Source organism: Euprymna scolopes, chromosome 2 (genome assembly GCF_053919585.1).
Source record: "Euprymna scolopes isolate OS-2025 chromosome 2, ASM5391958v1, whole genome shotgun sequence".
NCBI classification, from domain to species: domain Eukaryota; kingdom Metazoa; phylum Mollusca; class Cephalopoda; order Sepiida; family Sepiolidae; genus Euprymna; species Euprymna scolopes.
The window spans coordinates 70,330,505-70,463,305 of NC_136483.1; the positions used below are offsets into that span (position 1 = coordinate 70,330,505).

General features: G+C 32.9%; 2 protein-coding genes across 6 annotated transcripts; one reads left to right on the plus strand and one right to left on the minus strand.

Annotated features, from left to right (window-relative positions):
* Nucleotides 1-13,833: 13,833 nt before the first annotated feature.
* On the minus strand, nucleotides 13,834-46,916 carry LOC145292129 (DNA methyltransferase 1-associated protein 1-like). 5 transcript variants are annotated; one of them, XM_080138266.1, is made up of 12 exons: nucleotides 45,425-45,551; nucleotides 43,677-43,794; nucleotides 40,950-41,035; nucleotides 37,374-37,503; nucleotides 34,148-34,222; nucleotides 32,539-32,757; nucleotides 31,768-31,875; nucleotides 28,080-28,268; nucleotides 22,416-22,487; nucleotides 19,914-19,986; nucleotides 16,456-16,613; nucleotides 13,834-14,157 (listed from the first exon to the last, which is right to left on the minus strand). In XM_080138266.1, exons 2-12 carry the CDS (start codon nucleotides 43,770-43,772, stop codon nucleotides 14,095-14,097), a joined length of 1,269 nt encoding a protein of 422 aa, XP_079994392.1. In that variant the 5' UTR covers nucleotides 43,773-43,794; nucleotides 45,425-45,551; the 3' UTR covers nucleotides 13,834-14,094. The 5 variants fall into 5 exon arrangements, with proteins under 5 accessions (XP_079994392.1, XP_079994364.1, XP_079994400.1 ...); XM_080138238.1 differs by having other exon boundaries at nucleotides 13,836-14,157; nucleotides 28,071-28,268; XM_080138274.1 differs by lacking the exon at nucleotides 45,425-45,551 and adding an exon at nucleotides 46,783-46,916 and having other exon boundaries at nucleotides 13,840-14,157.
* Nucleotides 46,354-121,008, plus strand: LOC145292119 (biotin-dependent 3-methylcrotonyl-coenzyme A carboxylase beta1 subunit-like). The gene is made up of 11 exons (XM_080138227.1): nucleotides 46,354-47,070; nucleotides 55,219-55,397; nucleotides 64,798-64,878; nucleotides 66,990-67,168; nucleotides 84,474-84,663; nucleotides 96,079-96,170; nucleotides 98,719-98,879; nucleotides 106,299-106,420; nucleotides 110,783-110,878; nucleotides 115,735-115,860; nucleotides 120,790-121,008. The coding sequence occupies exons 1-11, from the start codon at nucleotides 46,491-46,493 to the stop codon at nucleotides 120,859-120,861; spliced, it is 1,878 nt and encodes a 625-aa protein (XP_079994353.1). The 5' UTR covers nucleotides 46,354-46,490; the 3' UTR covers nucleotides 120,862-121,008.
* The last annotated feature ends 11,793 nt before the right edge of the window (nucleotides 121,009-132,801 follow it).

The window sequence follows — 132,801 nt, forward strand, 5'->3', positions numbered from 1 at the left end:
TCTGGTCCGTTGATAATGGTTGGGATAGAACGCATACTTCTGCTCAGGATCCTATTTGTTATTTGCCAAAACTGGTGGGAACCAAGCCGCTGATCAGCTACTTTGGATTTAACAGATTGGGCATATAGCTCTCTTGCATTTTTTATTACTCTTTTACAGTGATTGCTGGCAGTCATGAAAGCAGCTTTAGTCTCAGTGCATCTATTACGTTGGTAGCTATGGAAAAAGTGATTTCTGTGTGCGATAGCTGCAGCACATTCTGGGGAGAACCATGGCTGGCTATTAGGTTTTTGTTGGAATTTTTTAGATGGTATGAATTGGTCTATGCCTACAATTAACCATACGGTCAGATCTGATACTATAGAGGACACTTCCTTTTTAAACATGGAGTGCAGAGGTAAATCAGATATGAATGTACGGAAGCTATCCCAGTCAGCCACAGAGTATTGGTATACAGTACAGTGGAGGGGTACGTCTGGGGACTTCTTACATTTCGTTTTTATCTTTACTGATATGACGGAGTGGTCGGAGGATCCTAGAGGAGAATGAACGGAACATGAACATAGCTCGGGGAAGTTGAGAGAAAAAGGTCTAGGAGGCTTGCATATTGACCGGGTGTATCGGGCACACGGGTGGGTTCGCGAACAATCTGAGTGAGGTCATAAGCAATGGCAAAATCATAACAAAACCTCCCCTCATCGTCTGTCTTATTTGAATGGGTCAGCCATTCCACGTTATGGACGTTGAAGTCACCACAGATGTGGATGTTAGCCGAGGGATGTGCAAACAGTATGTGGTCTATTTTCTCAGATATGCTCTTAAAGATTCCAATTAATATTACCTGTGAATGTTAGATTGAGTGTGACGTTGTCCACCTACCAACACACAAGGAGACCAAGACAAAGAATAGTAAATAACTCCAACTTGCTTTTTCTTTCTAGCAACAGCATTTATTTCCTCATTTGTACGAGCGTGACGTCACCCAGGTGATCTTGAATGTTCTACACATCTCTCATGAGGTCTCAAACTTTATCTCTTCTTCATGATCGCTCTCGTTTTTATAGACCTTTTTCCCCCACTGGTGACATCACTTCGCATGCATTTACATACATACATCCATGCTATGTTACATGAGGAGTGTGAAAATTGGACTCTTGGGGAGGGTGCTATCAGCCATTGCAATCAATGGTTGAAAAGGTTTCTTATAATTGTTAAAAGAAAGGTGTCTTGTCTTGACAGCAGAAGAATGGAAAGAGAGGCAATCATAGCCAGTCCTCCACACTCTCAAAGAGTGGGAGCTACAGTTGAATGTTTGAAGTGTCGAGTTGATTTTCAAGAGAGCTTCCAGTGTGCTGTTCCAGGCCTGGGTGGGTCCCTTTGGGGCTTTTAATCAAAGGACTATAATGGAACTTCAGTGTTTCGGTCTGTAATGTGGCTGTTATGCTCAAACTGTGTTTGTTACAGTTCAAACCTCTCTCGGACCTCCACGCCGTCTGGTACCGTCAAAAAGGAACAAACAGACAAAAATAAATAAATCCGACTTGACTTTTTTTCTGCTTAGCAAAAGGTATTTATTGCCATTATTTTCTAAACAATGCCTGTTTCTTGTTATTTTAACTGTTCATTTCAGCAGCCATGAGATTAACAACACCCTGCCATTTTGACACGAGCCTAAAAGTCTCTCGCTAGCACTATGGGGTCACATGTTTATCTCACCCGGCTGCATTTTTCTTTCTGCTTTTCACTACGTAGTGCATTTTTCTCTCTTTTTTTTTCTTTTTCTTCTGATGCAAGCCTGCACACACATGCTAATTTTCATAGTGCTCAAATGGCTGCTGCTGCTCCTGTTGTTAATACCTTGGTTAATCATCTATCCTTTGGCTGCTACTGATATTTTCATATGCGCTCATACACACTCTGCTGTTAAGCAAAGATCTACAAGTCTGTCATTCAACTAAGTAGATGGATGCCACTGTAATTTCCAAAAATAATAAACATTGTGGGTTTGTATTACTGTATACGTAGATTCGAAAAAGTTGTCAAATTACTTTTCTACCTAACTGGATATGCTTTTAGTGTTTTTATTCAATGTAACATGTTTATTCAGCTCGAAAAACATACAATGTTTACCGATGTATTGGAAAATTTAAAATGGCGCCCAAATTTCTCTTTGACACAGTAAATTTGGGAAAAGGAGTTAAAAATAAAAAAAAAAACTAGACAAAATACGGCTAAAAACTCGCTCAATATATGTTACTGTGACATAAGCTGACATATATTCGGTGGGTTTTTTACAGCATTTTGCATATTTTTTATTTTTAACTTCCTTTCCCAAACTTACTGTGTCAAAGAGAGATTTGGGCGCCATTTTAAATTTTCCAATACATTGGTAAACACTGTATGTTTTTCGAGCTGAATAAACATGTTACATTGAATAAAAACACTAAAAACATATCCAGTTAGGTAGAAAAGTAACTTATCTTGCCTTTGATAACATTTATTTGTTATATATTTGTTTTTTGACAACTTTTTTGAATCTATGTGTACAGTAAAACAAACCCAACATTGTTATTTGTTTGTAAACTGAACTCATGGTTTTGCTTGTGAGGATTGCTTGTGAGAATTGCTTGTGAGGATTGCTTGTAAGGATTGCTTGTGAGGATTGCTTGTAAGGATTGCTTGTGAGGATTGCTTGTAACGATTGCTTTTGAGAATTGCTTGCGAGGATTGCTTGTGAGGATTGCTTGTAAGGATTGTTTGTGAGAATTGCTTGTAAGGATTGCTTGTGAGAATTGCTTGTGAGGATTGCTTGTAAGGATTGCTTGTGAGAATTGCTTGTGAGGATTGCTTGTAAGGATTGCTTGTGAGAATTGCTTGTGAGGATTGCTTGTAAGGATTGTTTGTAAGGATTGCTTGTGAGGATTGCTTGTAAGGATTGCTTGTGAGGATTGCTTGTAAGGATTGCTTGTAAGGATTGTTTGTGAGAATTGCTTGTAAGGATTGCTTGTGAGAATTGCTTGTGAGGATTGCTTGTAAGGATTGTTTGTAAGGATTGCTTGTGAGGATTGCTTGTAAGGATTGCTTGTGAGGATTGCTTGTAAGGATTGCTTGTAAGGATTGTTTGTGAGAATTGCTTGTAAGGATTGCTTGTGAGAATTGCTTGTGAGGATTGCTTGTAAGGATTGCTTGTGAGAATTGCTTGTGAGGATTGCTTGTAAGAATTGCTTGTAAGGATTGCTTGTGAGGATTGCTTGTAAGGATTGCTTGTGAGGATTGCTTGTAAGGATTGCTTGTAAGGATTGTTTGTGAGAATTGCTTGTAAGGATTGCTTGTGAGAATTGCTTGTGAGGATTGCTTGTAAGGATTGCTTGTGAGAATTGCTTGTGAGGATTGCTTGTAAGGATTGCTTGTGAGAATTGCTTGTGAGGATTGCTTGTAAGGATTGCTTGTAAGGATTGCTTGTAAGGATTGCTTGTGAGGATTGCTTGTGAGGATTCTTTGTTGCAGTGTTGACTGGATTGACAAACAACTTTGCCCAGTACAATATGTAAAATGATCACGGTAATTTTTTTTTTTTACAAGGGAGTCACCACCTGTAAAGGCCTAAAGGCCACTCGAGGATAATGGTTAATCAATGTAAGATAGTAGCGTAATAATTGTTAATGGTGCAGATTGCGTCGAATTTGGATTACTTAAGCGATTTGCATAAAAAAATGAAATAAACAAATAATAAACATTGTGCAGATAACACTCAAGATGAGAAAAAATTTCCGATTAATCTAAACAATACAAACATTCATATCTCATATCAAAATTTAGAACTGTAAAATAATTCAATTATCAAAGTTATATTGATGTAAAAAACACAGACATCTATTAGGTTGAGAAGGAAGTTATTGTGGAATTTTTAATTTGGTACTCATGCACTTATTGATCCGTGCTGAAATAATAACGTTATTTAAAAAGCCATTCTTAACGTGGGGAGGGAAGGGTTTTTTGTACCTATTCTGTACTTTAACCTTACAATTGAATAAAAAAAACATATCATAAAACTTTAATTAAACTTGGAAATACGATTAAAAAATAGTGCGGATCAGTAAGTGCATTAGCACCTTTAATTTTGATTACAAATGATGTATTTTCAAATAAGTTTTCGTTTTAATATCTTTACTTTATATATCATTTTTCACTCTAACTAATCGTTTAAATTATAATCGTTTTAAAACAATTGTTTTCTTTTCAGAATGTTGAATACAAGATGGAAAAAAGTAAATTTGTACAATTTTCTTATTTCAATTCAAGCAAGGCCAAAAAGCTGGTGAAACAGCTCACGATATCAACAAAGCGTTTGGTCTACTGAGTTGACAGCACAATGGTGGTTTAAGGAATTTCATGGTGAGAGTCTTGAAGATGATGAGTGTAATGGTAGGTGTATCAGAATTTGGGGGAAAATTTTGACACCCCTAACACGAAACTGCGAATAAAATATAAAAAACTCGTAATTTCTCTTTTAAAAGTCGGTTGTTTATTTTCTTTATGGATTATACTTCCAAAATAAACTATTAAAGTTGTATAAAAAGTAAAAGAAATATTTATTTTTTAAAACAGTAATGAAATCAATTGAATTTTACGAGTTAGGTATTTTTCAATTTTTAAACTTTAAAAATCTATTAAAATTTTTCTATTGATTAAATTTTTACGATATTTTCAGAGTCAATATGAAATTTTATGCTCTTTCCAATAAACCGAATATAATATTTTAGACAAACGTTTTTTTTTTAAATTCACGCCCCCCCCCCATTTTGAAATATCTATTAAAAATAAATAATTCATTTAATCACCAAAGTTTTATATATCACAAATTGAAGATAAAAGATCAATAAATAATATATTAAAATTTAAAACAAAAAAAAGTGTTTTTTAGAAATTTACCTGTAAAGTCTGAAGTTTAAAACCTTTTTTTTTTAAACCACATTGTTTTTTTTGTTTTTTTTTAATGAAACCTTGGTCCTTTCTCCTTTAATTGGAAAACAAATTAGGGTTTGAATTACATTTTTCGAGTAGTTATAAGCTTGGAAAGACAGGGGGTCGAATTATTCAATATTTTTTCACGCATTCGTAAGGTCAGTTTCTGACACACCTAGTTAGTGTAGTGGTCGGCCATCGAATGTTGACAACAATCAATTAAGAGCATTATTCAAAGCCAATCTACACACAACTGTTTGAGAATTTGCTTCTGAGTTAGATGTAATGTATACAATGACTTGCAACCACTTGAAAGCGATTGGAAAGACAAAACACTTGCCTTATGAATTGAATGACAACTAAAAGAAACACAGTTATGAAGTATCATCTTCCTTTCTTTTACGCAACAAGAATGACCCATTTCTTGACTAGGTTGTGACTTTTGATGAAAAATGGGTTCTTTATGACAACTGGCGATGCTCAGCTCAGTGGTTAGACACCAACAAAGCTTCACAACCCTTCCCAAAGCCAGAGTTGCAACCAAAGAAGATCATGCTGACTGTTTGATGATTTGTGACTGGTCTCATTAATTACAGTTTTTGAATGCAGATGAAACAATTCCGACGGGAAAGTACTGTCAACAAATTGATGAAATGAATCAGAAACTTCGGCAACAACACCCACCATTGGTCAACAGAAAAGGTCCAATTCTCCTCCACAACAATGCCCTACTGCACGTTCCTAAACCGACCCTGCAGAAGTTGAACTAATTGGGCTACGAAACTCTGCCCCATCTGTCATACTCTCCAGACCTCTCACCTACCGGATACCACTTTTTCACGCATCTCAACAACTTTCTGCATGAGAAATGCTTAAAAAACCTAAGTGATACCAAAACCGCCTTCAGCAACTTCATCATCACCAGAACTCAAGATTTTTACGTTACTTTTTTTTTTTCAATTCAATTTTCACCCCAAACAAGGCACATTGCCACTTTGAAGTAGGGGGCTACTATCAGGAACATAAGTTGCAGTTGTTGATGGGACAGAGGCTGAAGCCTAGATGACAGTTCAGGACCTATCAGGTTGGCGACTCTCTTTGGAACCCTGTCAAGGAGTGAAAGACAAGTAGCAGATGCACCAGCCCAAATGTGACAACAGCACTCCATACATGGAGGTACAGGATACTTTCAGGCTTAAGTAGTTTTCTAGCACGGTAGAGAGAGCCCACTTTCTTTGCAGCAGCTTTGGCAATGCTCTCAACGTATCTATTCCAGTTCATGTTCCCTGTAAATTTTAGGCCGAGGAGTTTAAAGGAAGCACTTTCAGGTAATGTGTTCTTGGCCATTGCTATTGGTGGTAGAGAAGGTTTCTTGTAATTATTGACGGAAACAAGCTTAGTCTTGGCAGCATTGAATGTGACCATTCATTTTTGTCCCCATTCCACTACAGATTGGAGGTCATCCTCTAGTGTTTCTGGCATGTCCTTAGATATGTGTTCATTTCCCCTCATGCCTATTACAGAGAGTGGTGTCATCAGCAAATATACCCATCTCAGAAACAATTTTATAAGGGAGGTTATTTATGAATATCAAGAATAATAAAGGTCCAAGGATAGACCCTTGATGTACTCCCGCGTTTATATCATATTGTTTAGATGTACGACCGTCGAAGACAACCAGAATTTTTCTCTTACTTAATAAGGATTTAATTACATTATGTATTCTTCCAGTGATACCATATGATCTAATTTTCCTTAGAAGACTATGGTGTCATACCCTGTCAAAAGCCTTAGATATATCGAGGGCTACCACTCTATCCTTCTCTGTTTTGTCCAGTGAACGGTATATACGTTCAGAGACTTATTGGCATAAATACACTTATTTCGCGTTGGCAAAAGTGTGTTGGTTCTGATGGTGCTCATTTCGATCAATAAATTTTTGTTTGAGCTGAAATATGTTCATGCAAATTTAAAAGTTAAAAATTGCAAGAACTATCTTGTCAACCTGATACATGTGAAGCTGGTTCAATCGTTTTTTGTTTTTTCATATGCAACCCAATTGAGTTAATGGATATTTTAATAAATCTAACATATAAAATTATCTAGTTAGACTTTAGAATTTAGATTCAAACAACATTGCACCTGATATGTCAATATTTGATTCTGCTTATTTTCACTTCTTCTTTCCAGATTGTTTTTAAATAACTTTGGCTTTATTTTGTTTGAAGAAAGAAATTCCACTTAGAAAGTTTGTTGTTATGGTGACAATCTTAGATAGGTAGCGGAACCTGCAGAAATTCTATGGAATAAGAAATTTTTTCTGGATAGTGCAAGAAATTAGGTTTTTTTTGCTTTTTTTTAACAGAAAAACTAATAACATGCAGCAAATATGAATTTATTAACATTTCTATGAAAACAGTGTCTATTTTATTTTAAATATAGAACTAACCTAAATGAGATAAATTAATAAGTAATACTCAGAAAGTAATATTGTGCTACATAGTTCAATACAAATAATTTACTCCTTCAATCCAGCACCTCTTGGCAGACAATGTTCGTTTTTGGTTTCTTTCAAATGCCCCCGTTTTTATCTAACATTTTGCTGACTTTTTTCTTCGATGAAGAACCATTGTAACGCACAATTATGAGTTCCTTTCTTACATCATTGCAGCAATGATAATATATTATTATAATGATATTCGAAAATGAGGTAACATCAAAGGGAAGTTACTCTCATACTCTTGTCCTGGGTTGCCAGACTTTTAAAAGCCAAATTTTCCGAATTTTGCCTTTTTTCAAGCAGTTTGGCCTTCAAAATTTGTATTTGGCCTTTTTTTAAAGTATAATGTACAGACTAACTAAAGAAGGAACAAGCACAATAGAATATAGATGGAGTAACTAATGTAAGGGAAGTAAATCTTCATAGCTTAAAATATGATTTATCTCCCTTACATTCATTATCATGGCTGTTACTTGAACCATTAGAATATAGGTTTCCAGGGGCTTCATTTGAGGATTCTTATATGAGAGGACAGTCTGATTTGACATCCACACATCATATCAGAATTCAGGCATACGTTATTGTTTGGTAATTGTACATGCGAATGATTTTTGTTATATATTATTTGTGTTGCTCTCAGCTTTTCAAACACTTCTACACCAACCTTTTATTCCATTCTGCCATTTTGTTCTTCCAAGTGCATTTGTTTCCCATGTTCCATACTGCTTCAAACCCACATTTAGTTTAGAATAAAATATTTTATTACAAACAAAAGATATGCCCGCTTTGTGCAGGACTTTGTTGTATGCTCGAGTACTCGCTTCACGGGCACCCTTGCAGTAAGTGGATGTTGTAAGAGCAACTATTTCTTAAGGTATTTACATTTTTTTAACTACTTCCTGAAGTGACTGAATTCCAACTATGAACTATGAAGCAAATAGGATATATCAAAGTTGATATTTATATAGTTACACATAAAAATTGAAACAATTATTATTACAAAGAATCACAAGAGTTAACATTTGTTTAATTGGATGAGGGGATGGGATGGAGGAGAATGATCTGATCCAAATGCACAAAGAAGTTGGCTGACGCCATGGTGGTGGCCCCCAGGATTGTAAGGAACCTCACCTTGGTGTGCACCGTCCGGGGGAGGGGGATATGAAAAGATGCACTAAATATGACCTTTATCCTTGACCTTGAAAAATGGTGTGCACTATCCCTAGGTCTGAGGCCATCATCATGTCAGGTCATGATTGGTTCAGTGGTGTGGACTGTAGGAGAGTATATATACATAGGTTGTGACCTTGACCTTAACCTTGAAAAATTGTTTTTGGCAAAGTTGCGGTTTTTATTCCTGGCATGGGTATAATTTAATTTTGGTGTTTTTATGTGTGGATTTTTAAATTTCATAATATTTGTGGATTCGTTTTTTTCTGTGATCATTTTTTCAGTTTCTTCGTAACTTCTGAGTGCTACCTTGAATTGGTTAAAAGTCATCGGTTTTTCTTTCTGGGTTATCACGGTGGTAAATGGCTTGAAATCACTCTGTAATCCCTTAAGGACCATGGAAACTAACAGACTGTCACTTATAACTTCACCAGACATTTTTAAAGAATTTGCAGTCGTTTCGGCTCTTATAATATAATCAGTAATAGTTTCGACTTCCATTTGTTTTAGAGAGGTCAGTGTATAAAGAAATAATTTTGGCTTTTCCTTTCGATAAATAATGCTCTCTCAATATGTTCAATGCTTTGCAGCCATCGTCCAGGGCTTCTCTCATTACCAGTGATAGACTTCGGTCATCTAAGCACTGTATTAATTCTGCAAAGACAGTTGCGTTCTTTGCAATGAAGTCGGGATCGTTTCTGTTTTCAGGTTGTGTTTGAAGTACTTTGTGTAGCTTTTGGATTTGTAGATATCCTAGAAATTTAACTTGCCACAATTCGAATTTTGATTCGGATCCATCGAAATAAAGACGCACGCTGGGCCCATAACCTCTAGAAGTGTAAGCCATGTTTAGTTTCAGAACAGTTTCCGATGGTTCGTTGTTCTAAACAAGTTTTGAGAGGTGACTGGTTTGCAGTAGACAGAACAGTTTGCGATGGTTCGTTGTTCTAAACAAGTTTTGAGAGGTGACTGGTTTGCAGTAGACAGAACAGTTTCCGATGGTTCGTTGTTATACACAAGTCCTGAGAGGTGACTGGTTTGCAGTAGACAGAACAGTTTCCGATGGTTCATTGTTATACACAACTCCTGAGAGGTGACTGGTTTGCAGTAGACAGTTCCACAGAGCAAAATATTCTTACCGTGACGAGACGGAAAAAACATGCGAAATTGCTACAGAAAAGGTTTAATATTTATGGAGCAATTCTGGTTTCTGATTGGTTGGTAGCAGAACGTGAATTCGATTCGTCAGTTCCTAACAGCATCGTTTATAAATAGAATCGCCCAACTGTGTGGGATCATATCCCATTACACATCCAAAATATTGCAACAATAATCACAAGTTTGGTCATGACCAGTCAAGTGGTGCGGGTTGTAGGAGAGTTGTACATGCAGACACACACACACGAATGTTACTACTTTTTATTATATATATATATATATTTTTAAAATATAATTATCCACTGACACGTGTTTCGTCATCTACGACTCATCAGAGTGGCTGAATCTAGCGAGATTCGAAATCGGGACCCCACGGTAATGAGCCTGACCTCTTTATCCGCTGGTGATTTTCAACAAAGCTTCTATACTAGAACAACCAGATGTTGGTCCAATAATTTTGCCAGTTAATTTTTTAATATTTGTTGTAGAATTATTTGATGTAGTTTTTCAAGTGCTTTAAGATGTCAGCAGTATGTCATCTAGAACTCCGATGTATACAAGTGTAGAAGTACACATTTTGTTATTCTTACAGTATTTCAAATTATTTTGTGTATAAATGTGTTTCATACTATTAGCCAGTTGTCCTAGAAAGAGAAACCCTTGAAGAGGTCGATTCGTTCAAATATCTGTCTCCATCATCACTACAACAGGCTACGCACATCAGCAATACTCTCACCTTCAACTTCGATCATAGCTCTGGTCTTGAAAAAAAATGGGGCTGAACACCAAAATCAGGATTTACCAGGCCCTTGTCTGCACTATTCTCTTTTATAGCTGCAAGACTTGACCTATGCGGACAAACAACCTACACTAACTGGAGGTATTCGGCCATCATTGCCTATGATGCATCCTTTGCTGACAACAGTTTATTTCCAACAGTACAGCTTGCACTCACTGCAAAATCCACTCCCTCCAAAAATCTCTCCTTGCCAGACACTTTCATTGGTTCAGCTACATCCTTTGTCTATACCCAGGTGACTTCATTTGTGAAGTCATTGACCCAGCACTACCACTAGTCTGGAAGAAGCGTTGCAGTGGCCAACTCAAAATCTGGCTGAAAACGAAAGTATTCAGGATGTGATGAACTCGTTGGAAAGAGCCAGCCCAACTGACTCAAAATGAATGCCGCAACAATGATGATGACATTCTTTCCTCTATGTGAATTATACATTATTTTTTCATCCAATTAAAAAAATATATAAATTAATTTTAACATGCGTCACCAATGAATCGTGGCTAATGGCAGGCATTTAGTAATAAATATTTGCAAGAAGCTCAAGTGGATAGGACATTGTTTATTGAATTTATCAAAATTGGAGCCAAGTGAGATGTTCAATATTTACAACAAAGTCAAGTTTTAAATTCACAATTGTTTGTGTCTCTTTATTTTTCTCTCCCCCGCAGAGATGAGACGGGAAGAAAGATAAAACCATTGTTCTCTCAATATAAACTGGAGGAATTTTTTTAAATTTTAATTTCAGAAACAGGAGGTTAAAGAAGACTGTCATGTTTTGATGGTATATAAGACCTGCAGGTATTTTTGTTTTTTTACCCCCCAACGGATATTAGGGTAATCATGACTATTGCTGACATAAATTATTTGGAAAGAAATGCAGTTATGAAATTTGTGGAAAACCATTTTGTTTTACCTACTCATTTGTAACCTATTAGCATAAAAACATGTTACATTTAAAAAAAAAAAACTTTTAAGCCAATATATAGTGTTTGTGCATTATAATCGGATTTTAAATGTATTTTATGTAAAAATATGATTACGCAATTACGTGTGATGTGGTAAAAAATTCAAAAAATGATTGACTAGAAAAATAATTATCAGAAAAAATAATAATGCAGTTTTAACATTTTAGTCTATTTTCTATGATAAACTGACTTATCTCCCTTTTTTGTCTTAACTTTCACTATTTCAAATCACAAAATGGCAGATTGATGTTTTTTTTTTGTAAAAAATAGTTCTAGCAAATCTTCTATTCAATCATTTTTCATAATTTTTGAAATTTTTACTGATTTCGACATGACATGTAATTACACAATAGTTTGTTTTTTTTTACTTAAAATGTATTTATTTAATTTTTTTAGATATCCACTTATAATGCATACATATAAATATAAGTTGAGAGTAAATTAATCTGCACATTCAAAAAGCCCCAAACGCTTGGCTTCTACATTTTCAGTCTTTACTTGCTGCTGTTCCAGTTACATACTTAGTTCTTGCCAAGATTCAAAATGGCTATTGCAGATTATTTTATTCTCAATTACTATTTACAGTAAAGTAAACTGGTTTAAAACTTTTTTAAATGTTAATATTTTTCAATGCAAATACATCACAAATGTGTAAAGTAAATAAGTATTTTTTACTAATTTTTCAACTGTAATTTCTTTTAAAGATAATTTAAGTTGGCAATAGTAATGATAACCGATATTAGAATTTTATAAGTTTGTAATATATGTACAAAAGTAAAGATGTTTTGAAATGGTTTTAGAAAGATTGCTGGACCAGCCAAACTGAGGCCTTCCGGGATATCAAAGGTCACTTCTTGAAAAACCCAAGTGTCTTCACTATTTATAAAATATACAATTACCATGAATAAATGTGTGTACAAAATAGATATAATATCAGTCTACTTTACCTTTCTGATTTAAAAAAAAATATATATATAATTTTCTTTTCTGATTATATTCAGAAAGATGCATGCTTGGCTTAAGTGATGTCATTGTGGACTATGGAATCCGCTATGTTAATTTCTTATTCCTGTTGGGTTAGTTGTGGTTATTTATAGCCTAACTGTATTAGGAAACTTCAATTTACCCCAGTTATTGGTAAAAAAGTGCAACATCCCTTAAGACAAGCATGCATCTTTCTGAATATAATTAGAAAAGAAAATTATGTATTTTTTCTTTTTTAAATCAGAAAGGTAAAGTAGACTGATATCCATCCGTAACACTACCCCCCCCTCCTTTCCAAGTAACATTCAATATACTTTATCTCATAAACAGTAAATGTTATTTTTGGTGACAAACTATTTTAATGAAAATGCGATTTATTTTAGTTTACATACGTGTGAGATACTTGCATAAACAAATTTAAGATTTAATATTCTAAGCATTTTAAGTTATATAATTGTGTAAATGCTTTGTATAATTGCATAAATGGTTTGTATAGTTGTATAAATGGTTTGTATAATTGTATAAATGTTTTATATAATTGTACAAATGTTTTGTATTATTGTATAAATGTTTTGTATTATTGCATAAATGGTTTGTATAGTTGTATAAATGTTTTGTATTATTGCATAAATGTTTTGTATAATTGTATGAATGTTTTGTATTATTGCATAAATGTTTTGTATTATTGCATAAATGTTTTGTATTATTGCATAAATGTTTTGTATTATTGCATAAATGTTTTGTATTATTGTATAAATGTTTTCAGTAAAGTAGTAAGGAGGCAGACATTTTATTTACTCACATGAAAGTATGGCATGGGACCCTTTATTTCTTTAGTCACAATCATTTTTAGTAACAAAGCTTAAAATGCTTGTAATTTCTATTAAATATTAAATATTTTGGTTATAGTCCAGATTGTCTGCTTTTCTTGAGTTCCGTTTTCTGCTGTTCATTTGAATAATTACATCAAGCATAAAAAGAAAGCCATCCTTAACATGGCAAAATGAAATGGGCTTTCACATTATCCGAGAAGCAACATAATCATCAATCAAAAGGGACCATATCTTGCTTGTCATTATCATCCTGTCTGTAAAGCAGAAACCAGAAGTAAAAAAGAGCATACAATTTTGGCTATAACCAATTTTTTAAAGGCAAATACATCACAAATGAGTAAATCAACCAAAATAAATTGTTTTTGATTAATTTCCCATCTGTATTTCCTTTCGAATAATCCATATTGCCAATAGTAACATTTATTCTATAAACTTCTCTCTAATATTTCCTTCCTGATTATAAGGGGTGGGGAAGTCTTGTATACCATCAAATATGATAGGGGAACAAAAAAAAAATGGAGAAAAAAAAAATAATCTGTTCCAGATTCAATTCAAAAAGGAACACATTTCTCATTTTTCTCCTTTTTTTTTTTCATTCTCTCCTCAGCCATAACTGTTTGGGTGTCCTAGTTTCCCTGAGTCTCCATCTTGTTTGCAGTAGACAGCAGCAGCACCACCACCACCTCAAGTCATTGCATCAATAACTTTTTATACAACTGATGATTAAACTTTCTGTTTTATCTTTTTCATAATATTTGATTGTTCCACCGCAGCTTTTCGCTTTCGCTAAATGAAAAAAAAAAAAAAAAATTCTTAAAAAGGTGAAACATTATAAATGATCAATATGAAAACATAAAAATTTCACTTTCAAATTAAATTATTTACAAATTCATTAGAAAAATAAGAAATTATTCTTTTTTTCAGTATCTGTTTCAATGTGGAACTTTGAATACAATACAGAAATGAACTAACGAAAAAAATAATTTTTTTATATTGTGAAAATTGTAAACTAAACTACAGAACAATTACTAAAATAAAAAGGAAACCAAACTTTTTATAAATTGTTTATATATTACACAAAACAAGAGCATCACAAAAGTTGAAGTCAGAGGAAATTAATTTCTTTAGGAGCCAGAGCTGGAGATGAAATTTTTAAACATTTCAGAATTTGGAATCTGGTATTTGGATTACCAATTCCATAGGGTTTTTTATCATGATTTAAAAAAAAAAAAAACTGATTTCTTTAGATTTCGTTCATAAAAAAAAAAAAAAGTTGTATTTCAGGTTTTTAAAAAGTATATCCATCCTGTTTAAAAATAGTGAATTTCAAATAAAACCAATTAATTATTAATGAAAATAGTTTTCGAAAATAATTAGTGAAAATTGAGTTTTTCTAAAAATAAGAAACCGGAGAGCTTGAATCATAACAAGGGAGGTAATTTTTTTCTAAAAACATTGAAAATCTTACGTCAATTTAGTAAAACTCAATTTTCGCAAGTTGTCTTCGATAACTGTTTTCATTAATAATTAATTTTCTATTGTATCGTCTGTCATAATTTTTGGATATGTTCATTACTGTGACATGACAATTAAGTAGATATAATTGGTTTTGTAATTCAATATTTCACTTTTTGAATTTCGCTATTATAACAAAGCACCACCATTCTTTCCAAATAAAACTGCATATGAAAACTCTCAGCAAACGTCTCCTTATGTCAGTCTTTCTTCGTGAAAAGAAACTTGTTTCTATGGTAACCAATTAGGCCAAATGGTGACAATGAAAATTAACGGAATGCACGTAAAAGACTAGCATGTATAAACACCCCGTACATATGTAAAAAAATTTCTTTTGTTTTGTTACTGAAAATGTTATAAGTGATTGCTTGGCAAAACAGCTCATCCGCATAGTCAGTGACATGGGTTAATCGACTGTCCCAACTATTTGTTTATAACCAAGTGTTCTCACACTCATGCTGACCACAATTATTTGAAAAGCATCAAACCCTTACGAAGTGCCTTCAATAAGTTTCCAGAATTTTTTCGCTGGAGTACTTTTATTGATAGTGTACACATGAAACTCTAGTCCCCTTCGAAGTAATCTCCTTCGGCTGCAATACACTTGTTATACCGTTCCAACAACTTCTGGAAGGCCCCATGGAAGTCTTCTAGTGTGAGCGTGTCAATGACCCTCGTCACGACCTCTTTCATATCCTCAATTGTCTCATAATAACAGCTTCTAAGGTTTTCCTTGAGCTTAGGGAATAAGCAAAAGTCACAGGGAGCAAGGTCTGAACTATAAGGAGGGTGAGGAACTGTCTTGATATCTGGGTCAAATAGTCTGTGACAAGTACAGAGTTGTAGGGAAAAACTTTGCACAAATCTTCCACATCTTCAGTTCCTCATGAATAATTGTGTACAGTTCCCACACTGACATCAAACTGTTCATTTAATTAATGTCTCTATAGACACACGACGGTCCTTATCCATAAAATTCTTTATTTGTAAAATCAACTCTAGTGTTCTGACTTCCTTACTCCTCCCACACTTCTCATCATCCCTCACAGATTCCCTGCCTTCCTTAAATCTCTTATGCCACTCAAAAATTGATGTTTGATTCATGCAAGATGGACCAAAAGCAGTCAGAAGCATTCCATACGTTTCTGTGGCATTTTATCCAAGTTTAAAACAGAATTTTATTGCATATCGTTCTTCTAAAGTGTCCTCACGTCCAGATTGCATTTTTGAAATTCACCAGCTGTGATAATCAGGTTTTTAGTAGGGTGTATTCCAATTCCTGCTGTAGCTATTTATTTGGGCCTGAAATCATAAAAATTGGTCAATAATCTAATAATATGTATAGCAATAACATACTGAATTTTAAAGAGTCTATGACAATTTTAAACGCCTGTACAAAAAAAAAGTCTGGAAACTTATTAAAGGCACCTCGTACATTGTAGACACAGTACAAGATGTATGGGCATCACTATCTGAATTCATTTTGTACATCAGCATCACTAAAAATATTGTGTGAGAAAAAGGGTAAAATGAACAATGAATGATTGGTACATAAAGTGTGATTCTTACCTTGCCGGAAGGAGACAGCGTCTCATACTGATGCCGTAGAGTTTGCAACTCATATTCACAATTGGCCAACGCCAGTTTGAGTTCATACAAGAGGACAATGTCTTGTCGTAATTCATTAAAATGTTGAACAATCTCTTCAGTTGCCATCGGATTGTATTCTGAAATGCAGATGGACCAAAAAAAACAAACATTTAAATGAATACAACAAATACAAAATTCAATGAATTACATTAGAAAAATTAGAAAGCTTAATAATAATGTGTTTTTAGTTTTCTGCTTTTTCTCACAAATAATTTATTTATCTTAAAAAAATAAACACGCTTTCGACTTTTAAAAAAAGTCTTCATCAGATTCTGACACTTATTTATTTATTTTTGTAAATCATACTTCCCATCGGAGATATTAAACCCTTCATGGATAGTAATCCATGGAGGTGTTAATCACAGCAGGTTTAAATATCTTGGGCCACATGTGGCTGCATGGTATGGGTTAATAAAAAAATATTGGCACTTTGAAAATCATTTTGTATTTTAATTATAAAAATTAAAAAGCTAAATAACAATGTGTTTTCTTTAAGATAAATAATTTATTTTTGAGAAACAATTTAAAAAATAAACTTTCTAATTTCTATAATATAATTCAAATACAAAATAGGGATTCTCAAAGTGCCAATATTTTTCTTATTAAAACTTCAATATTTATAAAAAAAAATATTATAAAAATAAGCTTTTCATAAAGTTAAGATAAATATAATTAATTCTGCAGTGGCGTGTAAATGACTTAATATAGTAGCAACTCACCATTTCACATCAGCTTTTGATAAAATAGCAACTTGTATTCAATTAACCATTACTAACTAGTAGACAGTTCCTATTGTCGACCAAGGAAAGAGGTTTATCAAACATATGTATGCAGTGTGATGATGTATAGATATAAAATCTGGCCAATGTGGATTAAGTAACAATACACATGAAAAAATTTTAATTGCTTAACATATCTCAATAATGTCATACATAAAAAAAGCTTCATGATCTAAGAAAAAATCTTTTCAAATTTTTTAAATCTGACTAAAAATAAGTTATGGCTATTTTTGTGCCTTGCACATTTTGATATTTGTCCCTCTTTAAGACTATATGTGCTTTGTCACATTTTTTATGTTACTTTTTTCAGTACAAATGCTATATTTTTGTTAAAACACAAGATAAAGCAATGAAATTTGCTATATAAGTATACTTTTGCATAAGGAATCCGAATATGGCACTGAAAATCTCCAGAAATTAATGATTTCCAAATGATCTGCAGTAAATGCACATAAATATGTTGCAATGCCATAAAAATTCTATGTATCCATAAAAAAAAAAAAAAAGTTAGAGTTGAATTGTAATGCATTTTTTATGTACAAGAAACTGAAAACTAATACTAGGACTATTTAAAAATGAATATATTGCTAGATTTCTTTGGTATTATTGTAGTAACACCTGTTAAATCGCTCCCACCTGCCACCCCAAAATATGTGATTCTCTCTTTTTAGGCAATTACATATGAACACAATGAAAAACTTGGCAAAAATAAAAAATATATATATAAATTTAATATAAAAATTTAATGTAAAATAATCTTAAATTTTAGGACCATTCTAATGTTTTATGGCGGTTAACTATTTTTTTCTATGGGAAATAATCTTGCAAATTTTTGCTTTTAGACAATTATGTGTGATTTTAAGAGAGTCTTTGGAGGAGGAGGCGGCGGCTTACCACTTGGACTTCAGGTTAGTGTTAGGGCTAATTATGAGTGAACAATAAGTACATTTGAAAACCAATATTTCTTGAACGAAAAAACATTTTATAAAAGACTCACAAACCGTATAAAGTTTAAACCAAAAAGTTTTTTTTATTTTCAAAATTAAACATAATTCATAAAACCTGTCACTTTAAAGTAAACAGCCGACAGATGCTGCTGCTGCCTCAGCCGCTGGCTAGTTTATAATTATTAGCACTACTAGTTAAATTGTTTACTTTCGCAGAAAACAAATTATTATTTTGGGGGAAGATTAATTAAAACCTGGTACCAAAAGAGAAATCAACATAGAATTATCATTTTAACACATAACAATAATAAAACCATTATTTCGCTTATTAGTTGGGGTAGAAAAAATATTTAGAAAAAATGTTTGATACATGTCATGTTGAAATCTTATTTTTAAGACAAAAAAAAAACAACAAAACGAATGGACCAGTTTATTTTGTACCCTGACAAGCGAGAATTATGTTTTTTCTGATTGTTTTCCGAATTTCATGATAAAATTCTTTATGGAGAATGGTACCAAGCTTTTAACCACAGTGGAGTTAAAAAACAAAACAAAAAAAAAACATGCAAAAATGGTCGTTTCATAGTGTTAACATTTTTGTCATTACGTTCCTAAAAATTGTTCAAATATATCATGTAGATTATTATTTATTAAACCACGAGATTTCTGAACAAAATGGTGGTATTTTGAGGATTTAAAGCAGTTTGGTTTTTAAAATATGATTATTTTAATAGAACTACCTTGAAATATTTTGAGGATTTAAAGTGTTTTTGTTTTTTTTAATATTATTTTAGTAGAACTATCTTGAAATCCAAAGCGTTTGTGGTTGATGGGTATTGCTTGGTTAAACATGCATGAAGAGAAATGATATGATAGATGCATAATGAGTGTCTTAAATACAGGCTTAGATCTGATCATCTTAGAGGAAAATGAAATCAGTTGACAAAAATACACAATAAATTTGCCCACAGCTAAAAACAGATATATGTAAAAAAATAAAAAAAATAAGTATAAGAAGAAACTGTAGACTAAATTAAAATGTCTTCTAGAACATTCAAAAGAAGAAACAATCAAGTAGTACTATTTATGTTTGAAGACTGTAAATACATAAGAAATAACATGAATAATACTACAATAACAAAAATTGTTGGAGATGATGATGTCATATAGAAAAAAATAAGTTTTTGCGACAATGCTTTATATCATGATCTCACTCAATGTGAAATTAAAATTTTAAAGATCCCAGAGATTTTCTAATTATTTCCAGTTTGTTTTTACTATACAAATGAAAATATAATATTATTAAACCTTTTTTTTAGTAACAAATGAAAGAAAATATCATTATTAGTATTTAATTAATAATGATAATTTGTTAATGATAACAAATATAGCATTCTTTCTAATGCAAAGTTGCTGCTGATAATGAAGATGGAATCCATCTGCAAAATATTCCTAGTTAGATAAAGTATGATCTATAAGGGATCGAATCAGATTATATTTTCTTTTTCTGAAGAACATAATAGCAAGAGTCACATGAACAACTGGTAAGATAGAATCAAATATTGATGTTTAACTTCAAGAAATAGATTTAGTTTTATATATAAAGTATATTAGACAGAGATAGAGAGAGGGAGCGAGATGAAATACAAACCTATTGACAGTTCCTCCAAAACCTGTTCTATTGCCTTGGTTTTCTTCTGCCCAATAGAAGCTGGTAACTTCATCTGAAAGAAAATGCAGAGAAACGAATCATTAAAAAACCTGATTTTGTTTGTATTTGTTTTTATGGCTGTTCAGTGCTACAGTTAATTAGAAACAACTAGGTTGTTCTATTTACAAATTTCCCTTTTGTGAAGGTAAATTTCTCAATGTAAATAGCCCCAACTGACCCGACAAGCAGCAAAATCCCACCCCTACACTGTACAGATCTCTAGATGCTGGAAAGCCTTCTAATTTAATAGGTTCTTCTCTCAAATTGCTAGACTTTAGAATTCTCTCCCGGGTCCCTGATTCCCTGACTATACTGACATGCAGAAGTTCAAATGTAATGTGAACAGGCATCTTGCTGCTCAACTCCCTACATAGTGTCCCTGTAGATTTGGTCCCAAATAAAAAAAACTTATATCCAAGTGACACTTTGCTTTGTCTGAGATGAATAACAGTAAAAAAAAAAAAAAAATGTGTGGTTTTCGTGAACTTGCCATATCATGGTTTGCAACAGTTTGCAGAATTTTAACCTAATCATAGATGATTTTACTTTTATATATGAAACATGATGTTCATATCTTATATCTTCTGAACAGTTAGACACCATGGATCAATTTTTTAAAAAACTAACTTTATCTGGTGTTGGCCCAGGATGCAGTGATGTCATTTTGGGATTTCATTTTTATACTTAAGCTAGACAACTCCTATTATATATTTTCAGTTTAAAATGAGTTATACCCCTTGCTGTCTTTTATTTGTAAAAATGTTTCATATTAACAGTCATCTGGGTCAGCCTAAGAAATTTTTAAATTTTAAGCATTTTATTGCAAATGACATGGTGCAACAGTTACAAATGAAAATTGGCAATTCAAAAGCAAAGTTTGATTTGTCAGTTTAAATGCTATGTCTGACTTTGAAAATCCGAGAAGATAACTTTATATGTTAGATGTTGAAGAACCAACAGGTTTGGTCCATTTGTATTTGTAGGGGAGACAAATATGCTGCTGCTTATAAGAATTTATCAAGTTGTGAAAAGAGAAAGGATATAAACTAGAACAATTATAACCAAATCCAAATAGTTTCTTTTAAATAATAAAATTTACTTGCATTTTACCTTTTATTGCATCTTTTTGACAACTAATAAACATTGATCATGTTTTATATCATAGATGAAATCAAATAAAATATTTCTAGTAAAACCACAATTCCGAATTTGAACAGATTTATCAATCTGTTAATCTGGCATTACTCTCGTAGGAAAACTATTTCATTTCACATAAATGAAAGTGGTCATTTTCAAAAATTGCTGAAAATATTTTGTATCAATATTAATATGGTGATTATACTTTACTAGGAAGTCTGAGGGTATGTCTTGCTTGGAAAAATTTGACATATAAAAAACTGTGGTTGACTCTGGTGATATCTGAACTTAAAATTTTATATAGCTTTCAATTGGAAAAAATTTTTTTTGAAATGTATATAACGAAGTAAAAACGAAGATCATTTGTAATGTGATGACTTATATTGAAACTATAAAATAACTTCATAGAGATTCCAAATAGAATATTTTTTAATTCAATTTATTCGGATAAATGCAACTATACGTGTTCACGTTTTGACTTTTTTTAAAAACTTATTCATAGTATTATCCCTAGTATTATCCATAGTATTATTCATAGTATACGTCTGATAGTTTTCAGGTTTTGCTGCTTCATCCTTTTCTTTTTCATCTTTTGTGCTAATTGGTATTTTAGTCAACTTTGTGGGGGTCTCTTTGATGTTCACACTTTTTGCTTTCTTCGGTTTCTTCTTCCTTTTTTAATACGAAGCCTTTGATTATATTTCAATTATGCTAAACTCTATTATCCCAAAATTCTGGGAAAACCCAAAACATTTTCTTTGGAGTAGATAGCCATTGTTGTCATAGAAAAATGATTAAAAAAAAAACAATTAAAAAAAAAACAGGATGGCAAAAGAAATAAATATTGTAGAGAAAAGACAATTATTAAATTATGAATATTAAATGAAGCTATCCCAAACAAAAATTAGCAGCATCAATCCTAGTCGGAAACTTTGCATTGTAAAGAATTCCAAGTAAATAATGGTAGTATTAATCCAGTTAGTATCAGAAGATCATAGTTCCTTTCTCATGTCAAGATGAAACGCTATGACTGCAGAATTCAAAAAGATTCAGTAGATTTTATAAAGCAATTCTTGTATCTGATTGGTTTGTTCCTATCACCACTGGTTATAAATATAATCGTCCAAATCTTTGTGATTATATCCTAGAAATATTGCAACACTGATTTCAGAAAGAACAGTTGAGAAATACAAGTCATTTGAATAAGATTGTTTGAACATAATTCTGTGTTTTTTCATGTGTTATTGTAGATGAAGATTTGATATAAAATCGAAGAAAAGAAAAAAAAAAAAAACACTTTCTTACCCTTTGGCTGCGAAGTGAAACACCGGATTGTTTGTAATCAGGAAATTTGATGCCTCCCGTCTCAGGAGTTGTCTGCAAAAAAGAAAAGCATTTGGAAAATAAGTGAAAAAGCAAATATATTAATTAAGATATACATAGACATGAAAGCAGTAAACATCCTTATTATCACATATATTTAAGACTGCTGTCAGGGGATCCTGACTGACCTAAGTGAAATAATATTGATTATTTTCCCTTGCTGATGAATTGGACAATCTTTTGATGCTGATTAAGTCTAGCTTCATGTTAATCTGTAATATACCCCAGGAAATTTTAATCCATCTTTGGCTGGGGATATACTTAAATGTTATATGATAGCTATATTTATACCTGAAACGTAAAATTTATTTTTCAAACTTTTACTGCTGCTTTGTATGACTGAGTGAACTTTATATATGCATGAATTATTTTTGTGGGGTGTGTATTTACTTCTTTTTTCATGTCTTGGAGATATATATATATATATATATATATGATTATTTTTAATAAATAAATATTTTAAACATGTACTGCTGGTCAAACGATTTAAACTCAGAACCCAAATCCAAGCTTCTTACCACCAGACCATTGTGATAGTTAAATTTCGAATATCAGAAAAATAAACCCTGTATTTAGTTTTATAAACACATTAAGAAACAGACAGTGTTACCCAAGGAAGAGAACTTGTAATGTTGCTATATGTATAAATATATATTTCCCCCAACCCTCTGGTTTGGTTGGAGGGGAGACTAAAACTTGCTGCTATGGTTTCAAATGATCTGAAATAACAGCAAGGGGAGACTTGATTGCAAATATTTCTTATGTTATATCTCCCTTCTTTTGGAAATAGGATACGATTATGAACATCTCCAGTATCAAATAATCTTTATACACTGTAAAATTTACTTTATGTATAAAAACCAAAGAGGAGAGATATAACATATGAGAAATATTTAGAATCAAGTCTCCCCTTGCTATTATTACAGATCATTTGAAACCATAGCAGCAAGTTTTACTCTCCCTTCATCAAGGCCAAAGATTTTAGGGAAATATTAGATGTATATCATATGCAAAACTAGGGAAACAAATGACTATGATTGAAACATTTTATGGCTGTAAAAAACTGCTAATGATAGATGATCCCCTTAATGTGCGACCCTAAGGGCAAATGTCACATAGCCCACTACACAATTCAGGTCATTACCTTTCCAATGAGCCTTTGGAACTTATAAAATTGCCCAAAAAGATGGTATATATATATATATATATATATATATATATATATATATATATATATATATATATATACTCATAATCAAATTGATTATTGAAATGCTCATATCTATAGGACAAAACTACATAAAAATTAGCAGGCTTTTTGAAGATTATAATACTATTCTCTGGTTAAAACTTTATGACAATTGGTAAAAAAGAACCTATATTTTCAAACCAATAAAATATGTTCAAATTTGCCTACATTTGTATATATATTGTTCTGGCAAGCCAGCTTCAATTTTGTTGCTTTGGGATGTATTTTGCTTAGTTTTATTTTTAGCTTGGTTGTCTCCTCTGTAGCCTTGCCAGGCCACTAAGAGAGAGAGAGAACGAGAAAAGGAGAAAATAAAGCAAAAACAAAAACAGAATGGAATCCAAAAACCTGATTTGAATGCAGGGAATCATCCATTTATATTGTTTTCATAGAGAATATGGGCATAAGTTTTGTCTTTACTGTGAGATCATTTATTTTAAAATGAAAGATTAACTTCATTTAAAACATTGATCTCATTATATTTTGAAAGACAGTGACTTTTTCTATTGTTTTGTCTCTTTGTCCGATACATTTAAAACCAAAGCACTATTGGTTTCTCACTGTTTCATTTTACTTTAATCAAAGTTCTCAGAAATCAAAGAGATCCATTTCCCATTTCTTGATCTCTATATGAGACACACAGATATTCGAATATTCCATTAAAGTCCTCATTTACCTCTGAAATGCTGAATTAGTAAAGAAGTTGAGGACATAATTTTCCTCTTTACAATTAACCATTTAAATATAGTATACCTTTCTTATGGTCCCTTAGTTTTACTGGATTCCAGGACAAGAATTCTCCTTGCTGGTGGATTATCCAGACTTGTGCTGTTACTTGAGGTAACATCATTTGGAGAAGGGGTACCATTCTTTATAAAAGCCAGTGCTGAGGAGATTTTACTTAGGCCACAAGTACTATGTGATTTTGAATATTTGGTCAGGATTTACTTGTAGCAAAAAGTATCCTCATGCCAGGTTGCTCTGACAAACTCATGTACAGAGAAACGTTAGACACTCGAAGATAGTGTCCAGTAGGCATTCAAGTACATCTGACAAGAGATATGCAGTTTGAAGTGAAAATTGCATTCCAAGTAAAAACCCTTTGATATACTTATGCATTATGCAGAAATAAGTATTCTCACTAAAAAAAAATTGAGTAGGATTTTTTTTTTTTTTTTTTTTTTTTTACATGGTAATCACCACTTATCTAGGCCCGGACGCCACGCAGGGATAAGGGTTATTGTGTAATCTATGGGATAATATCGTAGTAATTGTTAGTAATGGAAACTTGATAAAGTGTCTTAAAGGATTTTAATTAAAAATAAATTTTAATTTTAATTAAATTTAATTTAAATTAAATTAATTTAATTAAATTTAATTTTAATTAAAATAAAAAATCAGTTTTTATATTTTGCTGATCCGCTATTCATTATTACTTGGTTAAATGGTTATCTCCCCTGTTTTATTAGAATTTCCACTCATATCAATGGCGGATAAACAAAATATAAAAACTGACTTTTATTTTTAATTAAGATTTTGCTTGATAATTTTCCCTAAAGATACTTATTTGTACTTAATACATATGTATATTGAAGAATTTTCACTTCGAATGCGATTTTCATAAGGGGCCCCATACTGTATAAACGCTCATTTTTCCAATAAAAAGTTTATGCATTTTTTAAATTTACCATCTTTAACCTTTGCTCTCTTTTAAAATGCTTAAAAATAATTAATATTGAAAATAAAATGTTTCCAAGTTTTAAATTTGAATTCATGCCAAATAGATTTATGACTTTTCTGCAAAAATATATCTAAATAAAGGAAAACAACTTTTTTAAATTTTAAATGAAAGATTGTGGTCACACAGAAAGAGGGAAATAGGAACCTGATCAGACATGTTTCTATTAATATTTAAAAAAATATTTTGTTGTTTCATTGTGCTTTAATATTTGCTTATTTTTTGATTTGTTGCTTTGCTCCATTGTTTCTTAATTGTTGTTAAAATCTCAAAAAAATTTGTTTTTGTAAATAAGTTTGACAATCCTTGGTAGTTTTTTTTAATGGAGCGCATTTGAAATCAATTGTTACAAAACACAAGATAAAGTCAAAAATAAGTTATCTGTCTTTGTCAGCATTAAGTCACATGAATAACCCTAAACTATGAATTCATTTAAAAAAGCTTAAACAAGCAAAAGAAATTCAGAAGGTTCTTGTCCAGGATTCCCTCTTAAATTTAAAAAAAAAAAAAAAAAAAAAAAAAAATCTGAACAATGTACATAACTGTGGCAAAATGAAAATATCATTTTCCAAAAGTCACATAAATTGATCAAGTAGTAATATTTTTATAAAGAAAATCATCTTTAAGCGATTAATGGGAATTTGTAGGCATTACAACATAAATATTGCAATGTTTGAATTATTGTTATCTCACTTGTTTGTTGAAGGCTTTTTTCAGAATGGTGTACGATAATTCTCTGATACTCATAAAATTTGATTTTCTTAATTAAAAATAAAACTACTTGATCTATTTAGGTGCTTTTTGGAATATGATTTTTCCTTTCATTACAAGTATATACATCATACTGATTTTTCTTTATTTTTGCTTTTTAATAATGGACAAGAAGCAAAATTCAATTTCAAATTTTCGTGTACCATATTGTTAAAGGTGACAGGATCTGTAGAGTTAAAATGGTCACCCTATAAGTTCTATCCAGATTTTCATTCTTTAACATTTAATAATTGAAAATTCAATAGGAGTAAATAATATTTAAACATTATATATATATATCGATTTACTGATATTTGACTTTATAAAATTTTCACAGGAAAACTGAATTAAAATTTCACTTCTGACAATTTGGTGCAACTTAATGTTTTATGCATTTGCAACAGTGAAATTTTCATTAATTTATGAGGTTAAATGTGTCCATATATATATATAGATGTTTTTATTTGTTTTTGTTAGCGATACTCTTTGAACGAATTCAATTATTTATAGTGCATTTTTACCTAAATGCGAGTTGGGAATAATTTTCCCTTTAACCAATTTGGTACCCCCTAAATGGGGAGCGGCATATATAAAAACATCTACATAAAAACGCGATACATTCAGTAGTCAAGCGAGGTGATCCCATGGTAGAGGTTTAGGCTTCTTATCATGGGGTCCTGATTTTGAATCTCGCTAGATTCAGCCACTCTGATGAGTCGTAGATGACGAAACATGTGTCAGTGGATATTTATATTTTAAAAATAATATATGTATGTAAAGTTAGATATGTGTATATGTCTCTATGTATAGAATTCACTCCTAAAATAATAAACTCATCAATTATGAATTTAGGAACATAGCTTCTAAGCATAAGGGGTGATAATGTGGACAATATTTAGTTTCAGTTTTATGCAAAGAGGGTAAAGAAAGGGTGAAGCCCTTTATGAAAGTTCAAATACATAAAATTTTTGTGAAATTTTAACAATAGGCATTAGACATTGATTAATAAATATAACGGCTTCTACAGAGTATTTTTAAATGATTTTAGGGAACATATGAGCACAATCCTCTATTCAAATATATCAGATTTGCATCAAATTTTACTTATCGTTAATAGACCTCAACTTTAAGAGAGTAAAAAGTGGATTGTGTTTACTTTTGGCAGCTTCGTAACTCTCACTTCCTTTATTTTGTGCTTTAATCCTCACATTCCATGAGTGATGTTTCTGACAAAGGGAGAAAATTGCTGTTTTTTGGATCAGAATTTAATCATATAATATTTATTATTGGCTAGTTTTGGACCTTGAAGTACTAGAGGTGGGGACTTACATTAATTGGTTTCATGCCTTGTCTGAAGCGATTACCATAAAAAAATCAAGTAAAGTTACCTAAATTTCAATTTTTTCTAAAGGCTCCTTAAATTTTAGACATGTTCTAGAATTAAAATCATTGATTAAAATTAGAATAAGGATTCCAGACATAAGGTTTAGTAGCATTATATGTTGATTTTAAACCAGTGGTCTAAAACTGTTCCGTTCAGAATTATTTTTATCCATTCTCGGATGGATATTCATCTACTGATATATAAATGATATCAGTTTCCTCCAACATTTCCACTATTAAATTTTAAAGAGATTGAATTCAGACCGAGCTCATCGGATGACCTGATAATTATATGTGCATTTAAAAGCTGTAAGTCATGCCAAGTAATGTAAACTTGGATATTAAAAGTTGAACAAAAAGTGAAACGACTGGAGCTGTAAATTGAAGCAAAGATTAATTTGAAAGATTTGTTCTTTCACTCAACTAAAAAGAAAGTCTTTTTAAAAATGAAACAGACACTACAAACCCCTCCTTCTTTCAGTTTCTGTTGTTGGTAGACTTTCTTCTTTGTTGTCTTCCTTTCCACGCGTCGGTTATCAATGTTACTGTCGGCAGCGGTGATCAACTTCTGTAAGTCTTGCGTCTTCTTTTCTCGTTCTTTCTTGCGCAATTCAATCTTTTTCAGTTCTGCAATTAAGTGTTCCTCTTCTTCAACCTAAAACGAACACCAAAAACAACATAATACTTTGCTTAGAACATTTTTGAAATAAAAGCAAATATGAAATTCTCTTCTTTTTTTTCTTTTTTTTTTTTTTTTTTTTTAACTGTGACTCAATGATCATCTTCGTGGTCATACTATGACACAGAACGAGTATTTGATGTAAATTAGTTAAGTTTTGAGTGTGTGATGCTATGACATAGCATAGAAAAAGGATGCCCAAACATGTTTCACTATGCCTTTTTTTTTACTTGGGAGTCACTACTTTTCAAGGCTTGAAGGTCACTCAAGGATAAGAGTTAATGAACGTAAAGTTGTAGTGTAGTAATCTTCTATATAAATAAAATGAACTCATTTTTTCCCGTCGGATTTTGACCTTAATAGGATTAAAAATCAAGATATTTCATGCAAATATAATATGCACAAACGGCAGAACAATATCTGAGGTGTGTTATAGGCTTATTATTTCTCAAATTCTTCGATAATCTTAGATTTCTATACTTTTTCTGCTGAGAAGTCACGGCCAAAATCGGTTAAGATCAATGGAAGTGGTAAAATATTTTCTCTCTAATAAATTTCTCCTCCCCCTGCCACCACTTAACACCGTTTGGGGATCGTTCACAAGGAACAGTTGAGAAGAGAACACCGGTTTGGCTTCGTAGTTCTTTCATGTGAAGTTATTTAAAATCACTAAACTACGCTGCAGTGCTCTGTGGCGTAGTGGTTAGCGTGCTGGACAATTCACATTATATTTTCACGTTCGCACCGACCTACCGTAGTCGTTTTTTTTTTTTTTTTTTTCCTAAACAACTGGAATGGACTTTTCTTGGTGGCCGAACTGTTAACGTTGGAGATATTTTTTTTTTTTTTTTTTTTCACACTTTATTTTCCTACTTTTACTCATGACTCTGGGTTTGATCCTTCCTACTTACCTACCATAACATTTTTGGAAACTCCCCCCCCCCCCGTCCCGGAAACAAACACTCGGGCAACGCCAGGTACCCCCGCTAGTTGTTAATAATGTAAATTGGGTAGAATTTGATTATTTATGGGGACATCTCAATAAGAACTTGTTTACATTGGATTTGAAGGCTACCATGTTGTATTCGACTAAGAAGCAAGCCAGTAGCACACTGTTCTACAGACGGGAAGTTCTGGGAAAGAAGTTTTGTTCATGGAATCTGAGTTTAGAATTAGGCACAGATAGAGAGTGGAGGAAATCATATACAGTGGTTGTAGTTAGTAGAGTATTTTTTTTTGAAAGTTTGACAAAGAGGGATTCCAACCTCTCTTGGGAGGTTGGGGTTACTCTGAGCTGCTAACTGTCATCCACTGTTCCCAACTTAAGAATGTTCTCAGATATCTCTGTCATAACTAGACTGTCTGTAAACTGTCGCAAAATTCATCCTCACCTTAAAACTGTTCATAAACTAACCTAAATATATCAACCTTTATGTCCAATCGTTTGTCCCAGTTACTGCTACACCTTGATTAACTAACAATCCTATTTCAGACAGCCTTTGTGTTTCTTGATGAACAACCTCTCTCGCATTTATGACAGCCTTTGCAGGCTTTGGTGAACCATTTCCCCTCCTTTTGTCTTTCTGCTTCCATATACTCTTGTTTTGCCGATCAACTTATTTCCTCTTTTTGTTATAGTTTTTCCTTCATTTTTTTTACTGCCTAACACTTTGCGGAGGGGGGGGGGGACGTGTCAATAGTATTACAAAACAAAGAAATACAAGAGTTTGATACATAAGAATAACCTCTCCTCTCATAACAAGAACGAACAAAAAGAGAGTGAGAGGGCCATGGCAAGAAAGGGATTTTTAAGATATGTCTCCAAAATGTCAACTAAAGGCATAGAACACGATAGCAGAAACCCTAGAAAACAACCAATTTGTAGTTTAGTGTGGCCATAAATGGTTGGTAACATTTAATACTAAAGATCACAGTTTAGTATCTGTTCTGATGCTACACTTCACCTTTTCTGTCCTCGGTCAGTGGAGGAGAAATCCTTCATGACTGAGACAATTTTTATTATTATTCATATTCAGTTCCCTTTTTTGGAGAGCTGGACTTTCCCAAGATGAAAAACCAACCTTGTGTCTTACTCTACCCTCGTGGGGAGGCAAATAAATAAGAACATTTAATACTACTAAGACTAAGCTTTTTTTCCTATAAAAAATACAAGAAACCTTCTAAATCATCAATAGCCATGACTAATTACACCCTATCTTAGTGCTCATCATTCAAACTTTTCAGCTTAGCATTTACAGGAAATATAAATTGGATCAAATACATTGAGGAGATTGCTAAGGCTGCTGTACAGAAAATGGGTTCTCTCTACCATGCTAGAAAATTACTCATAACTGAGAGTATCCTGTATCTCTACAAAGCCACCATTCGCTAATGTATAGAGTATTGTTGGCACATCTACCACTACTCTCTCCCTCTGAGACTGGGTCCAAAAAAGAGTTTCCAATCTAATAGGTCCTGCACTATTAACTAAGCTCCAACCCTGTCCCATCACCACAATATTGTACCCCTATGCCTGTTTTACAAGTACTTTAATGAAATATGTTCTGATGAAATTGCACTGTTACCTCCTCAATATAGATATCCCTGATAAGCCTGTCTAGTGGCAAAATTCACTACTTCATTATAGACGTTCCTAGATGCTGGAAAAAGCCTTCTACTTTAATAATTTCATTTCTCAAACTGCTAGGCTTTAGTATTTACTCCCCCTTTCCTGCTTCCTTAACTGTACTAACATGCAGAAATTTAAATGTAATGTAAAAAACCATCGCCCTCATCTCCTCAGATTATCCCCTGTAAACATGGTCCCACATAGTAACTCCTTACATCTGAGTGGTAATTGTACCATAATGTGTGGCGACGACACATAGACAGTATTTGCTGCAGTGAAATAGAGAGAGGAGCAGTAGGAGGTAGCAGGACTGGTGACATCACGTGGAGATAGCAGCAGAGCAGTAAGACAGAGAGAGTGGAGTGGGAAAAACGTGACGGCATGAACAGCATGAGAAAGAGAACAGACGACAATGATTTCTCGCTAGCTGGTGACAGCCCTGTCAAAATTTGTTATGTATAATGGAAAGCACCGACAGGAAATAAAAGTGTTTCTCAAACGAGAGGAAGAACAAAATGAGAATGCCTACAATAACGTTACAGTAATATATTATGGGTAAATGAGAGTAAAAACAAAATATATTGGAGTCAGAGGATTTGCCATAATATTGTGCAGTTTGCATGGATGTCGGAATTCTATAAACAACATTATTTTATTTTTAACTTGAAAATAAAAATTATCAAAATTAAAAAAATGGTAATATAGAGTTCATGGTGTAAGAGTGTACATGAGTTCCCACATATTCTTGGGGATTCCTGCTAATCTAATATATATAAATATATATATATATATATATATATATATTTATATATATATGTGATAAATCAATGAGATTTGAAAACTCACCTGTTTCGGCGTCCGGTTGAAGAGTTGAACTAACTGAAGTTTCCTCTTTCGTTCATGATTTGCATCAAATACCCAGATTTTAGGTTCTTGTCCTTGGGTGGCTCGGACCTGGAACAGAAGAAACAAAAACATTAAGAAAAAAAAATGTTAAGTTTGACATAAGGTCAGTTTCATGGCGATGTTCTGCAGGTCAAAAAGAAATAAGTTTAGTTTCCACGACAATGGTGGAAGAGGAAGGTATTTTCTTCTTGACATAATATCAGTGGCCTGTTTGGATCATGTAATGAATATACAGGTTTGAAAATACTTTTTTAAGATTGTGGCAAACTGGCCTAATGGTTATCATACTTTACTCACTGTCTATAGGTTTTAGTTTCGATCTCAACTTGAGAATTTTTTTTTTTTTTTACTTACAAGAAATGAACTGTTCGGAAAAAAAACATAATACTCGTATGCACATGTCTCAGTTTCTATCTTTTTTTTTTTACTTCATTTTTTTTAAAAGGAATTTAACGTAACGTTTAATACTGGGCAATGCCAGGTACATCTGTTAGTAATGAATACATCCATTTACTATAAAGACCAGAAATAATATGTCTCTCAGTGTAAACACATAAGTTATATACCAGTTATATCCACTGGGGAGTCAAACTGACGTATAACCACACTCTTCATTTATTGTATTTGCTTTTCTGTTCAATATATTTTGTTTACATTAATTACCGAGTTGTGTCTTTCTTCCGGACCCTTATACGGGCTCACAACACTTACTTTAACCAACGTATTGCAAATGTGGTAATATCGTTCTTTCAGATCTTCTACACTTCTGTTTGAATATTTTTCTCGATCCCATCGGTCATGGATGAGGATAAATCTGAGATCAAATCGTCGACATAGGTCAAATAAGTGGTCAGTTTCATGCCGTGTCCAGTTATCTTCATGAAGATGTTGTTGATACTCAAGTTCAGAATAAGTAGGGACATCTACAGTCTGCAAAAAAAAAAAAAGAACAAAAATTTTTTTTTAATGTTAAATTGTTGTGACATTGCAGTTGAATCTGCATGTAAGTTAAAAAATGGTGCACCAGAGTATGCTGCGTATGTAGAATTACATAATAAGAGGAATCATTTAAGCTGACACTACACGATTACAAGGTGGAACGATATAATTGTCACACTATAAAAGACAACATGATTCCATTTCCATTTGATGAAAACCAGTTTTCTTTTATTGTTGCAGATCACCTATGAGTTGCCCAGTTACATACAAATCCCAAGAGCGATAGGAGCCTTCTATCATATCTGAAAGTGACACAACGTTCAACAAGTGAGACTGGAGATGCGCCGCTGTAATACTCATTTTCCAATCCAAATTATGACAACAGGACCATTGCCAGTACCCTCAAAATGCATAGCTGGATTGCCACAAATAACAGGGATGTGCCCAGAGTAATGAAATTAAGGTTTCCAGTCACAGTTATATTCTTTGGTGTGGTTTCAAGTGAGGGCCACATCATGCCACCTCACATCTTCGAAGTCTGCTGGAAAGTCAACACCAAAGTGTACCTGGATGTGCTGAAGAGTATGATTATCCTCTGGTGCTTGGCTTCAGAAGGAGTGCTACGACTTTATACCCTTCTCTCACTCCCCTCCCCTCTCCCCCGACCCGCTGGACTATTTCGTTTGATCATACGTCAAGAACATCACTAACACCAAAGACAGCCTGATCACCACCATCCACCAAGTATTTGTTGAGCTCCTGTCAGCATTTGTGGAAAAGGCATGCTCCCAGTTCTGGACCAATATCAAGGCGAGATTGAGGCTGAAAGCAGCTACACTGAATAGATGTTAGCTCCACAAGTTACCTGAATTAATTTTTTTCAATAAAAGTTTTAAAATAAAGCTGTAGTGTTGTTTTCTTTAGGGCAACAAATTTATCGTTCCACTCTTTAGATAATTTTGTGCCATAAAATGGTCTGTCATTCAAAACGTAAATATTAATAATAAATAAATATTGTGTTTTTTTGCAAACAGATTTAGTTTTACTTTCATAGCAGTGAAAATTCTGGTTGTTCCTTCTGTATAGTAAAACGTTGTAGTAGGCATTTGGTTAAGTTTGTCGGTGATAGCATGAGATTGTTTTTTATGTATACAACAATGCCACCACCTCTAATATTTTCTGTCATAGCAAAGATAACATAATGATCAATATGGATTTCTGCAACTTTGTAATGTTTGGTTGTATCTTTTGAAGACATGCTTCAATTCGCCTTTCTTTGACATCAAAGAACAAAAATTCTATTGAAAAAAGATTTTTTTCTCTTTGCAATGAGAACATTTGTTAATAAAATTTTAGCAGTTCTTTAAGGAAGTGAAATTACCTTGTTAAATCTAGCAAATGGATAATCTTTAGCCTCGTCTGCTACTCTCCTCCAGTGTGAGAAAATGGTTCCATCCTGATTAAAAGAAAAAAAGAAAAATAATTATTTATAACCAAGGGGAGATAACTCTTGCGAACCACAGAAAAATTGCTCTAAAATTATAAGTTGATATTTTTGATATACAAAGTGAATAAGAAGTGTAGTGCAACATTGTTTTTGTCTGATACGCAAATGGTTTCATCAAGTAAGTTTAGCTTTCTGAACATTAGTAATTTCATGCTTCTGAATTTTGGAGATAAGGATTGATTATTCATATTATTTGGATTCTTCACACTTCTGTTCTCATCTTGAGCATGGCATCGTGGATAAAGTACTTAATTGTAAGTTATACTCTACTGGAGGTTGTAAGGGTGACATTCAAAATACAATTGCAAACTACATAGGAAATCTATCCACATGGCTGCTGCAACAAGAGCATACTACCTTTGTGGATTAAATAAAAGGTTCCGTTTGAAATTCGGTGCAAATTTCCCAGAGTTTAACAGAAAGATTTCAGAGTTGGACAAGATACACCTGAAGAAGGTTGGAGGTTACATTAACCGAAATAGTGTAAAAATAACAAGATGAGAACAGAAGCCCAAATAATACAAATAGTGATTTCATTACTCTATGAATATTTTCAAGTTTCAAAAATGGAAAAATCACTTTTAATCAGTTATGAAGACGGAATAATAAAAAAGATACACATAAAAGAAGCTTCACTTACAAGACAAATTTTGAGAGCTTAGCATGTGAATGTTTGGTACTGTTTTGAGACAATTTTTATTTTTGTACCTTTTCTCCACGTTAAAAAACGACCCTGGTGTCTAACTCTGTCCCGTGGGGAGGCATAGTAAATAGGTACATATAAAAATGTTTGGTACTTATACAGTCTGAGGCACATATGAACAGCACATTTCAAAGTTCTTCGATATATTTATGTATCAAGCAAAAAAAAAAAAGGATCCTTGACAAAAATTAAGGAAAAAGATTGCGTATAAGTTTAATTAAAAGTAAATATCAGTTTTCGTATTTTGCCAAGCAGAAATCCCATAAAGCAAAGGGAGGTAAGTCAGTGAAAAATAATGACAAAATACAAAAAATGATTTTATCTTTAATTAGCAAGGATACCTGGCATTGCCCGGGGGCAACCTGTAACATTTTACTATTAAAACTTTTATCTCTTTATCTATATCTATTTATCTTTCCATTTTTCTTTTATTCCCTTTCCTCATTTTCTACTTTCTCTCTCTCTCCCTGCTTCCCTTTTTTTTTCTCTGCCTAGCCTCCTTTCTGGACATACACACACAGACTAACTCCTTTTTATAGATTCCAGGAAAAATGAGTCAGCATAAAGAAATGAACTCCTTGTTTAAAAACTCAAAATGACTTCTCATTAGTTAGTACATAATCTGCTTGGAAAACCAACCCTCCCCACTTTTACTAAATCTGCGCCAGCTTAGGGTCAAAGCATGAATATTTTTTCTAAATTTTAGATATTATTCATCCGGGGCAACGCCAAACGAATATTAACTTTGGGAGTATTTAAGCTGTTTTTTTTTTTTATTAGTTGTAGCCAGATATCCAAACATAGACACAGATAATTTCTTTTATCTATATAGTAATACGAGTGTGTTATTTTGTGTCACGCTTACATCTTTTTTCTTCCGAGTGACTGTTGTTTGTTATGACCTTTCATTTCTTGTAATAAATAATTTTACCAAGAATTCTTCATAAGTTTGGATTTTGGCTTAGATTATAGCCAATGGCACTCAAGTCATCTATTTTTTTTTATAAATAATTTTACAAAGAATTCTTCATAAGTTTTGGTTTTGATTGTAGCTGAAGGAACTCAAGTTTATATATATATATATATATATATATATATATATATATATATATACACACATACACACACATTTTTATTTTCTTCATAAGTTTTGGTTTCAGTTTCAATTCAAGCTGATGCACCCAAGTCATATGAATATATATATATATATATATATATATATTTTTTTTTTTTTTAAATCGCAATTTTATAATATATAAGAATCGACAGAAAAGTCTTAAGCTTATTTTACCACTGGGCTACATCAGACGTCCCTGATGGCTTAGATAAATACTTTTATAGTTTTAACAAAAAAGCTACAATAATATAAGGGCATCTCCATTTACACTGAACATCCACAGACTGCCAGCATCAATATATTACATATGAAAGCGTACGTTGTGGAATTTTCACAGGTCCGACTAGTGTTATAGATTAAATTTCTACTTCATAATTTTTTCTAATTTTTGGATAGGATACTTATTTTTGCCTGATACAGAAGTATATTGAAGAATTTTAACTTGAAATGCAATTTTCATCTGTGCTTATTTATTATATAAAAAGCAACTGTTTGTGTGCATGTTTACATGTTCCTCTAAAAGTTAAAAACAACAAAACAAACACCCATTAAGTTGGCATATTCTTTATTAGCGTTGCCCTGAATAAATAGTATCTAAAATTTAGAAAAAAATCTTTATAATTCTCTGGCTTCGTTGGAGAAGGAAAGGGCTTGTCAATCTACTAATTAAAAAAAAAAAAAAAAATGCCAATTCATTCCTAGAGAAATCTATTACGTAAAGAGAGTTGTCTTTGTTTGTCCAGCTAGAGAGTAATTGGCTGGGTGGAGGAAAGAGAGATTGAGAGATAAAACAGGGCGATGTAGGGGAGAGAAAGATAGACAAATAGCGAAAAGTAGAGAGATAGAAGTTTTATCAAAATAACATGAAAGCAACATGATCCCTGAAAGAAATAAACATTATACCGGTTGTTGTAGGAGCAACTGGAAAAAAAATCTAAAACTATATTTATACAAAATCCTTGGAAGACCAGACTCCAGTGAAATACAAATAGCAGCCCTTAAGGGGACAACATCCAACATCTTAAAAGAGCCGTTGGATATAAATTTAACGCATAGTGAAATCAAGTGTTAACCTCAAGAGGGGGCTCCTTGATATCTTCAAACTAACTGAATTAAAATTAATTATTTTAGTAATGAGTTTGTGAAGATGTACTCTTCCTTTTTTTCCAGTAAATATACATCTACAAGATCCCAAGTATTAAAAGAAAACCCGAGAATGAAGGCGAAACGAATATGTGATTGTCGGGATGTAAATGCATGAAGTCAGAGAAAAACCTTACTTTTCGGGCAGGATTTGTAAAAGGCATCCATTTCCATGGACGGACTTTTTGGCTGCCAAGTTTAGCTTTTAGCTGCTTATAACCTAGGTTCATATCAGTTGGCAAAATGGGGGGAGAATCTTTCATGTATCTAGAAACAAAAAAAAGAAATAAAAATAAAAGTAAAAACAGAAAAAAAAGAACTTCATTTTAAAATTTTCATTTGTTGAGAAAAATTAAAAACAACAAAATATTAAAACCTTCCACAATATTTTATATACATTGATTGGTTCTTGTCCAAAATTCCCCCATATTTTTTTTTACAAGGAGTCATCACTTATCAAGGCCCAGAGGCCACTCGAGGAAAAGGGTTAATAAGTGTACAATGGTCAATGTGACAGTGACGTAGTAATTGCTAGTAGTGGAAATTTGGTAAATTGGATTACTTAAGGGGAACGGCTCATCAAGAACTTGTTTACATTAGACTTGAAGACAACCATATTGTAGTCAGCTGGAAAGCAGGCAAATGGAAGAAAGTTCCACAGAGGCACAGTTGGTTTAGGCATGGATAAAGAGTAGGGGGAAATTATTGATAGTGTTTTCAGCTAGACGAGTGTTTCTTGTGAAAGTTTGGCGAGAGGGGACCATAGACGAGCATTTGCCATAAAAATAACGATAATGCAGACACAGGCTCACAATGTCTCTTCTCTTTCAGGGCTCTCCGGACAAACTTATGTTTAGTTGACCTTTGACAACAATATTTTCATTAACTAGCCAAATGGAAAAGTCACTAGCCAAACCCACATGATTTTTAGAATATGACATCTTAGTTCTGTGAAGAGTATGTACATCAAAGATTTTTGTGTTTTTTTTTTTTTAAATAAGTGTAATTCTAAATTAACAAATTTTATGTTGAAACTTGAAGGTATAAACATTCTAATTTCTTCAGATATTTTTTTAAACAGCCTTCGTTAAAAAAAAGATTATATTGTTCTATTAAACTTTTATTGCTTAAATAATTTAACTTTGTTCGTTTTATATAAAAAAAAGTTGAAAAGATATTTTTATTCAGTAGTGAGCTTTGGAAGATTGTCGGTGAAAGAAATAGAATCGCCAAGAGATAAGCGTTTCATTATTTCTAGTCGTCACTTGGAAAAATCACTCACAAATGCGACTGTTTCACACAAAATGTAGAGCCCTGATTTTCCCAGTCACCTTGGCAACAGATTTGATGTCCGTGTTCCAAGAAAAATATCTACCATGTATGTATCCATAGTGAAATGAAAATAGCAAATTCCAAAAATCACATATTGATTAAGCAGCTTTATTTTTAGAAAATCAAATGAAGATATAACATAGCATGGACATACATAAGAGAATGCATGCGAAATGCAGCACCGGTAGGGAAAAAATGAAGACCTTAAAAAGATCATGTTAGAGATGAGGATAACATTCAAGATCACAGGAGGGTCATCCTAGTGGTAATGAGAGAATGAGGAAATAAATGTCATTGTACAACAAAAAAAGCAAGTTAAAGTTCTTTTCTATTCTTTGTTTGCTTTACGACTGAGGCTACAACATGTTGGTCCTCGAACATTACAAAGAGCAGCTATCTTGTCTGCTATTTTGAAAACAACCTAAAAAAAAAAAAAAAAAAAAAAAAAAAAAAAATGAGATAATGCAACAATTATTCATATTTACTAGATTTACATTGTAATGCCTACAAATTGCCATTAATCACTTAAAAATGATTTTCTTTATAAAAATAAAACTACTGATCAATTTATATGATTTTTAGAATATGATATTTTCGTTTTGTCATGGGCACATACATCATACAGATTTTTCTTTATTTGTTTTTTTAATATAACGGAATTCTTCTGGACAAAAAGCCATCAATCATAAAACCTCATACAAACAAATAATAAAAAAAACACATTTCGTAGATTCTCTCAAGTCAACCATCAATGATGAACTCGTTTCACTGTGCCTTTCAGATTTTAAATCAGCAGACTCTCACCACCGACAACCCAAGCATTTCTCAAAAGAAAAACCTTTCCTCTTTGAATGTGATGCCATGTTATACATCGCATAAACATTGCAAAACACTTTTTCCAAGCTATCTGGGTAAAAGCTGTTTGAACCCCTCTATCCTGCATTGACAGAATTCAAAATCAGCTTTGAAACCCAATAGGGGATGCCCTTTTCTCTTCCCAGCAACCTCTTTTTCACAGAAGAGATGTTGCTAGTCTGCGTCTGCTCTATTGTTATTTTCATGGCAACTGCTCGTCTGAACTCCAATCTATGATTCACCCTTGTCACCCTTAAAAAAAACATTTGACTAGCTACAACCACTATCAACAATTTCCCTTACTCTCTATATGTACCTACTGCCCACCTGTGGAACTGTGTTCCGCTGGTCTGCTTTCCAGCTAACTACAATGTGGTTGCCTTAAAGTTCAATGTAAACAAGTTTTTGTTGAGCTGCCCCCTTAAATAATCAAATTATACCAAATTCCGACAACTAACGATTACTACACTGTTGTCCTGATGATTACCGTATACCATTAACCATTATTCCTGAGTGGCCTTTGGGCCTTGATAATGTGGTGACCCCTCTTATAAAAAAAAAAGAGCCTCATAACTCTCACTTTCCCCAATTAGTCCTCACATTCCATGAGTAATGTTTCTGGTAAAGGGAGTTGGCCTCGATAATCATGTAATTTTCTAGGTTAACTATTGTTTTGAATGGGTGGTGTATGGAGATTTTCAATCTTCTCACAGTATTCATCATTCAACTTTTTTTTTACAAAGGAGTCCCCACTTATCAAGGCTCAGAGGCCACTCGAGGATAAGGATTAATGAGTGTATGGTAGGCAATGGAAAAATATCATAGTAATCGTTAGTAGTGGACATTTGGTAAATTGGATTACTTAAGGGAACGGCTTAAAGGTTAATGAGATAACTGGAGTTTTCCCAGAAAATCAGTTCTGTTACTTTTTTTACTCATATCATGTTTAATGTTTGTGTAAAATTTTAAAAAATTTCAAGGTGTTGTTATTGAGAAAAGTTCAGATGAACAAACGGATGGATGGACAAGGGTAAATTTACAGGTCCATTCTCCTTTTGTCGGGAGACTAAAAATTAATTCTAGCAAGGTAATCTTTCCCCCAATGAGTAAACTCTCAGTCTAAATAAAACCTTTGAAAACTCAGCAAAGTCTCCATTGTGTTTCATGCATGAGTAGTTTTGTTTGTCTAGCGAAACAGATGAAGCGATCGACAACTACGAGAGGATCCAAGCCTACACATCAAAAGATGATGTAGAAAAGAATGAAAGACCAGCATCCGTGCATGTATAAAGACATGATTGCTCACAGGCAAGAACATACAAAAGTGTGAATTGCACATTTACAAAAACTATGTGCAAAGTTTCATTTAATATAAAAGGCTACAAAATAGCTCGACAGAAAAAAACACATTTTTAAAAGAAATAGAATTTTTAACAAGGCATGAAACTTAAATTGTATTTATATGTTAAACTGCAGTTTAAAAAGTTGGTTCTTTTTCGAGTAAAATTTCCTGTATTTATACTTACTTGTTGTCTGTCCAGAGAAGACCCCATAATTCTCTGTGCATCCCTTCAGGCCGTTTAAAAGTGGGGTCATTCTTTTTGTTTTTATTCTAGAAAGAGAGAGAAAAAAAAAACAAAGATAAATGTTTTTATAGTTCAACGAGAGCATGATTATAATTGATAAAATGATATAAAACAATTAAAGTGTGAAAGCATAAACAGAAATCAACTTATAATTAATATTAACATCATGTATGTCAATATAATATTAGCATCATGTATGGCAATATAATTTGCTGATAAATCAGCACAGGAAAACCTATTGTCCGATTAATCGGTAATCAGCCAATTTGATAATTGGTACATCTCTAGTTTTGACTCTAGCTAATGGCACTCAAGTCATATTTTTTTTACTTCAGACATCACTACTATATATTAGGTACAATATAATAATCAATAGAGAAACAAATAAATGATGATTAGTGATTAATATGAACATGAGCTTGTGTGTCACTGCTCCAACTGTTTATCATTCCAGTTGTTATGCGGGTCAAATATTATTCTCCAAACCAATCAGCCCTGCAACAAAGGAATTCTCCCTCAAAAACAAAAACTACAAAACAAATTTGTAAACAAATAATAAATGTTTACTTCTTTGGCTATTACAAGTGGTACTCACCTTTCCAAGGTTTAATGGCAGACTTGCAGAGTGAGCCTACTCAAACCGAAACACACAAATCCTATTGATACAGTCCGTTAGCCAAGAGCCCCCATCTGGGCCCAACCTGTCTGGAGAGGCACACTGGCTTAACTGCCCAGCAGCTTTAAGAAAAATCAGCTGCCAGTGTTGACTATTCAATTCCTTCTCTAGAAGGGACAAAAGCTTTGATCACCTCCTCTTCTTATCTCCTGAAATCGTTTCACCATTGATTCTGGACTTTGTTCGTGTGATGACGATTTGATCACCCAGAAGTTGACCACACAAGATGTCCACTGAATATATCATCCAGACAGTCTCCATTCATGGGGCTTATCTGCAGATAATCTTAGACATCACTTTTCTCACAAAGATCAGTCCCAGTATTGCTTTCCAATTCAACAAGGCACTTATGGTGATAAGTCATAGTTACAGCATTCATCACGTCCTAAACATTGGCTGATCAGACACAGCTATTCAAGGCTGCTTCTGTTATGAGTACAAGTCATTTGCAGTTCCAGCGACAGACCCTGTAAAGGTGAGGGCCCAGCATCAGTGCAGCATTCTACTTCACTGTCTCAACCCAGGTTTTAAGTTAACCACTGCAACGTTTCTTCCAGCCAAGTGGTGGAGCTGGATCGATGGCTTCATGGATGAAGTCACCTGAGTGTTGTCGAAGGCCATGGCTGAACCAAGATTTTGGGAGGGGAGTGGATCTTGCAGTGAGTGCGAATTATACTGTTGTAATGAAGCACTTAATTTTGAAAATAAAAGAAATATCTCCTGGATGGTCAAACTCAGGCAAGAGATATTTCGGTCTTTGTGTACCCCACTCTCATCCTGTGTCCAACCGTCTATCACGTGCCACTTGTATGCACCAGCAAAACATGTTGTGCAACCAATGTTTATATTAATTATGTCATTGCAAAAATATAATAGTTTATTTTAAATTATAGCATTGGTGGATAAATCCAGATACACATGGTAATAAATCTATAAACAGTTCCAATAAACATTGGTAAGAATATCCAAAATGTACACCATTTCATGTAAATTGTCATTTTAATATGCTGGGATTCTCTTTCATAACAAAAATCTTACAATGCACTCGGACATGCACAAGTTTATAAACTTCCAACAGGTTTTCTGTTACTTATAAAATTAAAACATCTTTTACAAATGATCTGAGTGCCTCATTTAATAATCATCAAATTAATTGGGATTAAAAATAGTAAAACCATTTGTATTTATCTAAATAAAATATTTCAGATATACACACTAATATTATTGATATCAATTGCCAGATTACTGTTATCTATTAAAAGATTAATAATAACAAACTTTGTTCGTTTTAATAATTTTTGAATAGAAAAAGTAGGCTTAATATCAATGTCAAAGCAAGAAAAGCCTCAACTATATATATATATATATATATATATATATATATATATATATATTGTATTCTGTGTACAGAAAGTTGTTAGATGAGATAAGTCATTGGTACCGTCGGTTTCAAGCCCGATAATTAGGACCGTTTTAGATACCCATATCAAGCTCTCCTCAGCCAATACCAATACTCATCTCAGAGAACTTAACAACAATCCAATGACTTATCTCATCTAACAACTTTCTGTATACAAAATACAAAATATAAATACGCTCTTATTTTTTGGGTTTTTCTTTTAATTGAGCACTCTGCTGGATTTCTTTTTCCAAAAAAACTAATCACACATATATATATATATATATATATATATATATAGGATTCTCACATTGTATTAAATTCTATACTAAGTCTAATTCTACTTAGTAGGTTATTATTGCCCAACAATATTTGTATTAAAAATATAGTTCAGACCAGACGTATGGACGTCCAGTTTTATTATAAATTTTGTTTTGAATTTAGTGTCTACTACTATTATACCTATAATATTATTTTGCGTGATCAGATTGATTTAAATAATAGCTCTTTGAAAGTTATTTTTAGTTTATCATGACAAATTCACCATTAGACAAAAAAAGCTCAACAAAAATAATTTTTAAACCTAAATTACCTTTTTGTCATCCAATAACGTCTTCCTGGTCATTGGAAGGTAACGAGGATCTGCATCTAATTCCAAAATATCTCGGACATCATTTCCTGCAGCCATGGTTACAACAGCCTAAGGGAAACTGTATAACAAGTTGAAAAACAATGAGAAAAATATTTTTCATAACAAAGTATAAAACACAAAAAGCATTTATGATAATGTATGATTTAAGGGAAAGGAAAGGGAGAGATTGAAAGATACAGAACTGTGATTGGTCAAAAAAAGATCATATGATAGAAGACATTTTTTGCATTGGCAGTTAACACAAAGCTTACATACAAATGACTATGTGAGATTCTCTTCCTTTATTATCCTAAGGTATATTCAATGGTACTCATGCAGAGAGTGATCCGTGCTGAAATAATAACGTTATTATTTAAAAAGCCATTTTTAACATGGGGAGGGGAGGGTGTTTTGTACCTATTCTGTACTTTAACCTTACAATTGAATAAAAAACATATAAAACTTTAATTAAACGTTGAAATACGATTTAAAAAATAGCGCGGATCACTCTCTGCATTAGCACGTATTCAAATTATGATAAATGAAAATAATATGTTGGTCCACACACGTGGAATCTAAATGGAGTGACTTAAATGTGTCAAAAATATACGCGGGCTTGCGCGTACAAAAAATGGCCACCCGTGATAACATATAGAATTACATGGCTAAATATTTGGAAAACTACTTGTTTTTCGTCTAATTTTAAATTTTCGCCAGTACTACACTGTGCCAGTTTGGTACGCGAATGCACATTTAACAGCCTTCGTTTATGCTCGCACGTAGCGTAAACGAAGGCTAGGCTGTGAAATGGAAAATAGTCCTAGAGTTCAGGGGTTAATACCATGCAAAAGAAATCAAACAAAAAAAACTTTTTAGCTAATAAACACACAAAAAACATGCCCCTTCTCTCAAGTGGTCAGAAAGTGGGTGCTCATTTTAAGTTAAATTTACATGGAAAAGTGATCACCCATTTTTCAAAAAAAGTAATTTCTTCATATCATAACTATTTTTTGCGACAGAAACGAAACGGTTTGCAGAATCGTTTTTAGCACACTGAAATCTACAAAAAAAATATTTTTTCTATACGAACATGAGACGGGCCGTAAAGTAAAATAATACCGAAATCGGAGGGCTCTTACTGTAATAAAAAGGAGGTAAATATTTTCTGAAAACCGAAAATCTTAGGCTAATTTAGCAAAACTTAATTTTCTTCGAAAACTGTTTTCATTAATAATTACTTTTCCACCTTATCGTTTTTCGTAATTGTTGGATATTTTCGTTACCGCGACATGACAATTCAGTAGATACCAATACAATATTTCAACGTTTGAATTTCGTTGCTGGAACAACGAAGAAGGTCTCACGACAAAAGGTCGGTTTCAAATGAAATGAAGGTAACGAATAACTAAAATAAATAAACTTTAAAAAAAAAAACTTTGAATTTTATAATCGTCGAGATAGTAAGAAAAAGTAAGTATTAAAAGGAACAAAGAATTTAAATGTTTTAAATTAAAATGATTCCGATCTCTTAAAATAATTTGAGAGAATCATGCTGGAGTCGAAACTAAAATAAAAATAAAAACGAAAATAAAACGTAGAAATAATTTATTAAGAGTTACATAAACGTATATATAAATCTCCAGATCTTAACTAGATGCATTCAACTAAAGGTAAATAAAGTTTAAAAGGCATAAATAATCGATACTTACGGTAAATAAAAGAAACCTACACAGATTATACGACGTTTACTGAAACATTGTACGGTGACGACCAGAAAAATGACCCGTGTTATGGAATAAAGAGACGTAACTCTTACACACAGTTGCCTATAAAAAGTGAAATTTGGTTTCCGGTTTGCACTTGATGGTTTATTAAATTTGAAGCTCTTTTTTTTTCAATTATTTTTAGAATTTAACTATTCATAACTTTATATAAAGGATAACACAGTTAATTTGTATTGACTTAAGTTATAGCTGCTTTATAAATTGCATTATTAAAAAGAGAATAATCACATAAGCCAAAAATACATTACACGCACTTAAATACTACTGTATTTTAATTTAATTTTAGGGTATATATTAATTTTGCTGTTTATTTTATTATTGAGTAAAAAAAAATAAACAGGTGACTTGAAGGCCGCTGCAAACAGTGTGAGATAAATTTGAATTATATTTAAGTATTTATTGCATAAAATAAGAAAATGTGATTGTTTTGAATTTGTGGTACTTGTGCATGTGCACTTGTGCCACCGTGCTGAAATAATAACATTATTTTGAAAGCCATTCTTAACATGGGGAGGGGAGGGTGTTTTGTAACTATTCTGTGTTTCCACTTTAACAATTTGATTTTTAAAAAGATATCGTGAAGCTTGAATTTAACCTGAAATAAAATATAGCGCGGTGGCAAACGTGCACAAGCAACGAATTTGTTTATAAAAATATATATTACTTTATTTAATGTTTATTGGTTTCTTTAATTTTTTTTAAGAAATATAGAATTTTCCAGACACCTTTTTGCCGCGTACGAAGAGTCGCATGTTCTTCTGATTCACGATTTTATTTTCGTGTAAAAGCAAAACATTTAAGAAACAAAAAAAATGCTCTGTTATTTAAGTTTCCAACCGGTGTTATGCCACGACGAAATTGAAGTTTGTATGAACTTTGACCTTACAACATAATCGCTTCTGTCTTCCGATATCAGCTTGCTTAAATTTATTAGTTCACTTAATAAATATATGCACTAACAAAAGGACTAGCAACTTCGTACGCTGGCAACATGTTATTTAATTCATCACTATCTACTAGTTATATTTTATCCAGAACTTTAACAAAACAAAAGCAAACTTTTTTAGTTCCACCCTTAAGCAAATTGAACTTTTTATCTTATTGTTGTTATAATAAAACAATAAAATCAACCACGAAGCAAGGACGACTTAATGGCGATGGATCTAGCAATTGCAACAACCACCTGTCCTTATCTCAACGGAGGGGATGGTGTTCTCAAAGTTCAGCTGAGCCAACAAAAGAATTCCTAAGAAGTAGAAAACGTCAAAAGTTCTCTGAATTACCGACTTCGTTGGTAAGAATCGAGAATCCGCACGCAAAGAATTACCAAAACAACGTTGCAAAATCACGACAGTTGATTGCTGAATATGAAGCCGTCCGTAAAGCATCTTTAGCAGGGGGTGGAGCCCGGGCCATTGAAAGACATGTCAAGTTCCATCGAAAACTTCTCGCAAGAGAACGAATAAAGTTGCTTCTGGATGATGATGATGAGGATTCTTTTTTGGAACTTTCACAAGTGGCTGGAATGGGGATGGAATATGGAAATGTCCCCCAGGCTGGAATGTTAGCAGGTAAGTTGCAGTTTATATTTAACTTTCATTTATTCATCATTTGTTTCTTTAAAAAAAAATGCTAGTGCTTGTTAAAGTACAATTTTAAGCACAAAAAAAACATTACGTGTTTAATTGTCATGCCGAAAATAGTAATATATCTAAAAATTACGAAAAATCATCGAATAGAAATTTATTTCTAGTCACAAGAAATTTTTGCAGAAAATTGGGTAAAATCGCATTTTTCTTGACGTTATAAAGTAGACGGTAGTAGTCTAAACACAGGGGACATAACTCCGAAAGGAATATTTTAGATTACTTGTGTTATGGCTGCAATATTTGTTGTCTATAAGCGATAGACTTTTTTTGGTAGTCCGGAAGAAAGATAGAGCCTGTTTCCTCCGTTTGCCTATAGGTGGCGTTAATGTCTGTCCACCCAGTTACGGAAGCACAAAATGTATATAATGGCACCCTTGAAATAAAAAATGTTTTTGTTATATTTTAATTTTAAACATTTTTTTTTTTCAAACATATTTACGTTTTTTTTTTTTGTTTTTGCAAACATATTTAAGTTTTATTTTTTTCAAACATATTTACGTTTTGTTGCTTGATTATTTTCAAACATTTACGTTTTTTTTTTCATTTTTCATATTTATTTTTTTGTTGTTGTTTGTTTTGGAAACATTTACGTTTCTTTTTTCTTTTTCCAAACACATTTACGGTTTTTCTTTTTTTGCAAACATATTTTTTTGTTCGCGACAAGTAGTTTTCCTCATATTAATACCTTTATTATCCAGTGTATTCGGTATTGTTTTCACTGGTCGCCATATTTTTGTGCGTGCATATCGCACAAAAATTATTTTTTAACTAAAATTTCTTCATTTTCGTTTTCAACACACCTACACAAGTGATCATTTTAAAGGATTTTTTAGGGTGTAAAGATACGGCACATTTGTTTTAACATTTTATGTGAAAAAATATGCTATATAAAAAATAAATAATTGATAAAAAAAGATTGACGTATTTTTATATACTTTTTATAAGGGGGGGGGGTGAAAAAAACATTGATTTTGTTTTAAACATAATATTGCTTTTATCATAAACTTTTCAACTTCAAGGTAAGAGAAATAAAAACTTGAATTTAACATAGCGCGGTACGATACGTACATAGGTACTGTTAAGTATTCTGCACTTTCATCTAAGAATTGTAAAAACAAAAACGTAAATGTTTGAAAATAAACAAGCAACAAAAAAAATTTTTTTAAATGGAAAAATAAAACTTAAATATGTTTGCAAAAAAAAAAAAACATGTTTAAAATTAAAATATAACAAAAACATTTATTTTTATTTCAAGGGTGCCATTATATACATTTTGTGCTTCCGTAACTGGGTGGATAGACATTAACGCCACCTATCGGCAAACGGAGGAAAGAGGCTCTCTCTTTCTTCCGGATTACCCTTTTTTCTTCTTCTTCTTCTTTTATTTTTGGCAAATGTGTATTTCAGCAGTGTAAATTATTTGAGAGACAAAAATAAAAATTATTTATTTTTATATAAAGCACATTAAGGCTGAAATAAAACCTGAAAAATTTTAATTTTTATTATTTTTTTTCAACAGTTTTTATGAGACTAAATGTACAACAATCGAGACCGCCATCTTGCTTTGAAAATTTGGCCTCTGTAAGGCTTCACACATTGGCCTTTTTGATGCCAAATTTGGCCATTTTTACGCTCTTGCATGGAACCATGGTCCATGCAAGAGCATAAAAATGGCAAATTTGGCCTCAAAAAGGCCAATCTGGCAATCCTTAGAAAGGCCAAATTTTCAAAACAAGATGATGGTCTCGATTGTTGTACATTTAGTCTAATAAAAAAAATGTTGAAAAAATTAAAATTTTTCTGGTTTTATTTTAGCCTTAGGGTCTTATAATGTGTTTTATATAAAAATAAATACTAACTCGGGTCGGAAATAGTTGGTGCACAAAAATTTCCAGTTTGGTCAGAAATACTTTGTGCATAAAAGTTTCAAGTTTTATAAGGCAGTGCTTTTGAAAGGAAATACAGGTTAATCAAATAATTATACTTAATTAAATTGACAATTGATTGTACGCATATTCTTACAATGTATGATTAAATAACTATAAAAAAATAATGCAAAAAGCTAAAACATCTAACTATTTATTCAATTGTGTTAATTTACTTTTCAATTCTTCTGATATCAAAATTGAAGTGGGAAGTTTTCCTTTTCTTTCTAGCTGTGCTTTTGACATATGCTGAAGCCTGTAATTGTTGCCACCATCAGCCAAAATTATTTCTTCCATTGTCTCCTGCAATGTCAGGAAAATGTTGTTCAACTTTGATTTTTCTAATTCTTGAAAGCTGGTTTCAACTGCTTCAATTAATTCATCAATATTCTTTGGAGCCTTTTGGTGTTGAATGGATTGAATTGTATTGAAGTAACCTAGGTCAAGCACATTCAGATCCGGACGGTTTGTGGGCTGGTTAACCAGTTCAATGTTCAACCCTAATCTCTCCGATTCTTGTTTGAACACCGGGCCCGCTGGATGTACATGTGGCTTAGCATTGTCTTGTTGAATTATGATTCGTTGTGCAATGGATCCACTTGGCCATTTGTTCCGGGTGGAAACAAGGACCTTTTCAACAAGAAATTCACGAATCTGAATTTTCGTGATTGTATCAATGACTTTAGTTATCATTGTTCCAGCAGGCCTGTTTCTGCTGTTACGTTTAGCCGCCTCTTGTTTGACAAATGGCCAAATTCCAATCTTCCCGTCAAAGTAACATTTGCGATGTGGATCCCAACGAGGTCGAGCCACAGCAGCAAGAAACATTACCTTTGTAATGAAATGGTTGCTTTTAGTGGTTCTTAAAGGATCATGTTCGTCTTTGCCCAAATAAAATTTCCTTGCATTTTGCGTCATGTAAAACCATTTCTCATCAATATGTATGACATCAAACATTTCTCTAAAAGTTCCTCCATTTAAATACAACTGCAAACGGCAAAAATCAATGCAACATTTCATGTTTTCTATTATGAGAAGCGGTTTTACAGCATTTGAATGTGCCCGAATTTCGCCATCTTTCATCCTTGCAATTAACATTGTCTTAGGTATTCCACGTGCTTGAGCAGTAGACCTCAAAGTGGTTCTTTTTCTCAAGGGAATAGTGTTTATTTTTGCCAACTGTGAACTATAGTCCTTCTTTTTTCGGCCACAGACGGTTCAAAGAATCCATTGGCACCGATATATCAGACAAACTGTCTAGTGCTCATGACCAAATTCTGCCTACAGTATTTCTTCCTATACCAAATTTTGTGGCAACATCTTTGATTGCACCTCGTTCTAGGATGCGCCCTTTAGACCTTTGTAGCAATGCTTGCAGAACTGCTGTTTGTCTTGAATTTGTCAATTCTCTCTTATCACTTCTGTTTTTACCTTCCACATTGGCATCAACTACATTTTCCATATTTATATAGCCACTGCGGGTATTTTTAAAAATAGATTATACAACCGTCAACAAAGTAATGTGCATAAATTAAACTCTAAATGACTTTTAGGATGAAAACTATTCTTTTTCAATTAAGCACGCTTAATGTTTTAGGGGGTACTACCAGTTACCCCCTAAAACATTGAAATGGTGTGTGACAAAACCTAAAATGCAGACAGTTTTAATTCTGCACCAACTATTTCCGACCGGAAATAGTAATTTTTATCAATTTTTGTCTGTCAAATAATTTACGCCGCGTAAATATACATTTGCCTTTTTTTTTTCTTTTACTTGTACAGCTTAATCAAGACATTAAAAAATGAAATATCGAAAAAAGTTTAAATTGTATGTATCCATTATGGAATGAATTCTCCAAAAAAAAAAAAAATTCACTTAATTTCATCAAGTAGTTTTTTTTTGTTTTTTTTACAGCGAAAAAAAAATTTATCATACCGAGCAAAAGGTTCGATTTTTAGGAAGAAAAGCTAGTATTAAAGATGGGGAGGGAGTGTCGGCGCTTTAAACTGAGTTATCTCCCGGTGGTGTGTTAAAAAAAATTCAAAGATATCTACCTTCAATGTGCTGTCATAAAAGCGTGTTTTTCCGCTGTAAATACAAAAACAAAACAAAAAACTACTCGATCAAATTAAGTTAAGTTTTTTTCCAGAGATCTTCAGTCCAAAACGGATACGTACAATACAACCTTTTTCAATATTTTCATTTTTTTAATGTCTTGATTAAACTGTACAAGTACCCTTTTACTATAGTAAACAAACACGCGTATTATTTCTTTTGTGTATTTATAGTACTCGGTAAAAATGGCACCGGAAAGAAGAGTATCACTAAAAATTACACAAATAAATAAGGAAAAATGACACGAATGAATAAGGAAAAATGACACAAAGAAAGAATTCAAGGTGCTTGTGTAGATTGGTGATTTTTTAAACTAACACATTTCAAATGAAAACTTTAATACATACTTAGGTGTCCTGTCGAAATTAGTATAAATTAAAAAAAATATATATGAAAAATGATCTAGTAGACGATGTGCTAGGTGTATTCTTAACAAAAGATCATCTACAAAAACGTTCTAAGATTTTTTTTTGTTTAAAAATGGCAGATCTTTAATTTAAGTCAAGTTTTTCAAACTGAATTGGTTGCAAAACTCTTCTACATTAAAACATATAAAACTTGATAATTTGATAAATTTTATTTGTACTTGTAATTATTTTTCTACTGGATCATTTTTCATATAGCCACCTTGGATTTAGTGTTGAGGTAACATGCATTTGTCATTATTTATTTTATTTTAAAGTTCTGCAGAAAAAAATGTAATGAAAATAAAAACGAAGAAACAACTGAAACAAATTTCTGCTTTTATTTTTGTTAGTTGATAATGGGATAGTTTTGTAGTTTGCTTTTTTGTCGATGATGTTACCAAGAAGTCCATGCAGGTGTAAATAGAATGCTGACATCTCATACATGATAGTGTGACATGTGGAGCATGTCATGAACAATTATGAGAGGGTTCATTTCATGCTGCATGTGATTACATATGCATCAGTTTTTCACAGATTTAAAAGCAGACGTTAAATTTGTTTGCGAATCAAACGTAAATACTTAATAAGCCTCAACACATACGAATAATCAGTGCAATTGAACCTAACACTCCGATATAAAATGGCTGATCAAAAATGTAAAACATGCTTAACAAAACCTCATCTAGCTGTAACCACTGTCGATAGTTTCCTTTTCTTTCTTTCTCTAACTAAAACTAAACGAAACTTCCATAAGCAAAATTTCTTAGAATTGCCTGTCTGTGGAACATGATAGCACAATATCGCAATAATTTTCTACCTTATTGCTTTTCATGATTCTTAGATATGTTCATTATTATGACATGACAATTAAATAGATACTGTTGGTTTTATTTGAAATTCAGTATTTCAAATTTTCAGATTTTGCTCTAAATAACAAAGGAGAACCGACTTACCTAACCCTAACCCTGACCCTGACCCGATTTGTCATATTAGGTAACTTCTGCTAAACATACAATGATCCATAAAACAACTTCTCATACCCATTATAAGATGAAAAATCAAGATATTGTATGAAAATAAATGTCATACAGCAATATTTGTGTTGTCAGTTTATATTTTTTTCTGTGTAAAATCAGGATGTTTGCAGTTATTTGCTTCATCTGAAACTAATGACAATGCCAATAAGTCGATGGGAGCTCACTAAACTATGATTAAAGGCAACATGCAAGATTCTTTTATCAACCTGAAGAGTTATCCCTATATATATAATAAAAGTGGCGCAGTGTTTCCCCCTCTGCACCAAACTATCGTAGGCAACAACATATGCCACATACAAATCTATTATGTCTACACTATTAGTCAATATCTTATATAACTATAGAACGACATTTTAGGCACTTAAATCTGTAATGATAAAACCCTAGATTTAATACTAGGAACGACCATTACCATCATCATCACCTGCAGAGGAAGTAGTTCTCATTTTCCCCTCTATTCACTAAGTCCTCCCACCATTTCCCTCCTACACCACATATTTTTACTTACAGAGTACTTAAATTGAGACCCCACCCTACGTAACTGATCGGTAAACTCATAGACATAGCATTCACCCTCCATTCGTCTAAACAAAAAATACTAATGTCTCCCCATACATGTTCCTTTCACTCTGATTGGCTATTACTTGACATTCTATTCTGGATTGAGAATAATCCCGTTATTTAACAAACACTTCACCAAAATGGCAAAAATATAGTAATGAATACTGTCTCGGTGAGACACAGGCCTATAAAACATTCCTCTGAAAAGAACACTTTTAAAACAAAACTAAAAGGGTCAGGTGCTTGGGCACCCCTAGGACCCCCTTCCCTCTGCACTTCCCATTTTGCTTTCAGTTTCGATTCTAGCTTATAGCACCCAAGTCATATTTTTTTTTTACTTTTGACATCACAATAGAAAACTGACTATGATAATATACACAAAAAATTTGGATAAATTTAAATATATTTAAGAGTATTTTACAAACAGGCAACGCCGGATGCCACTGCTAGTCTTATATAAAGTTCTCTTGTCAGATTTTCAAAGTTCAACCTAAATAGTATTTAAGCTAGCAAATCAAACTTTGTTTCTGACTAGCCAATTTTCATTTGTTACCGTTATAACTTTGCAATATAATAATTAATGTACTTCAATTTATTTATTTTTAAATTAATCCAGCGGCTGGTACTTTGAAATAGTGTTACATAATCACCTAAAATAAAAATCAGCAAGGGGAATAATTCATAATTGTAATTGAAAAATATAATAGCAATTGTCTATTTTACAACTAAAATTTTATTTTTTATTGTATCAGTTTAAAAATGTGCAAAGAAATAATTTTTTTTTTTAAAGAAACATCACAGTTCTGTAGGTTGGATGTAGTGTGAAACTGCAGTAAAATGTAACGATAAGTTTCTTCTATTATTATGTGCATATACATGTGCATAAAACTAGGGGAGGTAATTCAGTATATATTAAAGAGAAATTTTTTTTTTTTAATTATTATTACATTTTCACCCTAAACAAAGCACATTGCCACTTTGGTGTAGGGGGCTACTATCAGGGGCAACAACTACTGGGGTACTATGTAGAGATTTGGGCAGCAAGATGTCGATTCACGTTGCACTTGAACTTCTGCACGTCAGTACAGTTGGGGAAGCAGGGACCTGGAATGGAATTCCAAAATCTAGCGGTTCTGGGGAAGAAACTACTGGAGTAGAAAGATCTTTTACATCTAGGGATCTCTACAGTGTGGGGGTTGGATTTTGCAGCCTGTCGGGTCTGTCGAGGGTGTTCACGTCATGGGGCCACAAGTGCTTGCAGTTCGTTAGAGCATTCACCATTAAAATACTTGTAGAACAGGCAGAGGGATGCAACGTTTCGTCGATGGGACAGAGGCTGAAGTGTAGATTCCAGTTCAGGGCCTATCAAATTTGCGACTCTCTTTTGAACCTTGTCAAAGAGCAAGAGACTAGTAGCCGATGCACCAGCCCAAATATGACAGCAATACTCCATACATGGGCGGATGGTTGCCTTATAGAGGTACAGGATACTTTAGGGTGTTAGTAGTTTTCTAGCACGGTAAAGAGAGACCACCTTCCTTGCAGCGGTCCTGACAATGCCTTCAATGTAATTGTTCCAACTCATGTTTCCTGTGAACGTTAGGCCAAGGAGTTTGAAAGATATACTCTCAGATAAAGAGTTGTTGGCCATTGCTATAGGTGGTAGAGAAGGTTTCTTGTAATTATTGAATGAAACTAGTTTATATGTGTGCATATCTTTTCACCAAGTGAACAGGTATTATACCAAACGTCGGCAGCAGTTAACTGGAAGCATTAGTATTTCTTGTAACTAAAGCAACAATTGTTTTTCCAAGTGCCTTTTAATTATAAAATTTGTAGGTAAGTTGTGAAGCAATGAAAAAGTATACTGTAATTTTTTTTACAACACACTAGTTCTAATGATGATAATTTTTGAATAAGGTGGAAGTTTTTTATTTAAATATATTTGTTATAAGCTCTGTTTTTTACATTTCCTGATGTGCATATATAAAATATTAGTGTTCAAAATGCCAACCTCATTTCAGGAATTGGACGCGTGCATGGAATCGATTGTCTCATCATGGCAAACGAAGCAACAGTAAAAGGTGGCAGTATTTATCCAATTGGAGTGAAAAAGCAATTGCGAATCCAAGAAATTGGTCTGCAGAACCGGTTGCCTTGTATTTACCTTGTGGATAGTGGTGGTGCCTTTCTGCCTTTGCAGGTAAATAGCTTTTGTCTTACAAGGTGGTATAGTTTGCCTGAAGCATTGTGGATAATATGTATATAGAGGAAGTCATAAAAGTTTCTCACAATGTAAAAAGTGTGTTATATTCGTATATCCCTCCATATTTATGAATAATCCAGAAAGCAGCAGCAGCGGCTGCGATAGTTAATAATGACGATGCTAAGACAAAGATGTTCGTCGAGTCAATACAAATGAACTCAATATATACACACAACAATTTCAAAGCCCATTCTCTCACATACACACATCAATAGAATAGCTCGCACATCACTTCAACCAAGAAACCCGCCAGATAAGGTTGCACAACAAAAGAGAAAACCAAAATGTAAAACACAAGCACCGTAGTAAACACAACTTAGGGAGCATATTAACGCAAATAAGTATTACACAAAATATTGTAACAATTCAATATTGACTAGGTTACATTCACAAATCTTTCAGCTTTAAATTGATATAACCCATGCATACATACACCAAACAGACGATTTCCTACAACGCATTAAGACACAATAAACAAACACAATTAAAATAGCAAAATGTAAGCTAATTATCAATTTGCCCTTTGTTTTCAACTACGTCCGTGAAACCACTATAAAAACAGTAGCCGTCGCGACAAAAGGTTAGTCGCCCAGAGTCACAGCAAATCTACAGCATGGGATAATTATGGACTCCGTTGGATTCCTTCCCGACATTAAATCCACTCTCACGCACATCATCCTTACAAACTTTTAACACTTTGTTTATTTTTTACTTTCTCGTTAAGTTTAATTTTTATAAATAAACGATTTCAAAATCAATCATTTAAAATTTAAATACATATTGTTTGTCTGGTTCCTTCTCGCCACCATACGCTTATTCATAATATAACAAGTGGAAATATGAAGTGATTTTGGTGCTTATTAAGATAGTCAACAAATCAATTTTTTGAATATGTCATTTACCTTTATACATTAAGCTACAGGTCTTTGTGGACAATTCTTGTATGAATTTTAGGAGTCTTACACTTGTTCTTGTTTTTAGAAATATCAATTCTTGTTTTTAAAAAGATCAATCTGTTTGTTTTTAAAAAGATCAATCTATTTGTTTTTAAAAAGATCAATCCGTCAACTATCGTAAAAAATGCGAAGTGATTTTTTTTTCTTTTAAGTAAATCTTACTTATAGTCACAACTTGTATACTGTGGTCTAATGTATGTTCCATAAATTGTTTTAGATGGAATGAAGCACAACTGTACACATTAGATCACTATAAGTTGCGACTAAATAAAATATGATTTACTGAGCAAAAAGCATTTAAAAATCACTTCATTTTTGTCCTCCTTTTCAACACCAGCCTATTTCCATGTTTTGCATTGTGACTTCTGTATATAACCTTTTTTCTATTTTGTATGGATTTTGTATGAAACATAATACAAGAAGAATAAAGTATTTAAAAGTATCCTGATGGAAATAAATATTGAATGATTGCATTGGTCACGTGCATGGATTAAGAAGTAAGAGAAAAAAGGTGTAACATCTTTTTTGCAAACTTTCATTTTTACCCTTTCTTCTGACTGCCTACTCCGTCTCGATATATACCTCTACTCTCTCTCTCTCTCTCTCTCACACAGCCTTATCTGGTTACACATTAGGTTATTTAAATATTAGAGTAAAATGGGTTCTGTTTCAATTATTTTATCTAAGCCATGTATATCACTTCATATTTATAAAATAAATGTGTTAAAAATGTTCATGTTAAGATGAAAGATAAACATAATGTATGGAAACCATTAATTATAAATAATAGATTAGCTCAACTTATATATATATATTAGAATATGTGTGTCGGTGAGGACACTTCTCAACCTATATACTCAATAAATTTTTGATCTACAGATTTGCAATTTGGAATATAAGATAATCAGACATGTGGAAAACTTTTTAATTAGTTTTTATCCAAAATAAAGGGCTGCTAAGAGGTAAAAATTGAAAAATTGGTACATAGGGGGGGTGATCAGATTTTTATCTATTTTCAACTGTTTCACGAATGTGCATGGCACTGTTGTGAAACATAACAGCTTCTTTATGTAAAGAATAAGTAGGTTTGAAAACACTTTGTAAAGATCGTGTCAAGTGGTTTAATGATTATGGTACTTGACTCAATGTCTAGGTTTTGATTTCGAGCGTGAGTATTTTTTGTTTTTTTTACTTACAAGAAGTGAACTGTCTAGAAAAAAAGCAATACTCGCATGCACATGCCTCAGTTTCTGTATTAACACACCTTTGACGTTATATTTATGTGTATTTTATGACCGAGCAATGCCGGGTAGCCTTCTAGTGTGTGTATATAAATATATATACAGTAATAAATAGTGATCTATTGTGATATGTAGTAAAATTGTACATCTAAAAACAAGAACAAATGTAAGACTCCTAAAACTCACACAAGAATTGTCCACAAAGACCTGTAGCTTAATATATAAAGGTAAAATGAATTTCTAGAAGTTGATGGTTTAATCCTCAGTGCAGGAGATACTAAAAAGAATACAATTGAAAATTGCTTAAGACTTTACTTAGCTATGACTGATGGAATTTGAGCATGCTACTACTGTGGATTAAATAAAGGGTTTTGTTTGAAATTTCATGTAAAAAATTTCCAAGTTTGACAAAATACACCTGAAGAAGTTCAGCCGTTGAATAACACTCAAGATGAGAACGGTTAGTTCTAATAATTCCAATAACAGAAACACAATATGTATATCTATCTATATATCTATAAAAGTGAATGTGTCTGTGTGTCTGTGTACATTTCCCTACGCAATAACTCTGTCAAGTTTTAGTCTACAGACTCGAAATTTAATATACAGGGTACTGAGATTTGGAAAAATCGATGTGATCGGGTTTCGGCCAGAAATTTGATTGTTAAGAGGTCAAAGTTCAATGATTTGATCTTTGAGAACTCTACTAAACTCCTCCGCCAATTTTGGGTCTAAGCACTTGACATTTTAAATGTAGGTAACTTGGACATGGATCAAACTTTTTAATTTGACTTGAGCCCCAAAAATTAAATGTTAAGGGGTCAAAATTGGGGTCAAAGTTTAAAAAATTTTGACCTCTGCGGTCTCTACCAAATTACTCAGCCAATTTCTGGTATAAACATTTGAAATTTTACATAAAAGGTACTCAGAAATAGGGCAAGCTTTTAAATGAGTTTTGGTCGAAAATTTGAGCTGTCAAGGGGGTCAAAGTTCAAAAGATTTTACCTTTACTGTGTCTACCAAATTCCTCCGCCAATTTTGGGTCTAAAGACTTGAAATTTTAGATGTAGGTAACTTGGACATGGGTAAAACTTTTTATTTTGATTTGAGACCAAAATGATAAATGTTAAGGGATCCAAACTGGGGTCAAAGTTTTAAAAAATTGACCTCTGCAGTCTCTACGAAATTACTCAGACAAATTTTAGTCTAAACGTTTGAAATCTTACATATAAAGTGTATTCACACGTAGGGCAAATTATGAACAGCACATAGGGCCCGAGCAAAGCCGGTCTGAACTGCTAGTAGTATAATAAAAGTAAATAAAAAGAATCTATTTGAACTTTTCATTCAAATTGATACACTGATTAATTTTAAATTGGCTTGCAATTTAATTTGTAATCTCTACTTGAAATCATTGAAATGAAACTAATCAATGAGAGAAAAAAATAAGAAAACTACCTCCAGCAAGCTCTCTTTCTCTCATTCACATACACATAAATACAAACTATAAAAGAAATGTTTCATTTATTGAGCATTGAAAAAATTATTCTTAGAACTAAATAAAATCTTAATGAACTTTTCAAAAGTTAACTAAAATAGTAATTTGTTTGAAAGATACTATTGTTGGACAGTACAAAAGTGGTTTCAGCAATTTTATTGTAATGATGGTTGCTTTGAAGATGAAGAAGGTAAGCTATGGTCATGGATTCTTGACAATGAGTATTTGGAAGCAAGTGTTAAAAAAATAATAATAATGCCAAAGTGTCATAGAAATGTTTAAAGCAATTGATGTCAGTATTTCAATGATGTCCAGTCATTTGAAATAAATTGATAAGATGAAAAATGCTGATAAATGGGTGAAAAAATGTTTTGTAAATCAGTCATTATTTTCCGAACATTGGAATATTTTCACTTTCATTTTTTTTTTTTTTTTGCAAAGTTACATGTTCTTATTTAAAAGATGTAGTTCATCATTACAGGAATAAAACTTATTTAAAAGATGTAGTTCATCATTACAGCAATAAAACTTATTTAAAAGATGTAGTTCATCATTACAGCAATAAAACTTATTTAAAAGATGTAGTTCATTACAGCAATAAAACTTGTTTAAAAGATGTAGTTCATCATTACAGCAATAAAGCTTATTTAAAAGATGTAGTTCATCATTACAAGAATAACACTTATTTAAAAGATGTAGTTCATCATTACAGCAATAAAACTTATTTAAAAGATGTAGTTCATCATTACAGCAATAAAACTTATTTAAAAGATGTAGTTCATCATTACAGCAATAAAACTTATTTAAAAGATGTAGTTCATCATTACAAGAATAACACTTATTTAAAAGATGTAGTTCATCATTACAAGAATAGCACTTATTTAAAAGATGTAGTTCATCATTACAAGAATAACACTTATTTAAAAGATGTAGTTCATCATTACAAGAATAACACTTATTTAAAAGATGTAGTTCATCATTACAAGAATAGCACTTATTTAAAAGATGTAGTTCATTATTACAGCAATAAAACTTATTTAAAAGATGTAGTTCATCATTACAGCAATAACACTTATTTAAAAGATGTAGTTCATTATTACAGCAATAAAACTTATTTAAAAGATGTAGTTCATCATTACAAGAATAGCACTTATTTAAAAGATGTAGTTCATTATTACAGCAATAAAACTTATTTAAACGATGTAGTTCATCATTACAGCAATAAAACTTATTTAAAAGACGTAGTTCATCATTACAGGAATAAAACTTATTTAAAAGATGTAGTTCATCATTACAGCAATAAAACTTATTTAAAAGATGTAGTTCATTACAGCAATAAAACTTGTTTAAAAGATGTAGTTCATCATTACAGCAATAAAGCTTATTTAAAAGATGTAGTTCATCATTACAAGAATAACACTTATTTAAAAGATGTAGTTCATCATTACAGCAATAAAACTTATTTAAAAGATGTAGTTCATCATTACAGCAATAAAACTTATTTAAAAGATGTAGTTCATCATTACAGCAATAAAACTTATTTAAAAGATGTAGTTCATCATTACAAGAATAACACTTATTTAAAAGATGTAGTTCATCATTACAAGAATAGCACTTATTTAAAAGATGTAGTTCATCATTACAAGAATAACACTTATTTAAAAGATGTAGTTCATCATTACAAGAATAACACTTATTTAAAAGATGTAGTTCATCATTACAAGAATAGCACTTATTTAAAAGATGTAGTTCATTATTACAGCAATAAAACTTATTTAAAAGATGTAGTTCATCATTACAGCAATAACACTTATTTAAAAGATGTAGTTCATTATTACAGCAATAAAACTTATTTAAAAGATGTAGTTCATCATTACAAGAATAGCACTTATTTAAAAGATGTAGTTCATTATTACAGCAATAAAACTTATTTAAACGATGTAGTTCATCATTACAGCAATAAAACTTAATTAAAAGACGTAGTTCATCATTACAGGAATAAAACTTATTTAAAAAATGTAGTTCATCATTACAGGAATAAAACTTATTTAAAAGATGTAGTTCATCATTACAAGATTAAATCTTATTTAAAAGATGTAGTTCATCATTACAGGAATAAAACTTATTTAAAAGATGTAGTTCATCATTACAGGAATAAAACCAAAAGCAAACAGAAATGAAAAACTGCAGTTTTCTATTCTCTTTTCCCACACTGCAACACAGTATCTCATTGTGTCTAAATAGGCAATATTATCACGCACACGCGCTCAGATAACTTAAACAGAATCAGATTATTTCTGTTCAATAATATTTATTTACAGACCAATCTTGAATTTAATAATAGAATGTCTTGAGACATGTTATTAGAGAAAATAAGTAATAATAGTCACTATTTCAGTTATAGACACCAGGGCTACCATTTTTCTTTTTTTTTCTTTTTCTTTTTTTTTGTTTTTCTTTTTTTTGTTTTTCTTTTTCTTTTTTTTCTTTTTTTTCTTTTTCTTTTTTTTTCTTTTTCGTTTTTCTCTTTTTTCTTTTTTACTTTTTCTTTTCCTTTTTTCTTTTTTGTTTTCTTTTCCTCTTTTCTTTTTTGTTTTCTTTTCCTTTTTTTTACAAATCAATCTTGAATTTAATAATAGAATATTGTGAGAAATGTTACATTTTCAAGCATTGAAAAACAATTGTTTTAAAAGCTAAATAAAATCTTAATCAACTTTAGAAACAATTAACAAAATAATAATTCATTTATAAAAAAAAACAGATTCAAATGCTATTTCGAACGTGAGCACACAACTACTCCCTCTTACACAAGTTTCAGTGAAATAAATATAAGTATATGACACAGTAATTAAAAAATAACAAAAAAATGTTTTATTTCAATAAAGAAATGAAAAGAAAAATTATTAAGTAATATGGAGTATTTGAAGCAGCAGCAGCAGCTAATAGTGAATTCTGAATTGCTGAATAGCAGTTACTCTGCCTACTACCTTCTTTTTACCTTCTTATTTGTTCCTCTCCTCTCACCTCTTCTTTATATTGCAATTTACGCCAGACATACATACACAGACATGACAGTTTATTTCAATAAATATATAATTTATAGAACAAAATCAAAAATAAATGATCACAAATTTGATAACTATAATACTTGGTTGACATTCCCTTTGCTATTTTTAATGCTAGGACCCTTCTAGGCATGGCATTGATCAGTTGACGAAATCACCTTGAGGAATTTCTTGCCATGTCTGACACAATAATGCTAAAAGTTCAGGCTTAGAAGATGATTTCCTTTTCTTTTTGCGATGGTTCCAGTCTAATATGCCCCAAAGGTTTTCAATTGGGTTCATATTTGGGGACTGAGTTGGTTGGCCATGGAAGTTTATTAATCCCTTTTTGGCTCAACCACTGTTGTGTTGCCCTAGCAGAGTGACAAGGAGCTCCATCTTCCATAAATAGGGAGTTAAGTTCATTTTACCACTTGAGAAAATTGGTAGGAGTCCTTCATGTAATATTGAAACATATTTAGAAGAATTGATGTTTCCTTCACACTCCATCAGGTCTGAGTCACCATCACTCCAAATTGCACCCCATACCATAACTAAGAAAACCCCATGTTTCAGTGTTGGCTGCAGTGTTTTTAAGTCAAACTCTTGCTGAGGGAGCCGTTATACCCATACCCTTCCACTGTTGGGAAATAATGCAAATTTTGACTCATTAGAGAAAATGGCATTGGTTCAAAAGGTCAAAGGTCTCTCCATGTCACAAACCCAATCTTTTCTGCACTTGATATTTGCAGAAGGAAATAGTAGTTCCCTTTTTGCAGCTCTACCATAGTAGCTTAGTTTGTGAAGATAGCTGAGAGCTGTTCTGGGACTGACACCATCTTATGTTACATTGCCAGAGGGTTTGCACAGAGGATCCTCCTCAACATTTCTTTTCACATGATGCAAGGTTCTTTCAGAGGGCCTGGGGTGACCTGGATGAGGTTTTGTACACTCTTTGTCCTCTCTTGTGAATTTTATGATCACTCTATTAACAGTGGAAAGGGTATTGAAAGATTTCCTGCTATTTTGTTTGACTAAGATCACCTTCATGTTGACCCCATGATTTGTCCTCGTAGAAATTTTGATAGGTCTGATGCTCCTTTGGTCCGTAGCATGCTTCAATATTGTTAAATGCAATTTTAATGAGGGATGCTAAGTTATTTCAGCACTATTCTTATCTGTAAATATAAATAAGCATTTATTAATCTTAGGAAAAATATTTATCTTAGTGTTGTACATTGACTTTTATTATATAAATTTCATCATTATTAATTTATTTCTTTTTATTCGTAATATATATATATATATATACACATTTCTATGAAAACATTTTTTATTCACTTATATGTCCTTTTTATGTATACAAATCCTTATTTAAGTTCAATGTAATTACAGAACATATAATGAATAAATGACAAAAGTCTATATTTCAAATTTTTTCTAAAATTCAAAATGATGTAATGAAAGAAAACTATAAGGTATTTGCAACTTCTCTTCCAATTTTCAGATTTTTTTACTCTTGTCCAAATGCATTTTATTTTCTTTTGGTGGATTGATTGTTGCTATTTCTTCTGATGAGTTAAGGGCAAAATAAATTCACTGATTGATATATATAATTGTGATTGATTTTGTGCTACAAAACAGATACTGTCAAGAATTTTAAGTGTCAACTGAATTAAAGGAATAAATTGTAAGATGGTCAACATCATGAAATTTGGAATATAGACTTTTGTCATTTATTCATTACATATATATATCTATAATATAAAGCTGAATGTGTGTGTGTGTGTGTGTGTGTGTGTGTGTGTGTGTGTGTGTGTGTGTGTGTGTGTGTGGTCACGAATAGGCTCCTATATGGTTGACTATTTTAAAAAACTGATTACATATAATGATAGAAGATGTATTGAGACACAGGAATGGGTATGTTTGATCTGGCAGAACGGAGGTTCATTAAAATTGTGGGGTCTGCGTTCGCGCCTGGTCCGCAAAGTATGGAAATAAAAAATTTTAAAATTAAGAAAAAACGTTTACAAGTGTTTTTGATATAGATGTACATAAGAATATTTTGATAAGTATGTTTTAATTTAAATAGGGATGGTATAATAAAATTGTGGGGTCTGCGTTCGCGCCTGGCCTCCATAGAATGGAAATAGGCACAAACTTTAATAAAGACTTTTCATATCTATCTGCGTTAGTATACTTTGATAATTATGTTTCAGTTTGAAGAAATATGGTATGATAAAATTATGGGGTGTTCATTCACATCTGGCCTCCATAGAATGGAAATATGTCACAAAGTTTTACAAGGTTTTTTAATATAGATCCGCAGAATATTGTGATAAGTGTTTTGGTGTGAACAGGTATGGTATAATAAATTATGGGGTTTATCTATTTTATTTTTACTTTTACCATATTTTGCTTTGGTTTTGATACCCCCAAATTCAACCCAAATTCCTTCCTTTTCATCAGACTTTCATAAATCAGTGTCCATTTTCTGTAGGCTGTTTTTGAACCCAGTCAACAACGTGTACTTTTGCTAGTGTATATATATATATATATATATATAATTTTATTTATTTATTTATTTTTTTTCTCAAGTCTGAGATATTTCCTGATAAGAATCATGGTGGAAGAACATTTTACAATATTGCTGATATGAATTCACAGAACATTCCACAGGTGAGTTTTTGCTATTTTTTTTTTTTATCTTATATATGTTTATTGATATACTTATTCATTTTTAGGTGAATCATTATCAACCCTTATCGTGATAAATCAATAAAACATGTATAAGCAATATGTGTGGCATTAGGTTTTATTTTCTTTATTTGGGAGGAGTAGGGGTGGTTTCAGAGCTGATAATGAAGTTTACAAAAATGAAAAGTTATATGCCCACTCTACTCATTTGTGTTGCCTAGAAAATGTATTTCATTATTCATAATAAGTTCATTAGTTTAGAAACTTATCCTGCCTATACATATTATTAATACTTACATGTACTTAGTTAATATTTTATTACATAATATAAATCCAAATCTAATGTAAAGCAATTCTTTTTTCTATCACATTTTTTAATTTTGCTTATTTAAAACAATATTGAAGTGGTGCGCTTTTGAGTTACACACCTAAATGATAAATTTTATAAAAAATAATGTGCCCATGTTACTCACCATGTTGTCTAGAATATATATTTCATTATTAATAATGATCCGTTTGTTGGTTTAGGGTAAATCGTGTGTATATATATATATATATATATATATATATATATATATATATATATATATATATATATATATATATATACACACTCATTATTTATTTTTACATAAACAGTATTATGTTTCAACATATTACTACTTATGTAAAAACAAATAAAGAGTATACCCTGCTCTACTTTGGTATTGAGCACTCTTGTATTAACCTTGTTAAACTTCATTGGTTACTTAACCTCTGAAAAACAATAACCTCAGATTATACATATATATATATATATATATATATATATATATATATATATATATGTAAACAAATTTACATGATCGCGAGTCTGGACATGCAATGTTTTTGGCAAATAGTTGATTAAAACCAGAAGTCCTCATCAGATGACTTAATAAATGGTTGCTTTTTGCAGGAGAAACTGATCCTCAAAAGATTTTGAGAAGAAACCAATCCTCAAAAGCAAGAACCAATGATTTGACCTTTGAAATCTCTACCAAACTCCTCTGCCAATTTTGAGTCTAAACGCTTGAAATTTTAGAAATTTGAACAAATTTTAGAAATTTGAACAAAGCTTCTTTCTTAGAAGTGCACGCCTGTGAAACTCTGTTCCGTGTGCCTGTTTCCCACCTGACTACAACCTGGATGTCTTCAAGTCCAACATAAACAAATTTCTGATGAACCGCCCCCTTAAGTAAAACACTTTATAAAATCTCCAATACTAACATACTGTACATGCAATAACCCTTATCCCCAAGTGGCTTCCGGGCCTTGATAAGTGGTGACTACCTTGTAAAAAAAAAAAAAAAAAAAAAAATTTAGATGCAGGTTACTTGGACATGAATCAAACTTTTTAATTTGATTTGAGCCCCAAACAATAAATGTTAAGGGGTCAAAATTGGGGTCAAATTTTTTTTAAAAAGTGACCTTTGCAGTCTCTATCAAATTACTCAGCTAATTTTTGGTCTAAACATTTGAAATTTTACATAAAGTGTATTCAGAGATAGAGCGAGCTTTTTAATCGGTTTTTGGCCAAAACTTTGGCTGCCAAGAGGTCAAAGTTCAAAAGATTTGACCATTGCGGTCTCTAACAAACTATTCAGCCAATTTTGGGTCTAAACATTTGAAATTTTACAAAAAGGGTATTCAGACATGCAGCAAGGTTTTTAATCATTTTGGGGGCAAAAATTTGGCTGCCAGGAGGTCAAAGTTGAAAGAGTTAACCTTTGCAGACTCTACCAAACTCCTCCACATATTTTAGGTCTAAACACTTGAAATTTTAGTTGTAGGTTACCTGACATGAGTCAAACTTTTTAATATGTAGATACATATGCACATAAAGTTATGAACAGTACACAGGGCCCCGTGCAAAGCCGGGCAGAACTGCTAGTTCAATAATAAATCACAAATACTCGAATTGTAAAATAAAGTATTTTGAATGCCTATCTCATAAATATTATGAATGTTAATTAGAGAAGAAACATTGAATATCAAACAACAAGAATGAAACATTTTGTTGTTGTTCACCTCATGAATTTCTTTTCTTTTTCTTGTGTAAAATTTCCATCTAGATCACAGTCGTATTGGGTCATTGTACTGCTGGAGCTGCCTATATTCCTACTATGTCTCACGAAGTGGTTATTGTACAGAGAATTGGAGCCATATTTTTGGGTGGGCCGCCTCTTGTAAAAGCTGCTTTAGGTGAGATTGTGTCGACTGAAGATCTTGGAGGAGCGAATATGCATTCCAGGTAAACAAATGAATATTAACTCTATTCTGTCACTTTATTCTAATTGTTCGTTTGAAATGAATGTTCTTCTTTAATTATCCTGCAATTTTCATACAAAAAAAAGTAGAGGCCATGATACATACAGGGTGGCCGAAAAGTCCCAGGACACTATACATGTATTTTTAATAAAACAGCAGTAATTAAGCGCTCCTCAACAGTAAATACACTGATGTCAGTCATAACCTGAAAAAATAAATGAAATAAATTGTTTTAACAACATTAGAATATTAAAATCAATCATATTTAACAGCATTAAAATATTAAAAATAGAATGTCCTGGGACTTTTCGGCCACCCTGTATTTATCCAAATCAATTCCTGTTTTGAAAGTCATAGGAAGTAAATGTTAGTGGATTTGAAGATCCCAGCAAATGACTCCAATCTTTGGTCTCCCCTTGTCAAACTTCCACAACAAAAAAAGAACACTCGACTAGCTAGAACCACTATATATGATTTCCCCCCTTTCTGTGTCTAAATCTAAATGCAGATTCCATGAACAAAGCTTCTTTCTCGGACTGGTACTACCAGATCAGGCTGTCTATTGGCTTCCTGAGATGAAATGCACCTACATCGATTTTCTATTTTTGTTTTATATTCTCTTTTGTAAAACTTAATTATGTTCTGCAAAAATAAAAACAAAAACAACAGCCCCCATTTTTTGTAATAGAAACAATTGAAGGAGAACAAATAATAAAAATGTCTCCTTTCAAAATAGAAAGAATACTATCAAAAGGAATCAAACCAAAAACTGTAAAAAAACAAAAAAATGGCACACTGTTAATCAAAATAACAAACCAGAAACAAGCAACTGAAATTTACAAATGGAAACTTTTCGATGATCGAAAAATAAAAACTCACCCCCACAGAACATTGAACACTAGCAAAGGTGTAATCAGGTGCCTCGAACTAGCCCTGTGTCCCTTAGAAGAAACAAAAAATAATCTTAAAAATCAAAACGTCATTGATATCAAAAGAATTCGGACAAAAACAAGATCTGGCGAAATCATAGACACAAACACTTACATATTAATATTTGATACTCCTCAAATACCTAACAACATAAAAATAGGATACGAAAAAATAAACACTGAAATTTACATACCAAGCCCATTCAGGTGTCACAATTGTCATCGATACGGGCACCATAAAGATTGATGTACACGACCATCAACTTGCATGAGATGCGGAGACAAAGAAACATACTGATTGTCAAAACGCACCAAAATGCGTCAATTGCCATCAAAATCATAGCGCAAACTCAAAGGAATGCGAAAAATGGAAAAAAGAAAAAGAAACTCTCAGAATAAAATACACCAAAAACATAAGTTTCCAAGAAGCCCGTAAACTATCAGAAAACACAAAATACTCTGAGATAACAAAAAGAAATACACAGCCTAACCTTGAACCAAATAATATAACAAAAACAAATCCCTCAAACACCCAAATTGAAGTATTCATGAAATTACTCAACGAAATGAGAGAACTAATAGAAGACTTAAAAAAAAAACATGAAACAAACCATCACAGAAAGTAAAGATTTTTTAAAGAATATAACCGAAATAAAACCGTCCCCAAACTAAAACTCTACCACAAAAACCTATTAAACTCCAAACAACAGAATCCATAGAAACAACCCCTACGGCAGAAAAAATAAAAAATAAACAGACCCCAAAAGAACCCCACAAGACCGCTACCAATAAAAGTAAAATAAACAGATCCTGCTCAACCTCTAGATCAGGACCCCACCACCCACCGCGACCCCATTCGTGATCTGAAACCCGAAATACCCAAGCAAACATCGAAACTATGGACGTAGACATAAACACCAACAGTCCAAAACCAGAAAAAGACAAACCATACAAGAAACCCACCTAAAAGAAGATAATACAATTAATATAAAACACTACTGCTCATATAACTACATAAACAAGAATTCAAACATAGCTACAGGAGGATCATCACTACTTATAAACAAAAATATCCCAATCAGTGAAATAAACCTAAAAACAAACATTCTGTTCACTATACATCCCACCAAGTGAAAGAATAAAAGAAACTGAACTAAATGCCCTAATCCAACAACTACCAAAACCATTCATACTAATGGGGGACCTAAACGGCCACAACGAACTATGGAGTAGTACAAGGAATGATAAACGTGGTAAAATAATCAAAACGCTATTCAACCAAAATCAATTATGCCTACTCAACACCAAAGAAAATACATATCTACACCCAGCAACAGGCACTCTCTCAGCTATTGATTTAGCAATTTGCGACCCAACTCTATTTATGGACTACAACTGGAAAACACATGATGATACATGCAGAAGCGACCACTACCCAATTATACTAGAAAACAAAAACCCAGAAGCAGACGACAAACCCTCCCGTTAGAATTTAAAAAAGGCAAACTGGGAAAAATTCCAAAACTCCTGCAAATCTAAACTGATACCAGAAGCAAACATCCAGACTGAAGATCACATAATATATTTCAACAATACACTCCTTTCCATCGCAAAAGAAAACATACCAAAATGTTCTCAAAAATCAACAAACCATGTGAAAATGCGACGTGCCAAACTAAGAAAATTTAAAAAGAATCCAACTAAGGAAAACCTAAGATCAATTTAAAAACAGCAGAGCAAAAGCAAGAAAAATCATCAAAGAAGAAAAAAGGAACACCTAGAAAAACTTTGTATCAATAATAAATGAGAACACCAAAATCAAAAAAGTATGGGAGATGGTAAGAAAAATATCTGAGAAAAACAATAAAGACCCAATCATACACCTTACTTGCAATAACATAAAAGTTACTAACAAAGAAAATATTGCAAACAAACTAGCTAAACAATTCTCCATAAACTCCTCATCAAAAAATCAATCAAAGAAATTCCAAACCCTAAAACAGAACAAAGAAAAGAAAAGAATTAACTTCAAATCAAAAAATGAAGAACATTACAACCAACCATTCAACAGAACAGAACTAAAAGAGGCAATCTAAAAATCTCATGATACAGCAGTAGGCCCTGATGAAATCCACTATCAATTTCTAAAAAACCTACCAAAACTATATCTCAACTCACTTCTACAAATATACGACATATGGATGAACAATAACATCCCCAAAAACTGGAAAGAAACCATAGTAATTCCAATACCTAAACCAAAAAGAAACCATTCAGATCCAACAAATTACCGACCCATTGCTCTCACCAGCTGCGTATGCAAAACCTTCAAAAGGATGCTCAATAAAAGACTAACATGGTATCTTGAAAGCAAAAACCTGATAACAGAATATCAATCAGGCTTCAGAAAAAATAGAAGCCCCATCGACCACCTAATCTGATTAGAAACATTCATCAGAGAAGCTTTTGCCAGAAAAGAATAATAACAATCTTTTTCGACCTAGAAAAAGCATATGACACTACTTGGAAATATGGCATTAAAAAAGACCTATATGAACTTGGATTTAGGGGTAGAATGCCAGAATTCATTTGCAATCTCTTAAATAATAGACACTTCCAAATAAGACTAGGCAACACACTCTCAGCCCAAAAAGAACAAGAAATGGGGATACCTCAGGGTAGCATCTTATCCGTCACCCTTTTCAACATAAAAATAAATAAAATCATTGAAAACATAAACCCTGGTTCTAACTGCGCCCTATACGTGGACGACTTACTTATCTGCTACCGATCAAAATACATAACCACAGCTGAACGAAAACTGCAACTTTATCTAAATAAAATAAACGAATGGGTCACAAAAAATGGTTTTAAATTCTCAAAAGAAAAAACAAAATGCGTCCATTTGTGTAAACTCCAAAGAACTCCCCATGATCCCATCCTAAAACTGGATAACAATATCATCCCTGTTGTTGAACAACACAAGTACCTGGGCTTAATATACGACAGGAAACTGACCTTCATACCTCAAATAAAAAATCTAAAAACAAAATGTCACAAGGCCATTAAACTTATCAAAGTCCTAACCCACACTGACTGGGGCACTGACAAAACCACACTACTTAAACTATACTGTTCTTTAATAAGATCCAAGCTGGATTATGGATGCTTCATATATGGGGCAACCAGAGAATCATATATAAAAGAACTAAACACAATACACCACCAAGGCTTAAAATTGGCTCTCAGAGCCTTCACCACTTCTCCAGTGGAAAGCCTATATACCGAGTCTAACGAACCTCCACTGAAACTTAGATGGAAAAAACTAGCCCTTCAATACTGCTTAAAACTCTCATCATGTCCATCAAACCCTGCAAACAATTGTGTTTTCCACCCACAACACACAAACTTCTTCAATGGGAGAGAAAATATTATTAAACCATACAGCCTACATATAAAAGACCTTCTTACAGAAGCCCAAATAGATACCACAGAAATCCATGTTTCCCTCAAAAACCAAAATCTCCACCTTGGCTAATTAAACAACCATCGGTAAATTTAAAACTCAAGAATGTAACAAAATCTAAATCCAACACACATCCCCTAACTTATACAAATAACTTCAATAATATATTAGAACAATATCAAAACTGGACACACATCTACACAGATGGCTCCAAAGAACTAAACAAAGCTGGAAGTGCAGCCATATCTAACAACATTATACTACAAAAACGTCTCCCAGACAACTGCTTAATTTTTAGTGCTGAATCAACAGCCATAGACCTAGCTTTAGACATCATCCAAAAAACCAAGTCAAACAAATACTTAATATTATCTGATTCACTTTCAGTCTTAACGTCATTATATAACAAAAACCTGAACAACCCCTTAATCATAAACCTCCTGGAAAGAATCACCTCCTTTTCCAAAAACACTTACATCGTATTCTGCTGGATTCCCAGCCACATAGGACTCAAAGGCAACGAAAAAGCTGATACAGCAGCAAAAAAATCTTTAAAAATGAATATCAGGAATACAAAAGTATCTCACACTGATTACAAACCACTAATCAACAAATACATGACTTCCAAGTGGCAGGAGTCATGGAATGCCTGCAAGAATAACAAGCTCCAACAGGTGAAGCCCAATCTCGGGGAAAAGAACGGAGGGCGGGACCTCTAGCTGGGAGAAGACAAGAGAAGAAACAGTAATGACAAGACTTCAAATAGGACACACCAGGATCACTCACTCGTACCTGTTAAAAGGCGAAGAGGCCCCATTCTGTGTGTCATGTCATGAGCTTTACACGATGAAACATATCCTGATAGACTGCGTGGATCTCCAGCAGATACAAATGAGGTACTACCGTGAAGGTAGTCTAAAAGATCTTTTTCACGGAGTAGACCCTGGCAATATCCTGAAATTCTCAAGAGAAACAAGATTATATAACAAAATCTAAAACCCTAATAAACAACAAACAAACATAACCAAATAACCACTTTAGAAAAACCTAAAACCCAAATTACAAACAAAATACAACCAAACAACCTTTCCAGCAAAATCAAATTACCTAATAAACAGCAAACAAACATAACAAAATAACCTTCTCAGCATTAAATGACCTACAAAGGTTGATATGCTGGTTAAATAAGCCATCCATCCATCCATCTTTTCCTGTGAAAAACTATTCCACTGACCTGCTTCCCAGTTGTATACAACATGGTAGCCTTTAAATCCAATGTAAACAAGTTCTTGTTGAGCTGTCTCCATAAATAATCAAGTTCTACTCAATTTACACCATTAACGATTACTACACTATCACCTTACATTCAATAACCCTGATCCTCGAGTAGTCTTCAGGCCTTGATAAATGGTGACTGCCAAGAAAAAAATTTTAAAAAATGACTCGATCTGAAAATTGCGTTAATGTTATGTGTTCTTTACTTAATCTATTATGACCCTTAACGTTATATTACATGACCTGTACTTAATCTATCTTAATTATCTGAGTCCATATGAAAACTAATCTGAAAAATATGTAAATAATCATATTTGTTTTAAAAAATCAGTTTACGGATATTCTTATTTATTATATTTAAAGAAAATATTTTACTTTTGTTCTACATTTTCGGAATTGTAAAAAAAAATATCATGTTATCTTTTTACACTTGAAGATTAACCTTTGTTATTAAAATTTTAAATTAAAGAAATAATTTTGTTTACAATAAAAACAAGAAAAAGAATGGTCGCCAGCGATTACAACATCGAATTAACGTTTGACCTTCATGACTTTCAAAAGTAAATACACATTTAATTTCAGAATTAAAATACAATTTAGGACAAATAATTAGTTTTATCAAATTTTGTGTGAAAATGAAAAAATTTAAAAAATAAACTTATTTTGAAAATTTTTAATTAAAGAAATAGTTTTTGTGTGTAATAAAATTAAAAACAGTAATAAGAATTTTTGGTGCAAAAAATTCAAATGAAGCAAAAAAAACAGAAACATGATTCATCATTTTCTTCATATGACTTTCTAAATAGGAGATGGTTTGGATACGTAAATATGCATCATTGTGAAAATGAATTGTTATTTGCCAATAACAGGCACGAGGGAAAACAAATGAACACATATCTAAGGAAATGGCAGAAAAACCAGAGTAAGGCCTTCAATCTGTAGTGGAATGGGGACAAAAATGGATCGTCACCTTCAATGCTACCAAGACTAGGCTTGTTTCCTTCAATAATTACAAGAAACCTTCTCTACCACCAATAGCAATGGCCAAGAATACATAAGTACTTCCTTTAAACTCCTCAGCCTAACGTTTACAGTGAACATGAACAGATACATTGAGAGCATTGCCAAGGCTGCTGTGAAGAAGGTGGGCTCTCTCTACCATGCTAGAAAACTACTTACGACTGAAAGTATCCTGATCCTCTATAAGGCCACCATTCATCCATGTATGGAGTACTGTTGTCATATTTAGGCTGGTACATTTGCTACTTGTCTCTCACTCCTGGACACATTTCAAAAGAGAGCCGTCAATTTGATAGGTCCTGAACTGTCATCTAGGTTTCAGCCTCTGTCCTATTGATGAAATGTTACATCCTTTTACCTGTTCTACAAGTATTTTAATGGTGAATGCTCTGAGGAATTACAAGCACTTGTACCCCCTCAACGTGAATACCCTCAACAAACTCGACAAGCAGCTAAATCCCACCTCTTCACAGTAGAGATCTCTAGGTGTAAAAAAGCATTCTACTCCAATAGTTTCTTCCCCAGAACTGTTAGACTTTGGAACTCCCTTCCAGGATTCTGCTTACCTTCCAACAGTACTGACATGCAGAAGTTCAAGTATAATGTGAACAGACATCTTGCTTCTCATCTCCCTTCATAATACCACTGCAACTTATATCCCCGATAGTACCCCCCTACTTCAAAGTGGCACTGTGCCTTGTTTGGGGTGAAAATTGAATAAAAAAAATGTACTGACATTGTACTACGTGTATATTTGGGGTTATAGTTAGCTAACATACTTTCTAACTTCTAGTATGGCTGCTATCGGAAGAGCTGATAAGGCAAATTAGTTCCATTATTTTTATTGTTCTTCAGTATTTTTCTATTGTGAATCGATTTATTTAAATAAAATATAAGAGTAATAAAAATAATTTATTTGCAAAATTTCTTGAATAAATAAAGTTTCTTATATAGAAGATCTCAATACAAAATTAAAGTAAATACAAAAATATTTTTTTCATAAGATTTTTTATAAAGAATTTATTGGAAAAAAATTCTTTTTAACACATCATTAAAAGTTTGTTTCAGTTTAACTCTGCTCTGATTTTACATAGGGCAGTACTTACAGTCTGTTAGACTCCATTTTGTAAACCTTCAACTCAATCCTTATAGCAAATTAATGTATTAAAATTTGTGTTTTTCCGATTAGATGCATAATAGTTTAATATTTCAAAGACAACATAAAATCATTTTTTAAACGATTTTTATTGCATTTTGTTCTTAGACGCAAATCTATGATTACCAAATGTATGAATTTCTTTTAGTTTTGACGACGTCTAATGGAAGCTGCGGAGATCGCAACTGTAAGTAAGGGGAGATCACTATAATCGCTTTATCGGACCAGAAATAAGTTTAATAAAATTTCATATTTATCCCCCTTAGTACGTCGTTGCTAATACTTATGAGTTACTGATGGAAATTCACAATACATGTTTTGATCTTCTCTTTATCAAAGGCAAATAAAATGATTGGTTGATTCTAATAAGACTTCATATAAAACATTTTCAAGTCAGGAGACAGTAAATAGACATGAGAATATGAATATTCAAAATAGAATACAACAAAAGATATGACTGAATAGAATAAAAGAACATATAGGTTAGAATCCTTAGGTTTATCTACTTTAAGAATAATGGGGATGAATTTAATTGAAACATCCAAAAGTAATTATATTTTTTATATAAAACACTTTTTTAATACCCCTCCTCAAACTAGACAATGTGCTACCAGACTTTTTTAAAATACTGGCTTCCTGAATGATATTGTTTTTACTTTTCTTTTGCAAAACTCAATCATGTTCTGAAAAAAAAAAAAAAAAAAAACACCCCCAAACCAAACACAATGAATTAATATTTGAAAATATAAAGAATTTGAAGTATAACAAGCCAAAAACTATATGGTCCCCCGACTAATGCGTTTGTCATGTTTTTGAATAAAAGGTAATGAAGTAACTTTAGTAAAAGCCTTATAACCACGACAAGGTATTGTTTCTGTATAAGGTTTTCTTTTCTTTTTTTATATTCTAGATGTTAAATTTTTTTTTTGGGGAGGGGGGGTCACGTATGTTATTTTTTATTTTATCGATATGAAGTAAATGAATCAAAACAGATATAAAGTAATCACACATTAAAGTACAAAACAAAGTGATCACTTAATGGGCTGGGAAGCCACAGTGCTGGTGAAGAAGAAAGGTCTGTATCAAGAATTAAGTGCAATATATCACCTTGTATTTGAGTGGTGTAGTTTGAACGCTGAAGAAACTGTGAAGATCCATTAAAGGATTCTATTAGTGTCACATTGTTTGCAAGAAGCTGATCCAAATTGAAATCAATCAACAAAAGTACCCTTATACCAACAGGCAAGTTGTCGAGCTCATCGGTGAGAAGATTTAAAAAATTCTCTAGTGGGCCAGACTTGCGGTACACCAGCATACAACCAGTCATATGTATTAAAGTTCAATCTACGAATATATAATCAATATTTGTAAAATCGAGTCTGCAAGAATTACTTCCTTTGTACTGTTAGCCAAAATCAGTCATAGAACTGTTACCTATTTTGCCCATTTAAACCCCTGGCCTGATGTAAAACATTGGGTTAAAACAGCCAAATAACACTGTTTTATGACAAACGATGCCTTAATTTTTTTTTAATTCGGTACCATTTAAAACCCTTATTTAGACACAAGTATGAATTTTAGGAGAAAAATAAATTATCTTCAAAAGGTGTGTTTTTCACCCCTAAAACACCCCAGAATTTTCCCAAGGTCAAATATTACGTTTCCAGATGTATATCCATATGGTCTTACTTTTGGGTAATTTTCAGCAAAACTAGTGGTTGGAAAAGATTTTATGTCCTGGAAAGTTTTATTTTGACCCCTTTTCACCCCTGGGAAATGCAACCAGAATTTTTATCAAAAATCCGAGAATGTTACATTGGGTAGTTGTAACTTGATGCACAATTTCAGAAAAATGTAATGAGTACTTATTGAGAATTTTGGGAATGAACAGTCAAACAGACGAGGGTGAATTCTAAGGTCCAAATCTGATTAAGTCGATGGACCAAAAACCTGTAAAATAAAGACACGGATTTCTCCTATGTTGTAATACAGCTTTATTGGTTATCTTCATTAGTAAGAATAAGGAAACGGGTTAGTCGTTAAAAGAGTTTCTGTGTTTTTGTTGAAAGAGAAAAGTGCTCAGTGGATATGTGTTGAAGTTGGTAGTTGTAACATGCATCCATGTATGGATGGGGGCAAAAGATTAGAGAGCCCTGTGGTAAAAAGAGAGTATATGTGGAGATAGCCATGTTGGCTTGTTTGGATTCATACTAGCCCGGGCGAAGTCAGGCTCCAACAGAGGGGTGTGCGGTCAGCATGAGCCAGGAAGAAAGAGTCTGTTGCCAATTTAACATTTTATAAACTCAGTCATGTGACTGAGAGCTGGCTTCTGATTGGACAAGCCAGAAAGGAAGTGTATTCAAAATCCCCAGTTACGAGAATTCGCTCCTGCTTGTGTTTGTTGCAATTTTCATCTGCTACAAACCTTTTCCAAAATTATTGGATTTGGCATTAAATAATCCAAAAAGGGTTGATGTGCCATAAAACAAAATATCCAAACTAAACGATAAAAATAAGAAAACTGGTTAGAAATATTTTTTAAAATCTAAATCCGACATATAATTAGATTGTTTTTATTTTTTATCGACCATTATATTCTTGCAACAAATTTCCTAAATAACCAAAAAAGGATTGATGTGTCATAAAAAGAAATAACAAATCAAACTAGACAAAAAAAAACTACCAAAGAAGGTTTTTAAACATATAATTATGACATATAATTAGATTGTTTTTATATTTTGGCAACAAATTACCTAATCAAGTTAATGAGAATGGATAGATGGAAAAAAAATGTATGAATAAACTGGATGAAGTAAAAAAAAAACAAAAAAAATACTATGTTAACAAGGATGTTTGTTGGAGACTATCTGATAAAATATTTATGGTGCACCAAACTTTGATTTCACATAATCAGTCCAGAACTCTCATCTTGCCAATATTCTGATATTGGTTGCCTGAGAACCATTCAGAGATGTGCAGCCAAGTGAATACCTTTCATCAGAGACCTGCCATACTTTGAACAGCTTGTGCCCATTCACTTAAATTCATTGGAGCTCCGACATTTAGTAACTGACTTGATAAACACCCACAAAACTTTTTTCATCGTCTTTCCAACGACAACTCTGAGCACCTTTTTGATCTAACACTTGTAGACATGCCTACAAAGCCAGAAAACAGCACAGTTCCCATGTTTTTTTGGAAAGCTATTTTTATGCTCACATTGTGTTATGGAGTCTATGATGTGAATATTGCGGTTAATGCGGTACTGAGTGAATGCAACTTGTCTGTGCCACAGAGTGCAAAGAGGTCAACAAAGGTTACGATGACATAGATCAAACCCAGGATTTCCGTTGACAAAGCATGCACCTGGATTGCAAGACAGGCCAGTAAGTGTATTTTGGGTATGAGTTGGTTAACGGTAATCATCCTCCCCCCCCCCCACACACACAGCAATAAATAAAAGAAATGCACATGGGTTTTTTTGGGTCAGTTGAGAATTTAGTTTGAGTTTTGAGTCCGACAAACACAGTCGTTTGATTGAGCATTCTTGTGCAGCGACGAGAAGCAGCTATGTATGGAAGATGAATGAAAGAGAAATTCTTACCCTCCTTCTTGAGGATAGGAAGAGAACAGGGGTGCACCATTTGACCATGAAACCAATAAAGACCTGATTGTCCAGAAAATGAGCCTTGCGTTGTTGTTATGAGCTTTTTGGATACTTGTACATTTAATAAACCAGACGTAACTCTGCATTTGCTTGACTTTGTCTGGCGCATGACATCAACAGCCGGATAAAACCGAGCGTTGCTGATAAACTAAAAACAACTTTACAAAATAATTGTAAAATGAAATTGTAAATGTAGAAACATTCAAAAATGAATAAATAAAAAGCAAAAACCTACCCTTCATTTATGTTTTTTTTTATTATTAGTATTATTGTTTGAAATTGTTTTCTGTTTGCAAAATAAATACATACAAAACATTTTTTGTAAACAAATAAGTTAGTAATTATATTTTTTTTAATGAAACGTTTTTTTTTTCAATTATTTACATAAAATAACCAACAAAAATGATGTTTGTAGGATAATTTTTTTTTTGTTTAAACAAATAAAAGTTAGTAATTGTTTTTATTATAAAACGTTTTTTTTTTGTTTGTTTTTTCAACTATTTACGTAAAAAAAAAGAGAAAATCGTAAGAAAAAGGAAAGGAACAAAACTTTTTTTTTTTTTTTGCCAAGAACATATTTTCTCAGGAGGATGTATTTTCCTCAGACTTTTGGAGGGCATCAGATGACAAAGTTGACGGAGATGAGATAGCGAATGTGATAGGAAGATCCTTACCAACCGGGTAACTTTCGACGATGTGGGTTAATATGGAGTCAAACAACTGTCTACCAAACTTTTGTCTCCACATTAACTCTAAAAGATATGTGTCCAAAAGCTCCCGGTTATTGCGCTGTTTGCTTCCTTCCACGCTCCAGATGATTTGTTGTTGCCTGTGTTATGGGATCTACAAAATTAAGGCTATGGTGGTGGTCCACTGTTAAATGGTGATACCCCTCTCCTCCCACTTTGCTGTAAGCCCTCAAACAGTGTGATACGACCATGGTCCCTGGCAGAATGTATTTTCTTATTAGCGGAAGGAGGGTTTCGGCATTCCTACTTGGTACATTAACCAAAAAACCCTCCTTTTTGGCAGCATATCTACCAAAGACTCAGACCGGTGTTAGACATCTGCCGACGTTGTGTTTCCGGCGGTTAAAGAAGACAGACTCGTCGATTTCAACCATATGGCTTGGACATCCTATCTGCCGGGGATTTTTTTTTTTTTTTTTTTTTACATAGGGATCACCACTTATCAAGGCCAAGAGGCCACTCAAGGATAAGGGTTAAAGAGTGTACAGTAGAAATTGGACAATATAGTAACCGTTAGTAATGGAGATTCGGTAAATTTGTTAACTTATATGGAACGGCTCATCAAAAACTTGTTTACGTTAGACTTGAAGACAGCCATATTGTAGTCAGCTGGAAAGCAGAAAAATGGGAGACAATTCCACATGCGTGCAGTTCTAAGAAAGAAGCTTTGCTCATGGAATCTACACTTAGGTTTAGGCACAGATAAAGAGTGGGGGGAAACTAATGATAGTGTTTTCTGTTAGACGGGTGTTTTTTGTGAAAGTTTGGCGAGAGGGGACCATAGAATGGAGCTCAGCCGAGCACCTGCCATGAAAATAACGATAAAGCAGAGACAAACTCACAACATCTCTTCTGTGAGAAAGAGGTAGCAGGGAAGAGAAAAGAACATCCCCCACAAGGCTACGAAGTCTATTTTGAACTCTATCAAGGCAGGATAAGTCCTTTCTAGAAACTCCTGCCCAGATGTGGCAACAGTACTCCATCCTTGGACGTACCTGGCTCTTATATAGATAGAGAATTGTATCAACAGTGAGATATCTACTGGATCAATAGAAGGATCCCACCATTTTTCCAGCAGCCTTGGCAACAGATTTAATGTATGTGTTCCATTTAAGATCAGGAGTAAAGGTGAAGCCCAGAAGCTTGTCAAAACATGAGGCCTGCCCAAGACGAGAGCCATTCATTTCAATTGATGCTAGATGTGGATCAGACCGTTGATGATGTAAAGATAAAGCTTGGTTTTAGATGCATTAAAAGTAACAAGCCACCTCTTTCCCCATTGTACCACTTGTTCAAGATCAGAGGAGAGAGAATCAGAGAGAACTTGGTCGTTTACGGTCTTAGATGTGCTACCATAGATAGTAGTGTCATCAGCATAGATGTCTATGAAGGATGTTATTTGGAAGATCATTAATATAGATCAGAAAGAGAGTTGGGCCCAGGATGGACCCCTGAGGGACTCCAGCATTTATACTAAGAACTTCTGATTTCTGCCCATCAACCACTACTCTTATGAACCTATCAGAGAGAAATTATAATAATTGAGAAGACATTTCCAGCTATACCATAGCTGGAGATCTTGTGAAGTAAACCTTTATGCCATACTCTATCAAAGGCCTTTGATATGTCAAGAATAATTGCCCTAGAAAGGTAGCCGAGAGATTCGCTAATTCTGTGAGATATAACTAAGCACGTCTACTGTAGATCTAGCAGAATGGAAACCATATTGCGTGTCACTAAGAAGGTTATTTTTGCTAAAATGGTTGATTACTTCTCTATTTAACACAGATTCCAGCAACTTACTCATGACGCACAGGAGACTTATTGGCCTGTACTGAGAGGGGGATGAACGATCACCTGAATTCTTAAATACAGGGCATACTGATGAGATTTTCCAGGGTGACGGGAAGCAATTCTCCTTAAGACAACGTTTAAACAGTTTTGTAAGGATGGGCGCAAGTTCTGGTTGAAGTCTTTTGAGTACTATAATTAGAATACCGTCAGGGCCGGTTGCTTTACTGGAATCAAGGTTTTGATTAGCTTGGCAACATCACGTACAGATATTTGTATATCACATAGCATGTTTTCTGATACAGGGGAAATATTGGAAGTTGGCAGCCTTGGTCGCAAAGGTTAGAATTAGCTGCAAAGTTCTTGGCAAAGAGTTTGGCTTTGTCTGATGCTGACAAAATTACTTCAGGTTCATTTATGAGAGTTAGGATAGAGCACACGCTTCTGTTTAGGCTTCTGTTTGCTATTTGCCAAAGCTGGTGGGAACCAAGCTACTGCTCAGCTACTTTGGATTTGACGGACTGAGCATACAACTCTCTTGCGTTCTTTATTACTTTTTTACAGTGGTTGCTGGCAGTTCTGAAAGCGGCTTTAGTCTCAGTACATCTATTACGTTGGAAGCAATGGAAAAAGTGATTTCTATGCGCAATGGCAGCAGCACATTCTGGAGAGAACCACGACTGGCTGTTAGGTTTTTGCTGGAATTTTTTTGAGGGTATGAAACGGTCTATACCTACAATTAACCATTCTGTCAGGTCTGATACTATAGAGGACACATCCTTTTTAAACATGGAACGCAGAGGTAGATCTGATATAAATGTGCGGAAGCTATCCCAGTCAGCCATAGAGTATTGATATACTGTACGATGGAGAGGTACATCTGGGGACTTATTACAATTCATTTTTATCTTAACTGATACAATTGAGTGGTTGGAAGATCCAAGTGGAGACAGAACAGAAGCTGAACACACTTCAGGGCAAGTTTTGAGAAAGAGGTCTAGGAGACTTGCATACTGGCCGTCAGTATCGGGAACACAGGTGGGTTCGTGAACAATCTGAGTGAGGTCATAAGCAATGGAGAAATCATGACAACCTCCCCTCATCATTGTTCTTGTTTGAGTGAGTTAACCATTCCACATTATGAACATTGAAGTCTCCAGACATGAATATTAGCTGAAGGATAAGCAGATCGGGCGTGGTCAATTTTCTCAGATATGCTTTTAAAGATAGTAACTCCGCTGTTGTGGGGGTGATAGAGAGTAAATATAAATGCAGTAGTTTGAGCTAGTGCAACCCGGAAGCACATATAGGATAAGTTAGGGATTCCTGAGAAAGTAATCCCGGTATATTATATCTCGCAGGAAATTCTTCCAGTCCACAATTGTGTGGCGTGACCGCAACCCACATTTGCACTGGAGATTCCTAGTCGCTGCCATCTCAAACGCCCATATCGAAATTCTCGTTTGCTGCTTGACGCGCGCGTGCACACGCATCGAGTTGAAATTAAGCACGCAGCGTTTTGATTGGCTGATGACCATGTTTCGTCAGACAGCAGCAAAACCCGAGCTGTTCACGTCATGCGCCGGATAAAGCCGAGCAAATGCTGTGTTATGTCTGGTTCGTTAAATGCACAAGTACCGCTTTTTGATCTAGGCGAGCTGACACAGTCAAGAGATGTGACGAAAGTATAAAAAGATACATTTCTTCTTTTATTTTATAAATCCCCCTGTGGTGCCATAAATATGAACACTAACTTGAAATAAGCAAACATCCACCCTTCTCTTCCTCTCCCCCCACAGAAGCATTTGAAGCATGTAACAAACTTATTACATTTGTTGTTGGCTGCTGAGATATTGTATCCTCTAAAATCCTCATACTTCCCGAAATTTGCCATGTTTGTTAATGTACGCTACCCCAACCCCTAAAGGAAGAGGTAATGCTTGAGAGAATGATTTCATAACAACAAAACAGGTACTACATTAGCACATCCTAAAAAAAAAGAAGGGGGTAATGTCTAGGAGGAGGATATCATTACTATAGAACAGATACTACACTATGTCTCCCACCCCGGGTCTTATGATAACGGAATACATACTACACTACCCACTCCCTGAATTGAGCACATTCGTTTTTTTTATATTCATTCTTTTGAGGGGTTAACGGGAGCATAATTAGAGGGGCACATTTTGAGCGATTTTTTTTTTTTTTTTAATGTCATTATGTAGTAATTCATCAACGATTTTTTTAATGTCATTATGTAGTAATTCATCAACGATTTTTTTAATGTCATTATGTAGTAATTCATCAACGATTTTTTTAATGTCATTATGTAGTAATTCATCAACGATTTTTTTAATGTCATTATGTAGTAATTCATCAACGATTTTTTTAATGTCATTATGTAGTAATTCATCAACGATTTTTTTTTTTTAGTTGCCAGAGAAAATGAAAGAGAGTGGTATGATAGAAAGGAGAGGGGATAGAAAGATTGATAGGGAGGGTTAGAGAAAGAATTTTTAAAAGAAAGATTTTACCAACGTCTTGCAGAGAAAGGGACAACTGGATCTAAATTGAGAGATGAATCATCCAATCATATTCTATCTTCCTTTTTCATAATATTTCTCAATACTAGAACTTGAGTATTTGTAGCATACAATCAAGGAGTTGACGCCGGGCATCACCAGACATCTGCATGCAATGAATATTGCTCACACGTTTTAACTCTTGCATTCTAATCTATTATATAGCTGGCACTTGTTTATGTATGTATGTTCACATAAAAGTCAGAAACTACACAAAGCACATTCATAAAGTTACTTTAATAGTTAAATTAATATTTTTTACTCAGCATTGCCTCTTTGTGTAATACTCATTCTTTTTTGGAATCAATAGAAACAAAATTAATCACAGAAGAGGACTGACATTTAGAGTAATTTTTTTTTCCTTCGACCTTTGGTGTGAAAATCTAACTAAAACACATTTTCTCTATCTTTGTAGGCTAGGATAAAAGTGTAGTATCTTTTCTATCAGAGAAATGTAAATCCTTTTTGACTGGGGCAATTTTAATTTTTGTTCTATTCAAAAGTGTCTCCTTTTGGAGGTATTGGATTTTTCCCATATAAAACAAATCACACTTTAACTCTTCTATTTTGCTGCCTCCCCCCTTTTCGAACAATGTTGGGTAACCATGCTAGTCAGCAATAACTATTGCTACAAATGTCTTCGTTATTTTCAGTGTCAGTGGTTGTAGTGACCATTATGCTTCAACGGAACCAGAAGCATTTACTATGGTTAGAGACATAGTGGCCAGTATTAACCAGCTGCCTGCACCAATGTCAGAATCTGGAGATGAGCCGCTTTATGATCCATTAGAGTTACTTGGAATAATCCCAGCTGAAGATCAACATAACATGGATCCATACAAGGTAAAAAAAAAAAAAGAAGGGAGGAGGCAAAATACATAAGTTCTTTCTGGATGTTAATTTTCTGAAATTTAACAAGTATGAATGTTTAACAGAATTAAATGAGATATATATATATATATATATATATATATAAGTCCTTGCGCAAAAGAGCAGGACACAAAATGTTTTAAATAATAATGATAATAGAATAACAATGACAAAGACTTTCGCTGACGATGACTACTATTGAGCGTAACCAGTTATACAGTCCTTTTGAAATTTTCATCTCTATTTTTCTTGTTATCTACTGAATATTTTTAATGAAACCTATATGAAATATGTTCCTTATTAAATTGTAAAGATTTCTATTCTGAAAGAAGTTTAAAAAAATTTAATCTAAAAAGTTTTTTTGTTAAAAAAATTCAGATTTTCTCATTATTCAGACACTAGCAAAGATACCCGTGCTTCGCACGGAGCTTTGTTGCGCACTCGGGTACCAAAATCTGTGGGCACCTTTCCAGTAAGTTGATGTTGTAAGAGCAACGATTGCATAAGGTGATTAACATTTTAACTACCTCTTGTAGTGACTGAAATTCAATCAGGAACTTCACAAAACATTTTCATCAAAAAGGAAGGTTACTTGATGTTACATAGTAAATTTTTCATTGAAGTAATTTTCAACTCTTGCTTAAATTTTATCTTGCACATTCAATACTAAAAACTTACCACAATCAGATCATGTCAGTTTTTCCTCATATCCATTTCTCGAACTTTTCACTGAAGAGCCTCAGGGTAAACTACATTTCTGCTGCTTTGATTTGGAGCCAGAATGTAGAGTTTTTCTGAACTTCCTGTCCGGCTGATGGAGACGTAGAACATACCGTGACTGAAGCAGTCTGATGTCAAGTCTACGCCAATGGTGTTAAATGTCTGACCTTGACTTTTGTTTATGCTCATTGCAAAACACACCTTCACAGGAAATTGGAGTCTCCGGAATTTAAATGGAAGTTCTGAGTCCGATGGAACTAAGGGGATCCTTGGCAGTAGAACGGTTTCGCCTTTGTAGGGACCACAGGAAATGGTGGCCTCAAGTACATTGGTGTGCAATCTGGTGATAACACATCTGGTTCCGTTTGTTGTTTTTGGCGGTTCCAAGGATCGAAGAATCATGATTGGCGATCCAATTTTGAGATTTAAAATGTGTGGAGGCATTCCAGATATCTCCAAAGAGTTTAAAAACTCCACAGGGTAGTGAACAGCTTCATATTCATTAGTAGCCGAATCAACTGACTTGTATTGCTTTGTGTCTCCTGGAAATTCATCCATTATTGAATTGTTCAAATGATTCACATTGCTGTTTAATGGCGAAATAATAGCCCTCTCAGCAAGCCAATCCGGTGATTTTCCATTGTTTTGCAGGTCTGGGTACACTTTGTCTTTCAGTTGCTTCTGATTACCGACACATTTACCAAGCGCAGTTGGAATCTTAATTGTGTCAGGTGAAGAAGTGATAGGAAACTGACCATTACCGATTTGGAGAAGCAATTTTGAGAAGTCTGCTGCAGTTGTGTTATCAGAGATATAGGCTCTCATATTAGTAGTCAGTCTCTTCACTATAACGTGCCTCCAGAGATAGGATTGTTTCAAACTTGCATTGACAATGTTAGCCCTTGTGCCATTTTTAACCACTGGGAGGATTTGACGGAAATCACCGCAAAATAAGGTTGGAATGCCACCCATGGGATTCTTGTTTCCTGTGATGTCTTGCAGTGTTCGGTCAATTGCTTCATAAGCACTCTTGTGCGTCATTGGGGCTTCGTCTACAATGATTGCAGAGGTGTCTCTAATTACATTTGCCAAGGCTGAGTTACCAGTAATTTTGCAAACTGGCTGATCCATTCGATGAGTATCCAAGGGTACTTTAAAAGTGCTGTGAAGAGTGCGGCCACCTTGTAGTAGAGTAGCAGCAATGCCACTGAATGCTGTTGCAAGCACAATCTTTCTCATGGATCTAATCTTTGCAAGGATCAAATTGATTACAAAAGTCTTGCCCGTACCACCTGGAGCATCAAGAAACATCATGTTTTTGTTCATTTCACCTTGTGCTTCCAACATTGCCATGAATGAATTGTAAACTTCTCTTTGAGAATCGGTCAGTTTTTCTTGCATATTTTCTGCTTGTAGGGAAAGTTCTTCAAGATTATAAGTAACTTCACGTTGATACTCTCTCGCGAGTCTTTCATCTCTCCCTTGCGTTGGTGCAGGTAATCCATATCTTGCCAATGGTTGACCGCACATAAGGAGAACTTTTTCTTCAATTAGACAAAGAGTTTTATTGTAGATGTCCTCATTAAAATCTGCTTCTGGATTGTTAACTTCTTGCCTGTATCTGTGAAGAATGTCTTCAGATATTACATCACGAAAAGCCATCCAGATCTCAAGAGGATTTCTTGGCTCACAGGCTGTTAAAATTATCACAAATAGGCTTCGCAAATTTGAAGGTGATTGAGTGGCACTTGCCTCTCCTACTGCTTGATGCAAGTGATGGTCATTTTCTAGAAGGCCTCGAGCAAGGCACGCTGCTCTGTATGTTTCAAACACCTGACCATTGTATGCTCGCAAATTTTGAAATGAAGTTGGACCAGCAACCTCATTGAGCAACAGGCGTAAGAAATAACACTCCCCTGCTTTTGGACTAATCGTGTAGATTCTCCCAATGCATGGTGCCTTCCATACATCATCATTTTCAGTACCTTCAACTTGTACCCCACGCATTCTTCTCATCCATTTCTTTGTCGATTTGTTCCAAGTGTAAAACTCAGGGACTTCTACGTATTTGAGACCCCTTGCAAAGTCATCCTCATGGCAGAGTTGAAAAAATGCTGTCAAAGTTGTGGCAGGCGGTGGACCTTGGGCTCGTTCCAGAGCAGTATCAGCTGAGAACATGACACGCTGCCCATTTTCAAGATGAACAGAAAGTTGTACAATTGGGGGGAAATGTTCATGGATGGGATGTTCCAATATCCTCCAGGCCGCCTCTGAACTGCCGACATACCTTGCATTCTGGAACTGCTGGATCTCATCCACAATGTGACTTTGTACTTGGCCTTGTTGGTTAGCTGCTCCATCAGTTCTTTGTAGTTCAAACACTGCTTGATCACATCCTTTATTCACGTATTTGAGGACATATTTGATGCTTTGGATCGAGCTGCAAATTTCTACGTTAATGTGAGCGTTGAACTGCTGAAGGAGTACCTTGTTGTACGGAACAATCCACTGGTTTGTTATTTCTTGATTAACATACCGACCATTTCTCTTCATCCTTATTGTACCAGTCTGGCCTCCATCTTCTGGTTTTCTTCGCCTGTACTTGGGGTAAGAGTCTTGGCCTTGCTCGGTACACTGAAGAAATTCTTTTGGGTATTTTTTGGAACATTTGTTGTCGATCATACATGGACAATTTGGATTAAATGGTCCACAAGGTCCATGCACCATATGTGCCATCACTTTAGCATGAAGATCAGGATCTTCCTCTTTGTCAGGGATCTCTGCAGATATGCAGAGATCCATTTTTTCTGGTAGAAGTTTGTCCTCTGGGGCCTGCCAGGTGAGGATGTGTGCATGCGGCAGTCCTCTTTTTTGATATTCAATACTGTACAGGAAAGCCCTCAGCCTGCCAAATCCTCCCTTTTTAATAAATTCAAGTAACTTTTTTAGCTTCTGCCTGAAAACCTTGGCAACAATATCTGGACGATCCTGAGGGTCTTGCCCTTGAAGACAATTTTCTGTAATTTCTGTCCACTTTGGATTTGTTGTGAACGTGATGAAGAGGTCGGCTCGGCCCATTCGCCGAACATATGCCATGGCATCACTTTGACGCTCAAACATGTATCGAGGGCCTCCTGTATAAGTTGCCGGAAGTACAACTCGTTGACCAAACTGTTCTGGATTCCCATCCTCCCTAAGAATTGAATCTCTCAAGTTGCTATAATTGTCAGCTCTCAGGGTCTGTTGCTCACGCCTCAGGAACTGTAAACGTTCTGTTTCAATCTTGCAGTACACATCCACCAGCCATTGTTGAAATAGCCTTCGGTACCAGAGAAAATAGTTTCCAGGCCGAGTCATTAAATGGTACGAATAAAATTGCTGTTGGGTAACTTTTCGCCCATTGGATGCCTTCATGTAGATGTTGTAAGATGGAGAACCATAGGGGTACATTAACGGGTACATTAAAGTATCGTAGAGGGGATGTAGTTCGGAGATCCATTTTAATGTATCATTTCTAAAACGCAAGACAATATCCCGGTTAGCTGTTGGTTCATTCTCCATTAATATTCCAATCTCATACGTTGTTGTTGGAGCATTGAATCGCCGTGGATGCTCTTCTTGCGGCCTTCGGTCTTCCCTTATGACAACTTTATGTTCTACCAAGTGTTCTTCTTCAATCCTCTCCTTTGTTGTTTTCAGCTGACAAATAAAGCTGTTGTTCTCATGTAAAAATTCAGTCAGACTTTGGAGAATGTCTCTATTGAGTCTACTGTCACGTCCCCGATTATGTAGTTCCTCTTCCAGACTATCCAAGAAGTAGACTTGAATAAACTTTGCTGTTTCATCTTCAGGTGGTAAAAGACTCCCAATCTGGTGGCAAACCTGGCCTCGAATTCTAAAAGAAGGATTCCACCCATGTACTGCCGCAATTTTGTGACCAAATGATGTCATTGCAAAACAATTGTTATAACAGCGTAGATTTTGCAGAAAATCTTTAGAGATGGGACCATTGCCGGAGAGCAAATCTTGAAGCAACTGAGGCAGTGGTGGAAAGCTATCAAGCACAACTTTGCCAGAAGAACAACAACAACCAGGGGTTTCTCCTTTAAATTTTACAGCTGAGCAATGTTGACATACTTTGTCCATTTTTCCTATATCAGCTGTAGTGAGAGAGTCATTTTTGTTGTAGAGCAATCCTTTTCTATTGCAGTGTTCTATTTCATGGTGTCTCAAAGCAGTCATTCGTTGTCTAGCTGCCTCGTTTTCTGTCAATTGCTGGGGCAAAGTCATACTCTCTCTCCATGCAGCCTCTCGTTGTTGCCCTTGGTATAGGCGAAAGCTTCGTTGGGTTTCCGATTCATTCTGATGTCGTTGAGCCACTCTCAACTGACCTTGTGTACGTCTACTTACCTCATATAATTCATTCGATCGTAATATTGCTTCTCTTTCCAGTGCATATCTTTGCCTTTCTTGAATTTCATCTTGTGATGAATTTAACCGCCTTACAGCATGTCTAGTTCTGTCAGCTTCACATTGGGTTTCTCTTTCCAAATCTGACAGTCTTGCTCTCCTTTCTCTTTGACGTATCCTGTTAAGTTCTAGACGTCTTTCTCTATCTGAATTGTTTTCATTGGAGCGAATTGCAGCAACTCTTAGTCTATTAGCTTCCAATCTTTCCATTCTTTCTTCCTCACTTTCGTTTCTACTTCGTTTGGGTGGCATAATTTCGGTTTTAAACGGAATTGTTTAACGATATTAATGATTGTAAATTAATTAAGCGTAAAGGAAATGTATACTAACTGAAATGGACGAACTATAAATAATATTTCTGAATAGTACAATTATAAACAATTTTTTTATTATTATTATTTTTTTTTTTTTTAATTCAATTTTCACCCCAAACAAGGCACAGTGCCACTTTGAAGCAGGGGGCTACTATTAGGGAATTAATTAGCGGGGTCATTATGAAGGGAGAAGAGTAGAATTATATTGTACCTATTTACTATGCCTCCCCACGGGACAGAGTCAGACACCAGGGTCGTTTTTTAACGTGGAGAAAAGGTACAAAAATAAAAATTGTCTCAGTCGTGAAGGATTTCTCCTCCACCGAAAGAGAACAAGAAAATGAAGTGCAGCATCTGAAGAACAGATACTACACTTTGATCTTGACCAAAAGGAATGAATAAAAGCGACCTACGTGTGACTCATTACTTCCGGGTGTAAGCGTCACAGTCTAAAAGTAATAATTAAAAAAAAAAAGTAAATGTAAAATAAATGTAATACCAACTTAGGTTAACTAAGTAAACAGTACAATTAAAACAGTTCTATTAAAACAAATAATTACTAAGATCTAGGTAATTGTTAGTCTCATTGTTATGGTTTTAAAGAAAAAAATGTGTAAAAAAAGTTCTGCTTTTGTGAGTACGTGTATTTCTTTTAAATTACATAACCTTTTTATTTTATTAATTATATCTCTTTTAAATTTATATATTTTGTTAGTAAACTGGAAGAAATTCAGTTGAATAAAACCTTGTTCGTGTTCTTTACGTTAAACTCATATTTTTATAAAAGGTTCATCCGGTTTAAAGAAAGCGCTAAGTTTAAATAAGACTGAAAATAACTAATTCAATATATAAATAGAAAAATGAAATAAATATAAGCTTTAAGTCTTAAGATAGTAATAATCAAAATGTAATAAATTATTTGTAGTTCAAATCTATGATAAGACAGGCTTTCGAAATAGGCTCGACCAGAAAGATTAAATTGGAACGAAATTATAATCTCCGTGCCATTTTCAAAACAACCCCACAAAAGTAACGATATCCTGCAGTTGGTTAAATGACAATGGTTGTAACAAAAATGTAAAAGAAAATGCGCTTATCTGTTTATTTTGACCTGTTTTATTTAATTAAAAAAAAATTGGCTATAACTGGAAGAGAGCGTTATGTTTTGGGGGTTGTTCAAAAAATAGAATGGAAATAAAGTTAGTTCCGTTTTAATTGTCTTTAATTGCGGCAAGCGCTAACAAAATCGAAAAATCACTGTTTACATTCGAAATGTTAACTTTTATAGGTTTACAGGTTTGCTGACAAAGCTGGGGGTGTTTAATACAATTATTTTACTAAATTGATTTTTTTCATTTAAAAATAAAATTATTTCTTTTTTAATAAAGTTTTATTTTAAAATATTTGTTTTTGTTTATTTATATAAAATTATGATAGTTGAATTGTATTCTTTCAATTATATTGGCAAGTAAAATATAAAAGATTAAAACGGAACGAAATTGAAATTTCCATTACATTTTCAATACAATCCCAAAACATAAAGCTTTCCTCGCCAATGAATTGTTTTGATAATATACGTAAAGTGAAATAAATCGAATATAAAATTAAATGAAAATATATTAAATAATTAAATGTTAAATAGATTTTGTAAATAGTACAGTTGAAATGATTAGAATATTTCCAATATGTAATAAGGTCGAGGTAATTAGTTAAAGAGATTTAATATAATGTGATATGCAAATGAGCATAAGTCATTCGATATGGGGGTGGTTTGTAGACTAGTATATAAAGAAATTAGGCATAAATTCTTATGTCTCCTATAACAGAAACATCCTAAAATGGGTTCTAATGTTTCTCTACCAGGAGAGATCTACCCTCTTACCTCCTTTATATTTCGTTGATGATGGAGAGCTGTACACACAGACAGAAACACACGAACCCTATTACTTTATAAAAATATAGATGTATAACAAAGAGGGAGTTGCAAAAAAGAGTTGTGGTGTGAGGAGAAATACAAAATGAAACAGAATGTTCAGACCTGTAATAATACAAAGAGGGGGTTGCAAAAATGAGTTGTGGTGTGAGGAGAAGTACAAACTGAAATAGAGAGTAGAGAGTTTTTATAAATAAATGCAAAACCACATTCATTTTTTTTGAAATCCAAATTAATAAATTAAATAAAATATAATCTTAAAAAGATATGATACAAGTTAGAAAAGCATTTCATCCAAGGCATGAAAATTGTTAAACAAAATGTTTTTACTATAGGCTTTAAAAATAAAGGTACAAGATTCAATTTGAAATTTATTTATCTTCAAAGTGCACTTTTATACATTTTAAAAAGTAAGGTATTAAATTTTTATACCTTATTTTTTAAAATGTATAAAAGTGCACTTTGAAGATCAATAAATTTCAAATTGAATCTTGTACTTTTATTTTTAAAGCCTATAGTAAAAACATTTTGTTTAACAATTTTTATGCCTTGGATAAAATGCTTTTCTAACTTGTATATGTGTGTATATATATATATATATATATATATATATATATATTGTTTAGTTTTGTTAAACATTTAGTTCCAAATCTCTCAACCAGTAGCAATTGTCACTGCCTGCATTGATGATTGCGAAAGCATGAAACACTAGTGTCTGTAGGTATCCAAATAATTATTTATAATTATATATACATATATATATATATTGGACATTTTAGCCCGTTAAAAACAAGAAAAAGTAAAAGCCCGTTGGCTTAGAATAAGGGCTTATGCCAAATTGATGGTTGAATATGATTAAATTTTTGTTCATTTTTGCATCTAATCTCTAATTATCAGTTAAATATGCCATAATATTTAGTTTGCTGCACATTATCATAACAAAGATCGATGAAAAATTTCAACTAAATCGGCCCAGTAATTTTCAAAAAAAGTGAAAGTAAATGTAGTTTTCAAGAAAAAATGGAATGGATAGACAGACTAAGATAAATATAATATAGATGCATGTATGTATTTGGACATTTTTAACTTTGCAATGTTTTATTTTACAGGGAAAATGAATAAAAATATTTATGCACCATTACCAATGTTACAATTAAAAGTCCTTAAAACACAATAATATCCAAGAAGAATTTGAAGCACATAGCATTTCATGAGTTGAAAAAGATAACTTTGCAGCTGAAGTGACTCAAAATACAATGAGCGTTCCAAAAGTAATGCCTCCTATTTTTTATTTGGCCTGAATGGATCAGAGAGAATTGCAAATTGCCTTGTAATGATGACTGAACTTATACTTTCATGACTTGAAAGTTTCATCTCTCTGTTGCAGGTATTAACATTGTGAGACTTTAAGAAAGCAACCCCTGTCATGGATGTGTGTCAGAAGCAGATATGTGTTGTTGAATTCCTGGCAGAAATGCATTGAGAATGCTAATGACTATGTAGAACGCTAATGACTATGTAGAAAAATAAATTCTGGAGCACAAAAGGTTGCTTGTTTTAATGGTACCATTCCTGTCTTCATACTCTTCAACTTTTTAGTTAATAAAAATAGGAGACTTTACTTTTTGAAACTACCTTTGTATTCACTTAGTTTATGGATAAAAATGCCTGAACGAAAAAATGTGCAGAGGATGGTTTAAAAAAAAATGACATTAACTATAAAAATATAAAACACTGTAATTCCCATCACAAAAAAATATCATCCATTAATATAATTTGCAATTCTTTCTGTAATCAAACCATATTTAGTAGAAATAAATTTCAGTGTATATCTAACTTGTACATCATTATGTCCTTTCTTTTATTACTATCCAATGATATGCTTCAAATATGCACCTGTGTGTTGCAATTGCACCTGAATATGACATGCAACTCACTTCTACCTTTGCACTGCTTGATTTTGAGAGTGTCTGCAAAAGTCATTGCACTATGGGTTGCAACATTAAAACATAGGACTATTGGTTTGAAGACAAGAATGAACGGCCAGTCATGGTCCATAATGAGCACTACCTAGTCGTTAAAATTTTGGGGCAGATGGAAAGGTATTATGATGGTTGTAGAGTGGGTTCATCAGAATAGAACAACTCTCCAACTCGTTCATTAAAATGGTACCAGGGACACTTTGGTAACCTTCTCTAGGGGTGATCCTGGATCAGGTTCATACTCACCAGACCCTAACCCCTCAAATTTTTTATCTGTGCAGTTATCTCAAAGATAATGTCCATCAGACTATTCCTGAAATGAGGAAGGCCATCACATAGCAGTGCTAAGGCAGGAGTGTGTAAAATTCTTTTTTTTTTTTTTTTTTTTTTTTTTTTTTATTTACACCATGGTTACATTATCATATTATCCTTTTGAAGTTATCTCCAAGATTTCTACAGGTTGGATAATGCCAAACCATTGAGGTGATGGAGACACATGTTTTTATCAAGACACCATCTCTAGCTAAAACACTGGTCCTCATCTCCCCACTGGGTTGTCACAACAAAATAAAGTAAAAAACAGTAATGATAATGAGTAGCAGAGACACATTTAGAGCATCATGTCATTTAATGGCAATGAAACAAAAACTGTTGGATATCCCTTAGTAAACCTTGTGTTGGATGAACAAGGTCAAGCGTATCCAAACACGACAATCTAGAATGAATTGAGAAAAAAGTAAACAATGAGAATGATTCGTCCTGGTTATTGAACTTGTTGTGATGTAATCAAAAGTAAGACGAAAATCAAAAAAGTTACAGTGGATGGAGAAAAAATGATTTGCATGGAATTGAGGCTGGTTGTTTGTTTTAGCGAACTGCAAGTGGGACTGAATTCCAGTGCACACTGTCACCCAAACCATTTTCTCCCACTTTGCTGCTTCCAACACTAACATTCACAATAAAGCTAATTTATATTTTTATAAATCAAAGCATTGTCATTCTTTTGAGCACAAATCATTCATAGACTGAAAATTATTTGTACCAAATATGGTTGGAATACAGAAAAGATTGTGAATTTTATTAAATTTATATGTACTATTGGAGGGGGGGGGCGTCACCCTATTGGATACATTTGCCTTCCAAAGTCATACATTAAAATATGCACAAAACTAGGTAGGCTCCCTCTCCTATGCTGTAAAATCACTCACACTAGAGAGTATCCTATATCTTTACAAAGTCACAATTTACCCATGCATGGAATAGTGTTTTCACTCTTAGACAAGGTTTAAAAAAGAGTTTCAAATCTAAAAGGTCCCGCACTATCGACTAAGCTCTAACCTCTGTCCCATCATGGTAATATTGCATCCCATTGTCTGTTTTACAAATACTTTAATGGAATGTGCTCTGATAAACTTATAGCACTTGTGTCCCCTCAACATATATACTCCTGATACTCCAACAAGCAACAAAATTCTACCTTTTTCACTGCAGAAGTTTAAATGTAATGTGAACAGTTTGCTGCTCAACTCCCCACAGTCCCCTGTTAGACATGATTCCAAATAGTAGCCTCTTATGTTCCAAGTAGCAATATGCCTTGTTTGGGATGAAAAGGAGCTAAAAACAGACTGGTATGATTAGAGGAAACAAATGATGGCATGTTGAAAAACACGCAAAAATAATTGGCCACATGTAATCCTATCAGCAATCAAAACAAAAACGAGAAAAAATATAAATCGATAAATGTGTCACCTTTTACATAATCTGGGACCTTTACACATTCAACCCAAACATTGAGAATGAACAATAAAGAGAAGTCCATTTTTGTTGCCCTTTATCCTTCCTCTTTGTGCTTTTCTGTTGCAGTTCATAGTTTTTGATTCTGTTAAACTACAATAACAGTGAAACAAATTTGAATATTCGAATATCTGTATCACACATTTTATTTGCCTGCTTATTTTTTTTTTAATAGATAATAGCCAGAATTACTGATGGAAGTCGGTTTGGAGAATTTAAAAAAAGATATGGACCAAATTTAGTCACAGGTTTCGCACACATAAATCGGTAAGGAATTTTCATTTTATTTATTTAGTTTACAAAAACGTTTTTAAATAAAAAATGTATGACAATTTTTTCGCCCTTCTTTTTTATTTACACCATAGTTATTTCATCATATTATTTGGAAGTCATTTCCTTAATCGAGGCAAGATTTCGATAGGTCAAATGGCTTTCCTGATACCAACATAGTGAAGTGATTGGAGAAAAGCAGGGCTTTTTATCAAGATAGTAATTCTAGGTAAAAACACTGATCCTCATCACCCCACTGGTTTGTCACAATTAAACATTAAAATAAAGTACAAGCCGGTAATGATAACAAAAAAGAAATCGTCTAAAACTGATAATATATGAAGACATTTAAGTAAGATAAAAACACCAACAGCTTCATCATCCATGGAAGATTAGATGAAGCTACAAAAAAGTATTATTTATTTTCTTAATAAACAAGTTGTTAAATTATAAAAGGATTATCAGTTTCTTATTCACTCGATAAAAATATATTACTTATAAGATATAACAGGATTTATTTGTGTTTAAAAGTGATACATCAAATGGCCACACATGTCAAAAATATGGGTATAATGAAAGAGACTGGTTAAACCTTTGTAGAGATCTGGTCTCCAAAAGAACATTGGCAGAACTGGTATAGATAAACAAATGATATACCTCAGCATGCAGACAGAAAATGGAGAAAGAAGTGAACTTCTGAGTTATGTTATTTATATTTATAACCATATATCATCATGTAATTTGAAATTCCATGTATGAAGAAAAATCAAACCCAGCAATAGTTTGGATCAAAGATACATATCAATAGATAATTATTACTTTAATTCATGAATGAATAATGAAGAATTTATGAATTTGATATGAACTAAGTACTGCTAATGCAAGGATATTGAATCAACCTGATATTGGGAAATTAAAAACAAATTATCTGACCTTGTGATCTTATTTGAAAAACATTTTACTTTACTGCTTCCCCATGAGGGCCAGATGTGACAAGGTTAGTGTTGCAATATTTTTGATTCATAATGGAGGTATGGTCCTTCACAGTTGGGAGATTCTATTTATAAATACTGCTGCTAGGAACTGATGAATCAAATTAATTCATGTTCTGCTACCAACTAATCAGAAACCAGAATTGCTCCATAAAAATTAAACCTTTTCTTTAGCAAACTTGCATATGTTTTCTTTATGTCAACATGAGAAGAATCTTTTGCACTGTGGCTACAAAATTGGCCAGTCATCTCCAGGTCTTGTATAGAACAATTAACCATCAGAAACTGTTCTGAAACTAAACATGGATTCCAATTTTACTTAATGGGTTTAAATCCAGTTCCACAAATTGGGCACTCTTGGTGATTCTTTGTTACTAAAGCGAAAATCAAAAATCGGAATATTGAATTTCAAGTAAAACCAATTGTATCTACTTAATTATCATGACACAGTAATGAACATATCCAAAAATTACGGAAAACCGCAAGATAAAAATTGATTATTAATGAAAACAGTTTTTGAAGACAGCGAATCTGCAGTTTTGCTAAATCAGCCTAAAATTTCAGAAAATTATTACCTACCTAGTTACAAATCAAACTCTGATTTTTTTAATTTATTTTTTTTTTTTTACCAAAACTTGATGTTCTCTAAATGTCTTTGAAAACTATTTTCATTAATTTCTACTTTTCATAAATTTAGAACATGTTCATTACTGTGACATGATAATTAAGCAAGTAGTATTGGTTTTACTTGAAATGCAATATTCTGATTTTTGAATTTCACTCTAATAATGAAGAAGTGCCAGATAAAAATTAAAAATTGAAACCAAATGTTTAGGATTTCTCCAGACTTCACACCAAGTCAATTAACATTTATTTTTTTCAGCCAAAACACGATATGATAAAGACAGACCATAAAATGATCTGGCATGCACTGCCATTTATTAACAATAAGAAACAAAACGTTTAATTAATAGTGTAACTCATTCACCTTCCCTTTCACTTAGTGATGGGACGATTCCAATATTTTTCCCGATTCCGATACGATTACCAATTCCAATTCTTTATAAATCTTTAAATATTTAACTATAAAAGTGTTGTTTTGTCCCAATTACCGTAAAAAAAAACACATCTTAAATGTGTCTATATTTTCTCAAGCATAAAAATACACTTATGAGGACGGTATCTTGAGATTTTAGTTTTGAAAGTTTAAATCATTAAATATTTATTATTTCATTATTACTGTCAGCAGTGGAAGATGTTTCTATTACCAGAATCAAATAAAAAAAGATAATTTAAAGAATCGGTCTTGGTATTGGAAAACAGGCTCAAATTTTTTTGATACTGATTCAGATACCCCAAAAAGCTCTGATTTTTTTGATTCTCGATTCCAATTGATTGTCCCAACTACTTCCACTTTTAGGGTAGCATAGTCTTATTTCGATATCATTAAGTTGTTGTCTGAGTATAAAGTAAATGTATAGATACAGGAAATTAACAAATAATAAACTAGTATTCTTCCATTTTGTAATTTTACCATTATTTTTTTTCTCCAGTCATTTAGTTGGCATTATTGGTAATAAAGGTGGAATTGGATCTGACGCAGCCACAAAAGGTTCACAGTTTGTCCAGTTATGCAATCAGCGTGGAATTCCGCTCATCTTTTTACAGAACACTCTTCCTGATTCCCTCCAAGAAATATCAAGCACACATCATGGTAATATTTGATCTGATTTATTTAATTTCTAACATCTCTTTTAGAATTTTCAGTGCTTATTTAGAATTACACTTGATTAAAAAAAAAAAAAATACAGAAAAATCTTTGATATACATACTTGCCATGGAACAAAGATGTCTTATTCCAAAAATCATGTATATTGATCAAGTAGTTTGTTTTTTTAATTAAGAAAATTAATTTTTATAATTTTTAATGATTAAAAAGTTTTAATTATTTTGAATACAAGTACAATCTCTGTAGTTGAATTGAATTATCGCAAAATTTAAAACAACATGGCTGCTCCCAGCCTCCTCCTTTTTTTCTCATAAAATTTGATTTTCTTAAATAAAAAAAACTACTTGATCATTTTATATGATTTTTGCAATATGACATCTTTGTTTTGTGGTGAGTACATACACCATAAAGATTTTTCTCTATTTTTTGTTAATTTTTGTAATTCTAAAATAAGCAACAAACTTTCCAACTAGACATAATAATAATAATGCTGACTTTAACTTAATACAATACAAACCCTTTAAGGCTGTCTATGAAACCATGTGCTCTCTCTTGACAAAATTCACTGATCCCCAACACTGTTTCTGTGGTTAACTTCTCTTTCATCTTCCATTGTCGTTCTGGCCATTTCTCACCTTGGTGGTATAAAAAGAAGGGGTTTATCATTCCCACTTACCTCCCTTTAATACACTAACAATCTAAAAATAGGGTCTGTCTAGTTAACCAATCAGGGACCCCCGTTTATCAGGTTCGCTTTTAGAACAATAGTCTCTTCCTCTTTTAACCACAGCTCGTCCATGAAGCAACAGGTAGGAAAATTCCTCTCCTAAAATATTGTGCCTATACGAACATTACAAGAGCCGTCTAATTCTTTGGACGTAAAAGAACTTTATAGTTGGACTTTCTCTAAAGCGCAAACACAATAAGTTTTGCAAAACTTGTAAATTTTATTGTTTTAATAATTAATACTTTTTTCTATATCCAGTTTTGTGTCGTTAGTGAATCCCTTTATTAAAGTCTGCTCCAACGAACCTCACGGCAATTTCGGACTACAACCTCCATTTGCCAGTATTCGCTTTAGCGGCTGCTTCTCAAGTACAAAAGATAAACAAACTCAAGAGAAAGAAAAGACTCCAATATATTCTGTAGATATTAGTTGTACTCTAAGTGTGTGTGTGTGACACTAACAACCCTCTAAATGCTAATGTTCACGTTTTAGTTTTCTGTCGCGATCATGTTCGTTAGGTTGATCAACTTGTCTTCTTATCTTAGCCTTCTAAAGCTCCTCTGATCTGGTTTAAGCTGCAACCTGCCATCAACTGTCTTCAATTGTAAACTGTTGTAAAACTTACTACCATTTGTAAAATGTCTGTAAACTGACTTTAAAAATATTGATCTCTATGTCCAGTCTTTTATCCCAGTCAGCACCACACACCTTGATTAACAATACTATTTCAGATGACCTTTGTGTGTCTTGGTGAACCTGCCTCCCACCCCTCCCATTGTTGTCTATCTACAAACCTCACTTCCTTATACCTTTGTTCTGCTGATCAAATATTTCGGTACTTGTATAGTTTAATCAAGACATTAAAAAATGAAAATATCGAAAAAAAAAAAGGTTATATTGTACGTATCCGTTCTGAACTGAAGATCTCCGAAAAAAAAAAAAAAAAAATTAACTTAATTTGATTGAGTTTTTAGTTTACAGCAGAAAAACACGTTTTTATGAGAGCATGTTGAAGGCAGACATCTAGTTTTGTTTTTTTGTTTTTTAAAATTTTTGTTTGGAGTTTATAAACGCCACGGGGAGATAACTCCATGTAAAGCGCCGAAACTCCCTCCCCATCTTTAATAACTAGCTTTTCTTCTTAAAAACCTTTTGCTCGGTATCATAACAAATTGTTTTTTCGCCGTAAAATAAAAACTACTTGATGAAATTAAGTGAAATTTTTTTTCGGAGAACTTCATTCCATAACAGATATGTACAATTTAAACTTTTTTTTTCGATATTTTCATTTTTTAATGTCTGGAATAAACTGTATAAGTACCAATATTTCTTTTTTTAATCACTTCCTAACACTTTGGGCTACCAATAGTAGCACAATCAAGAAAAAATACATGGCTGTCAAGCAGTACAAGATTAGCATAAGAGTGAGGTCCTTCTAAAAGACAACTTAAGATCTTAACATGTTTTTTTAAATATAAAGGAGAATGAAACGTTACCTACTGTAACAATAGAGAAGAAAATGAACGGTTGCCAGCTTCAAGGCATGCAGACTGTTTCGCATGTTGTGTATTCGTTTTTTTAGTGAAAAAAAAAACAAAAAAGAGTTTGTAATTACATTTTTTATAGGTACATTCGTTTGCATACAAGAGAAACAAAACTTTATAGTCAAATCGGAAAACAGTGTATTGAATTTTGGACAGCTGAGAAAGAATATTAGAGTTCAGATTTGTTAGTGTCTGTTGCAGTGTTGTAGAAGAGAAGTTCCTTTAATTTCATTACAGGATTGCTCAGGATGAAAAGAAATTGAAACATTTATTCAAATGGTGCATATATTTACCTTGGATCATCATAGAAGCATGTTGTAAGACAAGAGATATAAAATATGAATGACAATTTCTGGACTTGGATTATTTTTGAGATGTGGATCGATAATTTGGATTACTCTGACTACTATTCTGTAAAATATGGAAGACGTTCTACAGTTCATTGCTGAGTTCTACTGAAAAGGCAAATGACAGCTCCCATCTGTTTTTATATAGTCCTAAAGGGGAGACAACTTCAAGGTACTTGTATCAGGGGCAGATTACTCAAAAGTACATCGTGTATCAGAGGCAGATAACTCTCAGGTGCTTCCTGTATCAGAAACAGATAACTTCCGGATACTCTTTCAAAACAGGAGTAGATAACTCTTTTACAATCTCAAATGTTATTCTCAATGGTTTGGTCGATAGAATCTCTGACCTTTTTCAGGTGCATCTGGTTGAACTTGGAGAATTTATGCAGAATTTCAAACTTGGCTTTTTATTTTAAGTGTTTTGTACAAAATTTCATATAGATTATCAAGTTTGATAAGATGCACCTGAATAAGGTCAGATATCGGCCGAAATATTATGGAAATAAAATCCAGTATGAGGACAATAGTCCAAATAATCCAAATTAAAATATATGTAGACTTGTTTATTCTATCAGGAATGTAAGACTCATGCAAAAGATTATGCTTAATTACCATAAGAAAAATAATGGAAATAACATATCAAGTTAATTTGATTTATGAAGTATGACAATCTTGGTATGAAAATGAAGCTTATAATAAACCATCTGGGGGACCTGACATTGTCCAAGATTGAATTAGAATCAATGAATGTTCCACTCTCCCATATTTTTTATTGTCATCAAAATCAGTGAAAGTAGCCATTTTTCAATCAAATTGATTGATTACCTGCTCAGTGTACTGGGAGAAAGCTTCACAGTCATCCCCGCAATAACTTAGTCCACAATACATTGTAGTCTACATTGCACTGTAGAGAATCTGTTGATTTCATAAAATTATCTGTAAATAATGGCTTGAAAGTTTAAAATACAAAATTGTTCAATTGTGCTCTAATGAGAAACCTTCATTTTCAATGCACCTTTGTGTTATGAAAGAACCAACTGTTGATTTTATGAAATTATTTTCACATAATCACTTGAATTAAAGTTAAATGTACAAAAGTCGTGTATCATGGTTCAATTGTGCTCTAAACAGAAACATTAATTTTGAACGTGCCCATCTTATAAAAGAACTTACTGTTGATTTTATATGCCAGGATTTTCTGCTTCTCAAATGCACTTGTGATGTTAGGTTGTATATAAATATTAACTTTGGTCAAAATCAGACTGCCTTCTTTAATCGGGTTTTTTCGATTATCGATTTTAGATACTTATCAGATGTATTCTGATACAAAACATACATAAGAATACCCCCAGATGCATCAAGTATCTCGTGTGAAATTTAAAACAAATCGGGCCAGCCATTTTAGAGTCCATAGGGCATGAACTCACACACACAAAGTATAATAGTAGAGAGAGAGATACAGAAAGATGATTTAATCTAGACTTTATGTTGATAGCGCTAGATCATTCTGAATTCTTTAACTGTAATAATTTCTAAATGTGATACAATGATTTTACGAAAACAGTACCCTTGTCCCATCATCACAATATTGCATCACTGTGCTAATTTTACATGTATTTCAATGGAATGTGATCCGACGAATTTATAGTACTGGTGCCCCTCCCTCAACATAAATACCCCTGACTAACCCAACAAGCAGCAAAATCTCATATACTGTAGAGGTTCCCCGATACCAGAGAGCCTTGCTGCTCAACTTCCTACTTAAAGTGTCTCTTTAGCCCCTTACATCTCATGTATGTGGATTGCTTAACAGAATTGGATGTCATCGATGAATGGATTTCATAAGGGACGGTCAACCACCCCGACATTCTCGCTCACTGACGAATTGTTGAAGAACTGAGGAAGAGGCTGACATAATTTTCATCGATTTCCGCAAGGCTTTTGACTCCATCAATCGAGCCCAAATGATTGAAATTCTGGCAACCTATGGAATTCCCACAAAAATTGTTGGCGCAATTCATGTGATGTACAGGGACACTTCCGCTGTGGTGATCACGCCTGAAGGAGATACAGATGAATTTAAGATAGAGACAGTAGTTCTTCAAGGGGGACCCACTTGCTCCTTTTCTATTGATAACTGTTCTCGATTATGCGTTTCACACATCAATCACCAGTAGTGATGGCCTTACTTTGAAACAACGCTGTAGCAATAGGCACCCTGTTCAAATGAGCAGAATTGGACTATACTGACGACATTGCATTCCTTAAGGATTGCATTGAGTCTGCTCAGGATCTTCTGAAACGAGTCAAGAAAGCTTGTCAAGACATTAGGCTGTATCTCAATTCTCCAAAAACAAAGTACATGCATCTAAATCGATCTTCTAATGCACCGTTGCTTTCATCGGATTGATCAGAAATTGACTGTGTTGATGACTTCAAATACCTGAGAGGCTATTCCAAAAGCGAACATGATATGAATGTTAGGATTGCGTTAGCATGGAGTGCACTTCATTCTTTAGAGAAAGCGTGGAAATCTCCAATCAAGAAAGAAATAAGACCAAGGTCTTCAAAGCCTGCATAGAGTCAATCCTTCTGTACGCTGCAGAATCATGGACGCTAAGCATATCACACAGAAAACATCTCGATAGTAAATATACAAGAATGCTTTGACTTGCCTATCCTGAAAAAGTCACCCAACAAACAAGTCATTGTATGGTTTCTTACCTTGTGTTTCCAATATTGTAAGATTGAGACATCTAGCACTTGCCGGTCATATTAGTCGCCATGATGAACTGGTACAAAAGCTCCTACTTTGGACTCCAGATGCAAAAAGGAGAGTTGGACGTCCATGTGTAACACTGAAATCCATTATTGAAGAGAAAACCGGTCTAACAAAAACTGAGCTGGTTGCTGCAATGCCCGACCGAGAACTCTGGCAATCGGAATTTCATGTTTCACCTGCACCTACTGGCATTGAAACAACAACAACAACAACAACAACGTCTCAGTGATAATTTGCCTTGTTTGGGGTTAATTTGAGTAAAAACATTAAAATCAGGTGAAAATTAACCAAGAATCACTCCCATAAATGTTTAAAAATAGCATATGAATGCATATTGTTTACTTTTGTGAAAATAACTACTACCACTGCTACTACCATTACTACTACTACTACTACTACTACTACAGCTACACACAAATGTGCATAATGCAGATTATATTTTTAGATTAATTTTAGAAAACAAATTGAGATTTTTTTTTAAATAATAGCCTATAATTTTTATTTATTCATACTTTTCAATCTGTTAAATTAAATGCCACATATTTTTATAAATTTTTTTTTTTTACACAATTGTTTGAAGTTTTTGTTAAGGAGTTAATTTTCAGCTGACTTATACAATACTTACCCCTATTCTATTTTAATTTTATAAATTTTTCAATGTGCATGCACAGTAGGTATTACTGAACCATTAAAATGTCAACTTATAGTTTATTGAGATTGTCGGATTGACTTCCTCATCTCGGTTGTTATAGTCACAACGTTTCGGCCGTTTTGCCCTCCGGCCTTCATCAGGTGTTTTGTATCGAACTGGGGAACCGTTTGTTAGGAGTCTCGAACCCAACCCTTTATTATTATTATTACGGGGGTACCGTGTTCGGACTCCAGCTAGGCTCTGGGACATAGTTGCTGATTCTCTGTTTGAATGTTACTTTTCACTGCCTGTCAACTTATAGCTTCACAAACCGTTAAAAGCCAATTAAATTGAAATATAAAAAGTTTACATTAGAATTTGTATGTTAAGAAGGCAATATAACACAAAAGTTTTGCTTTTAAAAAATTTGAAATCAACTTTGTTTCAACAATATAGGTCTATAGTTTGTTTGTTTTTACTTGTCTTTCCTTATGGCATGATATCACTAAAATAACAAGGTGTGTATGGTTTTAAATTGTGATTTAAAAAAAAAAAAAAATTTTATATACAAATTTTCCAATTAGGAGGATTGTGCATGACTTGCATAAAATGAATACAGATCTTTTTTTTATGTAAGCGTTTTGTAAATTGTCATTAGAATTTGTAAGTTAAGCTACCAATACAACATAGAATTATTTTTGATAACCATTTATTTATTTAAAAAGTTTAATTTTATATTATTTATCGATTATTTTATGTTTTATTTTGAACTTTCTTCAGTATTTTATCAAACAATCAATTTCACCTTCTACCACAATTATCTTTTTTTTTTAAACTTATTGATATATATGTGATTGAGATTACACAGTATAGACAGCTATTTCAGTTAGTTTTTATAAAAAAGTTGATGCTTGTTCAGTATTCCTTCTATATTAAAAAAACAAAAAAATATATATGATGCATGTGCCCATGACTAAAAAATATATCATATTCCAAAAGTCACAAAATTGATAAAGTAGTTTTATTTTGCTAAAGAAAATAATTTTTAAGCTAATTTAAAGGTTGTTAATGTCCTCATGCTAAAAACTTTTTTCTAAAATCTTGCAAGTTTTAATTATTTGGAGTTATTTCCCTTTCTTTTTCAAGGTGGCATCGTAATATCGTCACTGTTCATTTGGCTAAAAAATTTGATTTTTTTCTTTATTGAAATATAAAACTACTTGACCAATGTACATGCTTTTTGATGTATGACATTTTTTTTCCATCATGAGTACGTACATCATGCAGATTTTTCTTTATTTCTGTTTTTCTAGAGGATAAAATTTGAGACATTTTTAATAAATAATAGTTTTTCTTCTTTGATATTCTAGAAATATATTCATCCAATCGTATGAAATCTCATGGACAGATGATGGCAGCCATTGGCTGTGCAAATGTTCCTAAAATAACCATGATTGTCGGCAATGCTTTTGGAATGGACCACTATTTAATGGTAAGTAAGTCTATCATTAATGTGGACTAAGCCATGTTATAACTATTATACCAATGACACTGAGCAGTATTCGAACCAAGGGGTGCAGATTGCACTAAAGTTGGTAAAACTATTGATACTCTGTATTTTTTCGTCTTTTAAAATAATATATTTGACACCAATGTTGCAAAATTAAATATAACGTTAATTTTATTTTTCAAGTTTCCTTTCTCTTCTTTTTTCATTTGTTTACCTAGCTGTGTAATTGCACTTAGATTATCTTTTCCTTTCATTTTCTCCTCCTCTCTTCTCCCCCTCTCTGTTCCATTCTCTCTCTCCCCTTTTTCATCGTCTCAAATTTTAACATCATAATGTCATTTCTAGCAAACTTTTTGGTACTTATACAGTTTAATCAAGACATTAAAAAATGAAAATATCGAAAAAAAGGTCATATTGTATGTATCCGTTTTGGACTGAAGATCTTTGAAAAAAATTTCACTTAATTTGATCGAGTAGTTTTTTTTTTTGTTTTTTTTACAGCAGAAAAACACATTTTTATGAGAGCGCGTTGAAGTCAGCCATATTTGAATTTTTGGAACACGTCACAGGGAGTTAACTCAATTTAAAGTGCTGACACTCCCTTCTCATCCTTAATACTAGCTTTTCTTCCTAAAAATCGAACCTTTTGCTCGGTATCATAAAAATTGTTTTTCTACTGTCTAACTGAAAAAAAAAACTACTTGATGAAATAAAAAAAAAACTACTTGATGAAATAAAAAAAAAACTACTTGATGAAATAAAGTGAAATTTTTTTTTTTTTGGTTTCATAATGAATACATACAATATAACCTTTTTCCGATATTTTCATTTTTTAATGTCTTGATTAAACTGTACAAGTACCAACTTTTCAAACTTAACAACTAAGACTGGAATGCTATATGTTTTGATTTTGATTCTAGCTGATGGCACCCAAGTCATTTTTATTTTTTTAAATTTTGAAATCACTGCTATAAATTGTATACAATATAATAATCAATAGAAAATTAACTCTATAATAATATATATGAAATCTGCATGCATTAAAATATCATATTTAAGCGTATCTTAATGATTGGACAATGTTAGGCGGCCTTCTAATTAAACTATAATATTCACGTAGAAATTAAGCTTAACATATTAAATTACTAGCTGACTGCCCAGCATTGCCTGGTCGTACAATAGACTTAAACATGATATTTCAATTTATGCAAATTGCGTATGTATTATTATAGAATCAATCCTCTATTGATTATTATATATTACGATGAATAATTTGCCCGGTAGACTAATTCACAAAAACAATAAAAAAACTAATAATAATGTCGTTCATCAAATTTCGTCTGTGCTTGTTTACAATATCACATCAGCTGATATTTGGGCTTCATGATCTTATTTCTCTTGGCTGGTGTAACGCAAAATATTCCTCTGTAAAAACTCTTTTTTTTTTTTTTTTATCTATAGAAGAAAGATTATTTTTAAGATCAGATTTTTTCGATTTTCAATACTTACTGGATGAATATCTGTACAAAACATATCTAAGAACACTGCCAGACATATAAATTAACTTTGTGTGAAATTTGCAAAAGATAGGCTCAGCCGTTTCGGGACCTATAAGGAAGGAACTCACACACAGTGACTTTTATATAATATTTATAAAATAGAGACGATTAAAAGAAAACACTTGTACACAACTTATGCACTCACTATTTAAAGTTACTACTAAATCTTTCAAATACATAATCTTACTGAGAGAGTAGTAAAGGTTTTCCACTCTGATGCAATTCAGTCCTCTTACATAACCCATTTGCTTTTATTCGTAGATTAACTATGATTTGAATAGATTAATAAGAGATTGATTAAATTAACTTGAATGTCACCAAATTATTCTTTGGCTTCCTACATACTACATTGTCCATTTAACAACTACTCCTTTCTTCTTAATGGTGTAATAGAATAACAGATTGCACCAAAACCAATAGTTCACAATACATATTAAGAATAGGAGATTGTAAAAAGAAAAAAAACAACTCAGCTAGCACTAACATGTCTGATTTTGCATACAAATAACATGAACACAAAGTATTTTTGCATATGATGCTATTAAACTGGCTTCCTTTACTTTAATTTCAAAATAGAATTAGAAAATCTTAGAAAACATCATTGCCCATTTGCGTAAAATAGATCTCAATTAAGTTCTAATATTTACGTATAGATCCATTACAGATTTCATTCATACAATTCTCAATAAAACCCAACTATTAAACAGTGACTAGTATGGTAGTCTAAATGAATCAAAACAACAGCTACTGAATCTATTCACTTCCTTAAAAACATACATGGTAGAACAATAAAATTGTCACCCTAAAGAAAACGACACTACAGCTTTATTTTAAAACTTTTATTGAAAAAATCAATTCAGGTAACTTGATTTTGTAGTAGAGCTGACATCTATTCAATATAGCCGTCTTCAGCCTCAATCACTACCTCAATACAGATCCGAAACTGGGAACATACCTTTTCCATAAGTGCTAGTGGGAGTTTGGTGGATGGTGGCGATTGAGCTGGCTTTGGTGTTGTGAGAGGTCCTGTTGGCGATGTTCTCGATGTATGACCAAATGAAGTAGTTTAGCGGTTACAGTTTGGGGGAGGAGGGGGAAGCCAGTGAGAGAAAGGTACAAAGTTATAGTATTCCTTCTGAAGCCAAGCCTGGGTTTCTTTGGACTTGTGGGTCAATGCTAAGTCCTGCTGCCACACCCAAGGTCTGCCAGTGGCTATCTGATTGCACCAGAGGGTCGCCATACCCTTCAGCACATCCAGGTACACTTTGGTGTTTCCTTTCAAGCTGACTTCGAAGATATGAGGTGGCTTATGTGGCCCTCACTTGAAACCACACCAAAGACCATAACCAAAGGTTGTCCGATGCATTGAGCTGTCCCTCAAGTGTTGAACCATCTGGATTTGCATTTTGAAGATGCTGCCAATGGTCCTGTTGTCATAACTTGGATTGGTAGAGAGCATGAGCTGTACAGCGGCACATCTCTGATCTCGCTTGTTGAACATTGTGTCACTTTCAGACATGATAGAAGGCTCCTATCGCTCTTGGGATTTGTACACAACTGGCCAAATAGTAGATGGTCTGTAACAAAAAAAGAAAACTGGTTTTCATCAAACAGAAATGGAATCATGTCGCCTTTTCTAGGACGATAATTGTATCGTTCCACTATAAAATGATTTTAGGTTTCTACAGACATACCCATTCACCACTCCATTGACTGTCACATTAGTGGCAAATACTAATGGACTTTACTTTTATCAATATTGTTCTTTAGAGGAAATTACACAATAATCCTTTTTTTATCATTCTCAACTATTTATTTTGTTAGAAGATGGGGAAGATATTTATTTATTTATTTTTTTTAATTAAACGAACTAACCATCAAATGAATAGTCAATATTTAGAAGAATGATTTTAAAGCCACGAAAATAATGAACACAACAATAAGTGGATTCACCATTTTGTAAATCTTCAGTCAACTTTTACATATCTTTGGCAGTGAGAATGGGGGAGAATACTATTTACTGATTACCAATTTGTTATTCATTTATAATAACACTGACCAATAAAAAAAAATAACAATGAAATTTCAATAATTTACAAAACTAAAATAGGAATCTTCACAGCTATCTGATTTTATTTAATAGTTTTCTGTTCCTTTTAAAATGTGTATTCCATTTTTTATGTGTTACTTCTGATTAACTTATTCTGTTATTTTGTTTCGAATAAATGCCATAGCCTAACATGTTAGACTATAATAATACAGGGTGGTGCATAAGTCACTGTGTTGCACAGAAATAACTTTGTCATTTTAAAATAAAGTATCGTTTTTGTAAGTGAATGTATGCTATTAATTCTTTTTTTTTTTTATTGCATAGGTTAAAGATTATAATTTTATTTTGATTTATTTATGTATGAAAATAATGTCACATAAATCAAAATTAATTTATTGAAAAAAAAATGTCATTTTAAAATGGTAAAGTAACTTATCTGTTGGCACTGTTACCCAGAATTGACTGAAAATGTTGAATCACACTGAAATCATGCTCTCACATCTATCTGGCGAGATTTTTTTTCTTCAGTTATATTTTCTTTTATATGGCAATGGCCACACATAGCATGATTCAGGATGTTCTTTCCTTATGTGCTCTTCAATCTTAGAATCCTGAACTCACTATGGTCAAATTTACAACACTTAACATTCAGATGAGCTTTGTCTGGCACAAGATCATTTATTTTCCATTACTTTTTGCCTATTATTGTTATCTGTTTCTACTTTTTTTTTCCAGTGTGGTCGAGCCATGAGTCCTAATTTTTTATTCAGTTGGCCCAATGCCAAGATTGGCTTAATGGAATCTGATGCCTTGTTGAAAAGTATAACGCAGGTCAGTTGTTGTTATTTGTTGTTAAATTGACATAAATAAATATTCAAATAACTTCATAATTTAAATAGTAATTTATTTGGTAAGGATTTTTTTTTAATTTCTTTTAAAATTGAACTGTGTTGTTGTAAGTCAGTGAATGAATCATTAATTTTATCCAAAATATGAAGCATGTTTAAAAAGGTATTTTCATGGGTTATGCTGATCTACACATTTCAGGAATAAATGGACTCACCCACAAACAATATAGTTACATCTAAACCTTGAGTGGCAGTTCATGGCAGTTATGGTCCCCAGAATCATGATATATACTTTTATAATATACTTTTGCTAATTTTATCACTGTGCTTGTCTTGATTATTACTGGCCTGCAAAGTCACAACACTGGTGACGAGGAATTCCAAACTTACACTTGTGATGAGGGATTTGAAATTTAAATTGCCACAACACTGATGGCAAGGATTCCTAAAGACTCCTTCATAACATTAATGTTGAGGATTTATTTGAACATTATCCAAACCTGTGTCTCGCACACTAGAAGCAAGGATTCAAAATCTACATCCTACAAACCTGGAAATAAGATACACTAATTAGTCCAGCATTCTTTTTTTCTTTCAAACATATGTTGCACAATTTTTTACAAGAAATTTAAATTGATTCAAAACGCAAAAAAGTTCCATATAGATACTGACAATGAAAAACTTGTTGAGCAACAATTTAGGACAATTATGTCCCCCAGAATCATAATTTGTACATTTTAAACATACATTTGCTAATACCGTTTTTGTTAATACTGTGTTTGTCTTAATTATTACTGACCTGTAAGTGGGCCAGGACATTACTTATTGATGCCCTGAGGAGATATGTTTATTCAATTATATTTCACATTTTATTTATACCAGTAATTTATAAAGCTCGATGTAACTAAAAAACATATACACATAAATGACAAAAGTGTATATTCCAAATTTCAAAATGTTGACCATCTTGCTATTTATTTCTTTAAGAATTGAGCATTTCAACATACTTAAAGAAATAAATGGTAAGATAGTCAACATCTTTAAATATGGAATATAGACTTGTGTCATAAATATATATATATATATATATAGAGAGAGAGAGGGGAGGTAAAAAAAGTGCTCAATACTTTAGTAGAGCTAAATAAGTTTTTATTATTTCAACCCTGGGGTTTTTTTTTTGCTTAAATCATTACAAATTGTTTCAATCAACAGGACAACATTATTATCCTGTCAATCTCTTCAGATAATTCAAGTCAAAATAAAAGATTCTTAAAAATAACAAATGAGCATCAAAAACCAAGATTTAAAGTGCTGAATAGAGAGGGAAGGGGGAGGAGTGAGAGGGGGGAAAAAGGAAAAGAAAAGAGAGGAGGGGGATATAGATTATATGTAGTTAGGAATTATAGTTGAAGATTAAGGACTAGAAAGAAAGAAATTAAAGTTAAAATGAATTAAAAAGAGAGGAGGTTGTTAAGAGAGGAAGAAAAGAAAGGGAAAATATTACGGGGTTAGAAAGAGAAGCTGAAAGAGAAAAATAATGAAAAGGTGTGTGTCAAATGAATATCGATCGGGGACTGCAATTTGCATGTACTAATGCAGTCATACTAGTTAGAAAGTCCATTGTGACCAAACACTGCCATGGTGGTAGATAGAGCAACGTCCAATATATTTAAGATAAGATATTTTATATAAATGAAAAGAGTAATGATTATAGATTTATAGTTCGTAAATAATTAGGAAAAGCTGATAGGGTAGATACTTAATATATTTACTATGATTACCGATGGGGTAAGAGATAAAGATAAATTACTATTATTAAATATTATTACTAATGGAATAAAAATAAAAAAAATTATATAAAATTTATAAAAATAAAAATAAAAAATATATAAGTATAAAAACTTAAATAATAAATTGCTATTATATTTTAGTAAATGATAAAACTGTTATTATTGCTGGTGGAGTAAAATATGAATAACTATTATTTAATTATGAATAAAAGATAAGTAACTGTTGTTGTTGTTATTATTATTAATAGTACTACTACTACTACTACTACTACTACTGAGTGAATAAATGATAAATAACTATCATTTTATATTTATTACTAATGGGATAGAGAATGAATAATTATTATTACTAATAGAATAAAAGGTGATTAACTATTAATATTGCTGGTGGTATAAAAGAAAAATAGCTAACTATTATTGCATAATTATAACTAATGGGATAATAGATAAGTAACCATTATTATTATTATTATCATTAATACTAAATATTACTAGTGGAGAAAAATATATTTTAGTTCTAATTATTACTAATGGAGTAAAAGAAAATTATTATTATTACTAATGAAGTAAAGGTAAATAACTATTATTTTATATTATAATTAATAATGGGTAAAGGGTAAATAGACTGTTATTATTATTAATGGAGTAAAGTCATGGTAATTTGCTTCAGTAAGATGGTATTAAATGAAATGTGCTTCAGTAAGGTGTGAAGTTGCTAAGGAGGTGGAATTTGTAATATTTGCAAACAATAGACAGCTCACTTCTAATATTTAGTAGTTTTTTTCTATCTTTGAAGTTAGTGATAAAAAAGTTTTCATGTAGACAAAGAGAACAAGCTGAATATAGGGATTTACAAGTATTGGATTTTTTGAGGATTTCCCATTTTATGGTGGGTGTAAGGTTATTTTGGATTAGGCTTAGGTAGTGATTAGGTAGGTTTTGTTCAGTTGTTTGGGGTTTGCAAAGTAGCATTTATGGACTCTAAAGCGATCTGTAAATGAAGTTTCGGCAAGCCCGATATAATATTTTTTATTATTTGGATTTTCTATTGGTGCAATAGTGGCATTGTAGACCACTTCAGATTGTAAGCATTATTGCGCAACTGGGCATTCTGCCTTATTTATGCAGTTGCAGTTTTGTGTGTTACTAATATTATTGTAATTATTATTGTTATTGTTTAATATTCTATAGTTGTGTTTTTTATTATTTTTTCTAGATTATCATTGCAACTGTAGCTGAGCTTTATAGTATTTCTATTAAATATTTGTGCAATATGTTGTTTGGGGGAAGTGAGTGAAATTAAAAAACATTTTTCCAAGTTTATTCTTGATCATAATATTAAAAGGAGGGTTGAACCAGATGATTTTCCTCGCTCTGTGTGTTTATTCTTCTTATTAAGGAGGTTTGGTTCAATATAGTTGATGGTGGTATTTGTATATCTACTGTTTTTAGGGTTGCTTGGTAGAAGTTTTTATGCTTATTAAAGATTTCTCATGTTGAGGAGTTGGTACTGATTCTGTTTTCTATGGATTCAGGGATGTTGTTAATGATGTGCTTTGGATGGTTGGATAAGGGATGTATATATAATGGGTTTGAACCATTTTTTGCATATGGTTCGTATGAAATTTTTTGCTTGGTTAAGAGTAGCATCTAGGAAATTTAGTTTTTAAGTTTGATTTAATTTCAATGTTTAAATTAATTCTCTTCATTTCTTTAATTAAAGCTTTCTTCATTTTTTTTTTTCACAATTGGGGCCATCAGCATTCTCAACAATTAGTAGTCCATCAACCCTATAGAGTCCTACATTTTCAGTTTTGATTATTCTAGTTAAATTGTATAGAATAATTAAGCCAGAAAGATGCAGAATCCAAAAAGCCCATTGAAAGGTCAAAGGATTCAGCCTGTCTTTTTTGTCCATTTGCTGGCCCTGGCTAATAAGAACAGTTTTTTTGCATTTTTTAATAATGTCTATTTACATATATCTGAGAGGAGGGATGCAAATTTGAGGGCTTCATCAGAGAGGTTTTGTGTAATGGAGGGGTAATAGTTCACAATATCGAATTGAATAAATACAGCTTTCTTTTTGTTAGGGATATGTGAATCATCTAATAGCATCTTTAGTGATAATCTACTGATTTAAGCTATAAGTGTTTTAAATTTGTGAGTTAATTTTCTCTAGGATGGTCTTGTTAATTTTTCCCTATTTCAGGTCTTGTTGGGTTAATGAATCTTGATTGTGGTTTGATATCGAAATCCGGTTTGTGATCCGCCTTCTTAAACTGGGTGTATCTTTGCTCTATCTACCACCACAACAGTGTTTGGTCGCAACGAACTTTCTAACTCGTATGACTGCATTAGCATGTGCAACTTATTTTACTGCTATCTCTGATTGATATTTCCCCCCCCCCACCCCTCTTCCTCTCTTTTCCTTTCCTTTTTTCCCCTCTCACTACTCCCCCCCTCTCTATCCAGCACTTCAAATCTTGGTTTTTGATGCTGATTTGTAATTTTTAAGAATCTTTTATTTTGACTTGACTTATCTGAAGAGATCAGCAGGATAATAGTATTGTCTTGTCGATTGAAACAATTTGTAATGATTTAAGCAAAAAAAAAAACCTGAGGTTGAAATAATAAAAACATATTTTATTTATAATGCTGCTAAAAATGGAAACATAAAAAAAAACATGATTTATATATACTTTTATTGGAGGTATAAAAATTGTATCATTTTTTTTTTCCATTTATCATGCCATCTATATGTCAGGCCCAGAACTTATTGAGTGCATTATTTCTTCTTATAAGAATTTGTAATTTCCTCCATGTTTCTTTGACTGTGCCAACATGTAGAAATTTAAATGTAATGTGAACAAATATCTTGCTACATAACTCCCCACTTAGGATGCCCCTATAAATGTGGTCTCTACTTTAAAGTAGGTCCTTGCATCTTAACATGATAATGTGCTTTGTTAGGAGTGAATAAAAGTAAAAAAGAAAAATTTTTTAAAAAATGTGACAAGTTTTAAAATTCTTTTTTTCATAAAACCTGAAGGAAACTGACTTAAGTGAAGAGAGGAAATGCAAGTTGCAAGAAAAATTGTCCCACGAAGTCACTGCTCTCCATGCTTCATCGAGAATTTGGAATGATGGGATTGTTCTTCCGCAACAGACACGACAGGTGAGATAGATGCACATAGTTTTCTATTTCCTGTTTTCTTATTTTCCCGAATTCAACAGAGGAATAGCAATCACAACTATAATAAGTGTCAAATATTTTTCACTGTGAAAAGTGCTGCCAAGTAACTCTATCTGCATGTGCATTCCTCTTGCTAGGATCTCTGTGCAACTTGCTTCTTTATCAATTATTAAGGTGTGCACTCAATAACTACTCACGTGTAACATCACACACACACACACACACACACACACACTTTACTAAAGATAAAAGAGCTTATGAATAACCATATCCACTTCGACTATGTAATTCCTACAGCAACATACTTAGAAGACGGAGCTATTGAATGTGACATAATGATATGGAACAAGGAGGAGAAAAAAGCAAACTTAGTAGAAGTTAATATCCCCAATGATGCTGGGTAGTGACGTGGAGATAACTTTTTCAGGGCAGTTGCTCAAGTGAAAAAAAATGGTGTGGAGCACAGTCTTATAATACATTCCTCTGAAAAGGGCACTTTTAAAATAGGAGTAAAAGAGGCAGGTAAGTACCTGCCTCTTTACTCCTGTTTTAAAAGCACCCCTAGTACCACCACCACCCCTCTGCACATCCTTGATGCTGGGTTAAACAGAGCTGAGAGGAAAAAGATAACGAAATACCCAGATCTAATGTACGGCATGATAAGAAACTGGAATCTTAGGAAGATCTCCATCATTCCAGTAATTCTAGGAGCAACTGGACTCATGAAAAAGAATTTCAAAAACTAATTGGCAAATATACCCGGTGAACCAAGTGCAAGAAAGATACAAACAATTGCACTAAAAGGGATGAATCTTAAAAAGATCTCAGTTGGTATGTATGAGATAGCAGGTGAATGATTGGCATCTTGTAGGATGCCCCATCCTCAACAATTAAAGAGAATTAAAATAAAAAAGAGATGAGCTGCATTCTACACGAAATTTAAAAACTTTCTAACTTTCATTCGAAGTAACTAAGATTTTAGAAGAATCAAAAAAAAACTTTAATGGTTTCATTTTTTCTGTGTCATCATCATCAGCATCATCATGGCCGTCACTCAACTCGAGTATATGGATTTTCAGGGGCTTCATTCATGGGTTCTTATATGAGAAGAGAATTTGAGATCTACATGTCCTTCCACAATTCTGGCATACATTATCATTTTGCTAATTGGTTGGTATTTTTTTTTTTTTTACAAGGTGGTCACCACTTATCAAGGCCTAGAAGCCACTGAGGGATAAGGGTTATTTTACGTTAGTGTGGAGATTTAATAAAGTGTCTACTTAAGAGGGCGGTTCATCAGAAATTTGTTTACGTTGGGTTTGAAAACATCCAGGTTGTAGTCAGGTAGGAAGCAGGCAGACGAAACAGAGTTCCACAGGTGTGCACTTCTAAGAAAGAAGCTTTGTTCATGGAATGTACGTTTTGATTTAGGCATAGATAAAGAGTGGGGAAAGTTTTTGACAGTGGATTCAGCTAGACGGGTGTTTTTCGTAAAAGATTGGCGAGGGGGGGGACCAGAGATTGGAGTTCAGATGAGCAACTGCCATGGAAGTAAGGATAAAACAAGGATAGGCTTGCAACGTCTCTTCTGTGGGAGAGAGGTAGCAGGGAAGAGAAAAGGGCATCCCCCACTAAGCCACAAAGTCTATTTTGTACTATGTCAAGGCAGGATAGGCTGTTTTTAGCAGCTCCTGCCCAGATGTGGCAGCAGTACTCCATTCTTGCTGCTCTCAGCTCTTCACTTTCGAACCTTTTTACACCAATCCTTATTCCATTCCTCTAATCCACTCTCTCGGGTACATTCCCCTCCCATGTTATGTGATCAATTCTACTCCTTCAAAAATTCCTTATACTCCTTCTTTTGTCTTCTAATCCTCCTAGCTGATTATTCTTGTATAAAGGTTTTACTTGTTAAAAATTATTTCAAATGGGCAGGTGATTGTAGTAAGTATGAGTGACCAGTCCTATCCCCAGAAAATATTTTCTATCTCAGAGTGAGAGCGTATTTAGTAGTGATGGGACGATTTTGATATAATTACTGATTCCAATTTGTTTGGCTGTAGAGTAGCTAATTTGTTTTTTTTTTTTGTTTTTTTTTTAACTATAATAAAAATCCATTTAAAATTAACCTTGAGGGGGATGATCTATAGATTTTAGTTTTACTGATTTTATGAGTAGTTTAATAAATTATATTTTCATTAATACCAGCTATGGGAAGTTGAATTTTAATTATAAACAAACAAAAAAAGATAATTAAAAGAATTATTTTGTCATCGGAAAATAGGCACAATTTTTTCTGATACTGATTCCAATACTTTCCCCGATTTTGACTCTGACTGATCATCCTAACACTAATATTTAGCTTAATGGATACTGATGCAAATTATGGAATTAACAAACCAAGTTAAAATTCTATCAGATCCATTGTGTTAACTTATACAAATAACAAGTGACAAACTAATAATCCTGCTATTAATAAATGCTTGAAATTCAAGAACTGCCGTATCTTTGTTCTGTAAATCTGGACTGGTGAATGCAATATCCCAAAAAATTTAAAAATAAAACATTAATTAATCTCCTAATATAATACCTACCTTTCTAAAGGTTAACTAAGGTTAAAGTGTTACATGTAAGGGACCCTATGTTAGTAGCGATTAAATTACCTAGTGTGGATTTTGACAAGAGTCATGTTTAGTGCATGTCATGATAACCTTATCTGCAAACAGAATCATTCCCAGAGACAGGTGATGTAAAGTTGAAGCAGGGGTGCAGCTGGTCAAATGGTTAACAAAACAGAATCAAATAATAACTAAATGCCACGGAAACATTGGTAACTCCAAAACTATTGATCTGATTAGACTGAAGTTTTTTTTTATAATAGTTATCAAAGAGCATCAAGTTCATATGTTGAAATTCTGTTGGAGTTTCAAGCTTAACCAAAAATTTCAGTGTCGATATTAAAGGTCAAGGTCATCTAAAGTGCAGGAGTTCCTTGGCTACAAGTGTGACATTCACCTTTTCTTTGACTTTTATCTTTGACATACCAAAATTAAATTGGTTTTAAGTTAGACCATCCCAATATTTTAACCAAGTTTAGTGACTATTGGTCAAGCGATATGTACATTAGGCTGTACACAAGCAAACATAGTCTTATACTGCAAAATAGCATCTCTATTTATATGTACAAAATGTAAACAACAAAATACAAATTATCAGCAACAGCAATTGAATATTAATTAGCAGTAGTAGCAATAGCCTCACGAATACAGATAAGCATCAACAGCAACAGCGGCACAGGGAGACAAAATATGTTTGTTGTTATATCCCGATCAGGTATAGCCAACACATATGAAAATGTCAGAGACGATTTTTTATGTTCATATTATCGCTACAAGTACATAATTCATTTTGGCAAGAAAAAATAATCAAAAGGATTTATCATTAAAAGGGCTTTATTGCTTGAGGCAAAGTTTTATAGGCCAGATGCCCTTCCTTATGTCAACCCAGTAAGGTGTTAGGGATGAGTGCTTTAATCGAGACGCCATCTCTAGGTGATTTGAGAAAAAGGGTAAAAGAGAGAGAGAGTGTGATTGAAAGGAGAGAATGTGAGGCACTGAAAGAGTGGGGAGAACGTAGGTAAGTGTTTATGTCAGCTGTGAATGGGAGAGTAGTGGGTTGAGTAGTAGAAGGGAAGGAGAGGATCAGAAAGGAGGAATAAAAGAATGGTGGGAGAGAATAGAATTTATCAGCAAGAACCCATGGCGTAACAGATAAAGTACTAAGTGAAATTCAGTTTTAAGTGGCATTTTTCTGGAGGTGGAAGGTTCAATACTCAGTGTGGATGATACTAAGAATACAATTGCAAATTACTTAAAACTTCTACCCAGAATGAGAGCATGGATTAAATAAAGGGTTCCATTTGAAATTCCGTACCGATTCCCAAGTTTGACAAGATACACCTGAAGGTCAGAGAATACATCAGCTGAAACATTATGAGAGTTCAAAATAGACTTTGTAACTTAGTAGCAGATGCCCTTTTCTCTTTTCTGCAACCACTTTCCCACAGAAGAGATGTTACAAGCCTGTCTCTGCTCTATCATTATTTTCATGGCAAGTGCTTGTCTGAGCTCCAATTTAATGTCCCCCCCTTGCCAAACTTTCACGAAAAACACTTGTCTAGCCAAAACCATTATCAATAATTTCCCCCGCTCTTTTTTTGAGCGTAAACCAAAACATGAATTTCATAAACAAAGCTTCTTTCTTAGAACTACACGCCTGTGAAACTCTATTCTGTTTGCCTGCCTTCCAGCTGGCTACAATATGGTCGTCTTCAAGTCCAATGTAAACAAGTTCTTAATGAGACGTCCCCTTAAGTAATGCAATTTACCAAATTTCCACTATTAACGATTACTATGATATTGTCCCATTGACTACTGTACACTTATTAACCCCTATCCTCGAGTGGCCTCTGGGCTTAATAAGTGGATTCCTTTGTAAAAAAAAAAACAAAAAAAATATTCAAACAGTCATCTAAATAGTACAAAATTGATCCTGTCGAAACGAGTCTGTTCAATAGGATCCTTCGCACTATCTTTGACAGTGAATGCTAATTTGACCTTAGGAATTCACCTTGGAAAACACAACATAATGTGAAGAAGTTTTGTAAAATGTGATTTTTGTGTGGGAGTAAGGACATAAAATCCTGTACTCAAATGACAGTCAATGCATTGAAAAATTGCCAAGCATGCACGTTAACAGCCCTCCTCCCATTGTCACAACACTATAATCCTAACAGCTGCGACCAAACACTCCCTAACCCGTGCACTTTCACACCCTCATCTTTCACTCTCTATACTCTGTTTACGTTCGTATCCATTCTTATTCTATTTGTTTGTTTGTTTTTTCTTGCAGGTCTTAACGAGGTGCTTAGAAATTTGCCGAAATTCTTCAGAGTCGAGCACCAATCCTTTCTTGAGAATGTAATAATTTTTCCTTCAAGGTTAAATGGAACACAAACGAAATTTTGTGCATTTCTTCGCCAAGAAAAGAAACCAAATTTGCAGGAATGAGACTTTCTTTGCTGCTTCTTTACCTTTGAATTTTTATGATCTGTTTTGAAACGGATTTGCTCATAAGGAACATAAACCATTTGCGTTATGATACGTGTTCATTCACTGGACCACATGCATGCACATTGTTTCATGAAACAAAGCTGCTGTATACATAGGCAGTATACACACACACACATATTACTATTTCATGTATATACACACATGTAATATATTGTGTATACATTTGTGATGGGACGATTCCAATATTTTCTTGATTGATACAATTACTGATTCGGTTTCTTTAAAATTTCTAAATATTTGGCGATAGAGTTTTTATTTTCTTTTTTATTTTTTGGATTATCATAAAAATACACTTGAGGGGATGATGTATAGATTTTAATTTTGCTGCTTAAAATGAATAAATATTAGGACCAGCAATAGAAAATTGAATTATAATCAAAAGCAAACAAAATAAAAACAATTTAAAGAATTGTTTTTGGCATTAGAAAATAGGCACGATTTTTTGTTTTTATTATTCTGATACAAATTCTGATGCTCCAAAATGTTCCCATTTGAATTAATCATCACAACACTAGCATACGTTTCAGCATTTCTTTCAACAATGCCTAATATGTGATAAGTAGAGCTTACTAGTAGTATGAAAATATATTTATCGCAAGCTACACAAGAATGTTTGCATTTCAGTTCATGCAGAAAATCATCAGATTATATATATATCATAAATTTCTTTAGTTATACAAACATTGGCTACATATGTGCATACATGTTTCAGTTGCGATCTCTTTTGAAATTCGGTTTCCTCAGGCCCTCACATATAAAAGCTGGATTTCAAAAGAGGTCGCAGCTGAAACATGTATGCAAATATGAAACTACTACAGCACTAACCCTAATGCAGGTTTAACCAACTTCCTCCAAAGAAGGAAGCTTCAGAGGAGTATAAAATTCGCAAGTGGTCCTCAATCACATGTGTGTGCATATATATTCACATGTGTATGTATATATATATTCACATGTGTGTATATATATATATGTGTGTGTAGCCAATAATGTTTGTATAAATAAAGAAATTTATACTATAATACAGCTCTACTTGTTATTGAGCACTATTTATAAACCCCAGAGCTCCATTAGATTAACATCTAGGAAAATTATATAAATATATATGTTAAAATGTTCACATATGCTTTTAGAATAGTAATTTCAAGGTTATGAGTATGGCGAGGACAATAGAATATTCTTTTCATTATTTTCACTCTAGGGTATATATTCGACACAGACACATATAATCGACCGTGAACCACATCACTCTATATAAAAACATATAAGATATCAGTGGATATATACTCCAGAGTCAAAACAATGAAAAGAGTATTCTGTTGTCCTAGACATAGTTATGAGGGTTTTTTGAAGCATGAAAATAATGTTGTTTTCTTATAGTTAATATTTTATTTTTTATATTTCAAGCGGTCCTTTGCTCTTGCTCACAAAAAGTAGCAAAATAAAAATAGTTTTATTTTGCTACTTTCGTGAGTAAAAATGGAGAACCGCTTGAAATAAAAAATTTAAAAAAAAAAACAAATAAAATTATCTATAATATAAATCTCATCTGTCTGTTTAAATGTATGTATGTCTGACTAAAACTTTCAACATAGGATTTTGCCTTTCTCTTCGTAGGTTACGTAGATTGAACTGTGCATACCAGGCATTGCTCAGGGATCTTCTTTGTTTTTTTTTTTTTGTTTTTTTTTATCAGTGCTACCAGATAATGTTGTCTGAAGATATTGACTTCCTGACTTAAAATGCATCAAACACTGATGTTATTGTTTTTTCCTTTTCTTTTGCAAAACTCAATCATGTTCTGCAAAGCCCAAAACAAAAGCAACAATATTCTTAGATAAAACAACCAAACAAACACTATGAAATAGAGTCACTCTTTCTCTGAATGCACACAGAAATTATTAGTGAGTGGTTGAATCAACACTATTTGAAGATATAAACTATTTGAAGTATAAAAAGTTTTTCTTACAAAATTACTGGATTCAGCATTAAATAACCCAAAAGGGGCTGATATGTTGTAAAATAAAACAACCAGGGATCTTTATACTTTGATTTTGTTTCACTTTTTAAATCATGATGTTTTTTTTTTTTGTTGTTTTCTGTTTTCTTTTCCAAAATTATTTAACATAAAAGAATAGGATTTCAAAAGTTAAATTTGATTATTAGAGTATCGTTTGCTCATTAAATTATTAATTGAACCAAATTGAACTGCAATTTATTTTGTTAAGGTCATATTGTTTTAATCAAAATTCAGACATGAAAATTTACTCAGTTTACTATTTTTATGTACAACAAATTTCTACTTTTTCTCTCTTTGTGTGATATTAAGGCACAACAAATTAAGACCTGATTTTTTTTTTTGCTTTGTTTTTTTTGTTTTTTTTAGATTTAAGAGGAATATTACAAGTCAAAAATAAAAAAAAATGTTCCATCAAGTTAAAAGAAAAAAATAAATAATTTTTATAGGGTTTGTTTTGTTTTTAATAAAGAAAATGACAATTAAAAGTAAACATATTATTAAATTATTTACTCCCCCCACAAATCTCTGGCAATCAGTTTGAAAAACAAAACAAAATGAAAATGTTTTATTTTGTTTTTTTTTTTACAAAGACTTTTTCCTGGAAAAAAAACAGCATACAAGTCCGTCTAAATTAAAATCGGTTGCTTATTGAGGTTCTTAACATAAGAATCCCAGTTTTCAAGTATTTTTTTTTCCACAAATATTAAAAACGCTTCCTTAAAAATATTTCATAATTTTTATTATTATTAATCTTTGCTCTATTGTTACTTTCAACTGAGCTTCAATCTATACCTCCCCCCTGCAAAACATTCACAGCAAACACTCATCTAGCTGTCAACAATTTTTCCCAACTATCTGTGCCTAAATGTAAGCACAAATTCCATGAAGAAAGTTTCTTTCCTAGAACTGTCCACCTTTGGATCTTTATACCATGGATCTGCTTTCCAGATGACTATAACATGATTATCTTCACGTTCAATGTAAACAAGTTCTTGATGAGTCGTCCTTTTAAATGATCAAATTCTATCTAATTTCCACCACTACTGATCACTGGTGTCTCACTAATCACCTTACACTCATTAGCACTTATCCTTGAGTGGCCTTTAGGGCTTAATAAGTGGCGATTCTCTTATAAAAAACAAAAAAGATAATATTTTTTTACTTCTGTAATTTTATTTGTAACTTCCTGATGTTTCAAACACGCAATGAAACTTCCTGATGTTCTGGATATTTCCAGAAAAGCTTTTTAAATTTGGCAGTTGAAACCGATCGTTTAAAACAAAAAAACTTTTATATCATTTTTTGATGCTTGTTCAAAATCCCCCCCCCCCCCAATACATTGATCAAGTTATTTTATTTTAAAATAAAGAAAAATCTGTATGATGTAGGTACTCATGACAAAACAAAAATATCATACATCAAAAATTATGGACGTTGATCAAGTTATTTTATTTTTAAATAAGAAAATCAAATTTTATGATGAAACTAATAGAGACGATCTTGTGATGCCATTTAAAAGGAAAAAGGGAGATAACTCCAAGTAATTAAAATTTGCAAGATTTTATAAAAACATTAACATGGGGAGGAGGGTGGGCATTGATCAAGGTGTAGAATATTTTTTTCCATTGCAGATATGTACATCATATAGATTTCTTTTATTTTTGTTTTTTTAATATAGGGAGAATTTTAGGCGAGGATCATAGTTTTTTTTATATATTGCAGCCATTTTCTTTTTGATAATTTATTATTCTTAGATTATTGACTATTTTCATTTTTTATTTTGCATTTATTACATTTATTAAATTCTATTATTCAACAGATATTTTTACTTAAATTAAGGAGAACATTTCTGTGGAACTAGCAGGCTACTCAGCATTGCCCGGTTGTAAAATACGCTTAAATATTATAATTAAATTCATAAAAATTTTGTGTTTATTATTCTCAATTCTCTATCGATTATCATATTGTATTCAATATATAATGACAATTTCAAAAGTTAAAAAAATGATTTGATTCTATCAGTTAGAATCGAAACCAAAACATTTAGCACTCCAGCCTTACTCATTACCATTTGAGCTATCATTAGGTGAATAAGAAATAGTTAAAAATGAAATGTGGAAATGTATATATATGAATGCCAACTTACGCTTGCTAATTCCATTTTTTTTTTTAATTTTGACAACTTAGCAGCTATTTTTACCAGCTAAAAAAACAAATCGAATTTTTCCACAGGTCCATATCCCCTATATATCAAGTTTCAAATCTTGGACCAAAAATTGACAGAGTAATTTGGTAGAGATCATTCCTCATGCATACAGACAGAGAGATAAGCAAGGTTACTTTTATATATATATATAACAACAGTCTACAAAAAAAGTAATCATTTGACCAGCTTCATGCCGTTCTGTGACCTTGTGTCTCGCAGGAGATGCACTTTAAAAAAAAATGAAAATAGACAGACATAATCAGTTTCACATATTAGATTTGTGTGGAAATGAAGTATTATGGCGACCATCATCTCCATAAAAAGCATTCGAAATTATCCCTTCCTCTTCCCTATGCAAATAGACACTGCAACCCACACCTTGAGATGTGCTGATTTTTTAGCACAGTCTCTGCTGAATAACACCAATCAAGATGGCCAACTTAAGCCGTGCACTGTATTCTTTGAAGTGACTCCTTTTATTTCAAGATGTCTCTTAAGACTGTTTTCTTATCTCTTTTTATGTAGCCAACATTCAGTATTATTTTTATTTTCTTACTAAATCTGAATATTCCTTCTTGATGAGTGTAAATATAACTCTGCAAGGCTACCACCAACAGAAAGAATCTATTTTTAGAGAACGCATAACAATGTGGCAGAATGCTATTTTTTTAATTTTTTTCTCCCAGGATGCTGATGTAAACTAATGGAATTGGCAAGCCGAGTTAAAATTCTATTAGATCTATTATGTTTACTTATGCTTACCAAACAGCAATTAAATAATCATGTTATGAATAAATGGCTGAAATTCAAAAATAGTCCACAATTGGAGAACTTCCTAAATACTAGTCACTCAACGCTGTCAGACACAACTTTGACAACTTCAAAGGAAAATTAAAGTAAAATAGATCACTATTAAAATCTTTGTAGAGTTACTAGGTCCAGTATTAAAGTTACTCCTAGTAGTGGATAAATTAAAGATGTTTCTAGACAGTTCATCTGATAAGAAAATCAAAAGTTCATAAGAAGTATCTTTTTTATTTTTATCCCTGTCTCTGCTCTTTGTTTCTTCTTTTTGTTCCTTTTTTCATTAGTCATTATGACTGGGTGTTCAATAATGCTCTCCAACTTATTTCAACTTATTTACTGGCAGTAAAATGCATTGTCTTACTGTATCTATAAGCATTGGTCACATGTCCATGTGGCAGGATTTTTTAATTATCTTGCAAAGTGATATGCACTTTTACATAAGGTCAGGCCATGCGTTACCTCGAATGATGGTGAAGGTAGGTAGAAGGTTGGTTAACAGAAAGTAGTGATACCACATGTTGTCCCACCAACAGCTTGCCGCCCCAATGTTGTGTGTCATGGATTTCTCCTTCATCTTTTTTCATCATTCTAGTTCTGGTCATGTTGTCATCTTGTTCACACCAGTGACCAACGATGAGGAACGCATGGGTTCACAAGTAGAAAAAGAAAATAAATGAGAAAAGCACAGACTCCAATGTTTTTATGGTTGAACTCTGGATGTGTGTGTCGACAACCTAAGGCCCACGTCTACATCCTGTCGAGGCTAGGTTCGTCTGTTACCATCAGTCCATATAGCTCTCCCAAAGCTTTCACAACCTGGTCTGAGCCACAGTCAATCTTCAACTGCTTCCATCTCTGAACTGCCATAAACATTCAACTCAACTCTGACAGTCATCAATTGTTTCTATTATTGCTTACTTATAGCCTCTCCCCAATCTCACAAAACTAAATATATTACTATTTATTGTTCTTTCCCATCATTAGTCACACCCTAACTAATGATCTCATGTCAAGTTTCTTTTGTTTATCTTCTTAAATCTGCTTCCTTTCTTTTGTCATGCCAGCATAGTAGTCTGTACATATCTATATGAATAAAATATAAAATATATATAATACTTGTATATAATCCTTGGCTCTATAAGTACCTATTTGTTTTTATATAACTTCAACTTTACTAAGTCTTTATTATTTGCAAGTGAACTGTTCATACTAGTTGACAAACTCATAATTTTTTAAACAAACACTTGACTAAAAAACAAACAGAAGTTTTTCTGTATTTATTGTATTTTTTTTTTTTTTTTTTTTTTTTTTTTTTTTCAATTTTCACCCCAAACAAGGCACAGTGCCACTTTGAAGCAGGGGGTGTACACATACAAAGAAAAGATCTATTTTTATCCTTCACAGCGCCATTACCATCTCCAAGAAGTGGCTGGCCCTGTCGGTGGGGCATTAGAATATGCCGACTGCCCCCCCTGCAGAGGGTAAAAGTCCCTCAATGGGGGTCCTGGATATGACCTTAAACTATATCCAGTGGTGAGGCCCCAGCTTGTGGGCTTTGGGGAGTGTGGAGCAACCCTTTAATTATCATTGCTCCCAGGTCCACTCTGACCCGGAATGGTAGTACCTGTTAGGGTCCCAACTATGGGTTAAATAGACACCGACGTGAAAATAACAAATATATTCTATTAAAAAGAATTTTCTTCAAAATCTTTGGATTCGGCATTAAATAACCCGAAAAGGGTTGATATGCCATAAAACAAAAACAACCAACCAACCAAGAAGTGGCAAGTCGATAAGAAAGCACACTTTGTTGTGTAGACTTTGATTACTATGTATAATTGGCTTTAATAATGATAATCGTACTTGTTCAATTAGTAAAAGTTTCTATAAATCAGTATATTTTCTTATCAGAAATCAATTTATATTTTGTATATATTTTTTCTATAATGGAAATCAATAAAATTTTATATATTTTTTTTAAACTGTTTTTGTATTTGTCTGAATTTTTAGGATGAGAGGTTGTAATAATTTTTTTTTTCTCTTTAGAGTATTGTCCTTGTCAACATTGATATTTATATTTCCTCAGAGTGGATGGTACCAAGACCAAATGAAAATCAATAGGTGTAATCTCGGAAGATCTCTTAGAAAGAGCAAAGTTCCAGTTTGTGAAAATTGAGTTTGGAGCAACTCAATTTTTTTGTGTGAGACTTGTAAATATTAAGTACGCAAGAAATGCAGTGGAATTACAGGCAAGTTGAGAGATGATAACCAGTTTATGTGCAAGAAATATAAGACAATGGAAATGGATGCAAACTCAGATGTGGAATCTGTGTTCAATAAGTGTATGACAATCAGGATGGATGAGGAGAAAATATATTTAGATGGTGAGGCTATTGAGGTTTTTCAGAAGTTTTGTTATCTTGGTGATATTGTTAGAGCGAAGGAAAGAGTTGGTGTGATTGCAAGAGTTAGTGGATGAAGCAAGTTCAGGGAATTTCTCCCATTTATTAACCGACAGAATGATATCATAGACTAGGAGAAAGTCTATCAACCATGTGTGTGCAGTGTAATGATGTATGAAAGTGAAACTTGGTCACTAGGAGTTGAAGATATGTTGTGTGGATAAAAATAATATGGGAATGATACTATTGATGTGCAATGCAAGTGTTTGGGGTGAAAATGTAATAAAAAAAAATAATAATCTGAAATAATCATAAATCAATCATGGTGATGTGTTTAAGTAATAAAAATATGCATAAAATAAATCATAACGGTTTAAAATACCCCTCCTACAAACCGGAAAAAAAGCTTTTGCACTGACCTGATAGTGTTGAACTTTCATCTAATAACTGATGGTATATATGGCATGCCTACCTGCTTATAATCAATGTTACTCCAATAAAATAGAAGAGTTAAAACAAAGTCTTTCATTTAAACAACCCCCTCTCTCTCTCTTTCTGTTTCTCCTTTTCATTTACCCCTCTCTATACTTTCTCTAGGATTGTCCTCTGTTTTCACTCTCTCTCTTTCTCTCTCACACACAGCTGATTCAATATAATAAAAAGAAAACTGACTGACCTAATTTCAGTGTTATTTTTAAAGCAGTAAGAATGAAAAATAATGATTATTACATCCACTCCCTTGCACATAAATATTACAATTTTTTTTTTAACATAACCAGGTAGATGTAACATTAAATCTAATATTATGTTCGTAAGAAGACTCAAAGGAGCAACACATACAATGAACTACAATCACCTACTACGCATACCTAGCATAGAATTTAATACAATAAGGGAAACATTAATTATAGATAATAGATAAAGTCACATGAAGGTCGTCATATAATGATTAGATCACTCTGACTGACGTTAAAATATTTAATGAAATAAATGTTTAAAATTCAACAGCATTTCTCTCAGTTAACGGTAGCCGAATGAATATGGTCCTTGCTAATAAAGCCAGAGATGGCTTCTGTCGCCGGGTTCGAATCTATCGGCTGGTGTTAATCATGACACCTTGCACTGAAGATTCCTGAAAGGATGAAACACTAATGTCTGTAAGTATTTAATAATTATTATAGTAAATAATTATATATATAAATTCCAGGTTAGAATGTTCTAGAATAAAATACGCATCAAGTGCGCTTGAAAGCCAAATCACAACGCAATATTAGGAAACTAAACAAATATTTTATCTGCTTGAAATTTGTCATTTAAATATATTTTGGAGTCAAACTCCATCCTCAGTATGTTGTTTTCTTCCTTTTTTCTTCTTCTTTCTTGCCATGTTGTAAAGTTGGAGAAAGAAAAGTCTGTAAAGATCCGTGCGTTGTCTCTCAGCGGTTGTATGTTGGAATGCGGCGTTGGCTACGCAAGATTAACGTCAAGGGTGTGAGTTCCATTATAGAAGCATTGTTTTAATTTGAATAAAATAAATAAAACATTTAATATATTTGAAAAGGAAAAATACAAAGAAGAAAAAAAGGGAAGAATGAAAAAGTATATATCAAAAATACAGTAAAAAAAAATCTAGAGGAAAAAAGAGAGAGAAAAGGAAACAGAAAGGAGAAAGAAAAAAAGCAAAATAAATAATACGAATAATAATAAAATCAAGGATAATAATGCAAAATAATAAAAATGAAATAATAAAAATGAAATAATAAAAAATATTTAATAAAAAACAATAAAAATCAATTACTAATAAAACATTAAAAAATAATAGCCATAATAGTAAAAAAATATTAAAATCATAAAAAATGCATCACTATCAAGGAAAGAGAAGGGAACATCTAAGATTACAAAACCAATAACAGATTAAAAAAACAGCAAGGTAAAAAAAATAAATAAAAAGTTTTGAGAAACTAAAGTTTCAGCAGGTATCTGTCTGTCTGAAGCTAAAAATGTACTATAACTTCTATTAATTGTACTATTGTACAATACTTAATTCAAGAAGAGGGTAGTGTTGTATCTGTTCTGCTGTTATGATATCATACTCCAAGTCATTACCTCTTCCTTTGTAGGGGTATTAATATATGTTCTTTCGTCATGATGCTATTTTCCCAGGCATTATTTTCTCTGCTTTGTGGAAGGGAGGGAGTAATATAGCATTTGTTCTGTTGTCATAGGACTATTTTTCCCTCAGATATTACCTCCTCCTTCTTTGGAGGGGTTCATATTATGTCACAATCAGCTGCTTATTAATAAAAATGCTTATATATATATACTAGCAAAAATATGCGATTTGGGAGGGGGGGCATGTTTTGCTAGTTTCTACAATGATCAATATTTTGAGTTATAGATAAAATAAAGTAAAATTTTGTCTTTTCTGTTTATGGATGTTCAGCACTAAAGCAAACCCCACGATATTATTGTAAACCCCCATTAAACTGTGGTGATTGATTCACCAAGTGATTTCTACAAATGCTAAAAAGCAAATGGCTTACCCTCTTTCTTTCCTTTTTTTTTCTTTGTTTGAATTCACTCTCTTCAGCACTTCCTAAAACTAGGAAGTTTCCACATGAAAATGTTAACTCAATGTATTTTAAACCAATGAAAATCATTCCAAACTTTCCCAAAAGTAACACATCTACGTGAAAGTAGTAAATTGACACACAATTAGAAACTCCTATAAAAAATAAACATCCAAAATCTAGAGAGAGTGAGATGACACCAGTCAGTCGTACCCGATGGCACCCAAGAATGTCGCTTAACAATATCCTCTCTCATACCCTTTGGATAAAGTCATAAAAGAAAATGATTCAACTCGTACCCATCTATACAAATACTAACAAGGACAAGGTAAACCAACACACATACACAATGCCACATTGTCAAATATGCATATTACTCATATTCACACTATGAACATATTGATCTACTCAAGATTTGTGACTATTAACTTAACTCTCTTCACCAAAACATGAATTTACATAAATGAACATTTTCATTATGAAATCACTTTTATATTCTAATCTGTTGTATAAAAATATTTTGTTATAAAATTTAATTTTTCTCAATTCTTCTTTTATAAAATTTGTTATAGGTAGTGCTTGCTACCTGGTGACCTTTCTATTCTCTTCAATATTTCATTTATTTCCATTTTATATGCATTCATATATATATATATATATATATATATATATATATATATATATACAGGGTCATCAATATTTAGCGTTACAGTCTATTTCAAACTATAATTTTAATTTTAATTTATAATTTTTCTCGGTATTCCTCTATTTTTGACACTTATTCATGAATCTTTATATTTTCAGATACCAAAATATAACCATCAGTAGTATTTTAAGCGGACTGTAATTGTTGAGCTGTTTAAAGCAAGAAACTCCAGGAAAGATATCTATAAGAGCCTGAAATTGAACAGAATGCTGGTATGGAGGACTTTAAAACGTTTTGAGGAGACTGGAGACATTCAGAATAGGCCAGGGCAAGGTCGCCCTAGAACAGCTAGACCCTAAACTTGTTAAATCCATCAGAGAAAAGATCAGGAGGAATCCTAAGAGAGCCATCCAGAATCTGGTTAAAGAGTCAAGAGTGTTGTATGGGACCATGTCAACTGTATTCCAAAAGGAACTGAAGATGTCTCCATTCAAACATGTCAAGAAACTACACCTTTCTGCTCAAGTTGTTGATAAACGATTCCAAAGATCCCAGATTCTTTCCCGCATTCAGGATGGCACGCTACCAAATCTCGTTTTCAGTGATGAGAAGAAATTTGATGTTGAACACCATTTTAACACCCAAAACGATCGGATTTGGTCGAGGAATGGGGATGAAGGATCCCGAATCGTGACAAGGAAACAATGTGCCGCCTCAGTGATAGTCTGGGCAGCCGTGACAGAGTCCGGTAAAAAGTCCCTCTTTTTTGTTGACCTGGGAGTGAAATTGAACCAGCAAAACTCTCAAGATGACATCCTCGTTGGCGCATTGTTGCCCTGGACACAGAAGCACTTCAAAAACGTCCCTGGTCTTTTCAGCACGACTCTGCACCATCACATGGGGCCAAAAAAATTCAGGAGTGGCTTTCCGAGAATGTCCCACACTTCATTCCCAAAGAGGAATGACCCCTATCTTCCCCCGATCTGAATCCCCTTGATTTGGGGATCTGGTCATACCTTGAGAGCAAGGTCTCGGCCACTCACCATCAAAGTTTGGAAGCTCTGAAGGTCAAACTGCAGAAGGAGTGGGCCAAAGTCCTCCAGAAAGTAATTTGTGACACATGTAAGGCTTTTCCTAAATGTC

What these genes read in the sequence shown, in the direction of transcription:
- LOC145292119 (XM_080138227.1), top strand. Translation starts at nt 46,491, where the DNA reads ATGTTATTTAATTCATCACTATCTACTAGTTATATTTTATCCAGAACT. An exon ending in GAATGGACCACTATTTAATG is followed by an intron (nt 106,421 to 110,782) that starts GTAAGTAAGTCT and finishes TTTTTTTTCCAG; the next exon opens with TGTGGTCGAGCCATGAGTCC. An exon ending in TTCCGCAACAGACACGACAG is followed by an intron (nt 115,861 to 120,789) that starts GTGAGATAGATG and finishes TTTTTCTTGCAG; the next exon opens with GTCTTAACGAGGTGCTTAGA.
- LOC145292129 (XM_080138238.1), bottom strand. Translation starts at nt 43,772, where the DNA reads ATGGCTGCAGGAAATGATGTCCGAGATATTTTGGAATTAGATGCAGAT. An exon ending in CTTCTCTGGACAGACAACAA is followed by an intron (nt 37,504 to 40,949) that starts GTAAGTATAAAT and finishes TTTTGTTTCTAG; the next exon opens with ATACATGAAAGATTCTCCCC. An exon ending in TCAACCGGACGCCGAAACAG is followed by an intron (nt 28,269 to 31,767) that starts GTGAGTTTTCAA and finishes TGTTCGTTTTAG; the next exon opens with GTTGAAGAAGAGGAACACTT.